Source organism: Lytechinus pictus, chromosome 6, assembly GCF_037042905.1.
Source record: "Lytechinus pictus isolate F3 Inbred chromosome 6, Lp3.0, whole genome shotgun sequence".
Taxonomy (NCBI): Eukaryota; Metazoa; Echinodermata; class Echinoidea; order Temnopleuroida; family Toxopneustidae; genus Lytechinus; species Lytechinus pictus.
This window is the reverse complement of record NC_087250.1, coordinates 15362322-15506500: the sequence shown is the minus strand read 5'-3', so window position 1 is coordinate 15506500 and position 144179 is coordinate 15362322. Positions and strand designations below refer to the sequence as shown.

Genomic DNA, 144179 nt, shown 5'->3' with positions numbered 1-144179 from the left:
ATTTCCGGCAGTTTGTGTTGAAGGCTGGTGTTGATTGTCATCTGCTGAACCCAACACTGCACTGTGGCTGCATGGTGTTGATGATCTACATGCAATTTCCCGATTCAGCAACACCGACCCCCAGGGATTGGGAGAATCGTGATTTAAAGTTCAGTGTTGGTGTTGATGAACTATAGCTCACGAACAGGGGGCGAACACGACGAACCATCTCCGTAAAATTATCTTTTACATTTAAGATGAGAGCAAATCATTAGAGTTTTAATACATTTCAATAAAAAATAATATTACGCTTGGTGTTGGAGCTCAGTTCAGCAGCCCTTTCACGCTCTCAACACCGTACACCATACTTGAAATCACCCAATGACTTGCTACCTGGCATTCCTGCCTTATTTATTATACGCTGCCTTGAATTGACCTGCTTGGTCCTGCCTGGCCTAGCCTGGACCGAGTGTTTTCCAACTGCAGTCAAACCTGTAGTTGCTATGTGAGGCATGCTACACTTGACGCTGAAATATCATTTAATAGTTATGGCACGAGCGAGACTAGGCCATGGCCATGCATATTGAGATATCAATTGACTTCTATCTTAATCAAAAAGAGGCACTCTTTAGTTACAGTAGGCAGTAGCGACATTACTCTGAGTGACGCCAAGTTACGCGACCTCCTTTTTAGATTTTGTAAATACTGAGAGACTGCAATTACACATGTGAGTTTTTGTGATAATTACTGACGTTGCAATTGGCATTGCATACCGAGTCATTAAACAATTGTAGACAGAAACAGAGATTGCAACTCGCAAGAAAATGTAATACATCTTAATTCTTATTACATATGCATATGTTTTTTTGGTATTAGTCTTGTTTGAGAAAAAGAGGATGTCAAAAAGGTTTGAATGCTACAAAGGCCTCAATAAATATTACACGTAATTCTCTTGATTCCTCTTAATTATGTGAAGAGACTTGTAACAGAAAGAATGAAAAGAAATGAATAGCTGTAATAATAGTTGTAATGTTTTTTGATAGAATCATGAACAGGTTACAGATGATGATGGCACTGTGTTGAAAACTGTTTGATGGAGATGGCGCATCGTTGGATTTGTTTAAAATTAGACCAACAAAGAATCAACGTTACAACAACATTTAACCGATATTAGACAAACATTGAATCAACGTTTACGCCAACGTTGGACTAAGATTGGACTAAAGTTGAATCAACTTTCCATCAACATTGGACCAACATTATACCAACGTTGGATCAACGTCACCCAACGTTGGACCAACATTGGACCAACGCTGCCATACCTGCCTCATCTGGACATAATGATTATGCACTCATGAATATTCATTACATCAGAAAATGACCAAAATTTTAGGTAATATTGCTATAATAATTAGAGTATTTATGTTTATTCAATATTTCAACCATGAAAAGTTTCAGAAAAGTATGTGGCTCCTTTACCATATCATTTATAATCAAAACATATTATTCTAAGTGAAATTTTCAAGGTTATGTGTGGAAAATGATATTAACTGTATTCTGCCAAGTATAGCAAAGTTGCTCTATATATAGGAGTCAATGATAGGATACAGTGGATAGGTGTAGGATGATAGGAATAGGATATAGGATTAGGATGTAGGATTTTAGGATAGGATAAGACATGATGATAAAGATTAGAGTGTAGAGTTGTAGTGGTGGACTTCACCTTGAAACCAATTAATGTTTTGTTAATTACTGCCATACGTTGGAATAACGTTGGAGCAATGTTGGAGCAACGTTGTGACAACGTTGTAACAATGTTGGAGCAATGTTGCCAGACAACGTTGGAGCATTGTTGCTGGACAGCGTTGAACCAACGTTGTAAACATAGTTGGACTGACGATGTATGCACGTGCACGTCCATCGCTGCTGCAACGTTGCCCATCAACGTTGCAGCAACGCTGTTATTGATGACTCAGCCGACATTATACCAACGTTGGAGCATTGATGGTGGACAACGTTGAACTGACGTTGGAAATGTTGTTGGTCTGACGATGTATGGACGTGCACTTCTATCGATGATGCAACGTTGCTTAACAACGTTGTAGCAATGTTGTATTTGACTATTTAGCCAACATTGGATCAACGTTGCCAGACAACGTTGAAACATTGTTGCTGGACAACGTTGAACTGACGTTGGAAATGTTGTTGGTCTGACGATGTATGCGCGTGCACTTCTATCGATGATGCAACGTTTGCCTGCCAACGTTGAGGCAACGTTGGGAAAAAATTTCCCAACGTTGATCCAACGTTGGTCCAACGCTGTATTGTTACCTGGGCAGAGTCCCATAAAAGTTGATCGAGGGCCGATTCCAGTTTAGGAAGAAAAGGGGGATTTTCCCCACCATTGTCCCTCCTTTTGTCCAAGCGTGGGTCCTTATCTCTAAAAGACCGAAGTCTGAAAACAAAGGTTTGAAATTCTGGGGTCATTTAGACCTGCCGACAAGTTTGGCACTCAGTTTAAAACCAATTTACACCCCTTAAATTGTTTTGTATCATATAAGGCTAAATTAAGCAACCTTTCGTGATTTCCTGTTTTAAGTATTACGCACTTTATGAAACCAAATTTGAATTTGCGAGACTCGAGTATTATATAGCAGTTATGAAGTAACACGTTTTTATCCATTATTTTTCAGACACAAGTATCTATATGTTGTTTCAATATCCAGTTAGGACCATCTTTTTGAGATCGGCGTTATTTACAAGTTGTACTTTCAGCTTGGTCTTTTCCCCCCTTATCAATGAACTCAATGAATATTCATCTTGCATTTACGTTATCTATTTGATTAAGATTTGGAAAGTCATATCATTTTTAATTCAATTTGAATTGAAATTCAAGGATAATTGCTCCAAAATGTGATTTCATGTAGGCCTTATAGGGGAAAATTGTGTGTTCGGTGAAAATTCATATACTGTATCTATTGAGAGTTTATTTCCAAAAGAAGTTAGGTCCACTTAATTGTAACTATTCTGAGGAAATACAAGGTTTTTTCTATTTGTCAAAACGGTATTAAAATCAACCTTTCCTACTATCAGGTCTAATTACCATTTCGTCCAACCATCACTTGGAATAGCGGTCATTTATGCTAAATGTCCAGACGGATTAATGTCCGCTTATTCATGGGCGTGCAGATAGGGGGGGCTTCTTCACGACCAAGAAAGAAAAGAAAAGGAAGGGGATAAGGATAAAATATGATATTATTTTCCGAATATTATGTCAAAATCTATCACAAACTTGGATTTTTGTAATAAACAATGTCGAAGTTTTTGCTCGCTCGCTTCGCTCGCTGGCAACTTCTTATTAATTTTACGCGGTAGGCCATATCGAGCCCCCTCAAAATGTGTTGGCTCATTTTGCCACTGCGCTTATTATTTTTCACTTTGTCAAAGAGCTACAAATTTAGTTCATATTAACAGGTCATCTACTCATATAGACTGGGCGATATCAGAACAAGTGAATATTTTCAAAGATGTGTATTAACCTAACTGATAAAAAATACGAAATGGTAAGGTAATTGGGCTAAATGGCAATGGTCGGTAGACGAACTAGGACTAGACCAAAGAGAATGTAGACAAAGTGGGTAAAGACCAAATGGCAATTTGCCCTACGATATGTTGACATTCACTGCTCTCATGCAAGGTATATTGTCCTGGCTTTCCCGCGCGGGGTCCATAATCATGAACCGGAATAACCCCGGGATATCACCTACTTGAGATTTATTAAGGTTTCAATGAATATGGCCATGCATGGTCGTTCGCATCACGGGGGAAGGGTGGGAGCGAGGGGCAGTTGCCCCTCCCCCTTCCGATTTTTTTAAAATTTACTTACCAATGTGTGCACGAAATTCTTCGATTTCAATTTAGAAAATGCAAAAACAATCCCATGACAATCTCAGTCGCTCCGGTCCCTAGCTAGCTTTCGTGTTCTTTCGAAACAGTCTATCGGTCTCACCCCCCCCCCCCTCCCCGGAAAAAAATGCGTACGGCCATGATTACTACAATTGGACTTCGTAACTAAATACATATAAGAATTATCAAACTACATCAAATATTTGTAAACCTTAATGATATATGGCTGTATAATGAGTAATTTTATGTTAATTTTGAAGAATCTAATATCATTTGCTGTTGGACAGGCTGATAATGCCGTAAAGGTCAATCATGTTTACCAGTGCCCTTTTGGTGAAAGTCAACAATAGACTTCCTAGATGTGTCTTTGTTTGTTCAAAATTTTGTATGACCCAGAAACGGTTTCACTTTAACTCATACCCGGGGTCATTTTTTTGTCTTCTTCTTTCTTTTTTTTAATACTTTTTTTACGGAGAATGGCCTCGATCTGGCCCGGGATATCTCCGCTTTTATAAGAGTGCTCGATAAATATGAATATTTGAAGAATAAAAGTTGAAAATTTATAGGTTTTTTTTTCGAGACTAGATTCTCAAGATTAATTTATTTATTCATTATATATATATTATGTTGGTTTATTGATAATTTATTCATTCTTTTATAATGTTGTTTATTACAGATCTTCACCGAAGCTAGCTTGCTAAGCTATATACATATGATGCAGTGATATTTGTTGGTTAATATTGTAAAGTGAACTTATATAAATATCTCCTTGAAAGGTGTTGAACAGGAAATGGGAATAGAGAATAACGGCAGGCGTGACTCAAATCGCAGTTCCCTAGAGCTATACTGCCTTTTGGCAGGTTGAAAGAAAATGTCCTGTCGGGATCGAACCCCGGCCCCAGAAGAGCACACTGCTGCCTGAACCACTAGACTCGATCAGATTGCCGAATAGATAAACAGAACTTCATCCTCACTAAGCAATTCCTTTGTCGGGTGTCGGTGATTTCTTTTTCATCATCTAATAATCAATGAGCTGCCATTGTATTAGCATAGACCACCCCCCCCCCATCCGGATCCAGAGATATGCTAACAACAATTTTGTTTACTTATTATATTTCTCGAACAAAACAACCATTAATGTCAAGTCTATCTTACTTAAATATGACCCAAAAAGGCCTGAAAATGTTATGTTTTGCAACAGAATTATTGATGGCTATTTATGTTACCAGATAATAATATAGTTAGTGCATTTTTATGATCATATTGTGATAAAAACGTCAGGGATAAGGATATATTTGCCCCGTCTTTCCCGCAGTCTTTTCACAGCGCGGAGGCATTTCAATTCCCGCAACGTATACCTATAGCCCGTGTTGAGTGCAGCACAATGCATGTGGATCAATTTCATGCTGAATGAAATAACAACATGGCTGGGGTTCGAACCCACAACCATCTATTTCAAAGTCAGAAGACTAATTCACTGGGCCACAATGCCCCAAGTCCGGATCTGGACAGGGGAGTGTCTCTTCTATATTAGGAAAGTCCGCTCAGCGACCCACAACGGATTGAAGAACCCAGTAAATGACTTGAAAATGCACGTCGAATGTTAAAGGTCAAGTTCACCCCAGAAAAATGTTAATTTGAATAAATAGAGAAAAGGGACAATATAGATTTTAGATATATAAAATCAACCGCATTTATCCAAATTAGTTTTACATGCTCTCGGAAATACACAATTATTTATTTATTGGAATGGATATAAAATGTTATCTTTAAGGTGGACCGACGTCATGATCCCGGCCCTTTACTTAAATCTCTTCATTGGCTCCCTTTAAAGAAGAGAATTGTCTTTAATTTACTTCTTTTTGTCTTCTAAGGGTGCGTTTATCCGCCACTTTTTTACCCTATAATCATGATTCCAATCATGATTCAAATCACGATTCTGCAGAATCACGATTGCGTTTAGTCGAAATTGAATATAATCATGATTAGAATCACAAACATGAACTACGAAAAAAAGGGCGTTTGGAAAGACGTTTCTGCAGAATCACGTACGAAAATGTTCGGATAAACGATATCGTGATTTGAATCATGATTATATGACGTCATTGTGTCGAGCTATTTCCGGTTCTTGCCAAGGCGCGCGCCCCACGTTGTCACATCACATGTACGTCGCCGACCTCCAATTAAGTGTCCAACGTTGACCTATACTTCCTGGGTCAAACTGCGCACTGTGATGCGCACTGGATCGGTCCGAATCCGAGGAGAAACAGCGTTGGAACGAAGGTCGTCTAAACCCTGATTCTGTAGTAATTGTGATTCATGTTTGTGATTTGAATCATGATTCCAATCATGATTCAAATCACGATTCTGGCTTGAGGTCGGATAAACGCAGCCTAAACCTTTAATAACCAGATGCCAAAATATATCAAAGATATAGCCTTGCTTCCCATAGACCAACTCGCCCTAATCTCCGTTCATCTAAAGACCCATATTTACTTGCCATACCCAAAACTCGTACAAAAACAGGTGATCGCACATTTAGTGTTACTGCTTCTAAAGAATGGAACAACATCCCCACTTTCATTAAATCATCAAACTCTTCAGATCAATTTAAGAAACTTCTAAAAACATACCTCTTTTCCTATTAATTTCTTTTGCGTGTATTTGTATTGTAATTATTATGTACTTTTGTTTTAAATCGTTTGTAAACGCTGTGATATAGTTAACTACGGAGAGCGTACTAAATGCTAGTTATTATTATTTATCATTATTAGGCATTTCTTCTCTGTATCATTGATATCAAACAGTCATAGGGAGACAGCAACAACCGCCGCTGGTCAGTTCACTCTAACATTAAAGGGGAATCCAGCCATAGACATAAAATGTTGTGTTTGAAAAGAGAACAATAAATAAAACAGAACTGTGACAGTTTGAAAGAAATCGGACAAGCAATGCGAAAGTTATGGCTGCTTTAAAATTGAGATCCCTAAGACTATGTAGATTTCAAATTGGCAACTGGGTAAGTAAATTATGACAAGGGGCAAGGACAACTTTCACATTGGCCATGGACTTTATTATCAAGGATTTGTGGCTTTTTCATAAGTACACATTCCCCAGGGACAATAATCGAAATATAACCCAGGTAATTTTTTTATGTCCTCATGGAAGAAAAATGTAATTTGAAGTAAAACTTTTGAAAAAAAAATGACATATTAGGTATTAAAGCATATATGCGGCCAATTTGAAGTCTGCATGGGTATAATGATTTTCAATTTTTACAACTTATTGAAAATTCATAACTTTCTAATTATTTGTTTGATATTGTTCAAACTTTCACCTATCAACTTGTCTAATTTTTCTTTTTCTTCCAAAAACGATTTTTTATTTTGGTTGGATTCCCCTTTAAAGCCAATAGTCTTGAGAAGGTACCAGCTCAAGACATGTAATAAACTTATTCAAGATTCAATGATTTATTTAAAAATGTGATCGCAGCTGAATTGACAAATACATATAAAAAAAAGAATAAGACTACAAATGAAATTAACAATTAGCAATATACAAAACAATAAAGAAATTACAAAAGCAATTACAAATATACATTCAAAATAATGGTTTACTCAAGATAATATAGCAAATGTGAAATTATTTATGAAAATTTATGAAAGATACACAGTATTATGTTGTTTTTTGGAGAAAAAAAAAACCCATTCCTTCTTCGTTCCTGGATTTCTGCTCCTTTGAAATGCAACTCTGGGAACTCTTTTGTTTTAGGGTGCAACTTTGTAGTCTAAGGGGCTTTTTCCGGTCACAACTATGGGTTAAGTTAGCTATATACATTGTGTAGGCCAACCATTCCGTGGTTCTGATGGTGCAAAGTTGTAATCTTGTTTAGAGAGGTGCCTTTTGAACTTTTGAACAAATGATACACTGTTAAGTGTGCAAAGTTTTACATTTTTCTAACGGGTGGAAACTGGTATTTCCGGGTGCACCTTTTTCAATTTGGTTGCGAGGTTGCAATTTGTCTATTTACGAATATAGGCTATTCATATAACTACATGTATATATAACTTTTTAGTTTGTAATAAATAGGTATATATTAAGCTATTTATATAGCTATGTAGGATTTTCAATTAGGTTGCAATATCCAGATTAGTGCCACCATTATTGCAAACTTAAACATCATACAAGATGCAGCATTTGACAATATATATATATAGAGAGAGAGGGGGAGAACAATGATAGTTTTTTTGTACAATTATTGAAAATAGGTGAAGAGCGCCCTCTAGATCCACATCCAATGCACAGGTGGTCCATCGACCTAGTTGTTGGTCTGGATGGTGTAGTCAGACCGTCTCTTAATGTACAACAGCTTGTGGTTTCCCTCCCCTAAACACGTGAATACAGCAACTGCAGATACGATATGGTTAAAAGGTAGCAACACAAAATTTTGATGAAAATAATATGAAGAAATATACACAAAACATATAATGAGACAATGAGTATATATTTCGAAGTTAAAATATTCCCGCAGGAAGAAGTATAAATATGTTTAGCATTATATTGACTGTCATCTCCAAACCATCGAATGGAACACGTTAGAAAGGTAACGAACGGGGATTTTCACATTATCGTTATTATTATTAATATTATCATCATCATTATTATTATTATCATTATTATTATTATTAATATTGTTGTTGTTGTTGTTGTCATAATTATTACTAGTATTATGTGTTATAATTATTATTATCATTATTATGACTGCTACTACTCCTACTACTACTACTACCACTACTGTAGTAGTAGAATCCGTTGTGGTGGTAGTAGTAGTAGTAGAAGTAGTAGTAATGAGTAGTAGTAGTAATAGTAGTAGTAGTAGTAGTAGTATTTATTTTCTTTTTGCCCGGAGAGAAAATTCAAGATTGCGATTTGTATTCATGCTAACGATTTTATTTTGTAATTAGATCGTTCACTTGTTTGTCCTTGTTTTTTTCTGAAAGCCTTTAATGTTGACTACATGTAGGACAGAAGCAAGAAACGAAGAGGGCGTCAACACATCATTGTTGTTGAAATAATTGGAAACCTTATTATCCCATATTTATATGTCAGCATACATAGCTTTTAACAAGGGGAGCTGGTTTAGCTTTGGCAATTAAAAATAAACACGAAAAAGGGTTTTCACTACAAAATGAAGATGGTGCACTTTTTATAAAGTAAGTTTGGTCAAGGATTTTTTTTTAATTCACTACAAAATTTAGGTAATTTTTCGTTACATATCTGCTTTTCAGCGTAACTACCACATTTTCAGGTGTGCAGCTGCCTGTGTTGAATACACACGCAGCACCCCTCGGGTCAATCTTGAGAGTGATTTAGCACCCCCCCCCCACCCCTCTTCCTAGGGCCATGTAGGGTTAACAGTCATTGTCCATGTCTATTTCAAAAGTCTAGAATCCGAATTAGAATGAGACACCTACCCGATAAAAACAAGAAATTCCAGAACAGCGACGATCGACAAGATTGGAACAGCGATAAGAAAATTCCTTCTCCATTCCTGTTCCCCTGCATCAGGGTCAGTGGGGCAATCTGTGCAGTTCTCTGGTGGACATGGCTGGCCCGTGGACGGCTGTTCGGATGGTGGCTGTGTTTGAGGTCCTGGGTAGGTAAACAAGTACGTAAAACAGCTTATCTCGTATAACATTAGTTGATTGATTGATAGAGAGACAGATTGATTGTTTGATTGATTGATTGAATGATTGATTGATTGATTGATTGATTGATTGATTGATTGATTGATTGATTGATTGGTTGGTTGATTGATTGATTGATTGATTGATTGATTGATTGATTGATTGATTGATTGATTGGTTGGTTGATTGATTGATTGATTGATTGATTGATTGATTGATTTATTGATTGATTGATTGATTGATTGATTGATTGGTTGATTGTTTGATTGGAAGATGGACTGATTGATTGATTGTTTGATTGGAAGATGGACTGATTGATTGATTGTTTGATTGGAAGATGGACTGATTGATTGATTGTTTGATTGGAAGATGGACTGATTGATTGATTGTTTGATTGGAAGATGGACTGATTGATTGATTGTTTGATTGGAAGATGGACTGATTGATTGATTGTTTGATTGGAAGATGGACTGATTGATTGATTGTTTGATTGGAAGATGGACTGATTGATTGATTGTTTGATTGGAAGATGGACTGATTGATTGATTGTTTGATTGGAAGATGGACTGATTGATTGATTGTTTGATTGGAAGATGGATTGATTAATTGTTTGATTGGAAGATGGACTGATTGATTGATTGTTTGATTGGAAGATGGACTGATTGATTGATTGTTTGATTGGAAGATGGACCGATTGATTGATTGTTTGATTGGAAGATGGACTGATTGATTGATCGATTGATTGAAAGATAGATAGATAGATTGTTTGATTGATTGATTGAATGAATGAATGAATGATAGATTGAATGAAAAATAGACTGATTGATTGGTTTATTAATTGATTGATATATCGATTAATTGACTGATTGATTGATTGGATTGATTGATTCATTCATTCATTGATTCGATTGATTGAAAGATGAACTGATTGATTGATCGATTGAATGATATCGCAGGGCACTACGGGAGATCAGTGTACTGCTGAGTGGGCTACCCTGGTTAATTATATTTGAAATGAAATTATGAAATAAATAACAATTGATAAATAGATTTACTGATTAATTGCTTGGTTGTTTAATTGATCGATTAGTTGATTGATTGACTGACTGATTCATGTTTTTTTTCCCATCATCGCTCCCTTTGTGTCATGCAGAATGACATTATGATCATCTCAAATATAGGTTTACAACTTTTGTCCCGGAAAGACGCTTCACTATCACTGATAAATAGTTCATTGGTCATTATGTTAGGGACGTTCCTTTAAATTTCATATATTTTTTTATTCAAACGCTCTTGTATGAAATTTGTCATTTATTGTAAATATTTCAGCTCAGGCATAACTGAGTGCCCATTATACAAGTTCTTATGCTGATTATACAAGATCTTTTTGTTAGCGAGGAAGTGCATAAATGAAAGAGGATTATTGACGTTATCTCGAAATATATCTATATATTTTGGAATAAAAAAGAATAAATGCAATGCAATCAATTCAAATATTTTTTTTTTGGGGGGTAGACTTATCTTGTCGAACAAAATAATTATATCCGCTAATTGTCGAAAATGAAATCTGAATTTAAAGTGGGGGGTAAAGAAAGGGCGCACAGTGGGCCAGAATGAACCCAAAGTGCGCCAAAACCCATTATTCACACATTTGTACGATTAAATTTGGTAGATAGGGGGTAATTTCACCCGTAGAATTCAATAAAAGCATTTTCAAATATTGATGACGTCGTTAAAATACTGTTTGCTGATTGGCTGTTAACAAATGAGAAGAACTTACATATTTCTAATTCTACAATAAGTTTCAAATTTTCAGAAACTAGTTTTAGAGAAATTTCAGCAATAATTAGGCATATTAGCAAACAGCAAACACACAAACAGGCAAACAAACAAGAAAAATCTGTGCTCGGGGTACAAATAATTCAATTGGTGACTTGAGTATCGTTTAAAGAGGGCGCCCTACCATGAATCCGGAATTGTAAAATTCAAAGTGAAATTGAAAAAAAAAATGGAAAGGAGTATTTTCATTCCCTGGGTACAATGATTAACCACACCTCATGAATTAAAATGGATTGATACCAGAAGTGGACAGTGAAATCTTTAAAGTAATGATTCCAGTGATAAATAATAGAGGCCGGGTCCTCTGCATGTTAATCAGTACAAGGCCCTACAAGGCCTACCTATTTCACCAAGAACGGCGGATACAAAGTTATTCCGAATCAGAGTCTCTCTATCTCACCAACTATTATGTCTTTGGTGAGTGGATCTTTTAGCATACTTTGAACATCAGAGGGAAGAGGGTGTGATTGTTGTACTCTTAAAATCTTGCTACTAATCACAATGTCACCTGTTACCATTAGTCTGTGGAATACATATAAAGTCAATGAGAGTCATAAACCAAACAATCCTTGAAATGATAATATACACTACCTTCTTGATCGATACTAACAATTATAGCAAATTTAGAGTGAGCCAAGAGATAAACGAATTCATACGTGTATGTGAAATTACAAACCTTTTTTTTTTTGGGGGGGGGCGGATAAATACTAATAATGATAATGCAACTTATGCATGTAATAGAGCCCACGTATATCCCATCTCTGCCCTATACACATTTTCATATTTTGTCAGAAAACTGCGTGAGACCTATCACATCCCTAGTCATGTGTGTTATATGGATATACAGTAGCCCCTACTTGGTTTATGAACAACAAAACAAATATATAATCTTACCCGGGAATCTTGCCTTAAGAATTAATCTTCTCAGGATGACAGCATATCAGATATGGAACACGGGGTGGAACAGTTTGGCATCAAAATGAAGTTGTGTTACATGTATTATTATATAGTTAGTGGAATTGGACATGAGAGCTTGCCTTTACGTATGTTTAACGAAAATATTTTAAAGGCAGACACCAGTCACAAGAGCCAGGCACATGAGCCAGACATCCCCCCCCCCTCTCTCTCTCTCTCTCTCCCAGCACGCGACGGGGACTCTATGATGTCACCCGCAACGTTCGACACGCGCATAATGGGACACTAACTTGGAACGATTTTTGTGATAAATACGGCGAACATGTGGTTGGAAAATTGGTTATATCTCCAGAAAATGCACGTATATGCAGCTAAATCTGGTATCAGTGTAAAGCGTGAACTATAACAAAGACCGTCATGGTATTTACAGAGCAGCAATCGGCAGCAATTTGTAAAAGAAATGCTCATGAAAAAAAAAATTGCTAAAACCCCCCATTGTCAAATGGTTTCGTCCAAAATTGCCTCTGAAGGGATTATCATTTTATCTTGAAAATCTTTGATCACTGAAAACGATCATTTATCAAAGAGCACAGTGAATTAGAAATAAATTGAGCAATCCGTTTTGTTAAAACAGTGAAATATCTAAAAACGTGTCATTTACACATGCGGTAGCCGTAAAGAGTCATTTTCCGGTAATATTGAATAAAAATGAGCAACTAATAATCAATTTAATTGAGAAATATTGTATGGAGGCATTCTACAGGTTCTTATCTTTGCTTAGAACATGAAAAAAACAAAATTTGGTTCATGACCAAAAAACAATTTTGGCGCACTTTTGCTCTCTCCTGGCCCACTATGGGGCGGTGCAAAGAACGAGTTCTAAATTTAATGTAATTGTATAAAATCACCATGGGCGTCGAGCAAAGTATTTTGTATTTTGGGGCGCAACAATAGATGTCCCCTATGAAAAAAAAGGATATTCCTTTGCTCCGACGGCCATGGAACTTACTCATATTTGTTGTCTGGCTGACTTCTGGGCTTCTACCTCCTTCCACACCCGAACAGTGAAGGATTCTAACATTTATGGCGTAGAGGGCGTCATGGACAAGTCTATCAACTGTGAACCCGAAGACGTCGGCATCGTCATCATAGGCAACGAAACCGACACTCGTCCACTCCGTCGATGTCGGAGGTTTGAGTTCGACGATGTAGCCGCATACGGGGCCGTCGCCGGTGTAATCTTTATTCCATTCTATCTCGATTGTCGAGGAAGTTACGTTCTCAATTCGAGGGCGAGATGATAGCCGTGGCAAGGCTAGAATTGTGGAGGAAAAATAGAAAATTAATTATAGCAAATATAGGAATTAATCATAGACCAAATGAAAAAAAATAAAGGAATTAATTACAGGCCTTATGAACAAATTATAGGTATTGATTATAGACCTAGTAAATGAAATAAATTTGTTAATTACAGGCCTAATGAATAAAATGAAGGTATTAATGGTATGTCTATAATAAGCCTAATATATAAAAATAGAATTGATTATAGGATTTATGAATAAAATGAAGGCATTGATTATGGCTAAATGAATCAAAGGCATAATGCATTAAAGAAATGTGTTAATTATATAGGCCCAATGAATAAAATAAGCATACGCCTAATGAATAAAATAAAGGTATTAATTATGGACCTAATAAATAAATAAAGGTGTTGATAAATGCCGAATATATGCCTAACAATCCAACAGCCCCCCCCCCCCAATACTCGAATGAAAAGAAAAAAAAGTAATACATATAGTAATAAGCAAATAAATATCTCATCCAAATTGGTATATTACGGTATACTTACTTGGATCCAACGGGTTCTTGCAAAGATATAGAAACACTGCAAAACAAACACCATATAAAACAATTAATGACTAATTCTTAGAACCTTCATTCCACATTCACTTCTGAAGTCCTAATTGCGATGGAAAAGGCACGTACTTTTTGTTTTAAATAATGTTTTATTCTATTCCTCTCTCATATCAATAAGTTTACAATCACAATTCATATTTGTACATGTGTATAAACAAAGAAATAATGTTATCAATGAGATTGCAAACAGGTTTTCAGAATTATTACTAATTAAATAGAACTGCCCAATTTCTTTTACCTAACAATGTGAAGACAAAGATATATCGATCGACAAATAAAAACAGACTTTGTAATCGTTGACTTTTTTTTTCTTTAACAGAATAGAATAATCTCATTTGCACATAATTGTACAAGATTTTTTTTTTAATGGATAAAAGATGTGTTTTTAAAGATTAATTAGAGGAAGATCATTTTGCCCCCAAACCCCCTCCCCCCCCCCCCCCATCACTCTCCCCAAACAACCACACACACAATATGTGATTTGGAGATCACATAGATACAATCTTGCTGGATATATTAAAGAGCGCAATCACTTTAGCTACCAAACTGCGTTTTGCGCCATGTAAGTAAATTAATGCATGCGCTTCAAAATCAATTGATCAAAAACGGGAACTGTAGCCATTCATCTATTTTTTAACATTAAAGGAAAAGTCCACCCCAACAAAAAGTTCTTTGGAATGTATAAAAAGAGAAAAGTCCAACAAGCGTAACACTGAAAATTTCATCACAATCAGATGTAAAATAAAAAAAGTTATGACTATCTTAAATTTCGCTTAGTTTCACAAAATAGTTATATGCACATCCTGGTCTGTATGAAATGAGGGGACTGATGACGTCATCCACTCACTATTTCTTTTGTAGTTTATTATATGGAATATGAAATATTCTAACTTTCCCTCATTGCCATGTGAAAGAAAGTTGTATTCCTCTCTGAACATGTGGAATTACCATTTTAAAAACATTTTGCGGTTCAGTCAAGTTGATCTTTGTCAAATTTGTTGAAATTGAAATATTGTACATTTCAAACAATACAAAACAAAAGAAATAGTAAGTGACGAATATCATCGACTCTCTCATTTGCCTGTCACTGACTTGTTCATATAACTATTTTATGAAAAATAAGCCAAACTTTAAAATTTCATAACTTCCTTATATTACATCCGATTTTAGTGAAATTTTCAGTGTTGTATTTGTTGGATTTTTCTCTATTGATTCAAATCAACATTTTTCTGGGTTGAAATTGACCTTTAAATATCAACATTGAAATAACTCAAAGTTAAAAAAAATCTTCAGGAATTTCATCTATTTCAGATTGAAATCCCTGAGTATGACGGTGAAACACGGATTAAAGAGCGGGCGGGATTGACCCCCAAATTATAATCAAATTGCCTAAATTCAACAAATTATTTCTTATGCATACAATGAATAATACTTCAAATCAAATTTGAATACAAAAGAATTGGTCCCATTATTGGGGTGCAGCATAATTATGCTAAATGTATGTATAGGCCTACACACGCACTTTATCCTCAATAAATCCACAAAGATGTTTACATGATATTCGATATTTTTGTAATACCCCTGCAGCTGCCTTATTTTATGACCGCAAAACGCCTCTTTACACATTTACTTGCATACAATTAGGTTTTCCTCGATTATGAGGCAAATCAATCTCAATAGATTTGACCTCGTACTAATTCCTCACCTATGAGGCCTTTATAAAAAATATGAAGGAAATAACGCTATTCGTAATACATTCAAATGTATATCTGTAAACAATAGATCGAGGCCTGGTGTAAAGAGCTTTTGCCATAAAAACATCTCTGGCAAATAAACAAAAACTTTGGCAAACTAAATTATGCCATTGATAAAAACACTGGCAAAAAATTGCCAGAGCTTTTATTTCATGCAACAGACCCCGGTGAACAACTTACAGAATTAAACTAAACATTTCTAATAATGGGGCGTTCCAAGAAACTTGCGATCACTTTTAAGTCTATTTTTATTTATTAATTTCGTCTTTATTTAACATGGTAGCCCCATCAGTAATTACAATACTGTTATACTAGGAGGCCCTGCATAACGTAAAATACATATACTTAAATATACATGAAAAACATCCAATGGTGATATGAAAGATCAGTAAAAAAAATCAATTGGAGGCTGTGACTGCAATAAATGTTCATGTTTGGTTAAATTATGGTCAACGAAAATATAATAACAAAACAGTTAATTTTAAGGCTACTAAACTAACAAATTAAGTGTAAGAAAATAAAAGACGTTGGTAGGAGCAATGGCGGCGGAAGCCCCAAAAATTTTGGGGGGACCAGCAAAAAATTTTGACAAGCAAAAAAAAAAAAAAAGGTTATCAACCAAAATTTTAGGGGGGACCAACAAAAAAATTTGACAAGCAAAAAAAAAAAAAAGGTTATCAACTAGACTTTTAGGGGGGATCGCCCCCCCCACCTCAAATTTAGGGGGGACATGTCCCCCCCCCCCGCCCCCCCCCCGCTTCCGCCGCCTATGGGTAGGAGCAAATGCAGTCTAAACTAGTTATATAAACTTGTTATGTTACAATAAGTTGCTTTCAGATATAATATTAATGAATATTTACCAGTTGAACTTAAGGTCGTTCTTTGAAAGAGCATTTAAACAAAGTTTTAAAGATTTAAACAACAATGTTAAAATCTTAAGCACTACATTCTTGTGATTGAACATTGCTACTTTAGTTTTGAACATAATGTTGAAAGTTTGATACCTTTATATCTGTTCACACAGTAAACCAGGTTGAATAGCGCGTTTGCATTGTGGTACGTAAATACACAGTGAACACACTGTCAACATACTCTGGACACACTGTAAAAATACCATAAACACAGTGTTAACATACTGTGAACACACTGTGATCATATCATTTATACGCTGTAACACAATGAACACACCGTTAACAGTTTGTAAACACACCGTGAACACCTTGTAAACATACTGTGAACACACTGTAACACTATGAACACACTGTAAACAGACTGAACAGTCAACCAGGTTGAATAATGCGTTAAAAACACAGTAAAAACACTCTGAACATACTGTGAACACACTCTGAACACACCGTACAAACCTTGTAAATATACTGTTAACACACTGTGATCACACTGATTATGCACTTTAACACTATGAACACACTGTAAACAGAGTGAAAACGCTGCGCATATTCTCTTAACACATCGTGAATACAATTTAAACACACTTTGGAAACATAGTGAACACAAATAAGCGAGCAATTCCTAGATTTTACCAGCCGATGAAAGTGTAAAAGAAGAGATTGAAAGTGGCATTCACCAGGGTGCAGTCTTTGCACCAATTTTGTTTTTACTGTTTCAGGCAGTATGTTATTAAAACACTGGATATTGTATTGAACACACTGTGATCAAACTGTTAATACACTGTAGCACTATGAACACACTGTAAACAGACTGAACACACTGTGAACTTCTGTGAACACTGGTAAAATGTAGGACTTGCTCGCTTATGTGTGTATGTTTTACTCAAAAGAGTGTGTATGCAGTGTGCTTACAGTGTGTTCAGAGTGTTCACAGTGTGTTCACATCGTGTTTACAGTGTTGACTTGGAACATCTCTTTGTATTAACGGGATAGCCCGCATCGTTCTTTGTATTAATCAACAATATCGGCAGATTTTCCTGCAATCATTATAATTCAAATTGGACAGAAAAACACTATCTTTCAAATATTTGTCAACAATAAGAATCTTCATCATTCTGCAGAGATCGCATTCTAACTAAACGATGAGAAAGAAAATAGTTGAGAATAGGACTTAGCTCCCAACTACCTGTTCCAGTGATCGTTAAGTCGTGCGTAAAATTACTAGCAGCTCTGTGAAAACAGTCCCACGAGCCTCCACAAGATGTTTTTTTTTTTTTATGATTCTGTTTTCACACCGTTGAATTAACAATACGATGTGATCAATTTGAATTGAACTATAAATAAGCCAAAAAGCAAGTACGCACATGTTTCCGTTTAATGAGGTTTACTCACAGGGAGAGGCATAAATGGCATATGAAGCGAGTTGATTTTGCTTTTCAAACAACAGGGCAATCACTGTAGCAATCACTTTGCAGACGCTTTCTATAACACAGAGAATCTTCTGTCAAAGGCCCTTCATAACAAAGCAGTCTTTGTCGAAATAGGTGAATCAAAACAGCAGTGTCGTCCTGGACTCTGGACAAACTACATATTTGCATTTATTTTCCGGTAAATCTTAAGACGATGTGCTGTCCCGCTACAATAACCTTCGACAATGACCTCTAATCTGTCCAATGTGATTTGACGGGCATTTTCAATAGATTCTCAACTTGACGTTGCAGGAGGCGTCTGCGAAGTGAATGCTAAGGTACGTTACCGTGGAGGTTGTTACAGCCGTCATTAAAAAATTATGTTTTTGTTTTAATGTATTGTAAATATGTTTGTACTCTCATACCCCGAGAGGGGTTCGATAGAGTCAATAAAATCTTACAATCTTACTGTAAAAAGAAAATAGTCATATCGGGAGGAGAGACGGGTGGGTCATAGTGATAGTTCGCTTTTCGCCTCCCGGGCATAGGTGACGCCAAACATGTAGCAATGATAATAGAAATGATAATGCTAACAATGACATTGATAATAATAATAATAATGATATGACAATGATAACAATAAAAATAAGTATATACGCCCACCATCACACTATAGGTGGAGTGGGGTAGCATTTGAAGAAAATAATGATAAAGGCCTACTCATATATTGTACGCGATCCGATGAAAAAGAATGCTAATTTTGTATACACAAAAAGCGCGACCGTAACTGGAATAGATGGATACAAAATACAATTTTTTTAAAGAAATATACGTATATGCACGCGATAGCAAATAAAAAAATATTTATAATGAAATGATGTTGGTTGCTTACCACTTAACACGATAATGGTGGCTAGTAACAGAAAATAGCAAATACCATGACAACAGTTTTGGCAACGCTTTCCGCTATCCGCCATGATGGGTTGTTAAATAATGCTTTATCCCGAAATAACTAACAACAAATATTATTCAGGTTCCACTAAGCTTTCTACCGTATTTCAACGAATGAGATTTTCTTTGCAAGACGACAATGAAAATGACCCCGAATAGACCATCATAAAATGGAGCCCAAAAAGGCGGCAGTACAATGCTAAGTTTGTTTTATGAGAGATATGCAAACTCGTATATGGGAATGTATGTTTATCATATAAATCTGAAAATAGATATGATACTTGCGGGGAATTCACTTTTTATCACTGACAACTATGACACTATACACTGTAACAAAAATATTGGGTAAACCTTTAACCAGCACGAGGGTAATTATGTGCCCAACCAATTGGGGCAGTATTTTACCCAATACGGGAAGCATATTGTCCAGTAAGGTTGAAAAAATAAGCAGCAATTACTTTAGAATGGGCAAAGTTTTCATCACACTGGATAAATAAAAATGCTCAAAAGAAATACCCAATGTTGATTGGACACAAATTACCTTCATCTGTTCATGGAGCGCTTTTACCCAATGAGATAGGGGCATTTGAATAATGACGTCATTTCGTTAAGACCAATGCAATAACACCATTTGTTCTCGTTTCTTCTGGGATAATAGTGAACTATTGATAATTCTACATTTTTCACTCACTTACATCAAAGCAGTATGGGTTTGTGATTTCTTAAATAAATTATCTGTGCTGTTTCATCTTGTCTGTAAAACAAAAATCCGACATTGTAAAGGGCGTTGTATACTTTGTAGTACAAAAAATCCTCGTCATTCCTCAAAGATTATTCTTTCTTTTATACTTAACATTCGTTTGTTAAGTCAATTCAATATATTCTCTAGTCAAACTATCTTTTAATTAATTGCTAAAAGGGGTACACCAATATGATTTCTGTTTCTGTTTATGGTGATTCCCGTAGGAACTCGGCGGGACAGCGTTTTGCTGGTAAACGCCAAGCTGGTATATAACCAATTACCTATGAAACATTTTACGTCTAGGTTAATTAGTCATAGTGGCTGACGTTATAGACGACAGATATCACTCTCGGGCCTTTAGTGGAGACAATGGCAGAGTTGGGATTCGAACTCACAACCTCGCGATTATGAGTCCAATGCTCTAACCACTCGACCACACGACCCGTACTGGCTCTATGTGACTGGCTCTATCAAAACCAGGCCGATGTCGGCCATTATCACAATTAAGGTTTTTGGTATGGTTAGAAAGAGTATTTCGTCCTCTTTCATTCGATACCAAGTTTATTGAAATCGTACTTCAGGTAACAAAGTTATGATTATTGATAATGGGGTTGCAGATTAAACAACAGAGATATTCGCATTTAAAGTTTGGACTCACTCGCCATAACGGTTTCAGACAATTACCATGTTTACACGCTGCATCGGCTCGCGGTGCAGAACCAAAAGCAGATGCGGAGACGGTTAGTGGTTAAGGCGACCCCTATCCACTTGACCGTGAGATAAACAGATTCTCGAGTTTTTTTAAAAGGGCAGATAGCTCTGGGGGACCTTGATTTAAGCTACGCATACTATTGTATTATAGACGACATATATGACTCTCGGGCCTTTTTATCAAAGTGGAGACAATTAATGGCAGAGTGAGGATTCGAACTCGCAACCTTGCGACTATGAGTCCGATACTCTAACCACTGGACCACACGACCCTGAACAGATAAAGAAAAATCAGACAAGTATATGCTTTATATTTGGATGACAGTGGAAATCATCATTCCCTCGGTGCTTTTCATACCGGCCCTTCTATCACCCCGAGGCCTTAGCCGAGGTGTACAAATCCAATGCAAATAGTGTTTTTAGCCAAAATTCATAAAATGTATCATTATTTTTCCTTTTACTGCTTAAAATCAATTACTTTTATCTTTTTATGGTCAAAATAAATTCCCTGACAACTTCCATTGAAAAAACAATAAAATACAAAAAGTCGGAAAACATAGAAATACATAAGAAATTTAGAAAACAATAGAATACATAAGAAAATAAATGTGATGTTGAAATTTTTGAAAAATGAATTTGATCAGATGCTATAGAGTATGTGAAACAAAAATTAGGCCATTTTAGGGGCATTATTTTATTAATTAGAGCAAACTTGATTTTACGCATAAATTAGCATAATTAATGAGCAATGAGATTTTTCGCAGAATTTGATATTATGGTTTTGTAAATAATGCAATAGGTAACGCGCATGTAATTTTCGTCGCGATCGCGCGATCGACGGCCGAGATCATAAGGGGGGGGGGGCTGAATCAGCCCCCCCCCCCAGTCTCCTTAGGCGTCGAAATAGCCCAGTCTATTTAGGGTTAATACTAATTGGTGTTGTATAAACACCTTTCTGGTGTTAGACCAAAACGAAACTGGTGTTGTTTAACACTTCTCTGGTGTGGAAATATATAGATTCCGGGCTGGTGTTAAATCAATACCGGAACTTTTGCAGTGTATATTCCAGGCTGGTGTTAAATCACATCGGAATTTTTGCAGTGTAAAATTATTGCTTTAAATTGCTTTAAAATTCAAATAACGAACAATAACTTCGTTATTTGTGTAGGAGCTATATTTTATTAGCTCAAAGTATACGCGGGTTCTTCCAACACAGAACAAGAACAGATGAAGAGGTAGATGTTGCTGGTTTGAAGGTCTGTGCTCAACTGCCTGAGCTTGGCAGGGCATAATTTATTCTTCATTACTTCTCTAGGCTTTCTTTGCACAAGTTACTAGATTTCAATACATATTCAAATCAACTTGGAAGATGACAATAACAGAAGTAACGCATCATCATGAATAAGAACCAATCACACATAAGGTGTCTTACAACATAAATTTGAATACAAAAGGAATGGTCAAGTGTGGGATGCAAGGAATGAAGGATGGATGGGGGTAACAAAGTCCTGAGATGGGATAACAAAGATAAATGAGGATAAAAGGCAAGAATGCTGATGGAGACTGAAGAAAAGGGGAAAGTAAATTAGTGTTTTTTGGAGTAGAGCAATGTCCTGAAAATGAGAGAGGGGTTATAAGGAACTCTGTGAACTCTGGCTTAAAAGTAATGAACTTGTAACCAAAACTGCAATAAACTTGAATAATGTACAAACTAGTTCCTTACATTTGTTATCAGATTTTGATGAAATTTTCCTTGGTAAATTTTACTCTATTTATTTTCAGCCCGCACTGCAAAAACTCCGGTGTTGAATTAACACCAGCCCGGAATCTATAAATGTCCACACCAGAGAAATATTGAAATAACACCAGTTTGGAATCAAACCGATGCAGTTTTTATACTAATTGGTGTTGTATAAAAATATATCTGGTGTTAGACCAAAACCAAACTGGTGTTGTTTAACACTTCTCTGGTGTGGACATATATAGATTCCGAACTGGTGTTAAATCAACACCAGAGTTTTTTCAGTGGCGCGGAGTACCCCTTCAATCATTAAAATTCACCCGTCCTCTTAATTACAGATCGAATCGTATAAATATTTGTGTTATAACCCTCCTTAAAACATTTTTTAAAATTAATTGGTCTCAAGGGTGAAGTCGAAACCATGCAAGAATAATACTCCCTAAACCCTTTCATTATATCTTTTTTTTTATTGAAATTCGATAGACTTTCCTCGCATAAAACTGGGGTTATCAAATAATAATAAAAAATAGATCATGTTCGATATAGATAATCTTCAGCATTGTGTGGCAGTCCCTTTCCTTATTCATCAATAATTGCTTTAATACCGCTTGACATGATCGATAAAAATGCCATAATTAATGTCCATTTCGATTAATGAATTAGTCTTTTATCGAATTTTTGTACGGTAACTATTTTCACTGTACCATTGATGATATTCACACCTAAAGAGATTAAACATCAGTTTTTACCAAGTAACCAACTATAAGTACGATCAACAGACAGCAAATGTGTACGATTTCCGTAAAGCACAACATTTTTTTTAAAGTACCGAAAGGTTTGGACCTTGTGATGACTCATAATATTCTTGTTTTTTTTTCACTTACATAAAAAAAGGTTCTGCCTGAAGTGGAGGTTATTTAGCGCAATTATCATGATTATGACATTGCAATTCATAAAGATAGTGATGATTAAGTAAATTAGTGATAGGGAATTGCACTTTATCACAAACTGCCAACGGACAGACTTGCATAGGATGGAGAACAATTCAATTCAGAACATCACAGAACATGAATTCTCGTTTTCATAACTTCTGGACGAAAGCTGGTTTGAGTTCATTTTATTCTTCATTCATTTTACCATTTATCGTGTATCGTCTGATAGGTAGAAAGCCAAGAGACCGTTTTCCGGTTTCCCTCCATATTTGCGGAATTTTAAATTGAATATATTCATATTGATGAAATTAGCTGCAGCGATGAGTTTATTTCGAAGCAAAATCTTGAGGCTGACGTTTGGCATCTTTATCCTCCATCATCAACTTTTGGCAAGTGCCGGTGAGTAATTAAAAATGAAATTCGTTTCCTTTCCTTTCGTTTTCTTTCCTATCATTCCGTTTCCTTTTGTTTTGATTCATTTCGTTTGTTATCCTTTTCTTTCCTTTCCTTCCGTTTTCTTTCCTTTCGTTCCCTTTCCTTTCATTTCGTTCCGTTGCCTTTCGTTTCGCATCGTTTCCTTTCCTTTCGTTCCGTTTCATTTAAATATAAACACACGCAGTTATAAAATTATCATTTTTAAAACTGTCATGTTAAAAAAAAACATTCATGAGTTTAAAACAAAGCAATGAAATGCAATATTACAAATAATTTATGAATATATTATGTAGAAGGTACATGGAGGGGGTGCTGAAGAAGTTTGCAATCGAATAGTCGCTGACGTCAAAATTATGACTAAAGCCCCTGTCACATAAGGCGGTGCTGCACCATCCCGAGTTTGCTCAATCTCGAGATTTTAGCCCGATCGGCCCTCTTCGCGATTAATCTCGAGATTCAAGAAACCACGTCTCCACCATCGCAAGAAGAGCGATTCCTGCTCGAGCGAAGCATCGATGCATTATGGTCTGACGCCGTGAATAAATAATCCCGAGTGCGTCTGCACCTACGAATTAGCGCGATAATTCGTAAAATAGCGCGCTATTTTGCAAATAATCTCAAGTTGACTTGGGATTGCAATCTCGAGATTAATCCTACGAACTAGCGCGATAATTGCATCTCCATTGCAAATAATCTCGAGATTGTTCAGATCGGGATAATTTGCCGGATCAGAAATAGCGCGCTAATTTGAAAACTCGGGATGGCGCAGACGGCCCTATATAGACCCCGGACCATCCCGGATCTGATCCGGGGTGGTCCGGGGAGAGATCCGTGTTGGCGCCTTGGGCATCCTTGGAGGTCCAGGTTGGTCCTTGAACGTCCGGGAGGCCAACTCGGCAGTTTTTGGCTGTCAAAAACATCCGGCGTCATCTGTGGACTGCCGGGTAGACAAGCAATCCGGGATGGTCCGTGTAGCTGACGTGTTGGTCCGTGTTGGTCCGTGTTGCTGACGTGTAGGTCCGTGTAGTTGCCGTGTAGGTCCATGTAGCTGCCTGGAGTATCCTTAGCAGTCCGTGTTCTTTTTTCCCATCAATGTTACACAACGCTGTTTACTTTATGAACTTTTCAGTAGTTAAACAGTTGACATAAAAAAATGCTTAATTTATTTCAGCTTAAATATTCAAAATTGATTTTTTTTAAAGATTTTAAGTACTTAACAACTACTGCACAAACAGTAAACTGTGTTGCATAAAAACATAAAACAGCGTTTTTACTGGTTAAGGAATTTTGGAGGTTTTTTTTTTGTAATTCACTCAGAAAACAATTACGATGTTGCGGCAAGGATGAGAAAAAGAATGAAATAGATAAAACAAAAATCAGCTCATTTTATGCGCAGATTTTCATTTGCCGTGCTTTTCAATATAGCTGACGTGTTGGTCCGTGTTGCTGACGTGTTAATCCGTGTGGCTGACGTGTTGGTCCGTGTTGCTGACGTGTTGGTCTGTGTAGCTGACGTGTTGGTCCGTGTTGCTGATGTGACGTTGGTCCGTGTAGCTGACGTGTTGGTCCGTGTTGCTGATGTGACGTTGGTCCGTGTAGCTGACGTGTTGGTCCGTGTTGCTGACGTGTAGGTCCGTGTAGCTGACGAGTTGGTCCGTGTTGCTGACGTGTTGGTCTGTGTAGCTGACGTGTTGGTCCGTGTTGCGATGTGTTGGTCCGTGTAGCTGACGTGTAGGTCCGTGTTGCTGACGTGTTGGTCCGTGTTGACGACGTACTCTGTCGGCATGGTCCGTGTAGATCCTTGTGAAGATGCCGTGTGTGTTGTCATCAACGCTCGTCGACGCTTAATCCTGGGCAAAACGATCCCGGACGTCCCCGGATCATGCCGGCACTGCCGTGTTGATCCGTGACTATATGTGACTGGGGCTTAAGGACAATTTTGTAAGAAGGGAGAGGTTTATTTTTTTGCCCACAAAAGATACGCGGTGTACCGTAAAACCTACTAAACTATTCTTCGTCGCCATGGAAAGCTTCAGAAGTTACAAGAGGCTTTTTTTAAACCAGACTGAAGATTTTTATTTTATTTTTCATTTGTATAGAAAAAGATAAGAGATGATGGTGGTGATGACGACGACGACGATGATGATGATGATAATGATGATGGTGATGATGATGGTGATGATGAGGAGGAGGAGGAAGATAGCGGTAATGATGATGATGTTCTCAGAATTATATCGATATTGCTTATATTTTTATTTATAAAATAACGGGGGAAATCGACATGTCATAGTTCATTATGCCCAGGCTTGTTTCTTTCGAAATCCATAGAGCGCTTGACAGCATGTCAGGATCGAGGCGGAAGTCCAAGTTTTACCTTGACCTGTGACACCGGAACCATTTCGATCACCAGAGGCGTATGCGTCAAGCTCGACGAATGCGAGAGTTTTGACTCGTCTCTTGAATATGAATGTGAAGGGAGCGTCCTTACAGAGAGATGGGCCGCTTACTGCTCTTTCATCAACCCCTGCATCGTCACTGGTTCGTGCTCGGCCGGGTCAACCTGCACGGGCGAATATACATACATTTATGCCGACTATGAATGTAAGAAAAACGAAAGGATTATGACAATGCGATTTCTAATGGATATATTATATATAGGCTATTCATAATCACATGATTTATTTGGGTGAAATGTACGGAATTTTTGTGAAATGCCGTACAGATGGAGACCTGTTACCCTCCCCCAATTGGTAAATTGTAAAAGTTAAAGTTCAACGATGAAATATTCTAGAGACTGAAGGAGAAAATGAGATGAAATGAAGGGAAAAGGTTAAAATGAATTAATAAAAATAAATTAAGATGAAAATAAACAAAACTGGATAGAAAAATATGTATATATATATATATATGTATATATATATATATATATACATATATATATATGTATATATACACAACAAAAAAAGTAAGTCCCCCCTTAAACAAACATCAATAATTTTCGAACCAATGCGGGTTTTTAATATATTTTTACATGAGCGTGTAGGTAATTTTATAAGATATCCTCTTGGTAAATGTTATGGACTTATTTTACGTCATGCTTCAGTGAGCACCATCAGTAGGCAAAAATGTCACTTTTCAAAAGTCACAAGCCAAATATCATTACTTTGATTCCATTTTATTGGAACTAATTCCACATTCTCATCATGAAAAATAGTCAGAAGGCTTGTAAAAGGTAGTTTCTAAAGTACGATACAACTTTTTTGGCTAAATTTCACGGTTGAATAAACACAAGTCCAAATTTGCTATAATTGGATTTTTTAAACATTTCTATCAATAAAAATGATAGAAGATGATGACAGTTATTTTTAGGAAGAGTATCTTCAACAATATTCATCGTTTCACGGTTCAATGAACATCTATTGAAAACAAAAAATACGATTTTCAAATATCATAGGCATGTATTGTTTCATTTTGGTAACTGAAAATGATATTTTCTCGACCTTTTCGTTATGTTTATGACCAATTAACATGCTTCAATGATTCAAAGGCGTTTAATTAAACATTCACGCTTGAATGAACATGTGGAATGTGATTAGCTCTTTTTTACGTTATTGGAAAAAATGCAATTTGTAACTATGGATATCTGTCACAAACCTCCTTGCATAGTTCATTTGATTTGATTTTTATGAAAATCCCGATGTTTAATGCATCAGTGAGCACACAATATTAAAAAATTACGCAAATGAGAAGAAAGTTAAAGGCCTTGGCCCCACTCTGTGCCGTATCGAATGGTTATTGTGGTGTGCGCGCCTTTTGGATAGTGTCACTCTGAAGCCATGTGCGAAGTTTCATGAAATAACTGTTGGCAGAAGTAACAAAAACCGTCCATGAAACAAACCCTCATTTCTTATTTGTTGAAATTTTGACTTCCTCTCTCATAGACTTGTGTACATTATGGGTGCATAATGTTTAAGAATAAGTAACCCCTTATTCAATATGTTGGAGCTTTTTTTCAAGGCTGTCTTTAGCAATGTCATTTGGCATTAATGTTTATCAACCTATGGGCAGAATTCTGTGCAAAAATGAAATTGATTTGTTTATTTATGGATGAGTGAGCACGCATCAAAGATGGAAAATTGGTATTTTCAATGTCACAGACTCATTTTAAAGGGTAATAAAGTGAATATTGAGGGCAAATTCGGTTTCAAATGTGACTGTAATTGTTGTTGTTTTGATCATCCATCATTTCTATCACCACACACTTTCCGAACTTTAAACATTTTCATGGTTGAGCGAGCACATTCGAAAACTTAGGAATGAATACTCTTTATACTGCATAAATGTATTCTTTTCCTAACAATTTCTCATGATCAGTTTAATTTACGGACAAATCAGTGGTGGATCCAGAATTTTAAAATGGGGGAGGGGCCTATAATCGGGGAAGACACCAACATTTTCAAATTTTAACATGATCTAACAAGTTGTAGAGGATACTACCTTAAAGCCCCCCCCCCCCGCTTCCGCGGCCCCTGCAATACATTGTGCTCACTCAACCATGAACATACGATATCAAAATTGTGTGTGGAGTGGCTAAATGATGGATAGTAAAACAGCATAACACCATAAAATTCACCTACAAACAAATTTTGCCCAACTTTGTATTTGCACAATCTGAAAAACGACTCTTGTGACTTTCAAAAATGGTCATTTTTAATTCAATCTTTAATTACTCATGCATGACTCAACTGATCAATCTCATTTTTCACCCGGAGATGCTTAATGAGTGTAAAAAAATACCTACGAAATATCATATCTCAAAATAATTCCGTTCAAAAGTTACAGCAATTTGATTTAGGGGGACTTACTTTTTTTGTTGTGTATATTATATACATATATATATTAGTAGGCCTATATTTTGTATTTTATTTATTGGTTTAGATCCTGATGAAGGGTATGTGCCCGAAAGCTTAACGAAGACTGGTATTGACCTTGCTACGGCCCTCTCCATACTCTTGATCTCAAATATAGTTATGAAGGAGACCCCTACACATACATCGCCAAGATTGATCACACTTATATATATATATATATATATATATATATATATACATATGGCGGCTTGTCATTGTTCAAAACCCACCTTCCCCGACAAAGGAAATTATAATTGGTATAGTGTCGAAAATTTGTCTATCTGACGGTCAATCGGATCGGGGTCGCCCTAGCCACTAACCAGTCTCTGTGGTCTAGTGGTTAAGGCACCGGCGTTCAAAGCTGGGGGCCGGGGTTCGATTCCCGGCAGAGACATTTTTTCGGCATCACCAATTTTTCCAAAGGGTAGATAGCTCTGGGGAACCTTGATTTAAGCTACGCCTACCATTGTTCTCTTCATTCATTTCTTTACAATATTTAAAATAAAAAGAGTTGTCAAAGCTGTTGTACATGTATAACTTCACATATATATATATACATATATATATATATATCACTGTACTCTGTATGCCCTGAGGTACATCGTGCCCCGATCATTATTGCTATTAATTTATTACGCCGCTGTGGATACAACTTCTTGTAATATATATTTTTTCTTTATGAATTTCAGGTATTAAAGACAGTCCTGCCGAGATCACCCAACCTGATCACGTGATCAGCAACCCTCCACCAATAGCCGACGACTATGGCAAGAACTCACTCTTCACACTTGTGCACAAAGGGCAATGCCTGACAAACCACGTGATCAAAGTCAGGCGTGGTTTATCCGCGGTTAGATGCGCATCGCTGTGTGGCCAGCTGAACGAGTGTGTCTCGTTCAATCTTGACCGCGGTGTATGTCAGCTAAATAACCACAAGTTTGGGGATCGTGACGTCACAATGATTGATCTGGAAGTCAGCGAAGGATCGAAATATTACGAAAAAGTAGAGAAACATGACGCGATTTGAAATAATAATAATAATTAAAAAAAATAGACTTCAGCAAAATATTACAATAATTGTGTCTCACTTCTTTGAAATCTTCCTTCATTTTGTCATGCCTTGCATAAACCTATATAAGCTATTGTTTAGTATAATAGTTCTTCTTCGACAAAACTCAAACATATATAAATACTCAGTTTGTTGATAAATATTAGTTATCATTAATCACCTGTAAATGTATTGTCCAGTAGTTAATCACCGCTGTCTACTTTTTCAAATAACAAGTCGAAACATTTACCTTTGGAAATTAACCGGCTACATATTTTAAAACCTTTTTTTACCATGTGAGATGAGGAAAACTGGCAAGGTATCATCAGCTTGACCAGAAATTGTAAAATCACGTAAGCCTTGGTCTGTATTTTTTATAACATTTCTATGGCCTTGGTATATTGTTTATTACGTTGACTTGTTTTGATTGTATTTACTTGATATTTATATTTTGTTGAAAACGAAATTAATAAAGTGGAAAAAAAATAAAACAAAAATTGTGAGGATAGTGGCTCGGATGACTGGAGGTGACACGACATTTTGCCCCTGCGACAATTGCTCCAGGCTTAATTTCGTCTAAAATGTAGGGTTAGGGTTGCAATAGGCTTTTATGTTACGTTTAGGGTAGGGTATAGTGTCAAACCCAGGGTTGAAGCTGATCTCTCAATAGAGTACCGAAGTGTGACGTCAGTTGCTATGGTGTCATGGCGGGCTGGTTCTAAACAGAGTCGCAGCTGACGATCGTCTGTACACACTTGTATGACTTTGGCTCGTCTGAAAAATAGGTTGCAAGCGATCAAATTCCGATAGCAGCCCTTTTCTCCTATGAGAAACACACTTTCATTCGGCGGGTTCATTTGGCACCGTGGTAGTTGACGTCATTGCTTCGGTACTCTATTAGTGTGTGGAAAATTAGAGCGGAGCAAATGCCATGGATTTGTATCATAGAACGAGCCCAACCTTAGAAAGCGGGTCATTCTTAAGGCTGGCCAACCGTGAACAAATTAAAGGACAGAACTACAGACAAAAACATCATTATTTATTTTTGATTTGTTGCTTTCCTCTAGTATGTTATTTTTCACTTTAAATAAACCCTTTCCGTATTTCAAGGTATTGCTCTAATGATGTACGGTTGGTGTTCGTTCACAATGTTGATATATCACTATGAATAGAATGGGTGAATTTCTAAGATATGAAGCTCTTTCATCATAATTGCACAGTAAAAACGTTGTTTAGATTTTTATACAACTTTTTTACTATATAAACCTTATAGAAGTTGTTTAAACAGTTAAAAAAAAACATGTTTAAAATCGTAAACAACGAAGTTCAAGTTCTAATATTTAATTTTCAATAAATTTAAGTTTAGTTAGGGTATCTATTTCCACAGATACCTTTTTTCTATTTAAATTAAATATTATAATTTGTCTACAAAAATGTACCATATTTTGTATATATCTTTATATTTATCATTGATGTTGTCAAATATAATAATGACAATGATTTGTATCGTAAATTTTAAAATTAATGTATGAAAATGATTTTTATCAATATTTTTATTTCTGTTGGAAATAAATCTGAATCATGGTTGCTTTAAATTTTAAACAACTTCTGTCAGGTTTGTACAGTTAAACACATTGCATGAAATTTTTAACAGCATTATCATTGTAAAGCCATTGCTCTTATTCTTACAAGTTCTATCCCATCATGCACAATGTCCTAGTAAGCCGCTATCATGACCAGCTCCCCCCCTCCATTCTTGAATTGTTTCACTGAAATAATGCAAGACTTGAATGTCATAATTTTGTCATTCTTCGCTCTGTTTTGGTGAAAGTTTCATGATTTACCTTATTCATGTAATTAATAATTTAATTAATAGTGATAATATTTATGAATAATAGTAATAATAATAATGATAATAATAAGGGTAACAGAGCTAATGAAAAAAATTATAGTATTTAAAAAAAAAAATTCAAAATAAATAATTACATAAAAAATAACAGATAAATGGAAAGATACTTTTTACAGGTAAGGAAATTACGCTACACTTGGGGACAAATGCGCACACAAAATGAAACAATTTAAAGTTTTTTGGTGTTTTTTTTTACTCTTTTACTGTACAATATCTCACTTTAATTGATCTACACATGATGATTTTATACATCATATTCACAAATGAACAATATTACTTGAATTTCCCCACTCTCTCTCTCTCTCTCATTCTCACTCTCTCCTATTTTTCAAAAGCCAAATTCATGTACAGCGTCAATACTAAAAAATAATAATAATATACTAATTTCTCACGGCTTAACATGCATATCTTTACAGTATTATTCATGTTACATATAGCACTTGTATCATAATTATCTAATCAAACAAACAGATTCAATACAAATAACAATAATTACATCCAATGGAGGCCTTCTTCAAAATACATCATTAAAGTTCATGGAAGAGGCTTATACCCATACATTTTTTAATGAATTCAATGTACCTTTTCAACATTTTTCAAAGTAATCTAGTGCAACAATTTTTGTTAATCTCAAAGTGAGGATAAAAAGGTGTTTTATGTGAAACATCATGAATGGATTTATTAGCCCTTTGCCTGATTGAAATTAAAAGAGTTAAATCCACACTTCATAAAAAGAAAAACAATTTATTTTTTAGTAAAATGAGTAATTCCAGATGAAACTGCTCAAAAAGTTTAGAAATTTGAATTTGACAGATCACAGCTCCTTGTCTCAGTAATAATCAATGCATGATTGATACCATCAAAATATGAATAATTATGATCGATATAATGATTTATTATGAAATGCATAAATTTTTAATAATGGCCTATTCTTCATGTCACGAACAGAACAAGTAGGGTATTATTCCAATGGTAATTGAATAATAATTTAAATGACATCAAGCATGCATTGTTAAAATACCGAGAAATGGGAGAAATTATCAGCGGAACTCAGAATTCCAAACTAACTTAATAATTCTTCCTGATTTTATTCAACGGTCATAATTTGTTCTAGACAAAAGTAACCTAGGCCACAGCGAAGCCCTGCATTGACACAATAATTGAATAAAGCATGCAAAATGATGCCCTTCAAATATACTGTCATAAATAGTGGCTTGCATATGGCTTTTTTTTTTTTAGGGTGAGGGAAAACGCAGTATTGCTATACACTATAAAATGCTATAAATGCATACTATGAACAATGATTTCATACATACATAGGTGTACAAACTGTATCTGATTATTAATGTAAATCAGGGATACATTCATGATGAATGCATAGAACAGAATACATATGCAGTTTACACACTAAGGCCCGTATTCTGAAGTCGGGTTTAACTTAAGACCATGGTCTAACTCTGTGCTAAAATTATGGGAAGCCAAACATTTCAAAATTATGTTTACAGTGAATGCTTCTCATGTTTACTGTGCTTACTAATTCGTTAATGGTGAAGACAACTGTCATACGTATTCTTCCCAGGCAGTTAATAATGTTTTGGGAGTCAAATGAGCTGATACATTGAACCTCTAATGTTAGATATTTATGTAACAACTGGCTTTCCATAGTTAAACCACAACTTAAAACCAGAGTTCAAATCAAACCCGACTTAAGAATACAGGCCTTAGAATATCAAATCGATAGCATCATTAAGTAGGTATTTAATTTAGGCCTTAGCTGTCATGTTCCCCTCAATCTCGGGGAAAGCTAATATTATGTCTTTGCAAGTAGAATACATGCTCAAAGTTTCCTCTTTTCACAAAATCTAATAGCAAAAACTGGTAAAGAAATGAATTCCATATGAGAAAAAAAAATCACAACCATATAAAACAAAGCCTTACCAGTATTTCATAATATATTATTTCTAGGATGTAATTAAGAATCCTTGTATCAAAAAACAAATTATGAGCTTTTTATCTGATAGCGAATATTTCAACACAAAATTATCGGAACATTATTTTTTATAAAAAAATATAATGTTAGAATGTTGAGTAGATTATGTTGTGGGCAATCTGATGCCAGTTTTCATGATTTTCGGTAGGGTACCCCCCTCCCCTCTCAAAAAAGGCCTAATGAGTTTACAGCTCATTCAATGACTTCACAGTTTAAATTTTAACTACCGGTAGACATTTGCAAGCAAATATCATTTAACATTCTACAAGCATACACAATACAAAATTGCAATTGAAATTATGTATTTTATACATGCTGAGAGATTTTGACAATTTGACATCATTATAATAATAACATGGGCCACAGTAATTGTGTTAACACATACAACATTTCAGCCACTAAGATATATCTGTCTCATATTAAGAATGAATTGCCTTGTTATATGAGGCAATAGGACACCACACAGCACAACCAGAATAAAAGTGACCAAACATAATTGCATAACAAAACTCTTAGGCTTGTGTCTCTGTCCTCTTATAAAGGTTTCTCCCATCATAGAGGATATGTATGTTTTGGGGTAATTTAATATCAGTATTTTTTTCTGCAATGTTGAGTATAAATTTTAATCACAAAACATGGAACTCACCCTGATACTGACCTTAACTTAAACTATGTTGTCAGAGAGTAACTTTTCACATGGTAAACAGTCCAACATTAATAACAAGTCAATAATTATATGAATAATGTTTTCTATCCCACTTTGGACATCATGGATTGATTTAAGCATATATACATATATTATGTCACTTGTGATTCTTACATCAGTAGAAAAATACGTTTCCAAGGACACACCTCAGCCAGTTAGGTAGGTGCTGCAAGATGAACTTAATTTGCAATCGATTACAAAGCTAAATTGTAAACTTCCAATTGACAGAGCTCAATATAACTATAGCATATTGATTCATACCTTCTGTTGCAAATAGCAGAGCAGTAATTGATCATAAATTTCAACTGCAAATTTAGAATCAACAGATAAATTTTAGCAAATTAATTCATACTTTGTTGCAAATAGCAGACCACTATAAATGATAGCAAATTAATCTCAAGTATTGTGATTAATTTTGAGACCTAAGATTGACTTGCAATCGATCACAAGTTTCTCGCAATTCCCTGTAAGTGCTATTTATTCCCAACAAAGCTAAAGTGGACATTTGAATAATAGAGGGGATACAAGACACACTTGAGTGCCATTCCACACATAGCTAAAGTGGACATTTGAATAATAGAGGGGATACAAAACACACTTGAGTGCCATTATACGAATAGCTAAGGTGTACATTAGAATAACAGAGGTGATTGATACAATACACAATTGAGTTGAAGATACACACAGTTCACACTTAACCTATTTCTAATTTAAAACATTCACATTAGCATTTGGTGATAAAAATAATTTAAATAAATAATATTTCACTCTATGTACAGAAATAATCATCCCATTGTATAAAAAGGTATGCAATCAAACAGTAAAAAATCAAAAGCTAATATATTCATAGCGCAATGATAAGGCTGGATTATCAATAGCTATGGGCATCACGTGTAAACCATCAGCACATGACAAGAGTATAATTTTATCGAAGTGGGCCCAGCTTAACTCAGAGGCCCGTATTCAGAAGTCAGGTTTAACTTGGACCATGGTCTAACTCTGTGCTAAAATTATGGGAGCCAAAAGCTAATAAAAAATCTGCTTATATTGTATATTTCTTATATTTACCTTCCCTTTGGTTTCATAAGTAAGAAAATATTTCAGATATATCATTCTGAGACAGTTATAAATGATTTGAGTGTCATAAGAGTTAAAATATTAAACAGGTGCTAATAAAGACTTGTGCCCGAATTGCCTATCCATAGTTAAACCACAACTTTAAACCCGACTTCAGAATACAGGCCAGAAAGGCTTGAATAAATTCATCTTGAATATAAACGTTCCAATAGATGATATATGTACTAAAGAGTCAGCAATATAATCAAATATTTTCATCAAAACAACATGTACAATGCCTAACAGTTATCCAGACAAAGGATGTATCATGACACAAATGACTGTAACTTTTACAGACTTTGTTATAAGCTACTGAAATCCTTGCATCTGATTGGTTGAGATAAAATTAGACAGTGAAAAGCACAGACTTCTTCTTTCGTGAAACACTCCATAAATGTCTGCAATCATTTGCTAAATGCCAATGACCAATCTAGGGTTCCATAACACAAAGGATAGTGATTAATCGTACGCTTGATTTTCATGCTTGATCGTACGTTTTGTACATTGTAGTCAATGCAATCAGCCGTAGAAAAATATTTTACAATGTGCTAAGCTTTGTGTAACGGGCCGCTGATCATTGTTTCATGCACACTTTTTTTTAAACACTGACAATGAACCAGTTCTATTGTATCAGGTGGGTGTTTCGTAAAGCTGTTCGTACGAACAACTTTAAGAACGACTGGTGATCCTTTCTTGTGGTAAATGGTATATTCATTGGCGATGGTTAAGCGCGTAAGAAAGGTTCACCAGTCGTTCTTAGTCACTCTGAACTTACGAACAGCTTTATGAAACACCACCCAGCAATTCCTTGCAAACTTTATAATCGCTAATTTGAAAGAGCAATTCTGATTGGTTCGTAGTCAGTCTACTGAGCAAAATGCGCATGCAACGATGGTCTTGATAGGCCATTCCATTTAGCGATTAATCGCAGACCTTTGTATAACGGGGCCAACCTCAAGATATCTGCAATTCCGAGGGCCTAAATTTTCCATCACTTGCATCAGTAATGAGAGAATGTTCGACCATGCACGTCAACTTTTCAGTTGTTTAAAAAATGTTTTCAAAGGTCTGTATTCAAAGCTTATCTTTCACAACTGAATACACAATCTGGTTTAAGCATATTGTGAGCATATGAAGACAGTAAATGTAACATATATTAAGTAACATTTCAGTGCAGTGTGTGAATACAGTTACCATGTGCAAATAAGGAAAGGAAACTTGGTATCAAGTGATCTGACATAACTTTTTCCTGACATAATGATGTAAATACTGTTAATCTCTTAAAATATTTACCAAAAAAATGTAATTATCATTCATTAATGAACACTTCATCACGTGGATCTCAGTCAGGCCCTTTCCTAAAGCCATTCGTAAAGTTACAAATAATATTACAAAGACTAGAATATTGAAATTCAAAATACAAAAAGTGAATTTTGTCTTGTGAAATTGAAAAACACAAAAGCAAAATTTGTCTTGTAACCCTGGCGACCAAACTGAAGATTACATTTTTTCAATTCCATGGTATTCCAAGAAAAAAATGAATGAAAAGCTTGTTGCTTCTCTAAACAAGTCAGATATCAAATTGTATAATTATTGTGACAAATGCATTTTGATCCTCTAAAATATTGAAATTAAAGACCTCAGTCTTACATGTTTACACTTCATATCTTTATCAAACGTAATTTCATCCAAAGATAAAAATATAATATACATAATATGTCTATTAAATGTTATGGCTACGTGGTCAATATCTTGCACTGTGGCACAAGAAACTTACATGTATATTCCATGAACTACAATATTTTAGGGTCATAATATTGTCTTGCATAAGGAACGCTCAACAACATAAATTCTGCAATATTTTCTCACATTTTTGTTGTCGTTATTTTGTTATTTCTGAGAAAGTCTTTTTGTCACCACCTAGATTCAACAGAGCATTTATCAACATATGTGGATTTTGAGTTAAGAAAAGTAGCAAGATGCATTAACTGACAATAATATACCATTCTGTAAAACAACTCCAAAAATGCATCACAGATCCTTTAATTGCAAAAAAAATAGTATTTTAATTGACCTAACAATTCAAGCTGTAATAGGACATAAATTAATCAATGTGAATTGCATTGACCGTTTGACAGCCCTATAACGTAAGTTGAAACAAATATTGGACAGATAAATTGTAACACTACATGTAGTTCATCAAAATATGTGTGATTTAAAAAATGCAATAGAAATGAATTCATTGAATACAATGTCAATGGAAGGATAAAAATGAAGTAGATTTGAATCAGTCTGACCTCTGTTATGCATTCTATCAATTTCATTCTAGTCGCATAAAAAGTTAATACAAGAAAATTTCCTGTTCATCTTAGCCGTCAGAAAAAAAAACACCATATCTAAATGCATTTTACATTATCACAAATAAAAATGGTCAGCCTGAGGTCCTAGAACATACATGTATCTATTACCTTGTGGATAGTACAAAATAATACAAACCATTAAGGGCATTAGTAATAACTATACGCATGAGTTACCGTAGGAACAGTTCTAACATGTGTGTGTGTAATTATTCTAATGCCCAAGCAAAATGTTGTGCATTATTTGTTTTATAAGATAATGATGCGGATCCTTGTTATTTGATGAACCGATCTCATCTCAAAACCAAAACCGGTCAATACAACTAGTCATCAGTACCATTCATTAGCAAATTTTACATATTGTTTATTTCTTTATTTTATCTTATTTTTTATTCATAAAATTTACTTATAAAAGGGGGCCTTCACCCTACAAGCTCTGCTTTTTAGTTGGTCTCCTTCCCTTTCGATTTCATGGTATTATTGTATTATAAAAAATGATTTAAATGTTATATTTTGTAAATATGTATATTGAACTATCATTGTAAATGTAAAAAGATTGAAAGAGAAAATAAATGAATTGAATTGAATATTGGCTAAAATATTTGACAGCTCACATGATAGATTTCAGCCAATAATTTCATAAGGATCTATCATAATTCATGTCATTATTATGCTGAAGGATCATATCTAGTTTTATATCCACTTTGCCTACTATCAGATTGTCTGTTATTAGGGCTACTGCACATATGGTCTAATTTTCACTATGTATAGTTATTATTTTGTAAAATATGGGAATATTGACGCCTCATTCATTTAAAAAAATGCATTTCAAGACTCTAAAAAAGTGTACACAAAGTCGTAAAACCGATCTTGATTAATGGTAAATCCTTCGAGTGCATTGGTTACTATTCAAGTGAATTAATGAAATATGAATGTGTATGGCTGAGTGCAAATTTCTCATGAAATTCATTACATGCTTCATGCATTCAATTTAGTGAGTAAAGCAGTGAGATGTGGGGAGATGTTTTTACAGGACTAAACACACACAAAAAAAGAGGAATCACGTCAAATGAATTTAAACGGACATGATTGTAAGTGTACATGAAGCTGCCTAATACATTTGTCAAAACACACGTCGAGCTATATTACAATTGTTATTGCATAAAGGTGTATAATGTACTGCAAAGTTTGAATTGATTGCGAGAAAATGCCCTCGGTATTTACCAGTGAGAGCAGGGCCCCGTCTAACAAAGAGTTACGTTCGATCTGATCAACCACAACCACGGGCGTAAATCCGTGACGTCATGCTATTCAAGTGTGGGGGGGGGATGGAACAATAAATCATCTCCCCCTGAACAGTAGGTGTGACGCAAGGATTTACGCCAGTGACCACAACTATGGAAAGCCAGCAACGTCAACATCTAAAATGCAGTTTGTTCAAAATATTTTCTGGATGTGGTGTATGATCATGCATACATTGTTTTCTTGAAAATTAAGTGTGCTTCTCTTTGTTTACAAAGGACATCATGCAAATGTCCTGTTTAAAATGCTGGATTTCCATATAATTTAAGATGATCAGATCAATCGTAACTCTTTATAAGACGGGGCGCTGATATGAATAGCAACTTTGGTGAATTGTAAATGAATAGTGAAATAAAAAATCAGATATAGAATAAATACAAGGCATAAAAAAAAATGATTACATACAGGATTTCATTTCGCCAACATTTATCAGTCGGACTTGAAGGTGTATACTGTGTAAAGATCTGGGGCCTGTCTTACAAAGAGTTACGATTGATCCGATCAATCGCAACTATGGACGGCCAGCAAAGTCCACATATAAAATGCATGTTTGTTCATAATTTGTTCTAGATACGAATTTATATCCATAAATTCATTGATTTCTTGACAATTTGGTGTGTTCTTGTTTGTTTACAAAGGACATTTCACAAATTTCCGGTAGAAAAAATTATGACACTGATGGATTTCCATAGAGTTACGATTAATTGGATCAATCGTAACTCTTTGTAAGATGGGGCCCTGGGATAACATTCCAAGTGGAAACTTCAAACACTGATATCTGAATGGTCCCATGCATACACTTTGATGCAAGCTATTATTAAGAGGAAGGTTACGTCTAGATTTTAATCAATTACATTTTGAAACTTTCAAATTTGAGCTGCAGTAAAGCCAGAGAACATTCCGGCTGTTTGCAAGTTAAGCACAATTCTAGGCACGACTCGTGACACTTTCCTGTGGTGTAGGATACATCCAATATTTTCACTGGTGTTGATTTAGCTTCCAAAAAAAAGGGGGGTCACCTGTCATCATAAAAAAAATACAAGGAAGCTCAGGGCGACTTTGCCTTCAAAATGCTCAAAAGAAAACTTGGAAATAAAAATATTAAAGCTTCTCTAATGTAGCAGATCCAGCCAGTGGTTTGCGAAAAGTGGCCCCTGAAAATTAGAAGAAAAAAAATTGCCTGCCAGTCATGAGTGAAGTCATTCTTAACAGGGAATAATTTTGCTTTACAAATTTGAATAGCATTTTTGGTCATAAGAGAAAAAGCTCTCAACTCAGTAATGTACAGTCCTATGTAAAAGTATGCTATACAAAAGACTTTATGCGTAGTAGTCTTTCAAAAATGTGGAGCAAATTGCGATGAGATACCAGAATAATTATTCCCTGCTTAACTTACAAACAGCTTTATGCAACATCCACAAGTAAATGTATACTTTGTAGGAATATGCACTCATTGAAACGTTTGTGCGCCAGGATTGTGGCCGGCTACAGCCACAGAGTGGCCAACCCTTACGGAATATTGATGAGATGTGTTCTAATGTAAATTCAGTGTTGACTTCCCGATTGAATGACTGAGCGAAAAGCTTTTGTTCACATGTTTTGTTTTGTTAGAAAACATTTGGTTCAGCTGTTTGCTTATTCACATTGTAATTTCTTATCTGATAAATATTCCCTAGCAGTTGGCATCACTGCAGCCTAGGAAACATGAGACAATGAGCAGATTGGGCCCTCTGTCGAGTGGATACAAGTACTTCATAACTTGAATTATTATCATTAATTATCATTAGAACATTGTATATTTTCCTATAAAGGCAAAACAGCAGAAACAGGGACAAAGTTTGGTTTGAAGGAGTTTATGGTGTGGTCTGTACGTTGGTGTTGATTTAAAAGCAAAAAAAAAAAGCCATGGCATAAATAACTAGGATGACGACGAGCAGATTTTTTATAGAGACATTTATCTGGGGAAAAAACTTCATTCATCGCTTTAAGAATCATTCTGAAGCCATCAGAACCTTGAGGGTATTGAAGCTTTGGGCATTTTCAAACAAGTAACAACATTAAATTTCATGTAGAGTAGATCATGCATGTATTGCTAGATACTGAATGAGTGGAGGAACTGAAGACTTTAATTTTGCATTGCTACAACCACTTCTTGAGTTACAATGAGACATCCTTCTAAAGCTATCATAACCCTAAGCTTTTGAACCTTCCGCACAGGACCTCTGCCTTCCGTGTAAGTTGCATTTAAATACTGGATTAAGATACGGACAAAGGACATATCTTTGATTTTTTATAATCAAATCTTACGTTGTTTGGAAATGACTTCTTAGGCTATCAGTTCCCTAAGCAATTGGAGTCTTTGCACACGGTCGAGTCTGTCATTATCGGATACTTTCCGTGTAAGACTTATCTAAATACTGGATTAAAATACGAACAATGGACATTTTTTGGTATTCTATAACCACTTCTTAAGCCGGCTCTAAACACCCTTCTAGAGGCAGCAGCACTCTTAGCTAATGGAGCCCTCTGAACAAGATCTCCGCTGTCATTACCAGATGCCTTCCATGTAAGAAGTACTTAAATACTGGATTAGGATATGATAAAAGGACATTTCTTTGCATTTTATAACCGCATAGGTAGCCTCCAGACACCTTCTAAATCAAGCAGAACCCTAAGCTATTTGATCCTCTGATCAAGATCTCCGCTGCCATTACCGGATGCCCTCCATGTAAGACGTATCTAAATACTGGATCAGGAGGCGAACAAAGGACATTTCTTTGCGAGTGTTCTCAAAGATGATTTCCGGTTGGTCCGAGATACATCGGAGGCAGTTTGGCGCCATCACCATCGCGAGGTTGTTGACGTCCATCTTAGTCATGGCTACGTGCTCATCGAGTGCAAAGATCTGACACCAAAAAAATAACGAGTATCGATGATGAAGAATTAACTTCAGTTCTGTTCTCATAATATAAAGATTTGAAATCAATCATACAGATTTACAATCAATCACAAAGGTTTGCAATCGAGAGCAAAATTTGCAAACAATCTGAAAGAATTTCGGCAAATGGTACCGTTAGACATCACTGTGTACAGCCCCAGATCCCACTGCTTATAGACATGTCAAGTCTCACATAATAGGTATGAGACTCCCCCACTGAGGGCTCTTGCTCATCCCCCCTTCCCCCCCCCCATATCTTTCTCACGCCTGTGTCACAGCCTATCCTATAGCTATACATGTACATACATTGTACACAATGTCTGGTCATCTCACGTCAAGTCATGGTTCTCCGCCTGAAATCTCACACATCGCTGGTCTTTGAACTTGGCATCTCTATTTTTTATACATGTACCACAGCAATAATCCCCAGGGACATGCAACGATCCGATGATCCGGGTAATAATAATTTTAAAAATGTAAAGTGCTTAGAAACAAAAAGAATTGATTGCTATACAAATCTTACCATCACTATTTTATCATAAACCTTATCATATATACATACCTGTAGGAACCGGATAAAATGAGTCAGGACATGGCGGTTCAGATACGGCAGATCGTCGACGACCTCGAGGGCGCCGTTCTTATCGTTGCACGTGAGGATGCACCTGTCGTAGAACTCGTTAGGGATGAGAGGCATGTAGAGGTCCCGATACCATTGTTTGAGGAGGGAGGCAGGGACGTGGGGGTCAGAGCACTCTGGGTGTACCCATTGGTCACATTTGAGCTTCAAGCTGTTGACCTCGTCGATGTCACCGGGTACCCTAGATAGGGGGAAAAATTGAGGTTTAGAGGGACTTTTAATATTATCTTTGTATGAGTTAAAGGTATTGTTTAACTTTGTGAGCAGCCGACTTAAAACATTCTCAAATTAAGATGAAACATGTGTACAAGTGCATGTATTAGAACTAATAAACCCTGAAAACAACCATTATTGAGAATGAAAAGCTAAAACTACAAGGCAAACCCCAATTTTGTAAATAGGCGTCTTATAGACGCTTAAATAGTACACATAAGGTTAGTGTATGGGATGAAATTAAGATGGTGTTTTCGGCCAATTTATATTTCAATTTTTGAAGCACTAAATAATTATTTTCGAATGCAATTTTTTCTGGGCTTCTTTTTTGTAACATATCACAGACACAGGTGACAAGTGTGACCTTCTAGCTCATATTTTTTTTCAGTCAAACCAATGTTAACCAAAGCATTACCGAGTTACTGATATCATTATCGAGTGCATCTTTTGTATTAGTCCTTGTATCATCAAAGTACAGTTGGAAGTTGTTAATTCTAATGAATATAAACACTTTTTCTTCATATCGCTTTTGAACTGATTGAGGTCATTATAATCATAATCATTACAATTATCATTATAGATGAAATAGAAAAATATATAACCATCTTTGATTTCATGACCAACATCAGTATGATTAGTTCCAACCACAATGATATGATAATAATAATTGTTGTCATCATCATCATAATCACTACCACCACCACTACCACAACCATCATCATCATCACCATCATCACCATCATCATCATCGTCATCATCACCATCATCATCACCATAATCGCCATCATCATCACCACCATCAATCATCATCATCATCACCATGATCAACATCATGATCAGCAGAACCATCATTATCACCATCATTATCATCATCAGCAGCACCATCATTATCACCAAGATCAACATCATCATCATCACCATCACCACCATCACCACCATCATCATTATCATCATCACCATCATCATCGCCATCATCATCACCATCATCATCATCATCATCACTAGCAGCAGCATCATCATCATTATCACCATGATCACCATGATCAACATCATCATCACCATCATCATCACCATCATCATCATCATCAGCAGCAGCATCATCATTATCACCATCATCATCATCGTCATCATCATCACCACCATCACCATCATCACCATCATCATCATCATTGCCATCATCATCATCACCATCATCATCATCAGCAGCAGCATCATCATCATCACCATCATCATCATCATCAGCTGCACCATCATTATCACCAAGATCAACATCATCATCACCATCATCATCACCATCATCATCACAATCATCATAATCATCATTATCACCATCATTATCACCATCATCATCAGCAGCACCATCATTATCACCAAGATCAACATCATCACCATCATTATCACCATGATCAACATCATCATCATCACCACCATCAATCATCATCATCATTACCATCATCATCACCATCACCACCATCATCACCATCATCATCAGCACCATCATCATCATCATCATCATCATCATCATCATCATCATCATCATCACCAGCACCATCATTATCACCATGATCACAACATAATGATTACTATCATCATCATCAGCAGCAGCACCATCATTATCACCAAGATCAACATCATCATCATCATCACCACCACCATCACCACCATCATCACCATCATTATCATCATCATCACCATCATCATCGCCATCATCATCATCATCACCATCATCACCATCATCATCACCATCATCATCATCATCAGCAGCACCATCATTATCACCATCATCATCATCACCACCATCACCACCATCATCACCATCACCATAATCGCCATCATCATCACCATCATAACCATCATCACCACCACCACCAACACCACCACCACTCCCACCACATACCTAAAGATGCCTTCACACCGCTGCCCTTTCAACCTCAGAACCTCCTCAGACAGTACAACCACAACCCAGGGCAGGGAGTACTCCGGGAAACGATCTTTCTGAAGCTCCATCGCCTCTTCCAGCGTATTCCCAAACAAAGAAGGAAAGAAGATGGAATTCTGAAATGGACAAACAAAAAAATGAATAAAATACCACATTTCTTCTTTAAAGACACCACCCATAACATCAAATTGCTTCCTTTTTTTTCCAACTGGTATAAAAAGGTGAGATTTTTCTTTCAGAGTACCGGTAAGCCCCCAGACTGCCTATGCAATTTCCTGTTTGGCTTTTTGACTTGCTTTAATCAAAACTGACAGACTACAAAACCTTCGGGCCCCGTCTTACAAAGAGTTGCGATTGATCCGATCAATCACAACTATGGACGGCCAGCAATGTCAACATCTAAAATGCAAATTTGTTCTAAATATTTTCTAGTTACGATGTATATTTATACATTCTTCATTCTCTCGAAGATTCACTGTGCTTCTCTTTGTTTACAAAGGACGTTGTTCAAATTTCCTGTGCACATTTCCTGAAGAAAAAATTGATGGATTTCCATGTACTTCAGGTAAATTGGATCAATCGTAACTCTGTGTAAGACGGGGCCCAGTCATGAGGAGAAACCGTCGTTGTAGAAGCCAAACCCCGATTACGAACCATGGAACACCTAAATCACCCTGGGCCAGTATCTAAACATGCGTTTCTTGACCTCGATGGATCCGAAAAAACTAAACCGCAATTACATATGCAGCAGGCCAGTTAATTAAGTATCTAAACATGCGTTTCTTGACCTCGATGGATCAGAAAAAACTAAACCGCAATTACATATGCAGCGGGCCAGTTAATTAAGTATCTAAACATGCGTTTCTTGACCTCGATGGATCAGAAAAAACAAAACCGCAATTACATATGCAGCGCGCCGATTCAAGCAAACTCACTTGCCATCGCATGCAGTCATTTTATTTATTTCTCTTTAATAATTTCCTTATTTCGGGGCCGATTTTCTTCGTTCGAAACTGAAAACAGAATAACATTGGATTTCAAAATACAATATGCCTTTGAAAGCTTGATTAAATATCAAAATCAAATAATTTATTTAAGAAAGGCCTATTACAGGCAGAGCTGCTCTTACGTAATATCACAGCTGTTGTGGTTTAACCCCAGGCTTAATTGGCCTGCCGAGAAACGTTACATAAGGGGGATTATCGGGCGATCCAGGGTTGATAGCGCTTGGGAATGAAATATCTTGGTTCCTCCAAGGATTTTGTTATCGGGGTTTAGGACCGTAGCAAAACCATCAGCTGGTGCGCCGAATTCTGCAACGAGGGTTTGACGTAATGGCTCTACTTGATACATACATCACGATAAATACTGAAGTAATTTTCATCAGCCAATTAACTATCAGCATCCCCCGAAACACCACATTCCGAAAGCTTCCAGTTAGTTTCTTTGCACATTGTTCAAGATCCCATCATACAAACGAGTTGTGATTGATCTGGGGGCCCATCTTACAAAGAGTTGCAATTAATCTGATCAATCGCAACTATGGAAAGCCAGCAAAGTCAACATATAAAATGCATGTTTGTTCAAAAAGAATTCTAGATATGAATGTACATTCACAAATTCATTGATTCCTTGACAATTTGGTGTGTTCTACTTTGTATACAAAGGACATTTAACAAATTTCCTGTAGAAAAAATTATGACACTGACGGATTTCCATAGAGTTACGATTGATTGGATCAATTGTAACTCTTTGTAAGACGGAACCCTGATCAACCTCAACTGTATCGAAATCCATCAGTGTCATAATTTTTCCTACAGGAAATTTGCACAATGTCCTTTGCAAACAAAGAGGAAGCACATTGAATTGTCAAGACATCATTGAATGAATGAATATACATCACATTTTTAATATAAAACATTTAGAAGAAACATGCATTTTATATGTTGATGTTGCTGGCTTTCCATAGTTGTGGTTGATCGGATCAATCATAAATATTTGTAAAACGGGGCCCAGGTTTATGCTCTATACAATATACTCTATACGTACATACAATATACAGACTTTAACTGAACATAATATGGCTGGGATAAAACCTCAGGGGCCCGTTTCATAAAGGACTTGCAACTGTTGTAACTTTGCCATAATGGCAACTACCATGGTAACAGGGCTCAGCAGCCAATCATAATAAAGGTTTCCATGGTAGTTGCCATAATTGCAAAGTTACAAAAGTTGCAAGTCCTTTATGAAACAGGCCCCTGATCTCAAATTTCAATATATTGAAGACAGCTCAGGATAAGCTAGTTATAACATGGGTAGCAACCTTCTTTTGCCTCGAAAGAGTTCTTCACAGGTACCAGGAGACTATTTTCAGACAATATAAGACTGCCACCACTGCTATATTTTCAAAATACAGCCTTTTCTAAACTGCCCACAATTTTTATTTTTTTATTTTGAGATACAAGGTTTCATCAACCCAGCCATACAACCATACATGTATATTTGATATTTGATGTTACCTTTGCTATTGCGATTTCATCTGAAGTGATTTTCTTGTTGCCCTTCCTAGCCCCAAACTGAGCGACCCTGTCCAATCGTTTCATACACTGCTCAGCATAGTCTTTCACTGTCACCTGTGAGATACAACACAAAAACAAATTAAAATAAAATAAAATTTGCAATGTATTTCCAAAAATGATCACTTTGAACAAATTTCCTTAGATATGTCATAATTTTTACTTTCTATGTAAGCTTAAACTATGAAAACTGATTTTTTTGTGTGGCTTTCTCCAAATAATTGCACAATACCCAGCCCTGCTGAATTCTTGTCCTTGGATGTTCCCTATACAGTGTATTTCTTGCTGTATCCATTTATTTTCTTCAGTTTTATTTCACTGCGATTAAGCATTCCGCATTTTGCATAACTAAAAATGATATCTATCATTATCAAATGATACATGATTATTTTAAGTTAGTCTTAAGGTTAAAATCAAGTTCAGGAAAACATGATAAGGTAAAAATCAACCAGACACAGAATTCAAGGAATTGAGATTAAACGTAAACGTTAAAATAAAATTCAAACTCAAATCGATGCAATAAGTAAAAATGATTGAACAAACCTTTCTAGTATCAAAGTCTCCTGATAAATGTTTGACAATGAAACTCTCTAAGTAGGGATAAAACGACACGGAGGGAGGAAAGAAGAAGAGTAGAATAGCCATCAGCTCCCAGCCTGAACGTAAGCTGTCCCTACAATGGGAAAAAAAATAAATTCAACATAGTCAGTACACCGATAGAATCAAAGTCATGTGAAGAGCTAAGCAAGTATAACAATTACATTTATATAGTAAAGTTATTATGTGCATGTACTCAACTGTACATTGATATATTTCCTTTCAAAACATTTTAGTTTCTCTGTATAAATAAAATTATAGGCTAATATATATATTTGTATTATTAATAATTGTATTATTTTAAACCTAACTTTACACAGTCAATGAGAGACCACACACAGTGTTGGGTCTTGTTTCATAATGACTTGTTAAAATAAAAATGCCCAATTGCTATTTAAGTTCAAAATTAGCCAATCAAATTACATGATTTCAGTAGCTTTAAACTGTTATTGCAAATTTGTTATTATAACAAATTTATGAAATGGACCCCCAAGGCAGTTCCCTCCCCCTAAAAAATAATTGATTTCTCCAAACCCAGACTTCAGTAAACACCTTCAAGGGCAACCTGAAAACATACCGGTTTAAGAGTTCTTTTTGATAGACATCGACTTATTGTTCAGACATGTATTATATGTGAATAGCTTTTGTTGTTGTTCTGCTCTGAAGCGCCTTGAGCATCTAATCAAGATGGAAAGTGCACTATACAAATCTCATGTATTATTAAACTTACTCTTGGTAGTTGTCCGATGTTTGCCTGCAAAGCTGAATGTAGACCTCATCTCTCAGTGCAACGATTGACCATCCCTTGACGACCAGGTCAAGCAAGGCCGTGTCCCTGGTATGACCCTTGATGACCCGGTCACCCATGTAACATTGGGTCAGTAGAAGGTCAAAGGTCAAGGAAATTTCAGATGACATTCACATTACATGTATATGTATGAAATGGTTTGTGTCGTGAATATGTCTGGAAACTTTTGGACTCTCACTTTTCAAATCAGAGGGCCATGGGTTCAAATCTCATGAGCGACAGTATTTTTTCAGCAAGAAATTCATCCGCATTGTGCTGCACTCAACCCAGATGGGTGTTTCATAAAGCTGTTCGTAATTTGAGAGCGACTTTAAGAACGACTGGTGATCCTTTCTTGAAGTAAATGGTACATGTATATTCATTGGTGATTGTTTAACACATAAGAAAGGTTCACCAGTTGTTCTTAAAGTCGCTCTTAACTTACGAACAGTTTTATGAAACAGCCCCCATAATGGTAGCTCTACTGAAGCCAGGCTAATCATGCTGCATTACTGTTAAGCGCTCAAAAGACTTCTGATATATCATAATAAATAATCATACTTGCTTATGTATCACATAATATCTCTTCATAAAGTAAGCATTAAGCACTCCATAAGCAAGTACAAGTACCATTATTATCATTTCTTCTGAAGTATATTTATTATATTGAATCACACAGCCCTCATTTATCGGAAAAATGTAGACAATGAATTTTCAGAAGAAAATGAAGTTAAGCCTGCCTCCATAGTCTTTAATTTCATTAATATTGGAACTTAACTGTACATGTACAAATACTCAAGAGGTTTAGTAGTTGAGCCATGAACATCCAAGGCTTTTTATTGTAATTATATTTTAATTACATTTTTTCTTTTTCATTTCCAGCTTCCCACATCTATTTATATAGCCTAACGTGAGACAGTTCTAGAGGGTAGGGGTTTCAAGGTACTCTATGGCCCGTATTCTGAAGTCAGGTTTAACTCAGACCATGGTCTAACTCTGTGCTAAAATTATGGGAAGCCAAAAGTGTCAAATGTTTATAAGTTGTATGTTTCTAACATTTACTGTGCTCTTTCCTGATTCTTCAATGGTGAAGACAATCATCTATTTATACTTCCTAGACAATTATGAATGATTTGAGAGTCAAATGAACTGAAACATGATTATCTCTACTGTCAGTGAAATTTTATGTAACAATTGGCTATCCATACTTAAACCACAACTTTATACCTGAGTTAAACCCGACTTCAGAATACGGGCCTACATGTATGTATTCTTTCGTGTGCATGAATTGGTCCCGAAAAGTACCACCCAAACACAACGTTCAACAAGCGTGTTCTTGTTGTCTTCAAGAGAATGGGTGGTTCCTTTTCGGAACACAAACATGCACACGAAAGAATAAATGGTGTACTGGGTGATTTCAAGTCCGGTGTTGGCCTTGGTGTCGGTGTTGAAATTTGGATTGCTTCCCCTTGGTCCAAAATTTATTCAGAATTTGTAAATCTGATCCAGATCACATTATTGACATCTCAACAACTACATGTAGTGAGTGACTTTTCGGGACCATCTTCGTTTTATGTTTGGTGCTATAATTGTGTAAAAATTGACCTAACACCGACACCAAAAGGTCAACACTGAACTTAAAATCACCCACAGCCACTGTATAGCCACTACACCCTTCTTCATCGCCATGGAAACCTACAGAATTTACAACTTCTGAAGGTTGTTTTTCTCCCTAATGTTGTATTCAGATGCTACTGTACATAGTTGTAAAGGATATGTTTGAAGACTTCCGGTGCTTCCCGCTTGACGGCCTTATCTTCCGTCATCAGCATCGACTTCCTGATTGGCTCCTAAGAAGGGAAATAAAAACAGTCAACGAGATTATATGTGGCAGAATTGCAGTATTTTAAAGAGAAAATCACCATTTGGTAATTTTAGGGCATTATGGCCGATATCTTCAAAAGGCTTTTCCTTCCAAATTATGGTCAATATAGTATTTTACGATTATTTTTCCTTATTCATTCATAAGTAATATTTTTAAAATATTTGCCAGATTATGGTCAATAGTGTATTATTTTACGATAAGTTTTCCTCATTCTTTCATATGTAATCTTTTTCAAATATTTTACAGATTATGGTCAATATTGTATTATTTTATGATTATTCTTACTTATTCATTCATCTGTAATCTTTTCAAATATTTTCCAGATTATGGTCAATATTGTATCATTCTACTATATTCCATGTAATGTATGTATACTTTAAATGTACATGTACCTTCATTTGTGTCTTTTTTTTTTATGAATGATAATTAATACTATCAATAAAATATAAAAAATAAAAGAATATCAATCAATCAATCAAAATATTGTTTAACATCTTCTGATAGAGTATTTGGTATCATTTTTTAATTGATAGTGTCATATTGCGCTTTTACTTGCTGAACAACGAAACACAAGCAATTTTGCCAGAGTCAACACAAAACATTTCAGAAAAATCAGATGCTTGAATATTTGTTTTGATTGATTTATTTGATTTGATTGCCCAATAAATGGAAATTTGGTGCTCACTGGTATATGTAGTACATTAGTATATGTAGTATATATAGTAGGATGGGGGGTCCGGTGTCCGGACACTTTATATTTTTGAAACCTTCTTTTTTTTCTTTGGATTACACAAAAAATATGAATTCAATAGTTGTAATCATCTTCTATTTTGTTCTCTATAATATTTCCTAACATTCTGTACTAAAAATTGATGAAACTTCGCTTGTAAATTTTTCCAAATGACTTTCTAAAATTGATAGTCCGGACACACAACCTGTCCGGACTCACAACAACTGGGTATATATATAGTATATGTAGTATATATGGTATATGTGATATATGTGGCATATGTAGTAAATCTAGAATATGTAGTACACGTAGTGTATGTCTTTTGTTAAACATGTCTTTTAAATGCATAAATTTGGCATCATAACACAATCAACTAAGCCATCGTTTCCTAATAAAAAAAAATCTCGGGTGCATCTAATACTATTTGGCAGAAAGCCCAATCTAAACTGGGATGATATTTATTAGTGTACAGTATCTGCTTTAATCAAAGCCATCTGACCTTTGAAATAATGATCCCCCTCCATCTCCTATCACAGATAAATTGTAGTTTGAGTATGATCTAAAGCTTATTTGTTCATCAGCTGGTATGCACATCACACACTCAGGGTACCCAGCCCATCAGGGAAAATTAATTTACTTCTTTCCAGTCAGGGAATAAAAAAATACATGTACTGTACCTCAAGTCAGGGGAAAATGCCTCAAATGAGGGAAAAATCTGGGAATTTTGATTGGCCCAAAGGTCGAAAGCACGGCAGTCAGTCAGACTCTGTTATATTTTGTTGCATATCAAAACAACATCCATTGAATGACTGGTTATGGCGGTTTTTGAGGGAAGCCTCTTTGACTGCAGTACAAATTTTTATAGTGAAAATACACGGACATGTAATTCACTGCAACAACTTAGAAAGCATGCGAAACTGGGAATGGGTTTGAATAATTATTTTAGGGAATTTTTAAACTTCATCAGGGAAAAGTCAGGGAATTTACTTTTCTTGAAAAGCTGGGAACCCTGCAATTTATTGAGGAAACATTGATGAATATATATTATATCAGGGAACATTTTGCTCAACGAATTGTGGTTTTATTTTTGGTCATAGGCAAAAAAGCTCTCAACTAACCTAGAACAGTGAAGTCCTGTGTAATAATCTACTACACAAACATTATTTCATGTAGCAGTCTTTAAAGAATGTAGAGCAAATAGTGATGCAATACAATGTACTTGGAAAAGCATTCCTCCAATATATTATTATACATGTACATACAGGTCGACGAATACATAAGCTGAGTCTGGAAGGGGAAGTTAACACTGACAATAGGTTGATTTTAAATACAAATAGAAAAATTCAAAAAAAATATTGAAGGTTTGATGAAAATCAGTCAAAGAATGATGATTGTGATGATGGTGATGATGATGACGATGATGACATAACAACGATAATTTCTACTACATAAAGGAGAATATTACGAGTTCTCTTATATGCTTTAGTTTAAGGAATTATGAAGTGTTAAAGTTTTGATTTTGTTCGTTCATCCTTGCCTTTGTCCAAGATATCTTCTTCCAAAACAGACCTTTCTTATGCCAATTTTAAAATCAATGTTAAGATTGATGAAACCACCCTGACCTTCGTCCAAGAGAGAATGTTTGTTAGAGAGACTTCTTCCAAAACGGACCTTTCTTCTATCAATTTTAAAAATCAGTTTTAAGATTGATGAAACTACCCTTACTTACCTTCATCCAATAGAGAATGCATGTAAGAGATCTTCTTCCTAAACATTCCTTCTTTATCATGTCAAGTTTTATAATCAGTTTTAAGATTCATGAAACCACCCTTACCTTTGTCCAAGAGAGCATGTGTGAGAGTGAGATCTTCTTCCTAAACAGCCCTTTCTTGTGTCTGTTCAGGTTCTCCGGAGCAACGTTCTCCAAATCGTTCTCTCCCTGTATCCCTTTCTTGTTCCCTGCGCGGGTGATGGCGATCAGAGACGGGCTGTTCTTTAGACCATGTGGAACCGTTCCTGTCTTTTGCTGCAGTGAAAACAGGGTTATAAGAAGTAATGTGTCTGTGTGTAATAGGATGATGCCCTGTTTACACAAAACGAAACATGATTGATTGCTTCATAAGTCTGGGCAATAAAGAAAGATAGACCCATATGTCGTTACATTGTCATTACTATGACAGTGTTATCATTTCTTACCAAAGAGCTGTTGTTAGAAGGGAAAAAAAATACATAAATATATCTTGCCACTGCATAATTCAAAGGGCCTCTTTACACAAACACTGCTGCTGTTCATAAAATTAATGTTAATTAGCAACATTATCATATACTGTACATTGATGAATTTTGAACAAACAAACAAAAAGTGATGAAAATTAACAAAGTAATCCTGGTGAAGGATACATGTACATAATGATTGATGACATCACAAGTAATGAAGAATCCAGTTTTACAAACCAACAACGTTCCAGACGCAACTTGTTACAAAGACAATCATTTACCTGGGCCCCGCAACACAAAGGTATGCTAATTTGAAAGAACGATTCTGATTGGTTCTTAGTCAGTGTACTGAGCAAAATACGCATGCAACGGTGATCTTGATTGGCCATTTCATTTAGCGATTAATTGCTAATCTTCGTGTTACCGGGCCCCGGACAATATATAGTACTACACAAATTAAATATACATGTATGAGAGTAGAGTAGGAATTATGTGCATATGATTGTGTAGTAGGCCTGTATTTAATGAGCTGTAATAAAGAAACAAAACAGAAAAACTACGTTTAGTTTCTATCATTGCAACCATTCGTGGATCCCATCCACATTGATGGCATTGAAACTATATTCAATAGCTTTCTAAGTCATTTTTAATGTGTATTTGATGGGTACAGTATAACTCTTTATATTCCTTTACATGTACATGTACTTGCTAATGTACAATATGTACTACTAGGAGTGAGTCATTGTGCGTAAATACATGTATGCTATTTAATATAAACAGGCAGTTAGGGTTAACCGACAGGGTAATGACGACGACAACTTTAAAAAAAAAAAAGTTGCTGAGATTTCACATTTCACATCTTAACATCCATGAAACACCCATCTATTTTCCACATTTTCTTGAAATTGTTTAGATCTAGATGGAAACTATCAAGACAAGTAAAAAATGAAGGAAATTCCCTTCTTTCTTGACTCTGAAAGATCATTTTCAGTTGATGTCGCACTCAATCTACAACATAAAAGTCGACATGCGGGACTACAATGATGTAGAAGGGGAGTATAAAGCCATATGATTCACTCTTAATGGACCCCAATGTGCTCCTTCCTCTCATCACTTAAGCAAAGACAATCACCTACAACTGACGTTTTAGGCTAAGAGGGGAGACAGTAGCGTACGCAGGATTTTTAAAGGGGGGGGGGTTCAAACTGAACGAAATGTTGCCATCCCCCCCCAAAAAAAAAAAAGATCTTCACCACAAATTACAGATCGTTTCCTACCCCAAAAAAATTGTCAAGCAAAAAAACAAAAACAAAAAATTCTTCACCAATAGTTTTACATCGTTTTGTACCTCCAAAACAATTTGACAAGCAAAAAAAAGGGTCTTCAAAAAACTTTTAGGGGAGTTTGATTTCTTGGGCGGGGGGGTTGAACTTTTGGACATGTCTTAATGCTTATACCGTTTTAGGTATGGGATGCATAGCCATTATCCTATAATGTTTAAAGGACAAGTCCACCCGAACAAAAAGATGGTTTGAATAAAAATGGAAAAATGAAACAAGTATAACACTGAAAATTTCATCAAAATCGGATGTAAAATAAGAAAGTTATGACATTTTAAAGTTTCGCTTCATTTCACAAAACGGTGATATTCACATCCTGGTCATTATGCAAATGAGGGGACTGATGACATCATCCACTCACTGTTTCTTTTGTATGTCATTACATGAAATATTCTCATTTTCTCTTCATTGTCATGTATAACAAAGTTTGATTCCTTCCTGAACATGTGGAATTACAAGTACCACTGCTTTCACAGTTTGTAGTTAATAGCATGCCGCAAGCTTGAAAATTTCTGTGAGGGTATAACGATTTGAGAAAAATAAGCAAACCTTTAAAATGTCATAACTTTCTTATTTTACATCCAATTTCGATTAAATTTCCAGCGTTATACTTGTTTGATTTTTCTCTATTGATTCAAATAAACTGTTTTCTGGGGTGGACTTGACCTTTACCTCAATATGCTCCTTTTCTTCATCAGATGGCTAAAACAATCACCTACAACCAATGTTTACTCCCAGTGTTATAGCTACAGTGGACGGCATTGGTCGGGCCCAACCGGCACAGAACCACCACTAATATCAAATGAAAAGTGTTTCAAAACTAACTCCTTGCAAAGAGAAATGCACTTGCATTCATTTCCATCTGTAATCTTGTTTATTTGCATAACTTACATCAAACATTCCTATACATTTGATAACTATTAGTTTATTTTCAAAGATTTGCCTCAGTCAGATTGTTATTACATTGACGTTCCTTCATTTTTGGCTTTATAAAGACCGACCGCTAACTCGGCCTGAAAAACTTTGCAATGCTGAGTGTGAAATAGCGACCACCACTAAAATGGGTCTAGCTAGAGCACTATATTACTCTTTGAAAAAAATGGACCTCAATATGCTCCTTTTCTTCATCAGATGGCTAAAACAATCACCTACAAGCGACGTTTACTCCAAAGAAGTAAATTCTTTGAAAGAGCGAGTGAGGCATTTAAATATGCACTGCACCACCCACGCACAGACAACCCCCTATCCCCTGTAATAACTGTTTGATTGGGTATAGGTTGGATGGTACAGCCATCAGGGTCTCTGATGATTCTACCGTGTGGTGTCCCCAAGTCTTATAGGAAGTACTGCGTCTAGTATTGCAATCACTAACATAACATAATTCAGCTTTATTGGAATTCAGTAGCGACTTCTGCTCATCTTTATCTGACTAGCCTTTATTCAATTCTTCAGCTTTCAATCCCATATATCGGGGCAAAAGTATACAAGGCGGCTCAGGGCGATTTCGCCCCTGGGCCCCGTCTTACAAAGAGCTACGATTGATGCAATCCATCGTAACTCTACCTGGAAATCCATCAGTGTCGTAATTTTTTCTACAGGACATTCGCACAATATCCTTTGAAAACAGAGAGAAACACAGTGAATTTTCAAGAAAACAATGAATGCATGATAACATCACAGAAAATAGCCCCCGAAATTCCCCCATTCACTGCAATATGTGAAAAGTAGCCCCCGAAAATTTAAAAAATATATATATATATATGTATTCTTTGCCTGCTATACATCTTAATCAGAAGGTGCAGGTGCACCCCAAACATTGAAAATGTACATGTGTAGCATGTAGAATGCATGAATTGCACATTATCTTAAATGAGAAATGACTTCTTTTTTTTGGGGGGGGGGGGGCTTGCTTGCTTGTCAATTTTTTTTTGTGATGAAATGTCCATCTATTGTTACTGATGGCTTTTTTCTCACCCCATATAGTCCAACAAGGGATCCGCGCCTGGTTATCAGTGTTGGTGGGACCCCCCTAAAAAAATTCCTGTGAGAGTCTTGGCAGAGACTAGTCGAAGACCTCTGCATGCAATATAGGTATGCAAGAGCGCATTAACTTGTTACAGCTAAAGCGCATGGCTAAGAGATTACCAGAGTTTAATGATCTTACAAGATGATTGTGGAAGCTATATTAGCCTGTCTGAGATTGTAGAAATAGGGGTAGGCAAGGATGTCATTCTGAGGTCGTGTCTGCCGAATTGCAATGTTGGGCAAGCCTTTACTATTGACTTACGTATAAAAGGTCATTAAAAAAAAAAACTACAGCTAGGTCCATGTATATTTACACCTGTAATATTTGTTTATACAGAATTTTCTTCTTTTTTTCTATAAAGTTCTACTTGTAATAGAGTACATGAAGAAACAATTTTTAATCAATCTTTACATTGGAGTGTACATGCTTTTATAAATCATTTTAAATGTTAATTTTGAAAAAAATGTCTAAAACCTAGTCCATCCATCAATGATGTAAAAGCCCAAGCATCTGGAGGGTGTTTCACAAAGATATAAGTATTTAAGAGTCGCATTTAAATGCCAACGCGTACATCATATGCAACGCACAATCTTATTGATCAATACGCAGTAGTGCGCGTCCTCTTGGCATGATCCGACCAATTAGGTGATGCTTTTTATAATGCATGCAACTAGGCATTCAAGTGCGACTCTAAGTCAGACTTAAATCTTTGTGAAACACCCCCTTGGTTAATTTCCAAGTGTGAACACTGCTTGGCTATAATGCGTTGACAGGGTGATAGATTGAGTATGCTTGGAGTTGTATAGGATTGTACAAATGGAAGAGGGCATATGTTCATCCATTGCCAAGGGAATTGTGGTTTTGCTATTTTCAGTATGGTCTCATTGTTAAGGGTATTGGCAACAGAATGATTAATTGTGCATTGTGGGGAGCATAGGGGATTGGAATAAGAATCAGTATGCATATATGTATGTAGCATAGACCACATTTTAAATTGACTACCATGAGTTTGACTTCAATTATAATCTATGTACATGAACATATAGCAATGATCCTTTCAATAATATTAATGGGTAATGTTGTGTCTACTCCTATCTCGCCCATGTAATATGATATCAGGAGGAAACTGATTAAAAATATAGCACTTGAGAAGAAAACTAGAAGATCAGAGTTAGTTAACAATATGAAGGAGAGGGGGCAGGAAAGGAGAGAGGGGAGGAGGAGGAGGGGGAAGGAGGAGGAGGGGGAGGAGGAGGAGGGGGAGGAGAAGGAGGGGGAGGAGGAGAAGGAGGGGGAGGAGGAGAAGGAGGGGGAGGAGGGGGAGGAGGGGGAGGGGAGAAGAGGAGGAGGGGAGGAGGAGGAGGAGGGGGAGGAGGGGGAGGAGGAGGGGGAGGAGGGGGAGGATGAGGGAGGAGGAGGGGGAGGAGGAGGGGGAGGGGAGGAGGAGGAGGGGGAAGGGAGGAGGAGGGGAGGAGAAGGAGGGGAGAAGGAGGAGGAGGGGGAGGGGAGGAGGAGGAGGGGGAGGGGAGGAGGAGGGTAGGAGAAGGAGGGGAGAAGGAGGAGGGGAGGGGAGGAGGAGAGGGGACAGGAAAGGAGAAGGGAGAGAGTGGAGAGGTGGGGGAAAAGAAGAGGAACAAGAAAAAGAGGAAGAAAAAGAGTGAATGAGAAGAGATAGGTAAAAAAAAAAGGTAAAACAAATAAGAAATAAACAAAGGGGGACAATTAAATAAAGGTGAACCAGATGAAATGAACAAAGAAGCTAAACAAATAAAATAAAAAAAGAGGGGGGATGAGGAAGAGGGTGTGGAGGAAAAGGAATAGAAAGAGAAGGGGAAAAGAAGAACTAGAAGAAGAAGAAATAATGGACAAACATTAAGACAGGGGGAGAAGAAAGAAGAACAAGAAGAGGACTTGAAGTTCAAAATATCGCCAAATGACGAGCATATGTTACAAGACATATAGATTGAGCTGTTAGTATTTCAAGCTTGATCAACCGTCCTTGTGATGGATGAAAGGTCAAGCCTGAGTTCTGCGCTGATTAAAATAGACATGGATGGATGCTATAATAACTGCTATCGACCTATGGGTTCATTAGATACTAGTGTTACACATACATGGATGGATGATATAACAACTGCTATCAACCAATGGGTTAATATGATAATATAGTGTTATACACAGTTACAGACATAATAACTACTATCAACATAATGGATTCATTGGATACCATAGTGATATACAGAAATGAACGGATGCAATATCAACCTATGGTTCATTAAATACTTTAGTGTTTTACATACATGGAAGAATGAATATAATAACTGCCATCAACCAATGGGTTTAGATAATACTAAAGTGTTATACAGAGCTACAAAAGGGGATATAATAACTGAGCACTACCAAACAATGGGTCCATGAGATACTATAACATTATACAGACATGGATGGATGTTATATAATAAGTGCTACCCACCAATGGCTTCATGAGAAGGATATAGTCCTATTATAGTGTTATGCAGACATGCATGCATGATCTAATCATTGCTATCAAACTATGAATTCATGATATGGTGACAACGCACATGAACATCAAGATATTCTAAAGCAAATGAGCTAACATTCTAACATTTTCCCTGAAATTTGTCCTTTTTTTAATGCAAGGTCGTATCGGAAAAAGAGTTTACAACGGTCAAAACTTAGATTCACACCGTGTGTGAAAGGGGAGGGGTGTTGAAATGAAAGCTTTTTAGAAATTACATGAAGAAAGAATTCTTTGACATAATGGTGTTCAATCAAATTCCATGAATGCGGAATGTGATATAAACCCACAATGCATGAAATAGATTGTACTATCCAATCCCATCATGGCTGCTGCATGTAATAGAGTTTACTAATGCCTCCGTGGGTCTAACGAGCACACATGCAAGTTATCATTACATTAGTGGGATGGAGTGAATGTTAATGTTAGGTGAACCTTTGTTATCTACCGAGTTTCTGTCTTTGATGCGACACCACAATCCATTTTGCAATAAATTGCTAATATAATTAATCTAGACGACATATAAACTGAACATAATTCACGAAATAAGACATATACATACATGTACATCAACAACGAAGGAGAAGACAGTTGCAAATAATTCACTACATACATCTGACTACACGATTAATGATACATTACTTTTATGGTAGACTTGAAGAGACAAAAAAATACTGAGAAAAACACACAGAGAAGTGGAAGACAGGTGGATGTCAACATTGCCAATTTGATGATTATTGACAAAATTTCAGGCTTTCATTTTTGTTCTTCATAAGGTTAGCTATGCTGGTCTTCATTCTGGTGCTATTTGGTGCAGATTAAATTATTTTGTGAGTTAGTTTTCATTCATTCATAAATCTCAAATTTTATACATTGATCATTTATAATTTTGGTCTTTTTATAAGAAAATGAGGAGACATTTATAATCACTGCTTTCATTGGCTTCATATTTTCAGTGATTTCTTTTGATTTCATATTCTTTCATGCATTAATATAGTTTTTTTTTTTTTTCATAACATTATCAGCGAAATGTTCTCTATGAATAAAGGGGACAGAATTTCCTCAAAATTATCATTACTATTCATCAATCATTTGATTCATGTCTATTTCCTTAGCTGGAAGGTATCTCAAAAAGGCTACATATCAAGCTTTGAAATCATTTTGGGGACAGAGAATGAAATAATATCAAAAATTTGTGAAGTGACACGGCACACTGCTAGGTGATGGAGCAATAACTGGAATAGAGCTGCATTGGTTTGAATGTTGATTCTTCTGGGAGAGTTTTTGAGATGTTTCAACTGCTAAAAATGGGAGCAGGTTGATAAGTAGCAGCACTCGCAAATGGGGAGCAAGAAAAAATGGGTGCATGTTTTTTTTTTAAAGAGCGGGAGAGAACAAAAAGGGTGTGGCTTGTTTGAGCTTGGTAAAGAGGCTATGACCACACCCACCCACCTTCCACTCATCGGAAACCACTGGGGGCGTGGCTTCGCATATTACCATGGAGATGGGCCGTTGGTCCTGAACGGAGATGCTGCGTTCGAAGGCGCTGTTCTGGATGATGTTGGCGCCGCTGGTCGACGATGTCGTGCTCCCGCGATGGTGCCCCCGTTGGAGGGAGGCGTGGACCGTCTCGGTGAGGGGGCTGTCCATCGAGTGGGTTTCGTGGGACGTAGGGGAGGGTGGAGACCCCGGTGTGTTCATTGGGCTGCTCTCGTGGGTGCCCGAGGCATCTCGGGATGAACTCTCTGCACAGGATAGTTGGTGTTAGTCAAAAAGAACAAAAGTACTGAGCTGAAGAAATATATTTGACCTTAACAGTAGTGTATTATAGGTAAAGGGGTTGGGTTGAAGATTGGGGATGCGATGAATCGGACAAAGTGGAGGGAGGGGGTAAGAGTGATTGGTGTGAGGTGGATCTGGCCACCCCCATTCATGAGGACAAATCCGTATTTAAAACCTTGGACTTACAACTACTACTGCTGCATATTAATTCATAGTTCCAACCAAAACAGAACTTTCGAAACAAGACTAAGCTCAAGAAAATTATTGGTGAATCTGCCTGATGAGGAGATGCAAGAAACTATTACATGTTCACTTATAAATTAAGCGTAAGTTAAAAAGTAAAGTGTAACATTGAGTTGTAGAAAGTTATTGAATTGCAATTGAATGCACATCAACGACAAATGTTTATTTAATCAAATACCAGGTCCTTGATTTTGAAATTAATTTTAGAAAATTACAACAATGCCATAAGTCAAATCTCTTGGGACCAAACAAAGCTTTTCGATTTAGAAGAGGCAAAAAATAATGTTTAATGAATAGATGAATACTCAAGCTGTACATTTCATAAACATGAACAATCCTGTAGGGAATATTTCCATTACCATGATTTCAATATTACTTGTGACACTGAATAATAAAAGCACCAGCTACTAGTATATGAAGTGTGTACATTGAAAAAACTGGTAGCTCGAGCTAAAGCCAGCGTAATAATAGCAGCGCTTTGTATCCTCTGGCAAAAAGGGCTACATGAATCCAGCTATTATTATTATCATTATTATTAATACTAGGATTACCTGACGAATGAGCCCACTGAATTGAAAAAAAAAAGCTACATACCTTCAGAGTCGAAACTCTTATTGAGTCTGATACCAGCCTTGGCGAGTTGTTCATGCTGGTCCAAAGCTTCAAGACTATAACTCCTGTTCTCATGTTCCCCGTTAATCCGTCCCATTTGAGATCCCGGGTGCACATTACGATGGAACTTGATCTCGATATCCTGGGTTCCACTTAACCGGTCCATCTCCCGCAAGACCATCCGTTGCTCGTCCTCCTTCTCGCGCTGCGCGATGAATTCCAGGTTTGCGTAGATAGGGTCCGCCGGCATGATTTCGTCGGTGTCCGTCGAAAGCTGTGGCGGGAGGTTATTGTTCGGCGCTTGCATGGCTGGCGAGTGTCTATGGGATAGGATTTGGTCCTCTTGGGAAGGGGGACCAACGTGGACATAGGTGGGTCCATTGAGGTCCTCCGATGACTGGGAACGTTGCGAATCGGACGTTACCGGGCGGTTGGACGAGTCCGAATGATGGGACGATATGGAGGTCTGGGAGTTTTGTGAAAGTTGGCTATCTGAATGTTTATGTACAATATGCTCCCCTCTCTGGTCGGGGAATCCTGCACCGTAGCCCGGCACTAGATGGCGCTCTTTGGTGCTAGGGTATTGGGAGGACGAGTCTAAACTCGAGGAGGAATCGGGAGTGGCTGTTCGATTGAAATTGGAACCTGGCGGCGAGAAAGAGGAATCCATCGGACTGGCTAATCGAGGACTCTCCTGGTCGCTTCTTTGGTAGCCGTGTCCTACGAAACCCTGCATGTTAGGAGGTTGGGTCTGGATCTGGGGAGGAAGCTGGTTGCGCGGCTGCTGTCCAAAAAAATGCTGCAACCGCTCTCCTGATTGTGAATGGGGGAGGTTCGCATTTGGACTCTGAGGCCCACCGAAAGTTCTTTGCATGGCCGCCGTCACACCCATCTTCGGCATCTGTTTCTTCTTTTTGCTACGGGGTGAGGGCGCTGTCCTATGTCTCTCCTCGCCCTGGCTCACATTGGAAACCTGACTATCTGACCGCTCATGGGCATGCTGTCCCCCGCACTGCATCTCCATTGACCGTCTCCGCTGAGGTCCATACCCTTCCGTGGATTGATGCGACGACTGCGACGCCCGACTGTCCGGGCGATGGCGTTCCTGTGAATGATCAGAACCCTGAGACAAGTTTCCTCCAGAACCTTCTCGTTGCATGACCTCTTGAATGGCATGACCTGTTGACCTACCAACGGACCCAAGTTCATATCGCTCTCGGCCATGGGTCGGGTAGCGACCGAAATTGGCCGGTTGTCCCTGCATGTCCCCGCGAACTTTGGAAATGTCCATCGGTTCGCTGTCAGATCTCATTCTACCTTGAACTTGATGTGCGTAAGGTACCTAACAAAATCAAAGGGATAGCAACACAGGATATCTGCAAATGACTGAATTCAGTTTTAATTGATGAGATTAAAGATTAATGAAAGCAGCTGCAGTAAACACCGATTTCATTAGAAAGTCCGCAAAACCAAGGTTGATTGTCGCCATATCATAGAGATCTAGCTCTGGTACAGTACATAAACTGAACTTTGTGAAATCATAAAATCTAAGCTAAAAAACAATCACAATGGAGATTGCTAACACTGAAAAGTACATGTAAGAAAACAGTTCTCAACGCCAATCGATGATAAAAACATTTTAAAAAATGATGCTTCATTTCATTAATGTCATACCAAGCATTATTAATTAGCTGTATTTCAAAGTATAAGTAGCCTCAACGGAGTCCTAAAACAATTTGGAATTTTCACTTTGACAACATGAGGTTGTCATCATTGCCATACATGTAATTCTGAAAAGAAAACAAACAAAATTAAGTTAAAGTCAGGGATCCATTTCATATTAGCTTGTTATAGTGACAAATTTACAATAACAGTTAAAAGCTACTGAAATCCTTCAATCTGATTGGCTGATAGTAAATTTGTTGTTATAAGAAGCCTATATGAAATGGGAACCCTGATCATATCACACACCTGTGGCAAGGGGTACTGTGGCTGTTGCTGCTGGGGCATCCCAGGCATCTCCTGAACGTAGCGTTGTGACCTTTGACCTCTCGGTGACCCATGCATGACCCCTTGATGGTGGTAGCCCATGCTGTGGGCAGTGGCAAGTTCGTTGAATCTGGATCTAGCCGGGAAGGGAGGGAGGATGATAACATTGAGAATATGTTCACCCAATTTGAAATATCGACTCTCATCTATGTTGACATTTCAACCTGAAGAGTTGAGAAGAAGCTAATAACATTCATTGATTATGAATTCTCTGTGAAACTAGCCCTAGATCTTTATTTTCTACCTGGGGAGCATTTCATCAGCCTTTTTCTCCAACATGTTGCCAGATCTGACATCTTTTCTTGATTTTGATAGACTGAGAAGCACAGTTGCTATGGTAATATTGAAATAAAACGGGCATGTCTGATAAAGCGTCTGTCAAGTCCTTTCTTGAAAGCCCTCCCTTGGTCTTACAGCCATTCACTGCTTTACAAGTATCACTGGATCAGAATTCAGAATTTGTGATTTAATCAACTTAATCAAACTTAATCAACCACACCCTAGACCTCACCTATCTACTTGGTCTGAAAAGATGCATGTTTGACAGGTATCAACCAATCACAATAGTTGTTTGATGATGGTATTTGATTGTAGATGTTTGTGAAACACTACCTCTCTCTAAATAGAAGCCCAGCATTGTCTTTTATACAGAAATCTCTTTATCAGAACCACTGCTTTGAATTTAAACAGATCGCCATTTTCATACGACATCTCCCCATATTTCACCTCTTTACTTCATCTTGTCAGAACAAGCCCTGCATTTTCTTGCAGGTACACGTATCACAGGAAGACATTTGTTTGAAATCTGTAATTGATTGTAAGTCTTTGTGAAACACAACCTAGTTCTTACCTTTCTACTTGGTCGGAAGCCCTGCGTTGTCTTACGGGTTGTCCGACCATTTCAGCTTGTCCATCACCGTCCATCCTCTCGTTGTCATGGAGATGACCCCGTTGACCTTGCTGATGATGGTGGTGATGGTGGTGGCGGGCGTGGCGATTGTCCTCACGATGTCGATGGCGATGACGTTGCTGTAATGGTAATGTATTTTATTAGGTTTGGCAATAATTGGAGTCCTTTAGAGAGGAGTGTCACTGCCGACATAACTTCATCCCTGCCATTACCATCATCATCATCATCATCATCATCATCATCATCATCATCATCATCATCAACATCATCATCATCATCATCATCATCATCACCATCATCATCATCAGCATTATCATCAGCATCATCATGCATCATAATCATCAACATTATCATCATTCTCTTATATTCAAGATCAATTATGACAGTAATGATATCATTACCATTATTTTGTTCATTCATAAATCACCAACGCTGTCACCAAGGCACTCAATGCCAATCATAGCAAAGTATTAATTAATATCTAAGAAAAAATAAGCTCAGGTGCAAATAAATACAGCATGTAGAAGCATGACATTTTTAATGTTTAAGACAGGCTGAATAACCGACTAGTTTCGTCCCTCTGGAACCATGGTGGCAGGCAACATCATCTCGGACACAAAGGCCCGAATTCACAAAGATGGTTTTTTAAACCATTTATAGAATCCATGATTTATGCAGATTTCCTATATAATTTACCGCGTAAAAAATGTCCAATGCTGATGTGCAAATTGGTGCCTGTTGCCATGGTTAAATATGCTATTTTATTCATGAGTCTACTATTTGAAGAGTGAACTCAATAATTCAAAACAGTGGACTCATGAATAAAATAGCATACTTAACCATGGCAACAGGCGTCAATTTGGTGTACTGTGACAGAAGCATGCATCAGCATTGGACATTTTTTAATATACACAGTAAATAAGCGTAATTTATACAGGAAATCTGCATGAACTATGGGTTCAACCGATGGTTTTAAAAACCACCTGTTGTGAATCCTGGCCAAAGGATCCCTGGGCACAGCCCTTGATTATAATCATGTACCGTAAACTTTTATGCACTGCAAAAACACCGGTGTTGATTTAACACCAGCCCGGAATCTATATATGTCCACACCAGAGAAGTGTTAAACTACACCAGTTTGGTTTCGGTCTAACACCAGATAGGTGTTTATACAACACCAAATATAATTAAAACAGCATGGATTTGATTCCAAAATGGTGTTGTTTCAATATTTCTCTGGTGTGGACATATATACATATTCCGGGCTGGTGGTAAATCAACACCGGTGTTTTTGCAGTGTGGCAGTAAGGATGTCTTTGTCGGTTTTTTTTTTTGTCGAGGAAAGTGGTCTGAATACGCAGCCTAAAGTCCCTGTCAATGACTTGTGTACAGAAACAGCAAGTTGTGTTTGTGCTAGTCTTATAATGAAGACCCACTTGTTAATTTAAAAAAAATCAATTAGGGTCTGTGCCTACAGACTAGCTTTTGGTGTTCGTAACAACAGATAGCATTTCATACATGCATGAATAATAATTGGATTTATTAAAAATGATCATAAAATGTTAGCCTTTAAATATACTCGTAATAATTAAATCTTACAAATTGTCATACCCGGTAGATAAAAAGCACAAAAAAATGATGTTCCGAATACTTACTGAATGTTGTTGTTTGTGTTTATGAACGTCTCCATCATCCTGTCTGGCTTCTGTATTTAACTTCAGAGTCTGAAAAGAGAATAAAAAACCACATTGAATCATCAGTTACTGAGGGCCGTTTCATAAAGCTGTTTGCAAGTTAAGAGTGACTTTAAGAACGACTAGTGATCCTTTCTTGTGGTAAATGATATTCATCATTAAATGATCACTGGTGATTATTTAACGCATAAGAAAGGATCACCAGTCATTCTTAAAGTCGCTCTTAACTTTTTATGAATTGTAATGATTTTAGTATCAAATGTTACTGAATGTTTTCCCTTCACTTCCTATACATGTTTCATTCTAATTGCATTTTTTGTCTCGTAATCTATGCAAATTAATTTCAAATCTGTATTTCGTATGTTTGTATCACTAGTAGAAGATAAATGAAAAAAGAAATCTGAATTGAAATTGACATTGTAGTTTGAAATTCCTTGTGCATTATTGCATAAAATGCATCAATATTGAATTCAATGGCAATTCGGCCTTCCAGACTGAGAAAATTAAATGAATATACATTGAAACTTTTTATGTCTGTTGCTCAGGTGCAGAGATATCACATTTAAGGTCAGAATGAATTTCCTTAAAACCTTGCCCATCCATCTCCAACCTTTAGCCACGCATCTGCGGTCTGGGCTGATAGATGGTTAGATGGTGGTGTAACGTCACGAATTATTAAACGTGTCCTTCATGTAAATAATAGATTCGCAGCATTATTACAGCCGTGCAGGCATCTGTATAGACAACGTCACGTATGGGATGCACTTTTTTCTATAGGATGCATCAGGAATTCAATTTTAATAGTAGATTTGTGGCCTTATTACCTGTAGGGATGCAGGTACATTTATCTGTGTGTAAAGTGTAGACAGTGGAAACTGTTTTCTTTAAGATGCATCTATAGGGAATTTAAGTTGAATAATAGATTTGCAGCATTATTACAGGTGCGTAAGCAGCTACGGACAATGTAGCGTAGAAGGCTGCACTTTTTATTCATAGGACGAAAAGGGAATTAATTCAACAGATTTGCAGCTTTACTACAGGTGTGTAGGCAGCGACGAACAACGTGGCATGAAAGGTTGCATTTCTATTCATAGGATGCATAGGGAATTCAATTAGTAATAGATCAGCAGCCTTAATGCAGGTAGAAGGCTGTACTTTTTTTCATAGGATGCATAGGGAATTCAATCGTTTGATTTATGGTGAGAGTGAGTATCCCCATACACTGAGATATTTTGCCTGATATCATGAATCAATTTAGAAGTAGAGTGATGGATGATACTCCAGCCAGCAGTTGGAGTATATATTTCAATCCGATGAATTTAATATTAATATTGCTCCCAAAAGAGACAATAATGCGGTTTGTTTTCATCCGATTGCTAAAATCCTGGGGAGTCTTTCATGAAGCTTCTTGTCGGTGATATTCACTGGCATATTTGCTCTGAGCAAATCAGATTCTAGGTTTTCAGTAGCTTATAACAGTTGTCATTTTAAATCACTGATTGTGACATACTCCCCTGTTCTCTCTCTCTCCTAGGGATTGTTTCATAAAGCTTCTTTTCTGTGATTTTCACCAAGAAATTTGCTCTGAGCCAATCAAACGCAAGGATTTGGGCAGTTTATTATCAGAACGGAAGAGGTTTCTTTCGTGAAAAGGTCCCTTGACTGTATTGCATCGAGAGTGCCAATGTTGCATTTCTAATTCCTGCTTCAACTAAATTGTATTTTGTGTATAACAGCTACAGTGAATAGGAATGATTAGGACTGTAGAGTTGAAATCTCCCCCCCGCCCCATAAAAATGCTAACAAATTCAGTGTAAATCAATTCCCTGTAGGCACATCTTGAACACTAAAACTCAAAAAATAGACACTACAAAAGAACTAGATGTGTTACACTTATTTCTTAACACCAGCCCATTATCTACATGTATATTGGAAACTACCATCTGGAGAAGTGTTGAAACACCAGTCTGACATTGGGCTTAATAATACACTAGAAAGACATTTAAACAATACACCCATCAGTGTATTTATAACACAATTTTGTTATTTATAAACAGGTGTTGTATGAACACATCTCTATTTTTTATGATACAGATAATAATTGTAATAGGCATTTGTATAGATCTTTTAAAAATAATCTATTCCGAAGCACACTATATCTATTACCCCCCCCCCCCCCCACCGCTTTTTAATATCTCAAGCTGAATTCCAGCGGTCAGTGCATTCAAGAAATAAATCCTGGCGGGTACCCATTCACTTTACCTGGGTTGAGTGCAGCACAATGGATAAATTTCTTGCTGAAAGAAACATGCTACAAAGTCATGTCCTTCCTCAACACCATAACGCTTCCATAAGAGGGTGGAGTTAACTTTAATATTTTTGTAGTGTGCATTCACCACATCTCCGATACCAATAGGTGAAGCAAATTACAGTACTTAACTTGAAAAATATTCTCTAAAAATATCTACATACATACCTGAATAAATTTAGCAAGGCAACAAAGGAGATCCATAACAATATCTATCAACCACATCATAGAACAAAGCCAAAATAAAGGCTCAATTATAAATCCAAATATGGAGCGTAAAAATTGCATCACACCACAACGGCTACGAAGATGTGAACGTAGAAATTTGACTCTGAAGAAGTGAAGGTACAGATCACAATGCAACCACTTCAAATATATGTACAGTACAGTCCAGGTATCTGTTCAACCTTGTACCTTGACTCACATATAACTTTTGCATGGATGAAGAAAAACATCTTGTCAAAACAGTGGGATCAAAACAAACATTGCCAAGAAAGGAGGTACCAGCAAATTGCATTCAAGGAACAAATCCTACATCATAATACATGTACATGTATGTTCAGAATGCATTTAATTTGAGAGTTATTACTTCCTTGCAAAGTACAAGTATATTGTCCTTTTATTTGAAAATATCACGGCCTAGCATCACAAGAATCTACAATCAATAGTAATTTTTATGAACTTTCATCATTCATGAAAGTTAGAGGACTTCCTCAATATTAATCCCAGTGCTACACGAGATATTGTGAATTTGTATGAAGGACCTACGTATATGTTCAGTTCAAATTTTAAATTTTACTCACTTTAGACCAATAAGAGTTGTCATTAAACTTTAATATATCACAAATCATTTTAAAGACCTGTTTGCCTTGCTTTATTAGCTGCATAGGGTACAGTAGATATTGTCCTCCCACAGATGTGGGCCCGATAACACAAGAGTTCAAAATCAAACTTAAAATAATTTTTGCTTCATGCATGAAATGTTTCAAATTCCAATAAGCTTAAACTTATACCAGGGAGTTGAAAGTTGTTTGAAAATTATGACTGAAACTTGCACGTGAATACAGGGCCCTGGTGGGTGTTTCATAAAGCTGTTCGTAAGTTAAGAGCGACTTTAAGAACGACTGGTGATCCTTTCTTATGGCAAATGGTATATTCATTAGCAATGGTTTTGCACGTAAGAAAGGATCACCAGTCGTTCTTAAAGTCGCTCTTAACTTACGAACAGCTTTATGAAACGGCACCCAGGTCACAATGGAAGGTCAAAGGAATTTACTTGCACAGATGAGGACACTAGTATGAATGGAAGAGAAATGATTGTTTTGGAGTCAGTTTAGCAGTGTGACAAACTGGCAATCCTCATATCAGCTCAAATCTTCTCATTATATCACTCACTGGTGTAAACATGCACTTTCTTCTTGATTACTTGCTGGTATACATGTACAAGCAATTTAAAAACCTCATCAAGGAATTCAATAAAACTAAAATGAGCATAATAAAAGTCCATGGCCCCTATTTAATGGTAGTAAATTTGTTACAAACCTATTTTACTAGGATGATGGTGATCATCCTTTAATACCTACAAATATTTTCTAAAATCAGGAAGGCAAATGAGATTGACTATTGGCTGTATTAACTGCTTTCATCTTGAACAAGAGGAAAACAAATAATGGCAGAAGGAGAAAAATTAAAAAAACTGGGAGAACAAAAGAAAAGAGAAATTAGACTGTTCAAGAACATGTTCAAGAAGAAAAGAAAGAAAAGGACAAAAGACTAATTAGAAAAATTGAAGAAAAAAAGAGGTAGGCCTATTAAATATGACAGCTAAATCAAGAACAGTCATAATACGACAACAACAACCAGAGAAAGAATAATAATTTCCATGAAAAGTGATGTTGCCTGAAATGCAGCAGAACTCTGTCCTGTTTGTTCTGTCGTGTGTTTTACAGATCTCTCAAGGTTGAGGAATGAACCATGTAAAGACTAGAGTTAATTCAATTACAAGGTAATTAGATTGTGTCACCTCGAAGACTTTGAGTAATTTCTCAATAAAAATACAGGCTTGAAAATATAGGCCAATATCGTTAGGTAATTAAACACACTATGCTATACATGCATATATACATGTATTGTATGCAAGATACATGTAGGCCTACTTTATGGTTATTCTTTTGATTTGGCTACATGAACAACACATATCTTAATAATTTTAAAGGACAAGTCCACCCCAAAAAAAAGTTGATTCGAATAAAAAGAGAAAAATCCAACCAGCATAACACTGAAAATTTCATCAAAATCAGATGTAAAATAAGAAAGTTATGACATTTTAAAGTTTCGCTTAATTTCATAAAACAGTTATATTCACATCCTTGTCGGTATGCAAATGAGGAGACTGGTGACATCACTCACTATTTCTTTTGTATTTTATTATGTGAAATATGATATATTCCAATTTTCTCCCTGTTGTCGTGTGAAACAATGATTAATTCCTCCCCGAACATGTGCAATTAGCATTGGTTAAAACTAAATGGTTCAATCAAGTTGGTCCTTATTGTCAAATCTGTAAAAAATGAAATATTGTATAATTAAAACAATAAAAAACAAAAGAAATAGTAGGTGAGGGACATCATCGACTGTCTCACTTGCATGTCACATAGTTGTGCATATCACTGTTTTGTGAAAATAAGTGAAATGTCATAACTTTCTAATTTTACATCCGTTTTTGATGAAATTTTTCAGCATAATGCTTGTTTGATTTTTCTCTATTTATTCAAATCAAAATTTTTTGGGATGGACTTGACCTTTAACAAACAAAAATGTCTAACAATGTTCAATTTCTATCATTCCTTGCTTTTAAATTACAGGTTAAACTGTTGAACACCGTCCTGTTTAAAATACATGTATCTATATATTTTTTTTACTCTTTGCAGTTTTAAAGCCTTATTTCATATGAAGCCAGGTGGGTGTTTCATAAAGCTGTTCGTAGGATAAGAGCGACTTTACGAACGACTGGTGATCCTTTCTTTTGGTAAATGGTATACACCATTGGCGATGGTTTAGCGCGTAAGAAAGGTTCACCAGTCGTTCTTAAAGTCGCTCTTAACTTACGAGCAGCTTTATGAAACGGCCCCCTGGCCATACATGTACATTGAAACAAGTTGTTTTTTAATTCTTGTTTTACCTATCAGGCAGCAAGAGTTATGGCCTTGTGCGAACATCCTATTAATAACTCAATATTTTTATCAAGAGGAGAGATCAAAAGTAGATTTCATTTATTCATGGGTTCATCAACAGACAGTAAAACCTACATGACAATACCATCATGGCTGCCAATTTTTGACAAGGACATTTTCCATTTAAAAATAGCCATTAATCTGTTGCATTCACAGTGAACAATACCTATATAGGCCAAGAGCATGAGAGTGCAAGCTCTGAATATTAAATGGTGAAAAGGTCCACTCATAAAGGAATTAAATTAAAAAGAATGAATTTAGGGTTAATTTTGAGTAAATTTCCATTTCATGTTGGATTGACCATCAGATCCCGGCTGCTTTCTGAAACTTGTTTGTATACTTTCATAGCTTGTTATATTTTCTTTATTTTTTTCAATGTTTTATGTTTTCCAGTACCTGTAACTTAATACTTCATTGTATTGCGTATAAGGGCCACTTGGCCTTATTTGAGTTTTCCTTTTTTTCATTTCCAACTGCTAAATTTTGTATGTGAAAGGATTTGTAATGACACTGTTATTTCTTTAGATGAATTTTTTTTATTTGTATCCATTTGTATATAATTGTATCCATATTGTAATGACCTATTTTTATGTGAATGTGAAATAAATGATCAAACAAACTTTTTGCAAACAAGTGGAATATAGCAAAGCTAGAATATGTCTCTCAATTGCCTTCTATTAAAAAGCTATAGTTGGAATATATGCAGGTGATGAACAACATTTTCATTGTTATACATTTTTTCCAGGGCATATGATATTTGTTTTTTTTTTCTTTACAAATTAAACAAATTTGTAATACTATTTAAAATGTCATGAACATTTGGGTTCACATTTTGGCACTAGATATTTCAGTCATTTATAAAGTCATGCGTATCTTTACAAGGGATTATTTACACTACAAATCAGGTGAAAGTTGAAGCTAATTTGGCAGTGCATATAAAGGAAGGGCCTATTGGTATGAAAAGGAGTACAAAACGTGAAATCCTTTTAAAAAACGCCTATTCTACAGCATAGCCCAAAATGGTTGGAGTGTGAACACACCAGTGATTGCATCTCAAAGTTCTGACAAGCATCAGAATTGAGTGGCAGCAAGGGCATATCAACATCTTCATTTGATTGTATCTTTGGCAACTTTCAGAGAAAAGGCGGGAGGATCGCTTCTCTTGACTACCTCCATGACAAGTATTCTTGTGACTCATAACAGATTAAGTGACTTTCTCCACTTCAACACAGGGAGCCTTTCATGAAGAGTGACTTGCACCTATAGATGTTATAAGCTACTGAAATCCTTGCATCTAACTGGCTTAGAGCAGATTATTCACTGGATAAACTCTCCATGAAATGCTCCCCTCGCTCTATAACTGCTAGGTGACTTTCTCCACTTCAACCTGGGGACAGTTTCATGAAGAGGGCTGTCAGTGATTTGCACTTAACAGATGTTATAAGCTACTGAAATCCCTGCATCTGATCCGCTGAGAGCAGATTTAGTCAGTGAAATCAATGTCAAAACTCTTCATGGAATACTCCCCCTCTCTATCTGATTTGGATGTTCCAATTTAGGAATCCTTGATTTACCTTGTCAAGTACTTGAGAAAATAGATACACTGTACATCATATGGCACAGGTAGTCGGGTAAATCATGGACATACTGTGGGTAAATGTACCGACCGGTTCCTTGACATTCGCCCTGGCGACAACTGCTCTAATGGAAAATCTGCACATTAAGCGAAACATAAAACATAACCCCCAAAACTAAATAAACCCTAATCCTAATCTTTACATCATTCTGAACCACAAGCTCTACTACAATCTTTTATAGTCTAACCCTATGCCTTCTGAGATATAAAGACCGGAGCAATTGTCGCAGGAGGATATGTCGTGTCACCATATCGACCATACCATGGTGGGTCAAAATACACTGGACACTACACTACAGTAGGGTTTATTTCAGCGATACAGAGAACCAAAAAAAAGGATTCACATTCTATATTTCATGGCCAACATGGGAAATAATATTTTTCAAGCTCCAAAATTTGAATTGCAAAAAAATAGAGAAGAAAATCATGAAAATCAAATCACACTCCTATTGATTGAAGCCTGTTTGGCAGCGGGCAGCCAAGATACATGTACATAGGAATAAAGAAAGGCCTTTGTTTATAAGAAAATCAAGAAAAAACTTCTTTGAACGCAAGGTAAAAGTAGAACTAGGAATCGCCAATACTTGTTGTGAATGAGCAATTGTAAACATGACCTCATTCCGCGATCGATCACATTTTCCGCTTACGTTGAAGAAATCTCCTCAATCTAATCAAATCTAATCATACCGGGTACACTGTATACATGTACCTACATGTGCAATGCGTCTGAAGCAGCCAGAGATAGGCATTGCATTTGTTCCAAGACCACAAACTTATATGTTCCGAAATCACAAACTTTAATGTTCCAAGATCACAAACTTATATATATTCCAAGATAAAAAAACATTCCAGATAAAAAAAACTTATATGTTCCAAGATTTACATGTACATGTATTTTCCAAGATCACAAATTTATATGTTCCAAGATCACAAACTTATATGTTCCAAGATCACAAACTTATATATATGTTCCAAGATCACAAACTTATATGTTCCAACTTCCAAGATCACAAACTTATATGTTCCAAGATTAAGAGACTTATATGTTCCAAGATCACAAACTTATATGTTCCAAGATCAGAAACTTATATATGTTCCAAGATCACAAACTTATATGTTCCAAGATCACAAACTTATATATGTTCCAAGATCAGAAACTTATATGTTCCAAGATCACAAACTTATATGTTCCAAGATCACAAACTTATATGTTCCAAGATCACAAACTTATATGTTCCAAGATCACAAACTTATATGTTCCAAGATCACAAACTTATATGTTCCAAGATCACAAACTTATATGTTCCAAGATTACAAAATAATTTCATGTGAAATATAACAGTGTCCCTGCCAGCACGCTGCAATCAACAAGTGATCATTACATACAGTTTTTTAGGCTTATATGTACTGGAACTCGATACTTTAACATGTAGGCGAAATACAAACACTTGATAGATATATATTATATACTGTAATTTCATCTGTTTTTAGCCCATGACCTTCAAATGTTTCCTTTTAAAGATATGAGAATGTTGACAATATCAACAATAGTGAATAGTCCTTGAGTGTATGTATGAATATAATTGCCCCTAATAAGTATTGAGTTGTAACAATTTCAAAAGGGAAAATTAATTAAGAGAAAACAGGATATGATGCTTGTTTTTGTTTCCCCCTTTGGTAAAAAGATTCTTTTGAAATCTGATCGCGAGAAGATCGATCAGAATGGCGCAAATTTCACAAGTACTGGGCCCACATATGATTGGAAAAAGTACATTTTCTGGGCAAGTCAACCAATCAGACTTTTCCCTGAACAAGGTCTCAGAGAATTCCCCTTCCATTGGCGTAAATCTGTGATGTCATCAGGATATGTCATACATGTACTATTCGAAGTGGGGCGAAATGAAAGAATAGCTCATTTCCCCTGAACAAAAGGTTCAACGCTTGGATTTACGCCAGTGCCCCTTCAATTGTCTGATTTACATGTACATACATGTATATGCCATGTAACGTACAGCAACAGCAATTGGTTGAGGGGCTAATTTTGTTATAATTGACCATGTATACACTAATCAATGCTATTGCATGTATAAAATACATACCAAGGAGCAAGAGGATGATAGGTACGTCCTGTCCTTTTCTTATAGTAAAAGAAAATATTCAAGAGCTTTTATTCAAGTATTCCTTAAACACCCATCATCTTTGATATCATAATACCATACTTGAATTAATGTATCAAGAATGTTTGAGAAAACCTTCTATAAACTGTCATCAATATGACATGTCATATCCGATTCTCAAGTCCGTTTTAAGTGGAATACCTTATATCAAATGCCATTGAAATGTTTACAGTAGGAAATACACTTAAGCACAAACACATCTGAGCTTGGTACATTCTGGAAATAAGACTTCCTGGTTAAAATATCTGACTACAAATTATATTCATATATTTCTCATTAAACAAAATGAGTAGTAATTTTCACTTTTTGAATAATTTTGCAAATAAAGTTAATGAAAATGTTCACTCTTTTAGGAGTGGAACTTAGAACAGATTAGAGATGATTGTTGATGAGTTTGTAGTCGGAATGACAGGAAATTCATTCTTTATGATTTGAAAATGAAGACAGTCAATTTTAGTTATATTTTATTAATGAAAATTAAATTCATTAATAAAACTTGCTCAACTGTGACAAAAAGAATCTGGATCACTGAAAAGAAAACCTATGGACAAATGCAATGGACAATCCCAGAAAGATTTTATATCCAGAAGAACACATAAACATACACTCCTTCAGTTCTCTGCTGTCAAATACTGTCTCAAAAAATGATGAAAAACATCCACTCTCCAACAATACAAATGTGTATAGTAATTTTGATGATCCACTGAGTAGCATTCACTATTAAAAAAGATACATCCAGGCGAGATTACAATGAAACTTTATTGAATATTACGGACCAGTCCTGCAAGAGTTTCTGAACAGAAGGTACATTGTACGGTAAGTACAACTTGTACATTATGTAAGAAGTTTTCTGCAGATATGGTCTTCCAGATTTGTGCCTTGCTCTACTGACTGCAGTAGCCTACTGAATATTTCGCAGAGCTGCATGATAGTAGAGACTGGGGTGTTCGAGGAGGTGTTTCACGAAAAGTTTTGTCCCTGATTTTCATTGACTAAATCTGTTCCCAGCCAATCAGATGCAAGGATTTCCAGTAGCTTATAACAAATCTGTGACAATCACAGACTATTTTTGTGTGTGAAGTGCTTCCCAAGACAGAATTGAATACATCCAAACCCAGACAAAATCAAATACATGGGACATTGGAGAAGAAATGAGGGAGGATGATGGAGAGCCCGGGGGGGGGGGGTCATTGCCATCTAATAAATACACCATTTACAGGTAAATTTTGAGGCAAGAGAGAGTTCCCATGAATCATCACTACAGTGTTAGCTCCATCAGGATGAACAAAGGCCCTGACTGGATACAGAACAGAACATGTACTTCTACCTCCGAAAGTTATTGTGTAGTCCCTGACTATGTCATCAAGCGTACTGTAAGTAGAGCTTGAAGTCTGACAAAGGGGCCTCACAATCCAGTGTACATGTGACTGCGAGGCTATTGGAAAGAAGGCTTCGAACATCTGAATGATTGTAAGAAGATCTACATTGCCTACTTCGGGGGTAAATATGATAGCCCCCTCTTTAGGTACGTCAGACAGATCAATTGTTAGGAGCCAGACGATGGAAAATAGGGCTCCCTCTTTTGTAGTCTCCATCTTATTCCAGCAAGGGTGTCCCATCCAAGTCTGATGTGCAAACCCTTCACTCAAGTTTAATAAGGGGTCTGATCGAATGTGTAGCCTACAGTTATTTGTGTACAGCAAGTGTTACATGTGCTAGTCTTGTGTGAATACCCACCTGTTGATCACAGATTCAATCAGAGCCTGGACCTACATGTACAGACTAGTCCCAACCTACAATTCAACACATATAATCAAGTCATTCTCTTTCTCACGTTTTCCACACTCCTACCCACTTTCCCGTTGAGATCAAGAAATTTTGACCACCCCAGATCTACATGTAACTGTACCTGGGTCCTGTTAAACATAAAACTTTTATAGGCGATTGATCTTGGGCTAATTTTACGATCGATCATATACAATGATCAAAGCAATCAATCGACTACATCAGCCCCATGACCGATCACTTCATGTCATGATGCCCTTATTATACAGCCAAAAAAGTAGCCATTGAAATGAAAGGAGAAGCAAAAAAAAATCAACAAAGGTGGACAAAAAAAATAGCCCCTAAAATATAAACACTATTTCCCCCCCATAACCTGGACGCAGATCTCCCAGCTCATAATCTCCATATGATTTGAAAATAGGAATGATTTTGCTATGATAAAAGAAATAGGGGGACAAAAAGGAGTTCCCATAGGATTGTACAGTGAAGTTAAAGGGGAATCCAGCCTTTGTCATAAACTGTTGTGTTGGGAAGGAGAAAAATGAATTAAACAGAATGGTGAAAGTTTGAAAGAAATCGGACAAGCAATAAGAAAGTTATAGCTGTTTTAAAATTGAGATCACTAATACTATGTAGATTTCAAATTGGCAACTGGGGAAGTAAATTATGACAAGGGGCAAGGACAACTTTCCCATCTAGGCCATGTACTTTATTATCAGGGATTTTTGGTTTTCTCCTAAGTGCCCATTCCCCTGGGGCAGTAATCTACATGTACATATAACCCAAGTATTATATTCTTTTATGGTCTTCATGAAAGAAAAATATGATTTGAAATAAAACTTTTAGGAAAAAATGAAATTTTAGCCATAATATGTATTGGAGTACATGAAAGAGTAGTCCTTGCCTTACATCACTATGACATCCCATATGTGGCCAATTTGAAGTCTCCATGGGTATAGTGATTACCAAGATTTACAATTTTTAAAAATTCATAACTTTCTTGTTGTTTGTCCAATACTGTTCAAACTTTCACCTATTAACTTGTCTGATTTTTCTTTTCCTTATAAAAACAAGTTTTCATTTGGGTTGGATTTCCCTTTAACAAGAGAAATAGGAAAGTGGTAATTCATATTGAAATATACATTGTACATGTAGAGGTCAGAACCGTCCGAATGGTCAAAAATTCATAATCTTTCCTCCAAATTCAAAATGGTCGACAGGTCTGCATCCATCGAGTTCCTTCAAGTTTTTAACAGCAGTCAAGAGCTACTAGTTACATGTATACTATTCAACCACTCCTGTGTGTGAGTGAGTGCCATGCAACGCCCTTGGGCAGACTTCGTCCGGTGAATGGGAGCACCGCGTAACGCGATACGCAACCCTACTGCACCATATGCCAAGAAATCGTCAATAGAATAACAGCTAAAAGTGCTGCTATGAATACACATCGACATCACCCTCCACTGGAAGCATGCATAATGCCTGCGATGCCTTGAAGGTCGATAACCCTTGCATTTATAAGGATTAAACTAACATGACTTACATTAGCGTGGGACTGATGTAATCTTAAAGAAATTAGATCTCTGTTATTGTAAGATAAAGCATAATACAGATTGTGGGCCTACATTACACTGTATGCTCTTCATAATCATAAAGAAAGTTTTTACCATACATGTATTAAGGAAGCCTCCATACATTTACATAGTAATTTTAGTATGCAATTTCAAAAATTAAATGATTAATCATTAATGTAAATTACTGTAACAATTACGATGTAAATGATAAACTATTTATTTTCAAGCAATAATAATGCTGTACGACATGTATGATATCACAAATCAAAAATTGTAAAATTTTATAACTCTCAAAAATTCTATGGATTTTCATCAAACCTTAATATATTTCCTCTTAATTTTTCTGCTATTTAAAGTACTAAAAATAACTACATCATTACTGGATTAATTTGTTTAACTCTCACAATGTCAAAGGGGGTTTATCCCTTTTTCCTCAAATATTAGGGTTGGGCAAATAATACAATTCTTCAGTCCCACAAGCCCGTTTCTGTGTCAGTACTGGATGGGTTAGGTGCAAGAAAATCATTACATGTTTACAGCTCATTAGGCGTATAATGGACCAATGCAAGCTTCACTTCCCAACCCATCAGACCAAATATACATTGTAGCAGGGAATAAGGAGGTACACATTATGCTTCATTCAATAACCAAACCACACAGAGGTCATTTAAGGTCGCTGATAGCCTTCATACAAGACCCTCATTTTTTTCAGTTTGTGTCATATACATGTACATTTAGTTCTATGTTCTTCTATCAAATTAAATGGCATTGTTCGTTGATAGTCACTTCTTATCTAGCGCTAGCGGTAATTTCCTAGACATTTTTGATGGATTTGCAAACAAAAGAACAGAAGTGGGTACAAAAAAATGAAATTTAATGAAATAAAAGGCCTAAAATGCCTTTCACAATGGTAAATATATACACTGTATGGACAAATACTGGATCACCTGAGGGTATGAGAACACTCCCCCTATTTTGAATGTGTACTATAAAATGTGAATGTAATTTCACAATAGCTCTATATACATCAAGTATTTGATCAGGAATGATATCTTTTTCTGTTTAAAGTTTGAAATCAAGAACTAAATTGTAGGCCTAAATGTACCACCCCCCCCCCCCCCTCAGTTTTAAGCTTTTTATAAAATTTGGTGTTAAAATTAACACCCAACCTTTTTTCAGTGTGCATAATGTGCATTATGTTATATAGCAAATGTTACATGTATTCACTATAAAACGATACATACGTGTAGCTTCAAAATCCATAATTTAATACATCATTCTTTCATTATAAAGCTCAACCTACATGTACATAGTGTAACTTCAAAATCCATTCAAACATCATTCTTTCATTATAAACTCAACCTATAGGACTCAAGGCCCCATGCGCACTAATAAATTAATGTATATTTTAATTACTTTTCACACCATCACACTGGAACAGCATGGGCCTCAGCAAGCTACTCATTAAAGCAATACTTTAGTATGCAGATTCATTTAGACTAGCACAAATCAGTGAATAGGGCGTAGACCTGCATGCACATGTACATGTAGTAGTGTTCACATGTGAAGTTACACATCGGTGTATAGGGCGCAGACCTATTAGTGTTCATACATGTATGTATTCATGTCCATTTACACGTGTAGGCACTATTGTGTATTTCTACACCAATTTTATTATTGACTTTTTCCAACCAAATGAAAAAACGGTTTCGAAATTTAATTACCCTGGTACATGATAATTCAGGCTGCACCTGGCTACCAGTATGCTTTCATCAATCATGATTTTCTGTAAAATATGTTTCCTATGTACTACTGGGGAGCGTTTCATCAACATTTTCGTCCGACAAGTTGTCAGATCTGACATCTTTCCTGGATTTTGATTGGCTGACAAGCACTGTTACTATGGTAACTGTCGGATAAAACAGGACTTTCGGATTATTACGTCCGACAAGTCCTTTCTTCAAACACCTCCCCTGAAAGGCTTTATTAGGAACAAGGATATTTTCTCTAAATGAAAAAAAATTATAAAACAGTTGGCCTACATGTACATGTGTTTCATCCACACGTCCGCCACTGTCTGGCCTTCTTGGCCTAAATGGGCCATTCTCAATATTAGGATTTGTATTTTATTGTTTTTGTTCTGAACAAAGTCTGCAAGCACAGACTCAACTTTGAAAGAACTGCATGTCTAGAGTTTAGACTAGACTCCACACTCTACATGAACATGTATGTGCCACAGCCATAGGAGATGAGTGAAAGTAGTCTCCCAATCCAGACTCTGCATGATACACTATGCGCAAACCAACAATACACTTGTGACTGCAGACTATAGTCTATAGTGTGAGTGTCAGCTATTAAAAGAAATGAGCTATTGCAAAAGCTTCTAGCACACAGAAAGCCGAGTTAATAAAGAAAAAATAGCTAAAATCAGTTTTTATCAAAACCTGTTAATATTAACATTAATAGGTCTCCTTCCCACTGCCGTGCAATCCTTTACAAAAACCAAGAGAGGCCTCTCATGATTTAACGCAAATTTTTTTAACTATTCAAAGTTTTTCTACGGTCAATACGATGGCCACGACTGATCTGATACGGTCTGATAAAGATCACTACGATTGCTACGATTATTAAGTACATGTATCCTGTTTGAATCGTGGCGCAAGTCGTGACAGTAGGAACTTGGTATATAAACACTAGTCTGAACAGGGCCTTTCCCCTGGAGTTCTAGCCAAAAAGTATCATCACAGGGAGAGAAAAGAGAAGATTTAGCTAAATTTAGCCGTTTCTAATCTGCCAATAATCCCTCGGGGAAGGGAATCCCTACCGGTAGCAACAAGGATATTATTGAAGAAGCTGTGGTGTTTCTCTGGATCACATCTGTGCAAGGAACAGATGGATGGCTAGGGGTGCGTGGCAACAACAGTTTGGTGTAGATTTCGTTTAAAGGGACGAATCAACATATTTGTGTGAACATGTATACAGTATGCATCTGACATTGATCAAGTTTGCAAACAATCAAGAGACAATGTCAAAATTGTCAATGAAGGAATAATCTTAGTATACATGTACATGTAGGCCCTGAGAGGATTAAAAATTATTGAACAAGAAGGAACATGTAACTAGATAAAAATATTAATAAAGAGAGATGCATGCCAGTACTTACAGTTTTGTGAAATTAAAAGCAAAACTTTAAAATGCCATAACTTTCAGATTTTGATGAAATTTTCAATGTTTGATGGATATTCCGCTTTTTGTTCAAATCAAATTTTCATTGGGGTGAGCTAGTCCTTTAAATCAAAGACCGATACATGTAGCCATGTAGCTCGAATAATAAAATATCCAAAAATGCAAATGAATTTTACTGAACAGGTTCATAGGGTAGGCCCTCTAGGCCTTTATCTGTATTTGGAGATCAATATCGATCTTTTTTTTGTTTACATGTCCAACATGCACGTGTAGGCTCCATTATAGTAGAGTCAAATACCGTACACGTAATGGGCGATTCCATACGTGTCGTACGGGACATTTTGACAACAATTTCGAGTTTCCTAGCCGAATGCTTGAGCAATAAAATATTCTTTTTTGTCAATGATAAAGCTATAGTGAGTAGTCATGTGAAAAACTAATATCCAACTAAAACAAGTGGAATGCCTCTGGCCGTCTCACCTGCATCACGCGATTCAATATAGCAGCAGTGCTGATTTTGAAAACTACTATAACTCGCACAAGATGTTCAGTGATACTTGGTTACTCCAACGTGGCCAAAGTTCTTTGACCTTACATGACCTTTGACCTTGATCATGTGACCTGAAACTCGCACAGGATGTTCAGTGATACTTGATTACTATTATGTCCAAGTTTTATGAACTAGACCAACACACTTTCAAATTTATGGCTGTAATTCAACAAATACCCCAATTTGGCCAAAGTTCATTGACCCTAAATGACCTTTGACCTTGATCATGTGACCTGAAACTTGCACTGGATGTTCAGTAATACTTGATTACTATTATGTCCAAGTTTCATGAATCAGATCCATAAACTTTCAAAGTTATGATGGTAATTCAACAGATACCCCCAATTCGGCCAAAGTTCATTGACCCTAAATGACCTTTGACCTTGGTCATGTGACGTGAAACTCATGCAGGATGTTCAGTGATACTTGATTAACCTTATGTATAAGTTTCATGAACTAGGTCCATATATTTTCTAAGTTATGATGACATTTCAAAAACTTAACCTTAGGTTAAGATTTTGATGTTGATTCCCCCAACATGGTCTAAGTTCATTGACCCTAAATGACCTTTGACCTTGGTCATGTGACATGAAACTCAGGCAGGATGTTCAGTAATACTTGATTAACCTTATGGCCAAGTTTCATGAACTAGGTCCATATACTTTCTAAGTTATGCTGTCATTTCAAAAACTTAACCTCAGGTTAAGATTTGGTGTTGACGCCGCCGCCGCCGTCGCCGCCGCCGTCGCCGTCGGAAAAGCGGCGCCTATAGTCTCACTCTGCTATGCAGGTGAGACAAAAAATTGATAACCGGTATGGGTAAATTATAGGTGAAAATGTTGTGTGTCTTACGGGACGCAGAAATGTCCCGTACGACACCCAACATTTTAAGCTCTAATTCACCTATGGACAACATATTTTTGTTGGTTGTCAGTTTTTTGCATGTCTACCCAGTAGTACGTTAATATTACCACAAAGCAAATTGAAGTTCTTTGTTCGTTTGGACAGTAGAGTGAAAAATGTTGTGAAAATGGCTGATTTTTCTAGCATGGAATCGCCCTAATATAGGCCTACATGTATGTATATCCAAGTCCAAGTCCTTTGGAAGCGCATAGAGACATTATTCATAATCATGATATGCGATATACAAGAACTGTTTATTATTATTATTATTATTATTATTATGTATATGCCTACACTTTATTGCAAGTTCAAACAAAACACAAAAACTTACTTTAATGATCCTTGCAATATTCGGATGAACTTCATGAGAGTAGAGTAACACAAAAGTCTGGAGCAAGGCTAATATCCAATCCATGGTAAAACAGTTCTAAGGCTAAAATCAAATCTTCATTGATTATCCCAAAAGTAACAAATCCAAAGAGTTAAAAGTCCTCCGTATTGATTGTGAAAGTTCCATGTCTCGTCAAATAAACTTCTTCCAAAACTTTACCGTATCCAACAAAACGGAAGCAGTCCAAACTTAATCAAGAAACTCTCTTGTGTACAGAAGCCAGATTTTGAGACAAATTCATCAAAGTTTGATAGACTTCAACATCTCGTTATATTTTTCAAAATGGAATAAAAAAAGAATGCAGCATTTTTGCTGACTGCAGTTTTCAAATTCAGTGTTTAAATGAACAGAGCCATGGTCGTTGTATGCACAACGTACAGTGTAATGTAGTGTCCAGTGACAATCAAATTCATTCCAATGGCAATGAAAATTACAGATAGCAGAAAAGGATCATGTACGAGAAAGTCAAACTTTAAAACAATGAGGGGAAAATAAAAGGGATTAGCGTGACCTGATTATTGATTGTGAATGTATGAATCACCAAAACTACTGCCATAAATGTTGGATCGCAACACCATGTTGCCCCCTCTATCCCTCCCTCTTCTATATTATAATAGGCCTAGTGTGTTTACACAAGGCCAATACTATACATGTATACTATTAAATACATACAAGTATAATCTCATTGAAAAATCCAGATAGATTAATCTCGAAAGAACTCGCCCTCATTCCCAGTTCTAGTCCCCAAAACAGTGATATTGGTAATTTAAAAAAAATAATATAATTGTAAATATATGTAATACTCGACTACATGTATACCGGGGGGGGGGGGGCGCTTCCATTGACGAGTGGATACCATGCGCGACCATGGGGTCTCAAAAAGCACCCTAAACACGTATTTTCCATTTTCTGAAAATGCACCCCTTAACAAGTATTTGCGTGTGAAAACCTACCCTTAACATTATTGGAAACAAAACAATACTCTTGGCAAGTTCCCTGAATTGACCCCCTAAACAAGTACAGCGATATTTTTATTGTTATGTCACGGACGTCAGTCGTCGGTTTTACCTTCATCTACATCATTGGGTTTAGTACAGCCCAACCTTCCACATCTCGCCCAAATCTTACTCTAAACACGTACATGTAGTGTTGACTCTTGGGGCAAAAGTACATCCTTTATTAAACAATAGTCTTAATTTTTTACATCCTCGCAAATTTGACCCTAAACACGTAGCTTTCCTAGCGAAAATACATACCCTTATTTCATTATTTTAGTGTTTTTGACACCCTTATCATGTTACGTACGTAACGTGCCCTATCGTGAAAAAACATCCTTTTTACGTGTATTTTTGGTCGCACATAGTATCCACTCGTCAATGTAAGTGGGCCCCCCCCCCCCCCAGGCATGTACATGTATAGCGCTTTTTATATAGAGGAAGTTATTAGAGTTTTAAGTTTTGGATTTGTAACGTCATCAAAGAGATACCCCATTTGTTATGTAATATAATATGCATAAATTTCAATTTTTTCAATGGTTCATGATGACTTATTTTTGTTTTATTTTTAGGAGCGGGTGTGAAATGATTTGTCTATTGATATACTGAAGGTACAGTACACACCATTCTCAATATTCTGAGAAAATTATATTTCATTGATTTTTTACCATACGGTATGTAGGAATGCTGCTCGCATATGATGTCACAAATCATAATTAAAATTCTCATAACTTTCTTATTCTTTGATGGATTTTATCGAACCTTCACAAATATTTTTTCTCATTTTTTCTGCTATTTTTACAATAAACTTTTTGTCAGGGTGAACTTCCCATCTAATCCTGCCAGGTAGGTCAACATGTACCCAACCATTCACTTCACCTGGGTTGAGTGCAGTATTAATGTGGGTAAATTTCTTGCTGTACTGTATTGAAAACAATGTACATGTATGCAGTCATTTTTTTTTTAATTGACATTCACAATTTCCCTGTCATTCCCTATCAGTACACTTGTACACATGTAGGCCTAATTAATAGTGGTATGTCCCAAAGTCTATTAGATACAGTTCTTATGAACATGTAGGCCAATTGTACATATTTATGTCACCCTCCCCTCCCCCCCCCCCTCATTTCCATAGAATTACGCCTGTTTCAACGAATGGTTTATAATAGCAACTGCTTTTGTCAAACGCCCACTTGTCTGTTCGCACTTATCAATCCCACAGCATAAACTCTGAAAAATGAGAAAAAGAAATCATTATGCATACTATCAAAACAGACATCTGTTCAATTTGAACACTACCTCAATTGACCTCATTATTAGAAACAAGTGCTTTGAGAAATTGGGACAATTATGATAGATCTAGAGTTGCCTAGTGCATGTGTGAGAATCATGTGGTAATTTGTGCATTTTTTATGGTGGATTGATTATTGCATCCTAGGAATTGACTCATAGCATGAGTGATGATTTTTGTCCATATATTGGGATTAATCTACAATCAAACTTTAATCATTATTATCATCACCGTCTTCATCATCATCAACATCATCATCACCATCATCATTATCCATCATCAACATCATCATCATCATCATCATCACCATCATCATCGTCATCATCATCATCATCACCATCATCATCACATCACCAAAGGTCTTTTGAAAATTTTCAATATTTTTATAGGGCAAGGACAAGGACAAAATTAAATAATAGCATGATCGTTTTTGTTGTGTGCACAGGAAGGTGAGATTAATCTACCATGAACTTTAAATTATTATTGTTATAATATGAAAGCATCTATTTTTGTTATTACATTATAATCATTTATCATCATCAACAACACCACTATCATCACCAGGCGATTATTTCTTTTCTTTTCAGGAGCTAATTTTACCAACCTAATGTACTGATTTTTTTCTACTAATTCATTGCAAAGATTTTTGTGTACAATCAATTATAAAAATCAACCCCCATGATCAATTGCTATGATTTATGTTTTATAGGCCCAAGAAATATGACCAGAGGGGGTGTTTCACAAAGATATAAGTATGACTTAGAGTCGCACTGAAGTGCCAACGCATATATGATTCGCAACGCGCAATGTTATTAATACGCATTACGCAGGAGTGCGTGTCTTCTTGGCATGATCTGACCAATGCGGTCATGCTTTTCATAAGGTACGCAACAAGGCATTAAATGCAACTCTAATACCGTCTTCACAGTGGTTTTCAAATTATTAACATACGTGTATCCTGTTGCTGCTGTCGCGGGATAGCGACACCACTATAAACCATTCACACTGCAGCGGGTGATGTTAATAACCTCTGAAACAAACACATGTAAAGCTTGTGACCCTGATATGACCGGAAACCACTGATCAGTTGGTTTATCCCGGGATTGTAGTGACTGTTCCAATGCTATTACTATGAGGCTTGCCTTGCGATAATTTGTAGTATCTTTAATATAATGAGGCAAGATTATCCTGGGGTAGTTTATTGTGGGTCCAAGTATTCACACTGAAGGCAACGCCGCGAGTCTCGGGATAGTCCCGGGACTGAAGCGGTGCTTGATGCCAGTGTGAAGGCGGTATTACCCCCCAGGAACACTCTTTCATGATTAAATCATTACTGTTTTACCACATGCCTTTTCAATTGAAAGGGAACTCTTGATTTGAGACATCTTACAGCACATTCCATTCAATAATGTAACCTTTTCAGTTGATCTATTCTCCGATCCTTTCATTTCCTTGTTCAAAGTTACCATCTTTGCCAGATGCTTTTGACAACTACATATAGACGTACAGTCCGACCTCTCTTATCCGGACACGTTGGGACCAGCACCAATCCGGATAAGGGATTTATCCGGATCTGGGAGACCCAATATTAAATACACACAGCTGCTGCCTGCCCAACATTAACGGCGGTAGCTACACGTTATTAATTGTAGTGGGCGTTCAGACAGTATTCACTGCAGTGTCAGTGCAAATTATAGGCGGTATTTTTACGGAAATGAAATCGATCGATGGCCAAAACTGTTGGATAGTTTACCTGCTAAAATGATTGAGCATACCTCGAAAGAGAATGAAAGTTTTACAATTAGATCATCGCGGTGGGTATCGCAGCTTCCCAATGTCAGCCATTGTTATACTGACTGTAGGCTCAAACATGATAGATGGCGCTGTCCGTATTGAAGCCTAGCGTTAGCTAGCGAGACACGCATTGTTTTTCCCGGGAAACGAAAAGAGAACGTGATGAAATGTTTGCGCTGCGCCCTGATTTACTGGAAAATTATCCTGCCTAAATTCTTTTAGTGATTTTCATGAAAAATAATGTTGTAGGTAGACTATATTGGAAAATATATGTAATCAAAGTGAGTTTGCGCATAGGATTGAGTTTAGATTGAAATCTCATTTCCTCACATACTAGATTGAATTGAAAAAAAAAAAAAAAATCTCGGCAAATGTGCGTCCGGATAATAGAGAGATCCGGATAAGGGGAGGCCGGATAAGAGAGGTCGGACTGTACTTCAATTATCAAAGGGATTGGTTAATCTTTTAAGAGCTTTTAGTTTCTCTATCCAACAAGACTCAATCTATCTGAGCTAGATATACTACACATCTGCGAGCATGGGGAGAAACGTGCTCTACTGAAGAAGGTGGCAAAACTTGTTCACTACGAAGAGCGGTGTTAAACCTGGTCACATCTGAAACTTACAGATGACAACACCAAACCAAGCACTTGATGCCAGTATCAAATTCATGGTGTTACAATGTACAGTGTAGTTCAACATCCATTCTGTTTTGGGTGTTGTGTTCAAACTATACAGTGCTGTGTACATTAGTACAGATGTGTGCATTTTTTTCTCCCCAAAACACATTTACAGTCTTTAATCTACATGTAGCCAGAGGCTGTAGCTTTTGTCTTTGCCCTTACGAGTCCGATGCTGTTGCGCCGGACGTCAGCCATGCTTCTGATGCTGAAGACGAGGGAGCGCAGCCACCACCTACATTTGTACACCAGTCTTGCGTTAGATTTTTATTTCATTGATTAGGATTCGCTGTGGGTTTTTTTTCTTCAAAAATATTGATTGCCATACTGATCTTATCTGTAGTTTAATAGCAAGTGATGCATGTATGATGTCACAGTTGGACTGCTTGTTCATGTACAGGATATACCAGACCATTTTCTGTTACATTTCATTATACATGCAGTATCAAATTCATCATATGAATGAAACTTTTCAATAATTTTAATCCACAGTACTTTATAAGTATGCTGAGTAGGCCTCGATATTGCCAATTTAATAACCATATTGAATATACTGATCTTACCTGTAGTTTAGCGAGTGGTATGATGTCACAGTTGGTTGGCCTGTGCCAGACCGTTTTCTGTAGCATTTCATTGTAGTAATAGAAGCGGGAAGTCTTGGGATCAAACAGTTCCCACCATTGGTTGTTATCTCTCTTTTTCCTGTACATTTTTACAAAAAAGAATGAAAAGGAAAAATATATCATGAAACTACTGTACTGTGTCATAGATTAGTGTATTTCATGCACATGTATCAACACAACTCTTCATAAGATGGGGCCCTGGGCTCCGTCTTACCATGGACCTACTAGAGTAGTAGGTCCATGGTCTTACAAAGAGCTACGATTGATCCAATCAATTGTTACTCAATTGAAATCCATCAGTGTCATCATTTTTTGTCTACAGGAGATTTGCACAATGTCCTTTGTATTAAAACAAAGAGAAGCACTGTGAATTTACATGAAAACCATGAATGCTTGAATATACATCATAATTAGAAAAAATTTTGAACAAACATGCATAATGGATGTTGACGTTGCTGGCCCTCCATACATGAAGTTGTGATTGATCGGATCAATTGTAACTCTTTGTAAGATGGGATGCTGGGCTCTTTCTTACAAAGAGTTATGATTTATCCAATTAATCTCAACTGAATGGAAATCCATCCATACCTGTACCATCATTTTTTCTACAGGAAATCTCCTTTTATAGCATTACGAAGAGAATCACACTGAATCTGAAGAGAGTGATGACTGTATACATCATGTAGAAAACATTTTGAACAAATTTTGCATTATAGATGTTGACTTTACTTGCTTTCCATACATGTACATGTACTTGTGGTTGATCGGATCGATAGCAACTCTTCGTAAGACGGGGGCCCTGATGTAAATAAAATGATTCATGAACTCATTCACTGCATTCAGATTATCTTACAATGTGCAATATGAACAGAGCTCACAGGTTTAACATATTCCTAATTTGGAAAGGGTATAGCACACTAATATCCAATGGCGAACCTTTCATAAAACAGATACTTGGAGTTGGTGACTTTGCACTGACTTTGGTTATAAGCTACTGAAATCCTTGCATCTGATTGGCTGAGAGCTAATATGACAGTGAAAATCACTGGCAAGATGTTTCGTGAAACACTCCCCACTTCAATCTTCCTCCTAATCTGCTCCGTCTAGTCTAGAAAATGTTTGCTTCCAAAGGTCGCCAAACAATTATTTCCTTTTCCAGCAACACATTTGATTTCCATCACCTCATCACGATTTAGCAACGAAGAAATCAGAGACACATATTGTTGTTGACAGGCAGTGAAAAATACATCTGAAGAATCTGAAGAATTTGTTGTTTCGAAGGGCCGACTCTCTACAAGCTCTATTAAATCAAATGTTACTTGATGTCCAAGTTTTTTGAACCAAAGAACCTAAGATTTTGATATTGATTCCCCCAACAAAGTCTAAGTTCATTGACCCTAAATGACCTTTGACCTTGGTCATGTGACCTGAAACCAAGGCAGGATGTTCAGTGATACTTGATTACCCTTATGTCCAAGTTTCATGAACTAGGTCCATACATGTACACTTTCAAAGTTATGTCATTTCAAAAACTTAACCTTAGGTTAAGATTTGATATTGACAACGCCGCCGCCGTCGCTGTCGGAAAAGCGGCACCTACATACAATATAGTCTCACTCTGCTATGCAGGCGAGACAAAAATGGGCCATTTACAGTAATTTGAGAATGCACTGTACTGTACATACAGCACATGTAGTTGGTTGTACAATGTTGTCGTCTACCTTCATTCCATTGCAGGATCCAGTATTATCTAGAGTTTTTTTTTCTTGAAATAGATCCTTGTCACCTGAAACTCTAGACTGCAGTATGTTACCGAAGGTCAAGGGTCATGTTTGCCAGGGCCAAGGTTTGGTGACAGACTAGAGGAATAGACTACATGTTCACACTTGCCTATTGCAGATTCAAGGTGTTATACTACTAAGGAAAGGTTACAAAAGATTGATTACTGTACAATACACTGCAAAAACACTGGTGTTGATTTAACACCAGCCCGGTATCTACATGTAGCCTATATTGATTGGTCCACACCGGAGAAGCGTTGAAACAAATCGATATTGGTTTAACACTAATTGGTGTTGCTTAAATGCCAAATTGGTGTTAGCCTAACACCAAGCTGGTGTTGTTTCAACACCTCTCTGGTGTTTTCCGATATAGATACCAGGATGGTGCTAAATTAACACCAGCGTTTTTACAGCGTATAAAACTCAAAGAGAACAATCTGGGGATTAGGGCACTTTTATTGTGCGGAATCTGAGCACACTACTAAAACACATCTTGTTCAATATAATTGGACAATTCCAGCTGTTTTGAAGTTTTCTTTTAGAAAATACTAAGCGCCCTTTCACAAGGTAAAAAAAATTGTAATTTGAGTGATTATTCCAGTGAAAAATAAGGCTAATGACGAATATTTAGCACATGTGAAAAAAACAAAAAAAATAGAACATGATTAGAATCACGAACGCTAATCACAGGCACGATAACAACAGTGTCAGTAATCATCAAGACAATGATTCAAGATTCACATGTGAAAAGGCCCTGAGTCTAGTGAAGCCAAGTACAGGTAAAATACAATACAGGCCTTCTACATTCAAACTGTGACACTGCAGACTACAGGTGTTACTGTAGAAAGGTTACAGAAGATGGATTATAAACTCAAAGAGAACATTCTGGGGATTAGGCCTCTCTTATTGTTTGGAATCTTGACACGCTATTAAATTGAACGCATCCTGTTCTTTATAATAATAGATATTTTGACGTTGTTTCGAAGTTAAATACATGTACACGTATCTGCCTGGAGGACGGACAACAACATTGAGTCTGGTATTTGATTCTACATAATTTTGCTATTAAAGTTCCTACTTTTCTGGGTTAAAAAAAATGAGCCACTACCATGGCAACATTGATTTTGTATTGCAGAGCTGGATGGACCTGAACAGAGAGATTACAAAAGGGGGACCCAAAAACTCTCAGATAAAATTCTGGGGATTAGGCCTATTTCTGTTGCGCTCCCTACATAATTACCCATCCTGTTCACTATACATGTAATACCCATGTCAATTCTGTTTTGTGTCTGACTTTTGAAGTTATGAGAAAGCTACAAAACTTCTACATATTGATATCAAATTGGATTTGGGGGATCTTGAAAAAAAATTCTAAAAAACGGTATGAAGGCCTATTGTATCAGATTCTAAACAAAGTCATGATTCAAACTTCAAAGCCAGACCATGCCGATTGAAACACCTTTTTAAAAACTATTGTTGAGACACGTCACATGTTGTATTTGGAACAACTACATGTACATGAAAGTGGGAGAATTTCTCAATGTGATTTATAGAAAACAGAAAGAAGGAAAAGCTAAATAACAAAATCATACAGAATATCTCCCATCTTCGTAGCAAGTATAAAAGAGAAGCTTAAAAATGAATTAATTTTGTACTGTAAACCATTCAAGTACAATAGAGAAGATGAACAGTTCATTTTCTTTTTTTTCTTTTTTATTCATAATAAGCACCATCATTCATGATAACAACCATCAAAACCACCATTATCTCAAAATAAGTCTGAATTCTACTTTCGATTGTGTTTTAATTTCAACCGCATCAAACAATGGTTAAACGTTGAGGCAATTCAATTTTATAACAAAATGAAGTAATGACTGTTATACACAAGCATGAATACCACGCACACCATGTCTGTCATACGACATGTATTCCATTCTATTATCGTCAACCATTTTAATAATTGAAACAAAATTAAATTTCAGCATTGCGCTAGAAAGCTTCTTTCCGCTTTTGTATAAACTGTCAATCAATTAATATCAGATAATTGGATTAGATTGTTGGAGTAGGTGGGTTTCATCTGGAGAATTTAATTGAAAGTGTTTAATCCCCGTGAAAGCATCTACTATTGTGATGTAGGCCAACAGAATGCACAAACTCACAGAGTGTGATTGGGAAGATGACTGTCCAGATGAATTGATGATTATTTTACTGGGAAATAAAATTTCAATTAAAACTAAAATTTCAATTAAACTTTGAATGAAAATTTAAAGGCAAAACACATGAACACAAATGTATTGAACAAAAACTGATTTTTATTTTGTTTTATGAATGTACAATACATGTAGATCAAAGCCAGTCTTCATACAAAAACTTACGATTGATCTGATCAACCTCAACTGTATGGAAATCTATCAATGTCATATTTTTTTCTTCAGGAAATTTGCACAATGTCCTTTGTAAACAAAGAGAAGCATAATGAATTTAAAAAAAAACAATGAATGTATGAATATACATCATATCTAGAAAATATTTGAACAAACATGAATATTATATGTTGAAATTGCTGGCCATTCATAGTTGTGATTGATCAGATCAATTGCAACTCTTTGTAAGACGGGCCCAGAGCCAGTCTTTACACAAAAAGTTACGATTGATCTGATCAACCTCAACTGTATGGAAATCCATCAGTGTCAAATTTTTTCTACAGGAAATATGCACAATGTCCTTTGTATTAAAATAAAGAGAAGCATGCACAGTGAATTTTTAAGAAAACAATGAATGCATGAATATACATCATAATTGGAAAATATTTTGAACAAACATGGATACTATATGTTGACATTGCTGGCCGTCCATAGTTGTGATTGATCGGATCAATCGCAACTCTTTGTAAAACGGGCCCAGGGCCAGTCTTTACATGTATAAAAAAGTTACGATTGATCTGATCAACCTCAACTCTATGGAAATCCATCAGTGTCATAACTTTTTCTACAGGAAATTTGCACAATGTCCTTTGTAAAGAAAGCAAAGCACATTGAATTGTCAAGACAACAGTGCGTGTACATGTAGATCATATCTAGAATTTTCTTTTGAAAAATACATGCATTATGATGGCGTTGTTGGCTTTCCATATAGTTGTGGTTGATTGGATCAATCGCAACCCTTTGTAAGATGGGGCCCTGGATGCACATTTGAAAAAGTTCTTCATCCATTCATTTCATCATAAACTGATTTGATTTTGTTCATTATGTACATTCAATCAATTACATGTATTTGGCATTATTAATTTTCAATTATCCATTCACCCATTCATTAGAGTATCCATTTAATTCCATGATTAATTTTTAATTATCCAATCATTCTAGAAGTATTCATTCAATTATCCTTTTTCAATTATAAATTCTTTCAAGAAGCCAATCATTTTGCCTAGACTTTTTTTAACTATTACATTTCAATCATTCATTCATTCATTCAATCATTGTTCTTCATTTATTTCAATTAGTTCATTCAAATATACCCATTCACCAAAGAAGTGTTATCTATTTTCGTTTTTTTTTTTTGGTCATTCATTTTGTAATTTAATGCTTTGTATACATGTATCCTCTGGACAAATGATAAATCCAGCTATTATTTCTACTATCATTTATCCACTTATTTCTGTACGTTTTATTTTACACTATTTTTCTTTTGTTTTTGTTGTTGGTTCGGTCATCAATTTCTTTTTTAATCATCCCAATATTGTACTGCTTTGTCTCCTCCAGAAAAGGTGCAAAATTTTCCTATTATATTTTTATAATTCATCCATTTTTAATATTTCATTTACTTATTTGTTTTTGTTTTGTTCATGAACAAAATAAAGTTCTTTGATAATTTCAATTCATAATTATAATTTGATGGGAACTACAAAATAACTCTATATCCAAGGACGACAATTAATAATTCACCCCCATTGCGCCTGCAAACTGCAAATTTCCTTGACAAAAACTGATACACCATGATTACATGAGAATTTACAGCTACATCCCAGCAATTGAGAAGAATCAATTGACATTTAATTAGACAACAGATGCTCAGAGTTTGCCAGTCTAATCGGACCTAATAAACCCTTGCAACTGGTAACATTAGCAGAGGCATACATGTATGAGGGTCATTCACACTATAGAGTTATTTTACAAGTTTATGTTTAATATGTTTATGAAGTCTTGTGCAGTAGTAAAAAGCCTACATGTATCAAGTGTTTATATTGGTAATGATAAAGGCAATAATCCTGAGTGTGTCTGCACCTGCGCATTAGTGGGATAATTAGTAAAATAGCGCGCTTTTTTGCAAATAATCTCAAGTTGACTTGGGATTGCAATCTCAAGATTAATCCAGCGAACTAGCGCGATAACTGCGTCTCCATTACAAATAATCTCGAGATTGTTCAGATCGGATCAGAAATAGTGCACTAATTTGAAAACTCTGGCTGGTGTAGACGGCCCTATGGTGCCCAGTAATACAATGGAAGTTTATGGTGCGAATGGGGGGCATGGAATCACATGCAGTGAAAATTAGGAGAAAATAATCCACTTTCAGGTCCCTAATTGATGACTAAGGACAGGGATTTGGCCCTAAATCTGAGCCGTAAATTGCCTAAGATTGACCCATCAGAAATTAATAGAAGGGTGTCTCTGCAGAGTAGGCCTACAGACCAACAGGTGCAAAAACAAATGTTGATTTCTACTTGTGCAGTATGTACTGGTACATCAAAACATGTGAATACAATTACTGGGGTATTGAGGGGGAGGGGTGTCCAAATTAGCCTATGTAAAGTGGTCAAGTGGCAAAATAGCCCCAGTAAATCTGCACTGTGAACCCTGTAAAATTTCCAACATACAGGTATTGCCCGTATTCTGTAGTCGTTTTTAAGTTCAACTCTGGATGTTGTGGTTTAACTATGGAAAACCAGTTGTTACATAAATCTCTAACAGTAGAGGTTCAATATATCAGCTCATTTGACTCCCAAAACATTATTAACTGCCTGGGAAGGATAAGTATGACAGTTGTCTTCACCATTAAATAATCTATAGTGAAGAGCGCAGTTAACATGAGAAGCATTAACTAAAAAAAAATTTGAAACGTCTGGCTTCCCATAATTTTAGCACAGAGTTAGACCATGGTCTAGGTTAAACCCGACTGCAGAATACGGGACAATGTGTTAAACACGTAGATGTACACTGCATGCCTACTATTTTCTCAATTTAAATGATTATTAAACAAATCAAAGCAGACGAACATTTTTCAAACTTTTTTCTCTAAAATTTGTATTCCTCCTCCCCCTATCAGGGAGTGTCGCAACGAAATATGCATTGCCCCTACATAAAAATTACCAAAAAAATATATTTAAGTTTTGCATCAAATTGGACGCTGGCCGCTGGGCATCATTTCTCAGTCCAAAGCTTCTCTCATTATCTGAATTAGAGAGGAAATGTACCCGATGGTGCAAACGCAACCATTATCAATGTGAGTTTTGTGAGTCATTCAAAACTCCTTTGTGCATACTGTTTCCGAATTTGATGGCAAGTTGGGCAAACAATGATTCAAGAGTAATTGAGTGAACGAAGGTCTCCCTATTGATGTATTCATCTCCTTGTTCTCTTTCTCAATCCCCCATCCCCAACTCCCCATCGCTCTCGCTTTCTCCATCTCTCTCACAAGTCACAATTTTCTTCCTACAAGTACAACACTTTAAAGGAGAATGAAACTCTTGGAGCAAGCTAGCTTTTGTGAAAGCAGAAAAATCAAAGAATAAGATCTACAAAAGTTTGAGTAAAATAGGACTAGCAATAGAAGAGTTATGAGCATTTGAATGTCGAGATCACTAATGCTATGGAAATCCTCCCATTGGCAATGCGACCAAGATCTATGATGTCACAGATGAACAACTCTCCCCTTTTGGACACTGAAAATATACCCCAAAACATCTCTTTTTGCTCATTCTAATCATATGAAAAACGATTCATCAATGATATAATGTTGTGAAACCTCTGTCCTCTCGTAATGAGAACACCTCACCTTGTGATAGACTCTATAAAAGTGAGAATATAAGTGAAATAAGTACTAAAGTAATGAGGGGGTTGTACGTGTGTGACATCACAGATCTTGGTCGCATTGCCAATGGGAGGAACTACTGTACATGGCATTAGTGATCTCAATATTCAAATGCTCATAACTTTCTTATTATTCATTCAATCTTCCTCAAACTTTCGACAATACATGTATGTTTCTTTGATTTTTCCCTTTGATACAGATTCAGCTGGTTTCAAGGGTTTCATTCTCCTTTAATACAGTAATTCAATCATTTCTTCCTTCATTCCTTCCTTCATTTATCCATTATTATTCATGTGTCCATCTATTCATTCATTCATTCATTGATGTATTCATTCAATCTTTCCTTTAGTCACACATGTAGTACATGTATTCACTTTTAATATTCATTCATTTATCTATTTTTATCTACATGCACCATCAATAATCAATTCATTTTATGCTACTATTTAGTTATTATTCATTTATTCACATATATTCATTATGAAGTTAAATACTAATACTCGTTTTATTTATTTGATCATTCATTCGTTCATTCATTCATTATGAATTTACTTTAATATTCATTCATTCATTCATACATTCACTCAGTCATTCTTACTCTATACATTGTATATCCATTTATTTATTCATTCCATTTACATACTGTGTACAATAAATACCCCCCCCCCCTTTAAATTTCAAATCTTTAAATCCTAGTTCTTATGGTCAACCAACCTACACATCTACACCATGTCACGATGTCATCTCGTACGCGTCATAAACGACTTTTACATCATTAACCCGTGCGTAGCATTTCGCTGACAGTTATTTGCAGAGGGTGACAGTCACGTTATTGCAATAAGGTCAATGCCAACGCAAATAACAGTTCTCTTCATGCCTCCATTATGCATGGAAGTCAAATACATGTAGTGCTAAGAAGGCCATTATAAAGGGAACTGAAAACTAGTCAGTAGTAGGGGCCTAGAGGTTTGATGAACATTGCAGTTTCATATGTGTAGGGTTGTATTATACAAGCAGATAATAATTTTGCTTTTATAATACCAAAGTGGATCAGCATTATTGGTCATTGACCACACATTTCACCTTTTTTTCTCTTCATTGACGTATTCTTGGTATATTTTTTTTATCACTTACTGCTATATTTTGACAAGGTTTTAACCAGCTTTGCGTCCATATTTTCCTACTATTTTTCCCCCTTCTGTTGGTCTTCTTTTCCATATCTTGCCTTCATCTGCCCCTCCTTTACCTTTCCTTTCTGTTTCTTTCCTCCCACTCTTTTCCCTTGTCTCTCTTTTTTCATCATTCATCCTATCCCATCCTCTCTTTTTTTTCTTTATCTTCCTTTTCTCATTTGCTTTTTATATTTATGATTCCCGTAACATTGGTTTCCTCTCACTATCTCCCTCCCTTTCTCTGTTTCCCCTTTATTTTTGTCCCTGTATTACTTGGTTGTACAGTTAATATAGCATTTAATGCCCTAGTTGCGTTCTGTTCGAATTACACTTTCACACTTCTTGACGTTTGTACATGCTTCATTGATCAATATGTTTCTTTTGGTATATCTTTTATGATTGTGTAATATGATTATCGGTTGGTTGTAATTTTTTGCTTTTATTTCATCTTTATAATATTGTAATTTGCCTTTGTTTATACTGTGCACTGGATTTTTCAGTCTTTGGACTGTTTTGCCAGTTTTCTTATTGAATAAATACCATACTACTACTACTACTACTACTATTAGAAAAAAGATCTCAACTATGTTCTGTAGTCCTATATGGGGAAAAAAATTGGCTACACAAGACTTTTTATTAGTGTAGCAGTCTTTGAAATGCAATGAAAGAAAAATTGTTCACTGCAATGAATTTGTATTCTCAACAAGAATCAAAATGCAACATACAAATTGATTAAAAAATTATTGTTTTGCTGATAATTATCAGCATTTTTACCGTTATTTTTTGATGTCCTACATGAACATACATAAAATATTGATATTAATATCAATATTTCATGTACAGTATGTAATACCCTTTTTACACACGCTAAAATTTCCTTAACCCCGTACTATAGGTGGGGCTAAATTGTCATTTAGCCCCACCTATAGTACGGGGTTAAGCTTAGCCCACTTTCTTTTTACACAGCATTTTTGCAAAGTGGGCTAACCCCACCTTTAGTACGGGATTATTTGGCCCTGCAAAAAAGCAGGGTTATCCCAGCAATTGCGGTGCTAAGAGCGATAGTACGGGGTTAAGATCGCTAGTGTAAAACGAAAGTGGGCTAAGCTTAACCCCGTACTATAGGTGGGGCTAAATGGCAATTTAGCCCCACCTATAGTACGGGGTTAAGGAAATTTTAGCGTGTGTAAAAAGGTACGAGTGAAGTACTTGTACTACGAATGATCGACAAAAACCACTAGTCCGGGGTTAGCGAGTTTCGTGTGTGAAAAGCAAGCATTCCTTATCCGGGGTTAGCGATAACAATTTGGCATGTGTGAAAAGGAAAAAAAATAGTACGGGGTTAAGGATAGTACGGAGTTAGCGATAGTCCGGGGTTAAGAAAATCCTGTGTAAAAAGGGTATAAGACATCAAAAAATAGAACAAGAAACATATAAATTTAATAGATGAGTACACACAACATAAGTATGATCCCTTCGAGTATAGCCAGCAAAAAACGCCTGTACACAAAAACTAAACAGTGTCGATCCCCTCCCCCCTTCCCCACCCTCGTGATCCATCCCACTTCCCCTAATGTACATGTATAAATGGTACATACTGTATAAATGTTACTACCCCTTCAAATTCAGTCTACAGTGTAATCATGGTTCAATACATGTGTAGTTCAATGGCGTGATGGCACCCCCCCCCCCCCCCACTGTGTCCCCTTCCCCTCCCAAAAAAATCAAACAAATACAAGTACGGCATAGCCAGCCTCCATAAAGCATACATTGTAGAAATAATTCAGCAATTTTCTACATGTATTGTACATGTAGCAGCTGACCTCGTATTCATAATTACCATGCGGTCAATGGCAAGAGCTACCTTTTCTAAGAAAAGCCCCAGGGGGCTACATGTTTCCTCCCCACTTTCAGTGCTCCCTCCATTCTTCCACTCCACTCCCCATCAATTACAGTATACTTCAAATATACACGTAGTTATTTGCATAGTGTACACATGCCATTACTTAAAATATAGTCCTAAAAGTGTATAAAAAATAAATTAAAAAATATTTTAGAAAAAAAAAATGTTGTATGGTCCCATACATGTAGCCCTGCCCAAAATACTCTACAACGCTTTGAGATCTTATTGCCCAGAACCATATTCTGAACTTGGGTTTAAACTTCAAGCAGTCCAAATATTCAAAGTGTGAATGCATATAAAAAATGTAGTAATGAAGAGCATCTCAAACTTCATTAAAAGCGTGCTGTTGACAATTCCCCAAAATACTCTACAATGCTTTGGGATCTTTTCTTGCCCAGAACCATATTCTTAAAACTTCAAACGGTCAAAATATTCACAGTGTGAATGCATATAAAAAACGTAGCAATTAAGAGCATCTCAAACCTCATTACAAGCGAGCTGTTGACAGTTCCCAAGTAAGATATCTTTCCTTGGTAGCATAACCAAGGCTGTCACTCCAAATTCCTCAGATACCAAAGGCTCACCCAAGAATCGCTCTCAGAACATCTTATTCCATGACCAAATAGGCTTTGAATGGTAAATAATCACTTTGCATGCCATAATGGATGCTATTGCACCTTCAGAAGTGTTATATTGCATACTATTGCATTGTATATTGGGCATGAGGGGCATGATAACAATTCACCTTCCACATTCACTTGTAAACTTTTTTTTAAATAAAATTCCTTATTTTTCCACCTATTCATATGCAAAAGAGGGATCCCTGACTTCAATCATTTTATTATTTCAAACAAATTTTTAAAATAGAATGTTAGTGTTCTTTATAAGACCAGCTATAAATGAGGAGTCTTTAAACAGAAACTTGATTTCTTTTGATAATCGTAATGCCAAGGCATTTAATAGCTGCCTAGCTGGTGTTCTTTCCTTTTTTAGGTGTGTTTTTTTTTTCATTTTGATCATGGAGCTATTATGTTGGATATTGTACAGTATGATGATTATTTTCAATGTACTGAAATTTACTATTGTTATGAGTATAGGTCTGGAAATGAAATGGAATGGAATGAAATGAAATAAAATAAAGTAAATGCAGGGCCTTCAGTAGGGCCTACATGTATAAACAGTTCTATTAATGACTTTAACCCTTTTCTAAAGATTTTACTTTGGGGAATTATAGGGATTATTAAATCTGTATGGGAAAAATGAGAAAATATGGTGTGGACACTCATTCATTATTGTAAAGATCTCTCTCCCATCCAACCCCAACCCCCTCCCCCCCCCCCCAGCCCCTTTCCCCACTACCCAGAACACAGTGTCGGCCTACATGTAAACACTTTGTTTTCTTGCAATTTGTTAGGACCTGAGCAAAGTTTGAGCTTCATAAAAAAAGGACCCTGGAATGTTTTGCTAACTCTTGGGTAAACAGTGCTCTGATAGTGGTCCTAAATAACGAAATTGGGTCATCCCAGGTCACTGGAGGGCCATCTGGGGTCATACTGTATCAAGATGTGAAGGTCATAGGCAAAGGTGCAGAGAAAATCCCACTACATCGCCCCATGAAGATAGCCTACCTACCTTCATGTATATTCACACAGAATTCTTTATTTTTGCTATCTTCTTATTTTTCCTTAAGTGATCTGAATGTTGTACGTGTACATTGTAGATGTGTCTATTACAGGCCTACTTGTAGTCCTATATCGTTTGTAGGCTATTTAATTTGGTAATTTGGCATACTACTGTATGTGCTGAAATCACGTTTCCAGTGGGCCGTTTCATAAAGCTGTTCGTAAGATAAGAGTGACTTTAAGAACGACTGGTGAACCTTTCTTACGTGCTAAACCATGACCAATGTATATACCATTTACCACAAGAAAGGATCACCAGTCGTTCTTAAAGTCGCTCTTAACTTACGAACAGCTTTATGAAACGGCCCCCTGGTTTTGGTGTTGATGCTGTTTTTTTTCCCCTTTGCAGCTCTCTCCCTTTCTCTCTAGCTACTCTCTCTGCCTGTCTCTTTTTTCTGTCTTTCTGTGTCTCATTTCAACAGAATACTGGTTCAACATTACAGTGTGCTATCATGTAAGTACCGGTAGGCCTACTATTACAAGAAGTTTTGAGCAGTATCTGGACGCAGAATACTTTCATCATTCATGGCAAGACTGTCAACACGGGTTTGAATGTATCGGAACAGACGTTTACCAAAGTTCCCAGTCTCCGTTGACGAAACAAGAGAAGTAGTTTGGTGGAAAATGTCAGCGTGTCATTGATACTCCTTCCTGAGTGACAGGGAAGGACTCTCGATCCCACACATTAATGTCGCACTGACACACTGTTGTTTACTGGCTCGCCATGGCCAACATGAATTGAATAACATGTTCATGGATGACAACTGCTTTGGCCTATTCTCACTATACTATAACACATCGACATGTACATATATGTACATGTAGGATGTTTACATAGGGACTCGGCTAGTACTGTTCCAAATTCCCGAACCGGACTGAAAATTTGTGAATAAATTTGCATCGTCAAAGAGAATCCTGCCAAACTACTTGTACATTATTATACATGCACATATGTACACTGTGCATCTTTGCTTCAGAATATTTGAGAACTCAAGAAAAAAAAACCTGAAATTCACATTTTTATTAAAGACAAAATTACTGTCAAATATTCTATACATTCAATTTGATTTTTTAGCTCTCTGATCATCCCCATCTCTATTCATATTATTTGTTTGTAAATCATTTCTACAAATGTACATGTACATCCCAGTGTGACTGTCATGTTTAGTGTATAAAATTAATTATTTTATTTCTTCCTTATTAAACTACATTTCAAATTTGTTAACCATGTCAACCACAATGGCCCATATTCTGAAGGCAGGTTTAACTTAGACCATGGTATATAAACTCTGTGCTAACATTATGGGAAGCCAAAAGTGTCCAAATTAATAAGTTGTATGTTTCTTATGTTCACTGTGCTCTTTCCTGATTCATCCATGGTGAAGACAATCATCTATTTATACTTCCTAGACAATTATGAATGATATTTGAGAGCCAAATGAGATGAAATATGATATCTCTACTGTTAGTGATCATTTATGTTGGCTATCCATACTTAAACCACAACTTTAAACCTGAGTTTAAGTTAAACCCGACTTCAGAATACCGGCCAATATGTCAAAATGTTTGGTATTTGTTTGTGATCATGGTTGGGTGAAAGCAACTCCTCAGGTACATACACATGTAGAGACCAAGAGATAGAGGGAAAGAGAGAGAGAGTTATCAGAAAGAGGGGGATAAAAAAACACAATGAGAGAAAAAGTAGATACATGTAGTTTATGAAAACCATTTTGTATCCCAATTTGAGGCTGTTCTCACTACGTTCCTAAAACTAGTTTACTGGGAACCGTTTCAGAAAGCCAGTTTGGAAGATCGCTTTGCTAGCGTTCTCACTTGATCACACGAAAGTGGTTTTCAAAATCACTTCACGTATAGCGCTCTTGTTGCTATGGAAACGCTCTCAGTGGGGAGACACGTTTCGCGCGAAATTCGAAACCGCAGCATAGGCATTCTACACCTGTCGTGTGGAGTAGCGCGCTCAAAATGTGCGAAGATCGCTTCCCGAAGAACGGTTGTGTCCTCACTTACGCTAAAACCACTTTTCCGATGCGAAGCAATCTTGAAAACTACATCGCGAGGTGGTCTTCCAAACTGGTTTGGAAGAGCGCTTCCAAGAGCGCTTCGACCGTTCTCACTTAGCGTTAAACTAGTTTCCACTAAACTAGTTTCCACTAAACTAGTTTAAGGAACTGAGTGAGAACAGCCTCTTTGATTTCTTATCAGGTCCAATTGAAGCCCCTTACTCTCGCCCCTCGATGCATAAATATAGCATTGAGGCCTCTCCATGCACCTGCTCATAAAACAAAACCAACTATTAACTGCAGCTCTTAATTAGTCCTTAATTACCACAGCCAACGGTCTTGCCAAACGACAGGACAAAATGGGAATATTAATCTTCAGTTGCCAATTTGTTGCGCTGCGTTCGGGCCGAGTGATTAGTGACCATAGTCAGTCTGTAGATGTATTTAATAGAGCCTTGAGGATGGAAAAGGGGAAATTGGGCATTGGGCGTGTGTATTCATGCATGAAATGGGAGGGGTTTTTATGATAAAGCTGTATTTAACAGCGGAAATTGATTCTCGAGACGATTCATAGACAGAAATTAACCACAAATATGCAGGGTCAGGAAACTCAGGACTTTGTGCATCGTAAAGATAATTTTTAATATGTGTGTACAAAAATGATTGGCTGGAGGCCGATACAAATTAAACTCAGCAAGTTATGCATTTATTTGCATCTAGTGCATGAATTCCCCCATGACGAGGCCTAATTATTTCAGAATACATGTACATGTACATGTACTCCTACTTGTAAAACAGGGAATCGTTTTTAATAACTCCTACATTTTTCCCAGTATAATCTGTACTTGATATTCAATTATTTGTGATAAAAGGTTTCTATTCTGGCAGCCCGACAATCCTTCTACAGCACATATCATGAATGGATTCATTCCAGCCCTGGAGGCACCCATTCACATCACCTGGGTTTAGTGTGGCAACCAAAAAATTACACGGGGGCGGCGGGCGAATTCGCCCCGGAAAGTCCAAAAAGAGCCCCGGAAAAGGGCTAAAAACATTCACACGAGGGCGACTGCAAAACTCATAATCGCCCCCGTCAACTAGGCTTGGGAGCCAGCGCCGGGTAATCGAGTCTACCCGATTCTCGATGCCAGAGTCGGGGAGTCGACCCTGATCTCTGGAGACTCGAGTACCAAGCGGCGGCGGTTCTGAGATAAAGGGACTCGAGTCTTTGCCATGCTCTCTCATTCATGGACAAAAATCGGCCCCAGCGCCGACTCCAAGCACTGAGATAAAATAAATGTAGAATTTGGAGCCGAGGAGTCATACACTTCGAGCAGAACGTTTCTCTGCTTGTGTGCTTTAGGCTCAGTGTGACTGCATGTGGTATGGGGATGCATCGTGTGCATTGTGTGTAGTGTGTATTTCTGTGTGTGTGACTGTAAAATGCCAGTAGAGACCACGTGCGCATGTGTTGAGCGACACTTGTGATTGTATCATGAACTGGGATTTGTGTGTGGATTGTGTGAGAAGTTTGAAGGTGTAAGATTTTGGATTGCTCCCCCCCCCTCCCATTTATGTACACTCTCTAGCCCCATGTCGAGCTGCAGCCACCCATCTTGATCCTTCCCCCCAAAGCTTGTCTCTCCTCATTCCTTCTTTTCTTCCAAACTTTATTTCCCTATTATTCTTGTTAATTTCTCCTTTTACAAGTTGTAATTCACTACGAACTTCATTATAATTTTAATGAAGTGTTTATCACCTCTTGTTTGTTTTTAAATATTTTTATATCTCTGTTCAAAACAAGAGTCTCGTCTATCCCTTTAAAAAAAATCACGCTTTGATTTTTTTTTTCTTTCATTCAAAAATCCCATTGATAACGTTTGCTTGCTAGTCTTAAATGGGAGTCTTGCCTTATTGGAATATTGGCAAGAAGTTAATACAAAAAAATGATGTTATTGTTCTGTCAGTAATAAAAGTAGAGATTCAACTATGGATATTTTTCAGTCATATTTCATTTAATCTTCGTTATTTTAATCCAAACATTCATTTTTTTTTCAATGATGTATTTCACCTTTGGCCAGTTCGCCATTTTCTTAAGTGACTGAAAACGTAGACTAGCCCCTTAATTCAGGGACATCAACCCTTGGCAATTTGTTTACATAACTTTCTTTGTCTCCGTCATGTATTGCACAATCTTGAGAAGCACATGTTTGGAAATCTGATATTCTTGTGGTGGTGGGGGGGGGGGGGTACGAGATTGCCGCCCTTTTCATTCTGTTTTGGTTTGGCTGCCACATGGCCTCTCTCACTGTGTGGAGAAATTAGGTCAGGTAAAATTTGCAAAGACGTGGATAAGTTCATTTCAATTAGAGGCCGTGCAAGGCTAGGCATTCATGATGGATGATGGAAATTGCCAGTTTTGGTTCTGGTAGGCCTTTTTGTCATGAATCTGTGTAACTGATACGAACGCTTAACAATTCAATGACCTTTATGACTTATATCATTATTTTGTATGAATAATTTTAAGTCTTTTTTAAAAAGTGTCATTTAAATAACTTTCAGTCAAATATGTACGAAGGATATTTGTTCAACTTCATAACATTTGCAGGTACCTATATTGTATGATAAAATAAATTACCTCAGAATTGTACAAATTCAGAACTTTCTTTTTCTTTTACATTGTCTTTAGACACGAATACAGATCTTTCTAGATTAATTTAGCAAATGGGCTATAACACTAAATAGTAAACACGCAAAGCTCACGTCAACCAAGTATCAAACATTCAAACTTTGATTAATTCATGGAGGTTCTACCTCCATGATTTAATCTGAATAGGTCTGTATTAGGTCCATGAATCAACTCAGATATCGTTCAAGCATCAAAATCAATCTATCATCACAACACTAAAATCATAAACAATCACTTCGAAGAAACAATGCGAAGGTCAAACCAGGGAAGTGTTATACTTCCCTGGTATATGCTAGCTACCGTGTATATATATACACACACACACATACACACAAACGCAAAAAAGCCGCGAAATAGCTCCAGAAATTGTAGCCCTGGAAAGTGGAAAAAGAGCCCTGGAAAATGAAAAAGTAGCCCTGGAAAATTTTTAAGTTTCTCCAAAAAGAGCCCTGGAAAGAAAAAAAGTAATTTTTTGGTTGTAGTGTGGCAAATGTACACATGGGCAACAGGATACGATGCGGTCTGGAAACGGTTCTATGACATGTGCTCCGGCGACAATTGCTCCGATTAAAAGCCAAACATAAAATCTCATCTCCAAAACTAAAATAAACCCTAATCCTATCTTCAATGATTTCTGAATCAAAAACTCTATAACACAATCCTTACTCTATCCCAATGCCCTCTGAAACATAAGGGCCGTCTGCACCATCCCAAGTTTTCAAATTAGCGCGCTATTTCTGATCCGGCAAATTATCCCGATCTGAACAATCTCGAGATTATTTGCAATGGAGACGCAATTATCGCGCTAGTTCGCAGGATTAATCTCGAGATTGCAATCCCAAGTCAACTTGGGATTATTTGCAAAATAGCGCGCTATTTTACGAATTATCGCGCTAATTTGTCGGTGCAGACGCACTCAGGATTATTTATTCACGGCGTTAGACCATCATGCATCGATGCCTCGCTCGAGCAGGAATCGCTCTTCTTGCGATGGTGGAGACGGGGTTTCTTGAATCTCGAAGTTAATCGCGAAGAGGGCCGATCGGGCTAAAATCTCGAGATTGAGCAAACTCAGGATGGTGCAGCACCGCCTTCTAAGACTGGAGCAAATGTCATGTCACTGAATGTAGGGCATTATAATCCCCTTTATCTCTCAGAAAAAAAACCCTCAGATAATCAGCTCAAATAAATAGGCCCACTGTACACCCTACTGGTATATGACTGTATTCCTATTCATACAGAACAAAGGGTTTATGGCTTTTTATACCAGCTTTGATGAATAAAAATTGCAGAAAGAAAGTCTAGAGCTGAGATTCCATTCTGAATAGTGGTTTATGTTTTGATTTGTAATACTGTACAGGCAATGTATGATGGGAGGAACTCTTTGGATGATCAAACTTTAAAGCCCCTTTCACAATTGGTAGTGCGACTGCTTACAACCGTCGCGAGTCTGTGCAACATATGTTGTGACCAAATGATCGCAAACGATCGTACGAGCAATTGTGAAAGCCCCTTGATTTGTAAAATATTTGTGACTTGTCAATCATGATACACAGTGTTTGTAAATTAGTCAAGATTGATACACAAAGAGGGAAAATCTTGAGATCTTCATTTTTAAAAAAGAGATTGAGAGAGTAATGAAAAATTTGAAATGAAATAGGGAAAGCAAAAATTGTGCTCTAGACAGAGATTAAATGATGAATAAATAGAGAGATTGAAAGGTATCATTGACAAAGTCTGAGAGTGAGAATATTAAAAAGAAAGAGATCAATTGAAAAGAGGGAGAGAAAAGAAAAATGAGTAGACAGAGGGAGAAAAAGAAAGATGGATGAAGAGATTGGAAGGGACATCAAAATGGATTCTAGGCTAATTATTGCAATGGGCTATGTCTTGGAATAATATCCAAGCTCTCTACTGGCCGCAGAGGCGACACAGGGAAAAAGGGAGTGGTGAGAAACGTGGCATGAATCGCTAATGGAGCCTTGCTTTCATTGGCCCTATTTTGGCTATTTCTACATTTTCTTGCTTGAATATGAAACAAGTATGGCAGCATTGCATTTTCCTGTAAAGGGTAGTGCCATATTTTTACTGTTTGTTTGTAAAATTGTAATTAATCCACTGGAGTAAGCACCAATTTGTAGTAGACTGGATTTTTGTTAGAGTATGCAATGAAACAATTGTAATTTATCTACAAAAATCTGAATAAAGTGTACATGTACATGTATGTACTCCATGGTTTTGGGCAATGGTACAACTGAAACCTCTTTCAAGAATACAGCCTACAGGCCTGGCTGAGTCTGTTATTCAGCCAAAGAACTTGGCTTCATATTAAAGTGAGAGCTGGTGAAGACACATCACATAAAGATTCACAAGGGGTCCGGCCATTATACTCTAATCTCCCCAGATTATACATTGTGCAGTAGGGTTTACAGTACAGGTCGAGATGCTATCATGTCAGATTGAAAACTATGTACATGTACCTACACTCCATAACTTGATTCAGGCAACCCTTCTGTTGTAAATGTACATTTGGGCTATTCCACAGTTACCCACGTTACATTTGGAGACACCCTGACTCATACTTGGAGCTGTAACTCCATTATTATTGATAGTGAACTAAACATCTCTTTATCACAACAAAGTACGCAGTCTGACTATCCTTTGTATAAAAACAAAACTTGGGAAATTTTATTGTGCTCCTGGCAAATCTTTGAAATGTGTCGGTTACTCATAAAATACATGATTTGGACATGCATAAAATGAAAAGTGGACATACATGTAAGTGAAAAGTGTCCTCATACAAGTGTTTTATGAAAGTTGATTATATCCATTTCAAAGAAGTATATTAGGGAGACAAATTTGTATATAATTCAAAAAATAAAGAACACATGGTTTTTACTAGGGGTGCAGATAAAGTGGTTACTCACGTTATGGTTCAGATTTGCTATACAGTACAAAGACACATTGAGCTCATGTCCACCAACCTATGGAATTGCCCATTTCATTCTACAAAACATTCATGTTATTGGCCTACATGTACTGTACAGTACATTGTAGGTCTGTAATTTATACAATGTACATGTAGGGGGCATATAAAATTGTAGCTCTGCATGATTATATTTAAACATAAAATCCTCTCACAAGCCCTGTTGCGTTGCAAAGGTGATAATCTCCTGGTCCTCTACCTTTTTGTCCTTCATTCAAATGTTTGCGCTTTGTCTTATTACTATAATATACAGTTGTAGAACAGTGTACACTAGTACAGTTAGTTTATAGCACTGTAGCTTTTTTCTTTAGGGGATGGAGACTGAACACACACAAAAAAAAAAAAAAAAAAAGTACATAAACCAATTGATGTCAACTTCTCTCATGATCCTTCAACGCCCCCCCCCCCCCCCCCCCCCCACCAGTCATTTCTTTTCCTTTTTTTTTTTTCGGGAGCTACATGTACATACATTGTATTGTCATATCTGCTGGCACTTTGGGGTATTTCCGGGGTGAAATTGCCAATAGTATCTGTGATTTTTTTCCCTTGCTCCCTGCCGCTTCTTGCGCTGTCTTTCTCTCTCACTCACTCTCTCTCTCTGATCCCTGGCCATTCAATGAGATCTAGGCTGCGTTTATGCGACCTCAAGCCAGAATCATGATTTGAATCATGATTCAAAACACAAACATGAATCACAATATCACAGAATCAGCGTTTAGACGACTTTCATTCCAATGCTGTTTCTCCTCAAATTCAGGCCAATCCAGTGCGCATCACTAGTGCGCAGTTTGACAGAGGAAGTTTTTCACACGTTATTGCGTTTTGGCTCTCGAAAAATCTTTTGCTTCCAGAATTCAGTCTATACCTCATTTTGTTTATTTCTATCATGTAGGGTCCATATGCTTCTATTCATCTTGTTACATGTAGTTTATCCAAAATGGTGTTCGGAAGTGAATTTTAGCGTAGATCCAATTTAATATTGATACTGTATACTCAACAACAACTGAGATCATTGTCTGTCCAGTTAATTCATTTACTAGAACTTGAAGTTGAAGACGTGACCAAAAAATGAAAAGTAGTGGACGATGCGATGACCAACACAGAACTTGAACATGACAAGAAATGCATGCGTAGTACATTATCATGTACATACAATGCGCATATAGAGCGCCTTGAGCTTGGCAAGAGTCAAACCGAAAGTAGCCCGACACAACAGTGAGGTCATAGAATCATGATTGTAATCACGATATCGTTTATTCGAACATTTTCGTACGTGATTCTGCAGAAACGTCTTTCCAAATGCCCCTTTTTTCGTGTTTCATGTTTGTGATTCTAATCATGATTATATTCAATTTCGACTAAACGCAATCGTGATTCTGCAGAATCATGATTTGAATCATGATTCAGATCATGATTCTAGGGTAAAAAAGTGGCGGATAAACGCACCCCTAGTAAAAAAAAGGAGATATTTTAATACCTCTTGCATGCTCTCTGTATGAAGGCCCTATTCCGTGCATTGTATAATTTGTAAACAAATATTAAAAAGCAGAAATAAAGTCACAATGCATACTTCACTCGAGCTTTATAATTAAAAAAATCAAAATGCAGGATTAAAAGTTAAACAGAAGAGACTAGGCGAACAAAGGATGATGCATTCGTCATTACATATCAATGAAGTTGACAATTTTCACGCTGACATCGACATCACCTTGTCGCTCCAGTGAGCGAGTCCAATGCGTCTTAATTGCAGATTACCCTCAGGGCGATATATGACGGGCGAAGCGAGACTGAGTGCCGGTGCGCTAATTTATTATTTTTGTGTGACTAACGCAACAGTGTTTTCAGCCTGGTCATTGTGTTAGATTGACTTTAACTTCAGTTTTGATTCTAGTTCTACAATGTACATGTAATGAAACTGTTCTACATCTACAATGCTTTTCCATTTTTTTTTTTAACTACATGTAAAATGCAGTTTCAGCAAACAATTATTTCAAGTCTTTAAAATCACTGTTACACTGTAGTATACACAAGTACATGTAGACCTACATGTACATGTACATATGTACGTGTATGTACATGTAGATCTGGTAGACATATTGTATCTATAAAAAAAATGTGAAATCATGAAATCTCAGGTGAAAACTGACAACACTGATCACTAACACAGAAAAGCGTATATGGGAATATTGCTTGGAAATACCTGACATTTGATGGAATTCAGTGCTTATTTTGCTCATTTCTCAGCAATTACATGTACATGTAGGCTACACATTTTCTTCGAGAGCCATTTGGCATACTGTAGGCATAACTTTTTTTTATACACAAACACTAAAAGGTGTTTTTTCATTGGATTCAGTGCGAATTCATTTTGGGATCTGGCATTTCTCTTTATAAAGATTCTACATGTATGCACACGGTTTTAATTGTACTACTGTACTGTATGTACATGTACATGGATACATGTATGATGTACATGATGGCCAACAGTGTATTACAAAGTCTTTGTTTTGAAATAAGATTCCATGCACACAGTTTCAATGTACATACATTGCACCAAAGATAGTACAGTACATATATGTAGCATCCATGATTGTACCAAATAGTGTACAGTGCATGGTAAATTACCAATTCGTCCACTGCCAACTCGTCCACTCACTACATGGTCTACATTCATTGTACCATCATTTTTATAGTCTACTGCCATTTCGTCCATCAAGATTTCGTCAAACAACCATTTGGTCCAATCATCACTTTGTCTAATTACCAGTACGTTTATGACCATTTCATCTCATAACCAGTTGGTCTAATATTCAGGGTAATTTTTTTCAATCATTTTGCCCAATTACTGAGTGGACGAAATGGCAATTAGACCATGTGGATATTGGACGAACTGATGGTAGACCAAATGATACTAGACAAGTTGGCAATTGGACGAATTGGCATTGGACCAAATGAAAATAAACCCAGTGCATAGGGTAGGCCTTCACTGCCTGGGTTTTAATAATGGTTTCTGTGATTTTGGCATTCACACTGCACAAAATTAATTCTTTCCTGTATATGGAGGCCTATTTAATACAGTATGTATCAACTGTAAACAGAAGCTCATTGAGAAGCTCAAATGTCTCAAGAATGCCAAGAATTCATTTCCTTGTTGCTTCATGATCACACCCTTAGCACAGGAAAAACACTCATTCCTTTCCAATGCACAGAAGGGCAGACTGTCTCTAGTGCCAGTTTTTGGCTTTGCAATTTTACATCATGCCTACATTACTTTAATAGGTATTAGGCCGACTTTTTTTCTGAAACTCTTTAAAAATTGCAGGGTAATTTTTTTTAATTTTTAGGGCTATTTTTCCACATTGGTGCAATTGCGGAGTTTTGGGGGCTACATGTATTTCTGTCATTTTAAGGGCTGCTTCTTTTGTTGCAACAAGCATTATTCTGCCATACATGTACATGTAGTAAAGAAGAAGTGTACATGTAGTTAGAATATTTATTTTTTTAATAATCTTGAATACCAGTGTTTGTGACACAGACAGATCTTGGGGCGACTCTACATTGTATTAAATACATGTAGCATTGTCCCCCAAAGCATGTCTTGTTGCCTTTTTGTAGGGGAATTTTATGGGCAATTTGGGAAGTCATCATGAGGGCAAAATCACCCGTTGCCCTCCTGTGTAATTTCCTCTCTCTGTAGGGCCCATACATGTACATTATATGCAGGCCTGTTGTTAGTCTGCTGTGTAAACCCTTCACTCGAGAAAAGGGTCTGAATTCTCGCTACCCCAAATAGCGATTTCGCCGAGATCCGGGAAAATCCCTGTAACGCGCATTGCATTATGGGATAGCTTTTAGGTATTACAACTTCCTGTTCGGAAGTCCAATGCACTGTTTTGCCATTCAGATCAACAGTGCCGTCATGCACAACAACACAACGTCGCTTTCGATGAAAGTTTGTGATCACAACCCTCTCTTTCACGATACAGTTTAACGGCCTTTTCTGCTGAAGTTACTAATTCTGCCCGACGCTTTCCATTGCACGGTATTCCTCTGTCAGTTAAGATTTTTTTTAAGTTCCGAAACTGATTTTTTATCCATTTTGTGGTCGACGAAAAATTGAATGAAATGAATGCTGTATATATTTAGCGTCTAGTCGAATACGATCGTGATGTCAGGCATGTCGCTAAATGCAAAATTTTAATATATTCATTTTTTGTTTAATTTTTTATAACCTAATAATAAAAACATGAATAAAAATTATTTTCACGTGAAATATATATTTTTTTTTATTCATAATTCAAATGGAATCAAAACTGACCAAATTAAATAAAAAGTATTATAATCTGTACATATTACGCTGATTGGCATCGATTTCAGCGTGGTGGAAAACTCAGTATCGCGAACCTCGCGCGAGTATGACTCTGAACCGGAAGTGGTGATGACGACCCGACGGAGTGAAAATTATCTCGTCTCGCGCAATATGAGATTATTGTTCCTATTTGGGGTAGCGAGAATTGCAGCCTACTCATGCCTTGTGTACTGAAGGATCTCTCCTGAATTAAAACAGCAAGATTTGTATAATGTGCTAGTCTTTGCGTGGACTCCGTGGAGACACACTTGTTGATCAAAGTTTCAATCAGGGTCTGTGCCTGCAGACTAGCCTGTTGTAGGCCTGCCCTATCAGTGCCTGAACTTCATTGCTGTTGAATACTTGAAGTCTTGAAGTGTTAAAATTGTAATGCATCATTTTCATATCAAGCTGATGGCAATTAAAGACCAAAGTCCTGAATAAAAGCCTGGTGGGTGTTTCATAAAGCTGTTCGTAATCTTGAGCGACTTTAAGAACGACTGGTGATCCTTTCTTTTGGTAAATGGTATACATGTACATGTACACCATACATGTAGGCGATGGTTTAGCACAAGGTTCACCAGTCATTCTTAAAGTCACTCTTAACTTACGAACAGCTTTATGAAACGGCCCCCAGGGGTGGTAAATTCTGTATATATTGTACATTAAACTTTCCATACACTGTAGGGTCATTGGACGTGCACTGAACTTTCAAAAGTTCAAATTATGACAATCTTATCTCTACAGAGACATTGAATTCAAGCAAACAAACACTGTTCACCTAAACTCTGTGAGAGGAACAAAATATGAAAACAAACATGATAAACAATGACCTGGGATAAAATACAATGGCCTTGAACAGTCCCTGTATGAACTCACTTAGGAATGTCATTGTGTGTGGAAGTATTGTACAGTATCAATCACGGTATAAATAGCAACTTCCTATCCTACAGAAAAATGAATGTATTCATACTGAACTCTGAAGGGTGTACTGAATAGTACTAGCCCACTGTATAGGCCTATTTGGAAATTAACTTTGCAGTATACAGTACACCTGTACATATGTGTAGGCCTACATGTACATGTATGTTAAAGTAAAAAGTACTGTACAAGTACTTGTACATGTACATGTCAAGGTAGGCTACATGTACATGTATGCAGGCATAATATGGAAGAAGGTGACAATCTACATGTACATGTACATGTACATGTATGAAAGCAAAATAACAGAACAGAAATCTGCAAATATCATTTTCACAAACACATGTACAATGTACATACATGTACACAGAAACTGCACAAGCAGTACAGTATACAGACTAGTATACTGGCACTGCAGTGTACAGTGTATGCAGGGATTGTGCAAAATACATGTACTGTATGTACAGTGTACAGGCCTAAAAATCTGTCTCCCTTTCATTATTTGCAGTCATTGTACATGTACACGTGTACATGAATACTGTAGGCATATAACAAAACTTACATGTACATGTATGTGCATTACACCATACATGTACCTGTATGTACATGTAGGTGTGTACATGTACATGTACGTGTGCAGTATGGAAACATCGCGTTGCCATCACACAAAAAAAGACTCCATCCGATTTGGGGTAGGCCGATCAAGAAGTGTGATTCCAACATCAGTACAGAATGTAAAAAACTCTCCTTCGCATCCATGAATGACAACATCTATTTACAGCCCTGAATACCGGTACATTAAAATACATGTAGCAGCCTCCTACACATGTGTACATGCTACCAGGGAATACACCCCTCCCCAACCTCACTCTCCCTCTCTCTCTCTCTGTTTCACTCCCTTCTTTTCATCCCTGCTCCATCCTTCCTCATCCCCTCTCAGTCCCTTTCCTGCTAGTATTAAACACACTTTCTACATTCAGTCTCCTCTCCTCATTCTCCCCATTCCATTTCCTCCACTACCCCCCCCCCCATAGGACTCCACACTAAACTTGTTTTCTTCAGAGGTGTGAGTGGTCACACATAAAAAGATCTGAAAAAAGCTGAAGAGTGTTGAAAAAGTCTGAAATAGAAAGAGCTCCCATACTTTTTGGACAGAGGAAGGCAAAAAATAAGCTGAAATTAAGCTGAAAATCAAAACAAAAAAATCTGAAATCAGATAAAAATCTGAACTCTCACACCCCTGTTTCTTGGTGGCCCGATCGGTCCACCAAAATCATCGACTTAATATTCTTGGTGGCCTAAAGACAACAAAAAACAAAACAATTTATATCAAAACTTTGGCAGCCCGGCCGCACCACTACTGGGTTTTTACAGAATTTTGGTGGCCCGACTCTCAGTATTGGTTGCCTCGGGCCACTGCTAATATCGAGCCATGCCTTCACCGTGGAACTTCGTATTAAAATCAAAACAATTCAACAAAAACAAACTTACACTTTTGCGCTTGAGGGTGGTTCCCATGCCAGCTCTCCCGTCCTGAGATTGCCGTACATGGGCCGCTGTGTTTTGGGTTCTATTATCTCCACCCATTCTACCCTGCATATATGAAAATAAAAACAACAGGAGAAAAGTCAAGTTTTGATAAACAAAATTATGAACATTCTAAAAAAACTAAAAAGGATTGTAAGACGTACACTGCAGGATACGTGTAGGAAATAATTTTCATTTCAGCCTTTTCAGGGGTTATTTTTTTTACACATTGGAGTGCTTGCAGAAAATAAGGGCTACAATAGAAGTAAAATGCAATTATGCAGTGGCACATATCATTATTCTGCCATGCATGTACAGTAGCTGGAAATAGAATATTGATTTTCTAAATAATCTTGAATATTGATGATGACAGATCTTGGGGAAAGAATAGTCGCCCCAAATCATGTATGGGGGATTTTAGGGGCAATTTGGGCTGTCATTTAGGGGTGAAATGATCTGAAATCGCTTGTCACCCTCACTACACTGATACACTGACAATAAACAGAAGGGGGAGCAAAAAAAGAAAACCCTATAAAAACAACAAAGTATGTCTCATCAAATTTATGAGGAAGGTGACTGATAACAAAATTGCGAACATCAGGGGAAAATCACACGGAGGCTCATGGCAATTTCGCCCCAAAATGCTTGAAAGAGGAAAATCCCCATTCAAAACACTGTTAAAGGGGTACATTGTACTCCAGGCTGATATGATTTGAACAGATCAAGAAAAACCTGACAAACAAAACAATGAAAATTTTATCAAAATTGGAGAAGGAATAACAAAGTTATGGCATTTTAAAGATTTGCATGATTCCGGTGAAGCAGTTCTAGGCATGTCTTCATGAATATTCAATGAGCAACTGATGCCATATCCCCACTTGTTCTTTTGTATTTTATGATATGAAATTACATGTACATGTACAGTAGGTTTTATTTGTTCCTTCAAGAACCAAGAATATTGGAATAACTGATTATTGATGCATTAGATTCATACATTGTAGCTGCAACTCATTTCATTACTAGGGAGACATCATTCAAACATGTATAAAAAAAAATTATGATTTCATTTTTACATATATATGTAATAACATACATGTAAGAAAAAGGAAAGTGGGGATGTGCACCTTTTATCAGTCCATCTAAATCTAATGAATATTCATGATGATGTGCATGTAACTGTTTTCACAATATCTTGCTAAACTTTATAATTCCATATCAACTTCACTTTTTGTTATCAGATTTTGATGAAATTTTCGGCATTTTGCTTTGTGAATTTTACAGTATTTATTTGATAAAATATTTTCAGCCCGGAGCATCCCTTTTAATGTTGTATCAACAGCCAAACCAGAAGTCAAGGCAAGATGGTAAAGTGTACACTGTGTCCAAGTCTGTATCCCTGTACTACAGTGTAGGAGGTAAACAATTTCTTGGAAAAGTATTAACATTAAAGAACCACTTATTTTGCCAATTAACACATTTTGAAAGTACACATCTCTCTGCTGCAGTTTTAGGGTTAGTTCCTGCCAAACTTTAATTGCTGAAACTTGACTGAAACTCTTCCTCTTTCTCTTTCCGGCACTGATTGAGTGTTTAATAAGTGGCTTCCAGAATAGCTTCACAGTACACACCTTAAAGGGGAAGTTCATCCTTATGGGTATTTGGTGATATATTACATGTAGTTTTTAACCAAAAAAAACAAAAAAAAGAACACACAACTGGAGGTTTGACAAACTTATCTGTCAAGTATGATTGTATTACCGACCGGCCTTGTATTACCGAACGTGCGCATCATACGCGTCAGAAAATAATTTCATACGCTCAAAATTTTGCAACATCCTTCCAAAGAGAACTTGAATAGAAAGATGATGAAAAATGGTCAAAAACACATTTTCAAAGTCTTCATATTCTAAAAATAGTAAAATATGGTCAAAATAGCTCATTAATGATTTTGTTGTTTTCTCAAATTTTCCCATAGAAAACACACTTTCGGTAAATACTGGTACCTTTTTCAAGTGACCAAAATATTTCACATGCGAAGAGAGGTCCAATTGGAAGCGAATATCGTTAAAACGAAAACCAATTTCGGCAAAATTTTTACATATTTATATTTTGTAGGTAACTGCGTATTTATGGTGAAAGTTTGGTGAATTTCATGAGAATAATGTGTTTGATAGATTGAATTCATGAAGTGTTTGGTAATACGATCCACTACCATACTATTTTATAGTGTACAGAATCCTCATCATCTCAGGTCTGTACATGGTACACATCCTGGCCGTTATGCAAATGAGCGGACTGATGACGTCATCAACTCACTATTTCTTTTGTATTTTATTATTTAAAAAAATGAATAATGAAATATTTTCATATTTTCCTCATTGCCATGGGAAACAAAGTTTGTTGTATATATTTAAAAACATCATCATGGAGTCCTCAAGGCTAATAATTACCGCCTTTCATTTGTCCGGACAAGATAGACCAAAAGCTTCGGTCTCTGTTTGGTTGTTCCGCTGAACTAAGTTGGCTCCACTCACCAGTTAAAGAGACCGAAATTCTCACTCAATCTGTATGATGGGGTGTCCAAACTTCGCGCACTTTTCAAAAATACTTATCAGGTTTAAATTTTTTCACAAAATATTCATAAATTATACAAAACCAATTCAAGAAATAGTTACCACATTGACGGCAAGATCGTAAACTATAAAATCATGGACGAAAATGTAAAGTAGGTCAAGGGAATTCGCCGGTATCGCGATCTCAAAATTCTATTCCGATCGGCGAATGCGCGCTGTGTTGGAAAACGTTCAGAAAAAGTGTGACCTAACTTCGCGGACCAAAGTTTTTGTGGACATTTAAACAAAAACTCAAGCTCAAAAAGTGAAATATTTATATCAGATTGATGGCAAAATGCTATAGAATTGGTTAGTACCACATTTAACTCACATTTTTGATGATTTCTGCTTGCAAAATGGTGTTATCGTGATGCTTGTTGAGAATATCAGATTTCTTCAAAACGGGCGCTAACGGTGACAAATTTGCCGATCTTTTGCCAATATTTTCATGAATACTGAACTCATCCTAAAGAAACTTACACCAAAGGGTAATTTTAGGTCGCTTTTCACGTTGATGATGTCAGATTTCAAGGATATTGGCTAGTTTTTTAGATAATGACCGTCCGCGAAGTATGGACACGCGCGAAGTTTGGACTCACTGCCATACAGGGACTCAATGGCCATATAAATGAAGTTCGGATAAACCAGGGAAGTGGGAGTTGCATGACAGCCAAAGTAAGTCACTGTTTTTTTTTCCTTTTAAGTTTGGTTATTCCCGTTTTGGTGCATTTCAGGCCAAAACAGAATAGGGTCTAATAATCTAGTTTATTTTGGTCTCATTCTTTTTGTATATTTTTATGAAAGACAGGATTTGTTGAGCCCCGTCGGGGGATTTGGCATTGTTAACCCCTAATGGCGGCTGCACGATCGCAAGCTGTCTGTGAGTGTGTACTACTACTACTAGGTCTAGACTCTAGCCTAGGTCGAGCAGGAACAAAATTTTTAAATTTTTATTTTAAAAACTCCTCAAAACAGACGGCTGCCAGCTGTCTAGGGAAAGAAAGCAATTTCAAATAAATTTTGTGCACATACATGATACATTGATTAGATCTAGACTTAATTCAACTGAAAGACAAACCCTGTCGCCTAATTCAGGGCATCGACCCCCCCCCCCCCCCCCCCCCCCCCCCCCCCCCCCCCTTGGCCTTGGTCGGCTTCGCCGATCCAGCAGCGCTGCGGGGAAGGCTCCCGACTGACCCGAGTCCTGTCGCGGGAGACTGCGTCTGATCTGTGAAAACTGAATCACGACATAAAGTAGCCAGTATACTCGATTTCCCAAGTCATATTGCAAAATTATCAATGAAATATGAAAGCTGCAAGTTCATCAGAGAGAATTTGTATATTTGGGAACTGAAGTGGAAACCCAAATTAATGGAATTTCGTCTTTCGAAACGAAATCGGGACAGTCCCCGACTGGATGGCCCGAGTGAGTCAATCGATTTTCTCGGGACTCAACTGATAAAAAAACCGTTTTCTCTTCTATTCTTTGACCAATACGAATTACAAATAACACTGAATTTCTTACCTATCGCTCATGGCTTCTCGTGTCGATGTTAAATTCCAAATATATTTCCTATTCTTGGTGGTCTAACAGCAGAAATTAGAGAGGAAAAAATATCATTTTGGACGCCGTCGCAGCTTCCGCCATGTTATTGACAATACTGGTCATTCATTCACCGTAGATGGCGACATAGCAGTCATTGTTAATCAGAGAGATTTATTTTACCACTTTAAGAAATTTGGTAGGGAATTGAAAAAAAAAATCCCTGGGGCGGTATTCTGAGGTCATTTTATCTTTAAAATATTTTATTTTATCTCTTAAAATGAAATTGGTATTCTGAGATGACATTTTATCTCTCAGATAAAATTTTCAATTTTATCTTGCATATAAATTTTATCTTGCGTATCTATAGATGATACGCAACAGAACAATGCCTGCGTAGACATACCCATCGCGTATCTGGCCATTGCAACGCGAATGATGTGCTTGCGCCCACGTTACTTTGAAGAAAAAATAGAATAAACTTAAAAGAGGGTCGGGGCTATTTTATCTCCGCGACGTTGATTTCATCATTCTTTCTAGGTGAATTTACTCCAAATGTTGACATGAAAATGAAGAAAAATTATATATTTATTGAGAACAACACCTTAACGTTATTCCTGTACAATCAGGAAGTATTTCATAAGACTTTTCTCGACTAATATCGTCTTTGAAATGATGCTTGAAAAGATGCGATATAGACTTCGAAAAAAAGATGAGAGTATTGCCATTTTTGTTAAAAAGAAATCTATGTAAAGACGCGCAGACACGAGTCAAAACTGATCCCTGACGAGCTTAGTGGGCCCCTCCTTTGAACTTGAAGACCTTTTTTTTTTTTTTTTTTTTGCTTTTCAATTTTGCGAAATGTTCTTTATTTGTGGTTGAAGACCATCATTTTTTTTTCCTGTCAATTTTTTTTCTGTCGCGAAATGTCCTTTACTTGCGGTTGAAGACCTTTTTTTTTTTTTTTTTTTCTTGTCAATTTTTTTTCTGGTGCGAAATTTCCTTAACTTGCAGTTGAAGACCTTTTTTTTGGGGGGGGCGGACGAATTTACCCCCCTTTGGAAAATCCTAGGTACGCCAACGGCTGGGGGTATTCAAGCCACCCCCACATAAATGCGCTCATGCCTGCCAGCTGGCCTGCGAATTTTATTTTATTTTTATTTTTTGTCAGTACTTGTGCAACGGACGCGAGAGGGCAATGGGAATGACGATAAGGCTGTTTCGGAGGCTTCGAATCACCCTACACAAATCTTGGACTTGTCTTTTTCCAGTGAGAGTCCTGCCAAGGTTTCTCGAATTAAATGTCGGCGTTATCGGTAGGTTACGTCATATCTTGCCCGAAATTGTCTTACTTACTTTGTATATTCAAGGAGGTATCATATCTCCTTGATATAAATGAATTAGTGCAAACACATGTGACTTATTGTAACGTCGCATGGGGTAATACTTTCATAACACGTACTGATAAACTGAAAATTTTCCTGAGACCATGGACCTATTGGTGATAGGTCCATGCTTAGACTGACATTATTGCCATTTTATAAACTATCATACAATAGTTTGATTTTTATGTTTAAAGGTCAAGTCCACCCCAGAAAAATGTTGATTTGAATATCAATCTAGCACAACACTGAAAATTTCATCAAAATCGGATGTAAAATAAGAAAGTTATGACATTTTAAAGTTTCGATTATTTTTCACAAAACAGTGATGCACAACTGAGTGACATGCAAATGAGATAGTCGATGATGTCCCTCACTCACTATTTCTTTTGTTTTTTATTGTTTGAATTATACAATATTTCATTTTTTACAAATTTGACAATAAGGACCGACTTGACTGAACCATATAGTATTAAACCATGGAGGTAGAAAGAAAGTAAACAATGCTAATTTCACATGTTCAGGGAGGAATTAATATAGTTGTTTCACTTGGCAATGAGGAGAAAATTAGAATATTTCATATAATAAAATACAAAAGAAATTGTGAGTGGATGACGTCATCAGTCTCCCCATTTGCATAAAGACCAGGATGTGCATATAACTGTTTTGTAAAATTAAGCGAAACTTTAAAATGTCATAACTTTCTTATTTTACATCTGATTTTGATGAAATGTTCAGTGTTTTTTTGGTAGATTTTTCTCTTTGTATTCAAATAAACTTTTTGTTGGAGTGGACTTGTCCTTTAAACTTAAATTTTGTAAGTCAAGAATAGAAACGATATTCCGTCTTAAGAAAAAGCACTTTGCATCATTCTGTACACATTCACATAACTTATTCAGTATTTCACAACTTAAAGACACACACACACACACGTGATGGAATATTACTATTTTAGATGCCAGGGGTCGACCCGGGATTTTCCAAAAAGAAAGAAAAAAATTCACTTAAAAACCGAGTCATTGTGTCCACGTAAAATTTTACAAGCAAAAAAAAAAAAGTTTTCACTTGTGGATGAACGACATATTTTCGTTAAAGAAAATGGCTTTGACTCTCAAAGGGGGGGGGGGGGACACCGTTTTATGAACGGCATATTTATATTCAGCCGGATGTGCCCCCTGGATCCGCCACTGTTATATCATGCTTAACTATCTATTATAAAATCATTTATCTTTTCGATTGTCACATAATTTTTTTGTTTATATCATTGTATGAAGTTGTTAATTTGTCATTGATTTATGAATAAAATGCAGTTCTGCAAAAAAAATGTAGTGCCTTACATGTACATGAGTCTTGATTTCCTTAGAAAAGTATCCTTCATCTAATTCTCCATCCTCTGCTATTCTCAACCTCTGCTCCTGTCCCCTCATTCTTCATCCTCCTCCTTATTGCATTGACGCCCAACGGCGACAATGCATTGTTCTTGTTCCGTATTCCTATTTGCATTGACGCCCAACGGCGACAATGCATTGTTCTTGTTCCGTATTCCTATTCCGTCGTCTTCTTTGCATTGACGCCCACTGGCGACAATGCATTGTTCTTGTTCCGTATTCCTATTCCGTCGTCTTTGCATTGACGCCCAATGGCGACAATGCATTGTTCTTGTTCCGTATTCCTATTCCGTCGTCTTCTTCTTCTTCTGCTTCTTCCACAAAATCCCATTTGTTTAACACATGGTGTTTGTTAGCTCTACCCTGGCTCCGTCCCTCATCCAAATTCATCCGAACTTTGTAGACATGTTGTCCAGCATCCCTAGTTGTGCACCTCGTCTTCCATTTTCCAAAATCACTCATGCATGACCATCAAGGCGCCATTTTGTAAATTTCAAGTCCATTTGCATACCATTACTAATCTCGTCCTTACTCCCGCATCCTGCATGCTACAAACTTCTAACAAATTCCTATAGATAGTCAAAGAGTTGCTCCATCATTTGCGACGTATAACCTGACCTTCAAAATGCCATCTTCATGCCCTAAATTCGAATCCGATATAGCCTTCCTTCAAAAACTTCATATTTATTGAAATGTAAAGTCAAAAAAATCCTAAAATGGCCATAACTTTTTTGTTTTTATTCAATTCGAGCCAATATTTTCAGGAATTATTACAGGCAACATATCATACTTACGAGTAAGTTTTCACGCATCATTGACCTTCCGGTATTGAAATAGCGCCCTCTAAAGTTTCAAAAACGCTTACGTTTGAATGCTCCTCATTGCATCATGCATGGCCAAACCCGTACCCTTTTTTAGATTTAGGGTGTTCAAGATATGCCCTTTCATGCCATTTAGAAAAATATATACCTTACCACTGACGAAATATCTGAAAAATGCTCCCGAAAATCAGCAAAATACGCAAAAATGCACTATAATGCCAGCACAACTTCAACTTGCTCTTATTTCCTTATTATTGATGCTTATCCTTTCTAACTTGGCAGATATGAGTATTGATATATACTTTAACCGTTCGTCAACCTTTTGTGACAGAAACTGACATAGAGCTCACGTCAGCTTAAAATTATTGTGCAAAACCTTTATTTTTAATGTCTTTCTTTATATGGCATTTACTTCCGGTCTATTGCTTGCGCAAAAATAAAAGTGGTATCAATGTCACCGCATTGGAATGCTCTTTCCAGTGATACTAAATACGACATAGGTTACAACAGAAAATTTCAAGATAAGCCAATCTGAACACATGGTATACTAGTCACAATGCACAAATATCAACAACAGAATTGTACACAATGTCTATGGGATCTGTTTCACGCAAAAACGAACTTAACTTATGGGGGGCCATATGGTCTAAAATGGTTGACTCGAGAATGTAGCTTCCTATGGGGCGCAAAATATACCAAAATGCAATTTGATTAACATGTAATTTTTGTTAGTCCTCCCCTGCCTCCGCTCCTCATCCAAATTCATTCCGATTTGGTAGACATGTTGTCCATGATGCATTATTGTGTACCTCTTATTTCATTTTCTTAAATCATTCATGCATGACAGTGCATGCGCCATTTTGAGTGAGTGACATCATCATCTCTCTCATTTGGATGTAACTGGCTCGTTCATATAACTATTTTGTTAAAAATAAGCGAAACTTTGAAATGTCATAACTTTCTTATTTTACATCCGATTTAGATGAAATTTTCAGCATTGTGCTCGTCTGATTTTTCCCTATTGATTCAAATCAAGATTTTTCTGAGGTGGACTTGACCTTTCAATCAGACGCGTCAATGCATGCACATCGTTCGGAAACGATTGCAGTTCTAGTTGCATTGACGCCCAATGGCGACAATGCATTGTTCTTGTTCCGTATTCCTATTCCGTCGTCTTTGCATTGACGCCCACTGGCGACAATGCATTGTTCTTGTTCCGTATTCCTATTCCGTCGTCTTCTTCTTCTTCTTCTTCTGCTTCTTCCACAAAATCCCATTTGTTTAACACATGGTGTTTGTTAGCTCTGCCCTGGCTCCGTCCCTCATCCAAATTCATCCAAACTTGGTAGACATGTTGTCCAGCATCCCTAGTTGTGCCCCTCGTCTTCCTTTTTTCAAAATCACTCATGCATGACCATCTAGGCGCCATTTTGTAAATTTCAAGTCCATTTGCATACCATTACTAATCTCGTCCTAACTCCCGCATCCTGCATTCTACAGACTTCTAACAAATTGCTATAGATAGTCAAAGAGTTGCTCCATCATTTGCGACGTATAACCTGACCTTCAAAATGCCATCTTCATGCCCTAAATTCAAATCCGAAATAGCCTTCCTTCAAAAACGTCATATTTATTGAAATGTAAAGTAAAAAAATCGTAAAATTGCCATAACTTTCTTGTTTTTATTCATTTTGAGCTCATATTTGCAGGAATTGATACTGGTACAATATCATACATAGGACTCAGTTTTCATGCATCACTGAATTTCCGTTACTGAAATAGCGCCCTCTAAAGTTTCAAAAACGCTTATCTTTGAATGCTCCTCATTGCGTCATGCATGGCCAAACCCGTACCCTTTTTTAGATTTAGGGTGTTCAAGATATGCCCTTTCATGCCATTTAGAAAAAAATATACCTTACCTCTGACGAAATATCTGAAAAATGCTCCCGAAAATCAGCAAAATACGCAAAAATGCACTATAATGCCAGCACAACTTGAACTTGCTCTTATTTCCTTATTATTGAAGTTTATCCTTTCTAACTTGGCAGATATGAGTATTGATATATACTTCAACCGTTCGTTAACCTTTTGTGACAGAAACTGACAAAAATCTGACGTCAGCTTAAAATTATTGTGCAAAACCTTCATTTTTAATGTTTTTCTTTATATGGCATTTACTTCCGGTCTATTGCTTGAGCACAAATAAAAGGGGTATCAATGTCACCGCATTTGAATGCTCTTTCCAGTGATACCAAATATGACATAGGTTACAACAGAAAATTTCAAGATAAGCCAATCTGAACACATGTTATACTACTCAGAATGCACACATTATCAACAACAGAATTGTACACAATGTCTATGGCATAACGTATTATGCATGCACATCGTTCTGCTATGTACTTTACACTGAGTTACGTTAATGAACTGTCAGGGAAATGTGTATGCTTATCCATATCATTCCGATTTGGTAGACATGTTGTCCATGATGCATTATTGTGTACCTCTTATTTCATTTTCTAAAATCATTCATGCATGACAGTGCATGCACCATTTTGAGTGAGTGACATCATCATCTCTCTCATTTGCATGTAACTGGCTCGTTCATAATTAAAACTATTTTGTTAGAAATAAGCGAAACTTTGAAATGTCATAACTTTCTTATTTTAAATCCGATTTTGATGAAATTTTCAGCATTGCGCTTGTCTGAATTTTCCCTATTGATTCAAATCAACATTTTTCTGAGGTGGAGTTGACCTTTCAATCAGACGCGTCAATGCATGCACATCGTTCTGAAACGATTGCAGTTCTAGTCTTCTTCTTCTGCTTCTTCCACAAAATCCCATTTGTTTAACACATGGTTTTTGTTAGCTCTACCCTGGCTCCGTCCCTCATCCAAATTAATCCAAACTTTGTAGACATGTTGTCCAGCATCCCTAGTTGTGCACCTCGTCTTCCATTTTCCAAAATCACTCATGCATGACCATCAAGGTGCCATTTTGTAAATTTCAAGTCCATTTGCATACCATTACTTATCTCGTCCTAACTCCCGCATCCTGCATGCTACAAACTTCTAACAAATTCCTATAGATAGTCAAAGAGTTGCTCCATCATTTGCGACGTATAACCTGACCTTCAAAATGCCATCTTCATGCCCTAAATTCAAATCCGAAATAGCCTTCCTTCAAAAATTTCATATTTATTGAAATGTAAAGTCAAAAAATCCTAAAATGGCCATAACTTTCTTGTTTTTATTCAATTCGATCTAATATTTTCAGGACTTATTACAGGCAACATATCATACTTACGAGTTAGTTTTCACGCATCATTGACCTTCCGGTATTGAAATAGCGCCCTCTAAAGTTTCAAAAACGCTTACGTTTGAATGCTCCTCATTGCGTCATGCATGGCCAAACCCGTACCCTTTTTTAGATTTAGGGTGTTAAAGATATGCCCTTTCATGCCATTTAGAAAAATATATACCTTACTACTGACCAAATATCTGAAAAATGCTCCCGAAAATCAGCAAAATACGCAAAAATGCACTATAATGCCAGCACAACTTGAACTTGCTCTTATTTCCTTATTATTGATGCTTATCCTTTCTTACTTGGCAGATATGCGTATTGATATATACTTTAACCGTTCGTCAACCTTTTGTGACAGAAACTGACATAGAGCTCACGTCAGCTTAAAATTATTGTGAAAAACTGTCATTTTTAATGTCTTTCTTTATATGGCATTTACTTCCGGTCTATTGCCTGCGCACAAATAAAAGTGGTATCAATGTCACCGCATTGGAATGCTCTTTCCACCGATACCAAATACGACATAGGTTACAACAGAAAATTTCAAGATAAGCCAATCTGAACACATGGTATACTGCTCACAATGCACATATTATCAACAATAAAATTGTACACAATGTCTATGGCATAACGTATTATGCATGCACATCGTTCTGCTATGTACTTTACACTGAGTTACGTTTATGAACTGTCAGGGATATTTGTATGCTTATTCATATCACTCTCTCTGTGTCTTTCTCTCCCTTCTCTCTCTTTGTTGAGCGACCATGGTAAAAAAATGGACGAAATCTGTTTGACTCGAGAATGCAACTTCCTATGGAGGGCATAATGTCCTAAATCCACTTTTATTAACATGTAATTTTTTTTAATTCCTCCCCTGCCTCCGCTCCTCATCCAAATTCATTTGGCAGATATGTTGTCGATGATGCATTAGTGTGTACCTCTTATTTCATTTTCTAAAATCATTCATACATGACAGTGCATGCGCCATTTTGAGTGAGTGACATCATCATCACTCTCATTTGGATGTAACTGGCTCGTTCATATAACTATTTTGTTTAAAATAAGCGAAACTTTGAAATGTCATAACTTTCTTATTTTACATCCGATTTTGATGAAATTTTCAGCATTGTGCTTGTCTGATTTTTCCCTATTGATTCAAATCAACATTTTTCTGAGGTGGAGTTGACCTTTCAATCAGACGCGTCAATGCATGCACATCGTTCTGAAACGATTGCAGTTCTAGTCTTCTTCTTCTTCTTCTTCCACAAAATCCCATTTGTTTAACACATGGTTTTTGTTAGCTCTACCCTGGCTCAGTCCCACAACCAAATTCATCCAAACTTTGTAGACATGTTGTCCAGCATCCCTAGTTGTGCACCTCGTCTTCCATTTTCCAAAATCATTCATGCATGACCATCAAGGCGCCATTTTGTAAATTTCAAGTCCATTTGCATACCATTACTAATCTCATCCTAACTCCCGCATCCTGCATGCTACAAACTTCTAACAAATTGCTATAGATAGTCAAAGAATTGCTTCATCATCTGCGACAAATAACCTGACCTTCAAAATGCCATCTTCATGCTCTAAATTCAAATCCGAAATAGCCTTCCTTCAAAAACGTCATATTTATTGAAATGTAAAGTCAAAAAATCGTAAAATAGCCATAACTTTCTTGTTTTTATTCATTTTGAGCCTATATTCTCAGGAATTGAAACTGGTACCATATCATACACACGGTATAGTTTATACGCATCATTGATTTTCTGTTATTGAAATAGCGCCCTCTAAAGTTTCAAAAACACTTACCTTTGAATGCTCCTCATTGCGTCATGCATGGCCAAACCCGTACCCTTTTTTAGATTTAGGGTGTTCAAGATATGCCCTTTTATGCCATTTAGAAAAATATATACCTTACAACTGACGAAATATCTGAAAAATGCTCCCGAATATCAGCAAAATACGCAAAAATGCACTATAATGCCAGCACAACTTCAACTAGCTCTTATTTCCTTATTATTAAAGCTTATCCTTTCTAACTTGGCAGATATGAGTATTGATATATACTTTAACCGTTCGTTAACCTTTTGTGACAGAAAGTGACAAAAATCTGACGTCAGTTTAAAATTATTGTGCAAAACTGTCATTTTTAATGTCTTTCTTTATATGGCATTTACTTCCGATCTATTGCTTGCGCACAATTAAAAGGGGTATCAATGTCACCGCATGGGAATGCTCTTTCCAGTGATACCAAATACGACATAGGTTACAACAGAAAATTTCAAGATAAGCCAATCTGAACACATGGTATACTACTCACAACGCACACATTATCAACAACAGAATTGTACACAATGTCAATGGCATAACGTATTATGCGTGCACATCGTTCTGCTATGTACTTTACACTGAGTTACGTTAATGACTGTCAGGGAAATTTGTATGCTTATTCATAACACTCTCTCTGTGTCTTTGTCTCCCTTTTCTCTCTTTGTTGAGCGGCCATATGGTCTAAAAATGGACGAAATCTGTTTGACTCGAGAATGTAACTTCCTCTGGAGGGTACAATGTACCAAAATCCACTTTGATTAACATGTAATTTTTGTTAGTCCTCCCTGCCTCCTCTCCTCATCCAAATTCATTCCGATTTGGTAGACATGTTGTCCATGATGCATTATTGTGTACCTCTTATTTCATTTTGTAAAATCATTCATGCATGATATTGCATGCGCCATTTTGAGAGTGACATCATCATCTCTCTCATTTGGATGTAACTGGCTCGTTCATATAACTCTTTTGTTAAAAATAAGCGAAACTTTGAAATGTCATAACTTTCTTATTTTACATCCGATTTTGATGAAATTTTCAGCATTGTGCTTGTCTGATTTTTTCCCTATTGATTCCAATCAAGATTTTTCTGAGGTGGACTTGACCTTTCAATCAGACGCGTCAATGCATGCACATCGTTCGGAAACGATTGCAGTTCTAGTTGCATTGACGCCCAACGGCGACAATGCATTGTTCTTGTTCCGTATTCCTATTCCGTCGTCTTCTTCTTCTTCTTCTTCTTTGCATTGACGCCCAATGGCGACAATGCATTGTTCTTGTTCCGTATTCCTATTCCGTCGTCTTCTTCTTCTTCTTCTGCTTCTTCCACAAAATCCCATTTGTTTAACACATGGTTTTTGTTAGCTCTACCCTGGCTCCGTCCCTCATCCAAATTCATCCAAACTTTGTAGACATGTTGTCCAGCATCCCTAGTTGTGCACCTCGTCTTCCATTTTCCAAAATCACTCATGCATGACCATCAAGGCGCCATTTTGTAAATTTCAAGTCCATTTGCATACCATTACTAATCTCGTCCTAACTCCCGCATCCTGCATGCTACAAACTTCTAACAAATTCCTATAGATAGTCAAAGAGTTGTTCCATCATTTGCGACGTATAACCTGACCTTCAAAATGCCATCTTCATGCCCTAAATTCAAATCCGAAATAGCCTTCCTTCAAAAACTTCATATTTATTGAAATGTAAAGTAAAAAAATCATAAAATGGCCATAACTTTCTTGTTTTTATTCAATTCGAACTAATATTTTCAGGAATTATTACAGGCAACATATCATACTTACGAGTTAGTTTTCACGCATCATTGATCTTCCGGTATTGAAATAGCGCCCTCTAAAGTTTCAAAAACGCTTACCTTTGAATGCTCCTCATTGCGTCATGCATGGCCAAACCCGTACCCTTTTTTAGATTTAGGGTGTTCAAGATATGCCCTTTCATGCCATTTAGAAAAATATATACCTTACCACTGACGAAATATCTGAAAAATGCTCCCGAAAATCAGCAAAATACGCAAAAATGCACTATAATGCCAGCATAACTTCAACTTGCTCTTATTTCCTTATTATTAAAGCTTATCCTTTCTAACTTGGCAGAAATGAGTATTGATATATACTTCAACCGTTCGTCAACCTTTTGTGACAGAAACTGACAAAGAGCTGACGTCAGCTTAAAATTATTGTGCAAAACTGTCATTTTTAATGTCTTTCTTTATATGGCATTTACTTCCGGTCTATTGCTTGTGCACAAATAAAAGTGGTACCAATGTCACCGCATGGGAAAGCTCTTTCCAGTGATACCAAATACGACATAGGTTACAACAGAAAATTTCAAGATAAGCCAATCTGAACACTGGTATACTACTCACGATGCATACATTATCAATAACAGAATTGTACACAATGTCTATGGCATAACGTATTATGCATGCACATCGTTCTGGTACGTACTTTACACTGAGTTACGTTAATGAACTGTCAGGGAAATTTGTACGCTTATTCATATCACTCTCTCTGTGTCTTTCTCTCCTTTCTCTCTCTTCGTTGAGCGGCCATATGGTCTAAAAATGGACGAAATCTGTTTAGCTCGAGAATGTAACTTCCTATGGAGGGCAAAATGTACCAAAATGCACTTTGATTAACATGTAATTTTTGTTAGTCCTCCCCTGCCTCCGCTCCTCATCCAAATTCATTCCGATTTGGTAGACATGTTGTCCATGATGCATTATTGTGTACCTCTTATTTCATTTTCTTAAATCATTCATGCATGACAGTGCATGCACCATTTTGAGTGAGTGACATCATCATCTCTCTCATTTGGATGTAAGTGGCTCGTTCATATAACTATTTTGTTAAAAATAAGCGAAACTTTGAAATGTAATAACTTTCTTATTTTACATCCGATTTTGATGAAATTTTTAGCATTGTGCTTGTCTGATTTTTCCCTATTGATTCAAATCAACATTTTTCAGAGGTGGATTTGACCTTTCAATCAGACGCGTCAATGCATGCACATCGTTCTGAAACGATTGCAGTTCTAGTCTTCTTCTTCTTCTTCTTCCACAAAATCCCATTTGTTTAACACATGGTGTTTGTTAGCTCTGCCCTGGCTCCGTCCCTCATCCAAATTCATCCAAACTTGGTAGACATGTTGTCCAGCATCCCTAGTTGTGCCCCTCGTCTTCTTTTTATCAAAATCACTCATGCATGACCATCTAGGCGCCATTTTGTAAATTTCAAGTCCATTTGCATACCATTACTAATCTCGTCCTAACTCCCGCATCCTGCATTCTACAGACTTCTAACAAATTGCTATAGATAGTCAAAGAGTTGCCCCATCATTTGCGACGTATAACCCGACCTTCAAAATGCCATCTTCATGCCCTAAATTCAAATCCGAAATAGCCTTCCTTCAAAAACTTCATATTTATTGAAACGTAAAGTCAAATAATCGTAAAATGGCCATAACTTTCTTGTTTTTATTCATTTCGAGCTCATATTTTCAAGAATTTATACTTGCACCATATCATACATACGATTTAGTTTTCACGCATCATTGACCTTCCGGTATTGAAATAGCGCCCTCTAAAGTTTCAAAAACGCTTATCTTTGAATGCTCCTCATTGCGTCATGCATGGCCAAACCCGTACCCTTTTTTAGATTTAGGGTGTTCAAGATATGCCCTTTCATGCCATTTAGAAAAATATATACCTTACAGCTGACGAAATATCTGAAAAATGCTCCCGAAAATCAGCAAAATACGCAAAAATGCACTATAATGCCAGCATAACTTCAATTTGCTCTTATTTCCTTATTATTAAAGCTTATCCTTTCTAACTTGGCAGAAATGAGTATTGATATATACTTCAACCGTTCGTCAACCTTTTGTGACAGAAACTGACATAGAGCTGACGTCAGCTTAAAATTATTGTGCAAAACTGTCATTTTTAATGTCTTTCTTTATATGGCATTTACTTCCGGTCTATTGCTTGCGCACAAATAAAAGTGGTACCAATGTCACCGCATGGGAATGCTCTATCCAGTGATACCAAATACGACATAGGTTACAACAGAAAATTTCAAGATAAGCCAATCTGAACACATGGTATACTACTCACGATGCATACATTATCAATAACAGAATTGTACACAATGTCTATGGCATAACGTATTATGCATGCACATCGTTCTGGTCCGTACTTTACACTGAGTTACGTTAATGAACTGTCAGGGAAATTTGTACGCTTATTCATATCACTCTCTCTGTGTCTTTCTCTCCTTTCTCTCTCTTCGTTGAGCGGCCATATGGTCTAAAAATGGACGAAATCTGTTTGACTCGAGAATGTAACTTCCTATGGAGGGCAAAATGTACCAAAATCCACTTTGATTAACATGTAATTTTTGTTAGTCCTCCCCTGCCTCCGCTCCTCATCCAAATTCATTCCGATTTGGTAGACATGTTGTGCATGATGCATTATTGTGTACCTCTTATTTCATTTTCTAAAATCATTCATGCATGACAGTGCATGCACCATTTTGAGTGAGTGACATCATCATCTCTCTCATTTGGAAGTAACTGGCTCGTTCATATAACTCTTTTGTTAAAAATAAGCGAAACTTTGAAATGTCATAACTTTCTTATTTTACATCCGATTTTGATGAAATTTTCAGCATTGTGCTTGTCTGATTTTTCCCTATTGATTCAAATCAACATTTTTCTGAGGTGGACTTGACCTTTCAATCAGACGCGTCAATGCATGCACATCGTAATGAAACGATTGCAGTTCTAGTTGCATTGACGCCCAATGGCGACAATGCATTGTTCTTGTTCCGTATTCCTATTCCGTCGTCTTCTTTGCATTGACGCCCACTGGCGACAATGCATTGTTCTTGTTCCGTATTCCTATTCCGTCGTCTTCTTCTTCTTCTTCTTCTTCTTCTTCTTCTTCTTCCACAAAATCCCATTTGTTTAACACATGGTGTTTGTTAGCTCTGCCCTGGCTCCGTCCCTCATCCAAATTCATCCAAACTTGGTAGACATGTTGTCCAGCATCCCTAGTTGTGTCCCTTGTCTTCCTTTTTTCAAAATCACTCATGCATGACCATCTAGGCGCCATTTTGTAAATTTCAAGTCCATTTGCATACCATTACTAATCTCGTCCTAACTCCCACATCCTGCATTCTACAGACTTCTAACAAATTGCTATAGATAGTCAAAGAGTTGCCCCATCATTTGCGACGTATAACCTGACCTTCAAAATGCCAGCTTCATGCCCTTAATTCAAATCCGAAATAGCCTTCCTTCAAAAACTTCATTTTTATTGAAATGAAAAGTCAAAAAATCGTAAAATGGCCATAACTTTCTTGTTTTTATTTGTTTTGAGCTCATACTTTCAGGAATTGATACTCGCAACATATCATACATACGAGTTAGTTTTCACGCATCATTGCTCTTTCGGTATCTAAATAGCGCCCTCTAAAGTTTCAAAAACGCTTACCTTTGAATGCTCCTCATTGCGCCATGCATGGCCAAACCCGTACCCTTTTTTAGATTTAGGGTGTTCAAGATATGCCCTTTCATGCCATTTAGAAAAATATATACCTTACCACTGACAAAATATCAGAAAAATGCTCCTGAAAATCAGCAAAATACGAAAAAATGCACTATAATGCCAGCACAACTTGAACTTGCTCTTATTTCCTTATTATTGAAGTTTATCCTTTCTAACTTGGCAGATATGAGTATTGATATATACTTCAACCGTTCGTTAACCTTTTGTGACAGAAACTGACATAGAGCTGACGTCAGCTCAAAATTATTGTGCAAAACTGTCATTTTTAATGTATTTCTTTATTTGGCATTTACTTCCGGTCTATTGCTTGCGCAAAAATAAAAGTGGTATCAATGTCACTGCATTGGAATGCCCTATCCAGTGATACCAAATACGACATAGGTTACAACAGAAAATTTCAAGATAAGCCAATCTGAACACATGGTATACTGCTCACAATGCACATATTATCAACAATAAAATTGTACATAATGTCTATGGCATAACGTATTATGCATGCACATCGTTCTGCTATGTACTTTACACTGAGTTACGTTTATGAACTGTCAGGGATATTTGTATGCTTATTCATATCACTCTCTCTGTGTCTTTCTCTCCCTTCTCTCTCTTTGTTGAGCGGCCATGGTCAAAAAATGGACGAAATCTGTTTGACTCGAGAATGTAACTTCCTATGGAGGGCAAAATGTACCAAAATCCACTTTGATTAACATGTAATTTTTGTTAGTCCTCCCCTGCCTCCGCTCCTCATCCAAATTCATTCCGATTTGGTAGACATGTTGTCCATGATGCATTATTGTGTACCTCTTATTTCATTTTCTAAAATCATTCATGCATGACAGTGCATGCACCATTTTGAGTGAGTGACATCATCATCTCTCTCATTTGGATGTAACTGGCTCGTTCATATAACTCTTTTGTTAAAAATAAGCGAAACTTTGAAATGTCATAACTTTCTTATTTTACATCCGATTTTGATGAAATTTTCAGCATTGTGCTTGTCTGATTTTTCCCTATTGATTCAAATCAACATTTTTATGAGGTGGACTTGACCTCTAAATCAGACACGTCAATGCATGCACATCGTAATGAAACGATTGCAGTTCTAGTTGCATTGACGCCCAATGGCGACAATGCATTGTTCTTGTTCCGTATTCCTATTCCGTCGTCTTTGCATTGACGCCCAACGGCGACAATGCATTGTTCTTGTTCCGTATTCCTATTCCGTCGTCTTCTTCTTCTTCTTCTTCTTTGCATTGACGCCCAATGGCGACAATGCATTGTTCTTGTTCCGTATTCCTATTCCGTCGTCTTCTTCTTCTTCTGCTTCTTCCACAAAATCCCATTTGTTTAACACATGGTTTTTGTTAGCTCTACCCTGGCTCCGTCCCTCATCCAAATTCATCCAAACTTTGTAGACATGTTGTCCAGCATCCCTAGTTGTGCACCTCGTCTTCCATTTTCCAAAATTACTCATGCATGACCATCAAGGCGCCATTTTGTAAATTTCAAGTCCATTTGCATACCATTACTAATCTCGTCCTAACTCCGGCATCCTACATGCCACAGACTTCTAACAAATTGCTATAGATAGTCAAAGAGTTGCTCGATCATTTGCGACGTATAACCTGACCTTAAAAATACCATCTTCATGCCCTAAATTCAAATCCAAAATAGCCTTCCTTCAAAAACTTCATATTTATTGAAATGTAAAGTCAAAAAATAGTAAAATGGCCATAACTTTCTAGTTTTTATTCAATTCGAGCTCAAATTTTCAGGAATTAATACTGGCAACATATCATACATACGAGTCAGTTTTCACGCATCATTGACCTTCTGGTATTGAAATAGCGCCCTCTAAAGTTTCAAAAACGCTTACCTTTGAATGCTCCTCATTGCGTCATGCATGGCCAAACCCGTACCCTTTTTTAGATTTTGGGTGTTCAAGATATGCCCTTTCATGCCATTTAGAAAAAAATATACCTTACCACTGACGAAATATCTGAAAATGCTCCGGAAAATCAGCAAAATACGCAAAAATGCACTATAATGCCAGCACAACTTCAACTTGCTCTTATTTCCTTATTATTGAAGCTTATCCTTTCTAACTTGGCAGATATGAGTATTGATATATACTTTAACCGTTCGTCAACCTTTTATGACAGAAACTGACATAGAGCTCACGTCAAATTAACATTATTGTGAAAAACTGTCATTTTTAATGTCTTTCTTTATATGGCATTTACTTCCGGTCTATTGCCTGCACACAAATAAAAGTGGTATCAATGTCACCGCATTGGAATGCTCTTTCCACTGATACCAAATACGACATAGGTTATAACAGAAAATTTCAAGATAAACCAATCTGAACACATGGTATACTGCTCACAATCCACAAAAATTTAACAACAAAATTGTACACAATGTCTATTGCATAACGTATTATGCATGCACATCGTTCTGCTATGTACTTTACACCGAGTTACGTTAATGACTGTCAGGGAAATTTGTATGCTTATTCATATCACTCTCTGTGTCTTTCTCTCCCTTCTCTCTCTTTGTTGAGCGGCCATATGGTCTAAAAATGGACGAAATCTGTTTGACTCGAGTAAGTAACTTCCTATGGAGGGCAAAATGTACCAAAATCCACTTTGATTAACATGTAATTTTTGTTGGTCCTCCCCTGCCTCCGCTCCTCATCCAAATTCATTCCGATTTGGTAGACATGTTGTCCATGATGCATTATTGTGCACCTATTATTTCATTTTCTAAAATCATTCATGCATGACAGTGCATGCACTATTTTGAGTGAGTGACATCATCATCTCTCTCATTTGGATGTAACTGGCTCGTTCATATAACTCTTTTGTTAAAAATAAGCGAAACTTTGAAATGTCATAACTTTCTTATTTTACATCCGATTTTAATGAAATTTTCAGCATTGTGTTTGTCTGATTTTTCCCTATTGATTCAAATCAACATCTTTCTGAGGTGGACTTGACCTTTCAATCAGACGCGTCAATGCATGCACATCGTAATAAAACGATTGCAGTTCTAGTCTTCTTCTTCTTCTGCTTCTTCCACAAAATCCCATTTGTTTAACACATGGTTTTTGTTAGCTCTACCCTGGCTCCGTCCCTCATCCAAATTCATCCAAACTTTGTAGACATGTTGTCCAGCATCCCTAGTTGTGCACCTCGTCTTCCATTTTCCAAAATCACTCATGCATGACCATCAAGGCGCCATTTTGTAAATTTCAAGTCCATTTGCATACCATTACTAATCTCGTCCTAACTCCCGCATCCTGCATTCTACAGACTTCTAACAAATTGCTATAGATAGTCAAAGGGTTGCTCCATCATCTGCGACGTATAACCTGACCTTCAAAATGCCATCTTCATGCCTTAAATTCAAATCCAAAATAGCCTTCCTTAAAAAACGTCATATTTATTGAAATGTAAAGTCAAAAAATCGTAAAATGGCCATAACTTTCTAGTTTTTATTTATTTCAAGCCCATATATTCAGGAATTGATACTAGTACCATATCATACATAGGAGTTAGTTTTCACGCATCACTGACTTTCCGTTACTGAAATAGCGCCCTCTAAAGTTTCAAAAACGCTTACCTTTGAATGCTCCTCATTGCGTCATGCATTGCCAAACCCGTACCCTTTTTAAATTTAGAGTGTTCAAGATATGCCCTTTCATGCCATTTAGAAAAATATATACCTTACCGCTGACGAAATATCTGAAAAATGCTCCCGAAAATCAGCAAAATACGCAAAAATGCACTATAATGCCAGCACAACTTCAACTTGCTCTTATTTCCTTATTATTGAAGCTTATTCTTTCTAACTTGGCAGATATGAGTATTGATATATACTTTAACCGTTCGTCAACCTTTTGTGACAGAAACTGACATAGAGCTGACGTCAGGTTAAAATTATTGTGCAAAACTGTCATTTTTAATGTCTTTCTTTATATGGCATTTACTTCCGGTCTATTGCTTGCGCACAAATAAAAGTGGTATCAATGTCACCGCATTGGAATGATCTTTCCAGTGATACCAAATACGACATAGGTTACAACAGAAAATTTCAAGATAAATCAATCTGAACACATGGTATACTGCTCAAAATGCACACATTATCAACAACAGAATTGTACACAATGTCTATGGGATCGGTTTCACGCAAAAACGAACTTAACCTATGGGGTGCAATGTGGTCTAAAATGGTTGACTCTAGATTGTAGCTTCCTATGGAGTGCAAATAACTTTCTTATTTTACATCCGATTTTGATGAAATTTTCAGCATTGTGCTTGTCTGATTTTTCCCTATTGATTCAAATCAACATTTTTCTGAGGTGGACTTGACCTTTAAATCAGACACGTCAATGCATGCACATCGTAATGAAACGATTGCAGTTCTAGTCTTCTTCTTCTTCTTCTTCCACAAAATCCCATTTGTTTAACACATGGTGTTTGTTAGCTCTGCCCTGGCTCCGTCCCTCATCCAAATTCATCCAAACTTGGTAGACATGTTGTCCAGCATCCCTAGTTGTGCCCCTCGTCTTCCTTTTTATCAAAATCACTCATGCATGACCATCTAGGCGCCATTTTGTAAATTTCAAGTCCATTTGCATACCATTACTAATCTCGTCCTAACTCCCGCATCCTGCATTCTACAGACTTCTAACAAATTGCTATAGATAGTCAAAGAGTTGCTCCATCATCTGCGACGTATAACCTGACCTTCAAAAGGCCATCTTCATGCCCTAAATTCAAATCCGAAATAGCCTTCCTTCAAAAACGTCATATTTATTGAAATGTAAAGTTAAAAAATCGTATAATGGCCATAACTTTCTGGTTTTTATTTAATTTGAGCTCATATTCTTAGGAATCAATACTGGCAAGATATCATACTTACGACATAGTTTTCACGCATCATTGATCTTCCGGTATTGAAATAGCGCCCTCTAAAGTTTAAAAAAGGCTTACCTTTGAATGCTCCTCATTGCGTCATGCATGGCCAAACCCGTACCCTTTTTTAGATTTAGGGTGTTCAAGATATGCCCTTTCATGCCATTTAGAAAAATATATACCTTACCACTGACGAAATATCTGAAAAATGCTCCCGAAAATCAGCAAAATACGCAAAAATGCACTATAATGCCAGCACAACTTCAACTTGCTCTTATTTCCTTATTATAGAAGCTTATCCTTTCTAACTTGGCAGATATGAGTATTGATATATACTATAACCGTTCGTCAACCTTTTGGGACAGAAACTGACATAGAGCTGACGTCAGCTTAAAATTATTGTGAAAAACTGTCATTTTTAATGTCTTTCTTTATATGGCATTTACTTCCGGTCTATTGCTTGCGCACAATTAAAAGTGGTATCAATGTCACTGCACTGGAATGCTCTATCCAGTGATACCAAATACGACATAGGTTACAACAGAAAATTTCAAGATAAGCCAATCTGAACACATGGTATACTACTCAAAATGCACACATTATCAACAACAGAATTGTACACAATGTCTATGGCATAACGTATTATGCATGCACATCGTTCTGCTATGTACTTTACACTGAGTTACGTTAATGAACTGTCAGGGAAATTTGTATGCTTATTCATATCACTCTCTGTGTCTTTTTCTCCCTTCTCTCTCTTTGTTGAGCAGCCATATGGTCTAAAAATGGACGAAATCTGTTTGACTCGAGAATGTAACTTCCTATGAAGGGCAAAATGTACCAAAATCCACTTTGATTAACATGTAATTTTTGTTAGTCCTCCCCTGCCTCCGCTCCTCATCCAAATTCATTCCGATTTGGTAGACATGTTGTCCATGATGCATTATTGTGTACCTCTAATTTGATTTTCTAAAATCATTCATGCATGACAGTGCATGCACCATTTTGAATGAGTGACATCATCATCTCTCTCATTTGGATGTAACTGGCTCGTTCATAAAAACTCTTTTGTTAAAAATAAGCGAAACTTTGAAATGTCATAACTTTCTTATTTTACATCCGATTTTGATGAAATTTTCAGCATTGTGCTTGTCTGATTTTTTCCTATTGATTCAAATCAACATTTTTCTAAGGTGGACTTGACCTTTCAATCAGACGCGTCAATGCATGCACATCGTTCTGAAACGATTGCAGTTCTAGTCTTCTTCTTCTTCTGCTTCTTCCACAAAATCCCATTTGTTTAACACATGGTTTTTGTTAGCTCTACCCTGGCTCCGTCCCTCATCCAAATTCATCCAAACTTTCTAGACATGTTGTCCAGCATCCCTAGTTGTGCACCTCGTCTTCCATTTTCCAAAATCACTCATGCATGACCATCAAGGCGCCATTTTGTAAATTTCAAGTCCATTTGCATACCATTACTAATCTCGTCCTAACTCCCGCATCCTGCATGCTACAAACTTCTAACAAATTGCTATAGATAGTCAAAGAGTTGCTCCATCATTTGCGACGTATAACTTGACCTTGAAAATGCCATCTTCATGCCCTAAATTCAAATCCGAAATAGCCTTCCTTCAAAAACTTCATATTTATTGAAATGTAAAGTAAAAAAATCCTAAAATGGCCATAACTTTCTTGTTTTTATTCAATTTGAGCTAATATTTTCAGGAATTATTACAGGCAACATATCATACTTACGAGTTAGTTTTCACGCATCATTGACCTTCCGGTATTGAAAAAGCGCCCTCTAAAGTTTCAAAAACGCTTACGTTTGAATGCTCCTCATTGCGTCATGCATGGCCAAACCCGTACCCTTTTTTAGATTTAGGGTGTTCAAGATATGCCCTTTCATGCCATTTAGAAAAATATATACCTTACCACTGACGAAATATCTGAAAATGCTCCCGAAAATCAGCAAAATACGAAAAAATGCACTATAATGCCAGCACAACTTCAACTTGCTCTTATTTCCTTATTATTGATGCTTATCCTTTCTAACTTGGCAGATATGAGTATTGATATATACTTTAACCGTTCGTCAACCTTTTGTGACAGAAACTGACATAGAGCTCACGTCAGCTTAAAATTATTGTGAAAAACTGTCATTTTTAATGTCTTTCTTTATATGGCATTTACTTCCGGTCTATTGCCTGCGCACAAATAAAAGTGGTATCAATGTCACCGCATTGGAATGCTCTTTCCACCAATACCAAATACGACATAGGTTACAACAGAAAATTTCAAGATAAGCCAATCTGAACACATGGTATACTGCTCACAATGCACATATTATCAACAATAAAATTGTACATAATGTCTATGGCATAACGTATTATGCATGCACACCGATCTGCTATGTACTTTACACTGAGTTACGTTTATGAACTGTCAGGGATATTTGTATGCTTATTCATATCACTCTCTCTGTGTCTTTCTCTCCCTTCTCTCTCTTTGTTGAGCGGCCATGGTCAAAAAATGGACGAAATCTGTTTGACTCGAGAATGCAACTTCCTATGGAGGGCATAATGTCCTAAATCCACTTTGATTAACATGTAATTTTTTTTAATTCCTCCCCTGCCTCCGCTCCTCATCCAAATTCATTTGGCAGATATGTTGTCGATGATGCATTAGTGTGTACCTCTTATTTCATTTTCTAAAATCATTCATACATGACAATGCATGCGCCATTTTGAGTGAGTGACATCATCATCACTCTCATTTGGATGTAACTGGCTCGTTCATATAACTATTTTGTTTAAAATAAGCGAAACTTTGAAATGTCATAACTTTCTTATTTTACATCCGATTTTGATGAAATTTTCAGCTTTGTGCTTGTCTAAATTTTCCCTATTGATTCCAATCAACATTTTTCTGAGGTGGAGTTGACCTTTCAATCAGACGCGTCAATGCATGCACATCGTTCTGAAACGATTGCAGTTCTAGTCTTCTTCTTCTGCTTCTTCCACAAAATCCCATTTGTTTAACACATGGTTTTTGTTAGCTCTACCCTGGCTCCGTCCCTCATCCAAATTCATCCAAACTTTTTAGACATGTTGTCCAGCATCCCTAGTTGTGCCCCTCGTCTTTCTTTTTTCAAAATCACTCATGCATGACCATCCAGGCGCCATTTTGTAAATTTCAAGTCCATTTGCATACCATTACTAATCTCGTCCTAACTCCCGCATCCTGCATTCTACAGACTTCTAACAAATTGCTATAGATAGTCAAAGAGTTGCTTCATCATCTGCGACGTATAACCTGACCTTCAAAATGCCATCTTCATGCCCTAAATTCAAATCCGAAATAGCCTTCCTTCAAAAACTTCATATTTATTGAAATGTAAAGTCAAAAAATCGTAAAATGGCCATAACTTTCTTGTTTTTATTCATTTCGAGCTCATATTTTCAGGAATTTATACTGGTACCATATCACACATAGGAATGAGTTTTCACGCATCACTAAATTTCCGTTACTGAAATAGCGCCCTCTAAAGTTTCAAAAACGCTTATCTTTGAATGCTCCTCATTGCGTCATGCATGGCCAAACCCGTACCCTTTTTTAGATTAAGAGTGTTCAAGATATGCCCTTTCATGCCATTTAGAA

At 36.7% G+C, this 144179-nt stretch overlaps 2 protein-coding genes and 1 long non-coding RNA gene across 3 annotated transcripts; all 3 read right to left on the bottom strand.

Annotated features, from left to right (window-relative positions):
- Positions 1 to 9355: 9355 nt before the first annotated feature.
- On the bottom strand, positions 9356 to 19384 carry LOC129263234 (titin-like). The gene is made up of 4 exons (XM_064100427.1): positions 19207 to 19384; positions 14176 to 14211; positions 13336 to 13641; positions 9356 to 9537 (listed from the first exon to the last, which is right to left on the bottom strand). The coding sequence occupies exons 1-4, from the start codon at positions 19289 to 19291 to the stop codon at positions 9356 to 9358; spliced, it is 609 nt and encodes a 202-aa protein (XP_063956497.1). The 5' UTR covers positions 19292 to 19384.
- An 18829-nt stretch (positions 19385 to 38213) lies between these two features.
- Positions 38214 to 90093, bottom strand: LOC129263233 (uncharacterized). Its single transcript, XM_054901153.2, has 14 exons — positions 89947 to 90093; positions 66843 to 66911; positions 65128 to 65306; positions 64200 to 64353; positions 62211 to 63570; positions 61044 to 61336; positions 53304 to 53495; positions 50632 to 50704; positions 48798 to 48948; positions 48014 to 48143; positions 47414 to 47527; positions 44853 to 45010; positions 42665 to 42923; positions 38214 to 42069 (listed from the first exon to the last, which is right to left on the bottom strand). The coding sequence occupies exons 1-14, from the start codon at positions 90091 to 90093 to the stop codon at positions 41875 to 41877; spliced, it is 3474 nt and encodes a 1157-aa protein (XP_054757128.2). The 3' UTR covers positions 38214 to 41874.
- A 23580-nt stretch (positions 90094 to 113673) lies between these two features.
- Positions 113674 to 121401, bottom strand: LOC129262876 (uncharacterized). The gene is made up of 4 exons (XR_008584712.2): positions 121264 to 121401; positions 115290 to 117192; positions 114840 to 115048; positions 113674 to 114099 (listed from the first exon to the last, which is right to left on the bottom strand). It is a non-coding gene; the product is annotated as an uncharacterized LOC129262876 (long non-coding RNA).
- Positions 121402 to 144179: the final 22778 nt, after the last annotated feature.

Bases quoted from the DNA above. Each gene is read 5' to 3' on its own strand.
- LOC129263234 (XM_064100427.1), bottom strand. From the start codon at position 19,291: ATGGCGGATAGCGGAAAGCGTTGCCAAAACTGTTGTCATGGTATTTGC. The intron at 14,212-19,206 runs GTAAGCAACCAA...TTTGTTTTGCAG, and splicing joins CACCATTATCGTGTTAAGTG to TGTTTCTATATCTTTGCAAG. The intron at 13,642-14,175 runs GTAAGTATACCG...CCACAATTCTAG, and splicing joins CAAGAACCCGTTGGATCCAA to CCTTGCCACGGCTATCATCT.
- LOC129263233 (XM_054901153.2), bottom strand. From the start codon at position 90,093: ATGTACAGGAAAAAGAGAGATAACAACCAATGGTGGGAACTGTTTGAT. The intron at 65,307-66,842 runs GTAAGTATTCGG...TTACCATTACAG, and splicing joins AACACAAACAACAACATTCA to CAACGTCATCGCCATCGACA. The intron at 63,571-64,199 runs GTGTGTGATATG...TGATTTTGTTAG, and splicing joins CACAGTACCCCTTGCCACAG to GTACCTTACGCACATCAAGT.